Source organism: Argopecten irradians, chromosome 4 (genome assembly GCF_041381155.1).
Source record: "Argopecten irradians isolate NY chromosome 4, Ai_NY, whole genome shotgun sequence".
Classification (NCBI taxonomy): domain Eukaryota; kingdom Metazoa; phylum Mollusca; class Bivalvia; order Pectinida; family Pectinidae; genus Argopecten; species Argopecten irradians.
The window spans coordinates 16,808,963-16,953,141 of record NC_091137.1 but is presented as its reverse complement, the minus strand read 5'-3'; the positions used below and the strand labels follow the sequence as shown (position 1 = coordinate 16,953,141).

General features: G+C 34.0%; 6 protein-coding genes and 1 pseudogene across 6 annotated transcripts; 5 read left to right on the top strand and 2 right to left on the bottom strand.

The window, feature by feature from the left end:
- Nucleotides 1-26,836: 26,836 nt before the first annotated feature.
- On the top strand, nucleotides 26,837-45,302 carry LOC138322129 (ornithine decarboxylase-like). Its single transcript, XM_069266184.1, has 11 exons — nucleotides 26,837-26,926; nucleotides 27,495-27,591; nucleotides 28,030-28,106; nucleotides 33,719-33,891; nucleotides 34,215-34,352; nucleotides 34,644-34,809; nucleotides 35,310-35,457; nucleotides 35,715-35,830; nucleotides 36,197-36,402; nucleotides 44,084-44,137; nucleotides 44,457-45,302. Exons 1-10 carry the CDS (start codon nucleotides 26,837-26,839, stop codon nucleotides 44,106-44,108), a joined length of 1,236 nt encoding a protein of 411 aa, XP_069122285.1. The 3' UTR covers nucleotides 44,109-44,137; nucleotides 44,457-45,302.
- Nucleotides 45,303-70,213: 24,911 nt separating this feature from the next.
- LOC138322128 (uncharacterized) lies at nucleotides 70,214-91,694 on the top strand. Its single transcript, XM_069266183.1, has 7 exons — nucleotides 70,214-70,258; nucleotides 70,752-70,818; nucleotides 73,691-73,958; nucleotides 74,767-74,897; nucleotides 83,778-83,908; nucleotides 89,357-89,492; nucleotides 89,881-91,694. Exons 1-7 carry the CDS (start codon nucleotides 70,214-70,216, stop codon nucleotides 90,489-90,491), a joined length of 1,389 nt encoding a protein of 462 aa, XP_069122284.1. The 3' UTR covers nucleotides 90,492-91,694.
- Nucleotides 91,695-101,903: 10,209 nt separating this feature from the next.
- Nucleotides 101,904-106,404, bottom strand: LOC138322126 (uncharacterized; annotated as a pseudogene).
- A 4,553-nt stretch (nucleotides 106,405-110,957) lies between these two features.
- On the top strand, nucleotides 110,958-125,821 carry LOC138320787 (uncharacterized). The gene is made up of 5 exons (XM_069264002.1): nucleotides 110,958-111,055; nucleotides 117,633-117,749; nucleotides 119,145-119,735; nucleotides 123,872-123,955; nucleotides 124,707-125,821. The coding sequence occupies exons 2-5, from the start codon at nucleotides 117,671-117,673 to the stop codon at nucleotides 125,471-125,473; spliced, it is 1,521 nt and encodes a 506-aa protein (XP_069120103.1). The 5' UTR covers nucleotides 110,958-111,055; nucleotides 117,633-117,670; the 3' UTR covers nucleotides 125,474-125,821.
- Nucleotides 125,822-126,207: 386 nt separating this feature from the next.
- Nucleotides 126,208-128,378, bottom strand: LOC138320788 (uncharacterized). Its single transcript, XM_069264003.1, has 4 exons — nucleotides 128,242-128,378; nucleotides 126,975-127,070; nucleotides 126,516-126,617; nucleotides 126,208-126,406 (listed from the first exon to the last, which is right to left on the bottom strand). Exons 1-4 carry the CDS (start codon nucleotides 128,281-128,283, stop codon nucleotides 126,236-126,238), a joined length of 411 nt encoding a protein of 136 aa, XP_069120104.1. The 5' UTR covers nucleotides 128,284-128,378; the 3' UTR covers nucleotides 126,208-126,235.
- A 3,103-nt stretch (nucleotides 128,379-131,481) lies between these two features.
- Nucleotides 131,482-134,069, top strand: LOC138322412 (uncharacterized). Its single transcript, XM_069266442.1, has 4 exons — nucleotides 131,482-131,548; nucleotides 131,987-132,082; nucleotides 132,589-132,690; nucleotides 133,885-134,069. Exons 1-4 carry the CDS (start codon nucleotides 131,507-131,509, stop codon nucleotides 134,047-134,049), a joined length of 405 nt encoding a protein of 134 aa, XP_069122543.1. The 5' UTR covers nucleotides 131,482-131,506; the 3' UTR covers nucleotides 134,050-134,069.
- Nucleotides 134,070-139,408: 5,339 nt separating this feature from the next.
- On the top strand, nucleotides 139,409-141,701 carry LOC138322411 (uncharacterized). Its single transcript, XM_069266441.1, has 4 exons — nucleotides 139,409-139,504; nucleotides 139,641-139,736; nucleotides 140,885-140,986; nucleotides 141,498-141,701. Exons 1-4 carry the CDS (start codon nucleotides 139,463-139,465, stop codon nucleotides 141,660-141,662), a joined length of 405 nt encoding a protein of 134 aa, XP_069122542.1. The 5' UTR covers nucleotides 139,409-139,462; the 3' UTR covers nucleotides 141,663-141,701.
- Nucleotides 141,702-144,179: the final 2,478 nt, after the last annotated feature.

The window sequence follows — 144,179 nt, the reverse complement described above, 5'->3', positions numbered from 1 at the left end:
AAATCCGTAACGTGTAGATATAGGGTGAAAACATCACACCTGTAAAACGCTACCTGTGCCTCAGGTAACACATATAGGTGTAAATGGATAATGAAACGGGTAACACAGGTAAGCAGTGTAGGCAGGGGAGCCCATTTACTATCGAATATCCCAGTAATGGTCTTACTAATGTTGTCTGAGTATTACTAAATCGATTCGCTTAACGCTTTTTAGATTTTTCCTACCATTATGAGTTTGAAGTTCAATCTATATTAAAGTCATTTGGTTCTCTTGACTTTGTTTGTTCTTAATGACTTTTGATCTTTCGCACTTTATTTTGTAAGCCAGTACCATTTTCCTTTGATGTAAACAATCTGTATCTTGTAAACAAAACTAAATTACCAACAAAATTGTGTCTTTTCGTAAGCGCATTATTTTATGGGAATTTAACATCGTCATTTTGAATTCTATGGCTCATATTATACTTTAATCGACTTCTTATAGGATTGTATTATTATCTGTTGTAACATTAGATAATTGTGAATACGTTTGATAATTTTAAATTACATGTATTTCGTTCAAATTTGAATATTCAATAAATAGTAATTTCAATTGTATATGATTATAATGATTCAGAAATAGAATGTATATGTGTGTATTCTGTAAATTTAATATTAATCAAATAATTAGTCTTTTTTTAAAATAAATTCTTCGAGTTAGAGAGCATTTGTTATAATATGATATTGGTATACTATCAATGGAAATGTTAAATGTGACGATCACCAGTACCCTGCCACTTTCATCTAACAAAATGAAGGTAGGAGGATATGATGACGGTGACCATATACACATCGTGCACATGTCATCGAAATATCATACAAAGAAATCTTATCGGGTTATTTTACAATATCATTGTTTGTCTTATCAAAAATAAATACATCTCATTCAAACATATGAACTTCTTATAAGCTAAGCAATGCGTGTAACAAATTTGTAAATACTTCTATTAATTATTGAAAATATTTTTTCCATACTCCTATGTTACGTATGCTTACTCATGAAGGTAAAATGAAAATGATATTATGGGAAATTCACGGCAACATTATCTTGATTAGTTAAAATGGTTTTCATAAAACAATATAATTTATGTTAAATCGTAATCTACTAAATTAATCAACAGTAACGATTTGATTTGAACAGTCAATGAAAATTACAGTGACATTGATTTTAATTTTGCAATATCTATCTACTATCATATTGACGCGCGTATTTGTAGTATTATTTCGACACAAAACCTCAATTATTATCATTGGCCATATACAGACGACAGGTTTTTTTTAATAATGAATATTATTTTTCTGTTGGGTGTTTTGACTTGCGATTAATTGTTGTGAAGTAAGATATACCATTTACATTTTGATAGTTTTTTTTTTATTTCTTTTGATAATCTTATCAATAAAGACGCAAATTTACTTTTTATTTTATACATATATATATTTTTATATATAATTATTATCTAGAACAAAACTTAGAAATTAGTCATTCATGAAAATACATTTCTTCGTCCTTTTTAAGTAAAGTAAATTCATTTTCATTGAATACTTACATATAATTGTAATGACGGTGTGAATTGTTTTTATTCTTAATAATCAACGAGATAAATCGAATTACTTGAATAATTAAAACAACAAATTTAATTTCGGAAAGTATCCGTGTGATACCGCCAAGTCAATTGGAAATGAGACGCAACATACACTACTTTTAGCTTGGCCTGCTTGATAGTGTCAAATGTTATTCATATACTAGACGGAAAGTAAACCAGTAATATTATAATGAACAAGGTAGCTTATCATTAAAACATAATTTTTCAGTGTATACCACATTTACAATTCATTGTTATTTTAGTATTTTTATGTTATGACGATATAACACAAAATATCAGAGTGTCCTTTTCTTTCTCTGCATATGTGAATTTCCCACTAGATTCAAACGAGATGTTATATCAATATCAGTTGTAAACATAACATGAGCTCGTATATAGAGAAAATGGCATTAATGGTTAATATGCTAACGAACTACGCTTTTAGACAATGTCTGGCTTTTTGGCGAACGTTAAAAGACATAACACACATGATAAAGTTATATAATTAATAACCGACAAACTTCATATATTAGCACAATTCAATATGCTGTAGATCGGTATACTCCAATACATAAGTTTATAGAGTACATTACGATACCAGAAAGATGTAAACTATATTATGATAAGCATAGCTCATATAGATAAACAGTCGTAAGATATTGCGATGAACCAAACGCTGATTCTTCACATGTATCAACAGAATTTAAGTGATAGTGATTTTATGAGCCGCATTATGAAAAAAACACCATATGCTTACTTAGACCGGAAAAAGATGCAAATGAAACATTGAAAGGGAGAAAAAATGTAGAAATATATCGTATTAAATAATAAAGAAAAATAAAAGAAAAAAATAATTTACAGTTGTCAAATGACTCATTATCATGACTTGCTGTGTTTAAACACAATAAGCTATTCCAAAAGTGCAACTAAAAGAAAATAAAAAAACAATGATAACTAATGGCATATATTAAAAAAAAATCAAAACCATTATTCATTGAGGTATATTTACATATTATTGTGTGATATGAAATATTGTGTGGACATGTAGATAATTACATGTGTAAAAAACACATTTTTATGAAATACATGCAATAAACAGGTTACGTTGTTATATATATATATATATTGATCGACAATTTCCACACAGCGGATATTTTATAGTATGCAGTACAAGAATCAATAAATCCAGAATTTCGAGTGAAAAAATGTTTTCTACTTTTGAATGTAAAGGCAAACTTAATTAGTATTAGACATATCCATATTGTTCATCTTTTACGATTTCATTGTGATACATCAACGTTAACTATGTGGTGTACAAGCAGTAGATACGTCACTACGATATTGATTTATTTATCAGAAGATATTCTTGTAATTCTTTGACTAATTACTTCTGCTTCACCTGCCACTACACACCTATTCTGCACTTGATTGGCATATTTCCCCACGTAATACCGATCCTAGATTGGAATTTTACAACAAAATACCACATTGAACAACTAAATGAAAATGCAAATACATGTATATACATACACAATGCAAAAATAAAAAATATAATTTGAAAAAACCTAAATTAAGGATTAAGATGGATGTGTTTCAAATATAGAGCGTTGACAGTTGTAAATGTGTGTCACCTTAAAGATATAAATATCAATTTCTTAAATAAATGAAAAAAAATTGATGATATGTCAATATAACTGAAGAAAAATACTAAATCGTCTGCTCCTGTTTTTTGAGAGTGAAAAAAATACCATTTGTCAGCGGTGGAGAATTTTTTAAGATGCTCCACCGCTCACAAATGGTATTTTTTCACTATCAAAAACAGGAGCAGACGATTTAGTATTTTTCTTCAGTTCCAAAAGTTACTTACTTTACACCACTACCGCCATTGAAAAGTTTGAGCTTCTAATTTTACTTCAAGTTAAAAATATAAAAAAATAATTAATTGCATCCCGAAAAAATTCCGTGGCACTATATCCTTTATGGAATAAAGTACTGATTGCGCATGACCCAAAGGTAAAATAAATTATTTCATATCATTTTTTGTGTTAATTAGACTTCTGTATACACGATTAAACACTAATTATTGTTCAAATGATGAATATCCTTTATGCTCTGTCGGCGGTGGAGCATCTTTAATATAAAATTTAAAAAAAAAATGTTACCTTATTTCCATTATGCAGGTTTCCTCTTATTAAAAACATTGCAAAATAATTTCAAAGCTCTTAGTTATCATTTTAAGTTTAAGATATGTAAAAGGACACTTTTATTAATATTTATTAAAATGCATTCATTTCTAGGATAAAAGCTTATTTTGCTATAATAAGATATGCTTGAAGATACGGTTCATTGGTATTTGCTACTAATTGTATGGTGCACAATTTTATTATGACAAATATTAGAAGTAAAATCTGCATTTAAAGTATGCAATTTAGCCAGAGCTAAGATGTTGGTAAAACATTACCAATATAAAGTAAGTGTTTAGATAGGCTTGCTCTTTCAGGGGGATTGTCATCCTCAGCAGATGGATAGACGAACTCTGAACGGTGTTGATTATATTACCCATTAAGGAGCGTTCTCCCCGGGGGTGAGTTAAATATTTAACTGATAGACAGCATCAGCTTTACATTTATACTTTAAACTTAAACGATTAACTCGGCAGGTAGACATCAAAGACACCGCCCCAGGATGCCAATAAAGGTAGCCATTCGCCGGGTCGTCAGCTCACATCGTGCGTAAACGGCCGCTATAAGATATAAATGATTTGCCGCGATTAAGCCACTGGGTTTCTATAGCAAATGACTCTATATTATTGTGAAAAGATTTGAAAATTAGTTTCACCATGAAAAAGGAGAAGCAATTTGGAGTCTATAAATGAGACTTAGTGGTGGTAACATGGACGATCCCTAGACGTACTCAGATGGAGAAAAACGTTTTTATTCCAAGTCAGACTAATATCCAGTAGGTAGACATACAAATGCGACTGTAAATAAATGATAGAACACGCAATAAATGTGTTTCTCTTTCAATGGACCCAGTATAAATACATACATGAGATGCATATGAAACGTAATTCAAAGCACATCAATATTGTTGTTTTGTGATACATTTATAATTATTGAATTGATACAATCTTCTGTACGGGCACCTATGTTTTGGAATACCTTTGTTATCACTGTACTAAAATGCATTTGTTTCAACACAATGATATCTGAACTCATACGTGATTTTGAAAACAGTGATAAAGTTGCGCATTCACAAGTAATTTAAATGCAATTGCCGTAATAATACCAACCAAATTCTGCCGTTACAAGAGCTGAAATTAAATTACACATGTGATATGTGCTTGTTGCAAGACATTTAAAACTCCTGAAAACTCAGTTACGCGGTATGCACTTTTCCAATAGAGAGGGTTTTGAAGAAAGCCATCTTTTTTATTCTAAATGAATGATTGTATGATCAACTAATACAGAATTATTACAAGTAGTTACGGACGGTTTATGGGCATTATATGATTAAGCTACATATTTCAGATTATATATACACAATCGGAAAAATGTCAAAGAAAAGGAATTTAAATAATTTCAAATACAACATTTTTATAATACATAAATCATAGAGGCACTGACAACATAAACGTGCGTTACATATCCCTTCAGTAACATATTCACAATTATGCAAATAAATATAATACATCCCCTGGTTGATGTTTCTACATGAAGACAACAGAAATTAGCTATTCAATCTGAAGCAAATTTCACCTTCTCTTTTTACATATGGATGGGCAATGTCATGAATGACTGTATCTCAGAGTAATGGAGACTTGATACCTGCAAAAGACTATTGCCTTCTTAACCTTTTCACAGTTCAACTAGCACGGCAGCTAATCGCCTGGAGACCGTATTGAAATCAATGCCCTTCAGCATCCCTGTTGCGAGTTTCAGCGCTCCGGTCCAGTGGTTGTGATATTGGCCTATTAAGAATCGCACGCCTTATTGCACATTAGCGCCGTAAAGAAAGATAAAGCCGTACGACAACAGTGGAGACTGCGGGCGAGAAATGGCCAGCAATTGATCGCCGGTCTTTGGTTCATTGTGTAGAATTGAAAATGCAAAAAAAGCTTAAAATGATTAGGAAGTAGGGACGACTTAAATCGAGCACAATGATCTCTTCAAGTTGAAGATACCTGTTGTTTTCTATTGTTAAGGTAATCGAATAGTAAAACCGTAATTGACTTCCTCGTTTTTTTCTTAAAGCATTGCATGCTGGTATATTCCATCGTTTGAAGCCTATTTACACCCCGGGCTCTCAAACCACGACATATCCCGTATCGTGTATCAATTTACTTTTAAAATGCATATCATATTGAAACCAATTCCTCCATTATTTAGTAAAACTATTTTGCTATTCTTATAGGATTGTAAATACGATAGTTCTTCATTTTTTTAAATCCAAATCTTAAGCGCATCATACCAGATCTTAGATGGAGAAACAGCTGTAAAGTGTGTCGATAAGTTAATTGCTTGTTTTCTAAACTAGTCATTCTTTTTATAAGCGTTAATTCAAAGTATGATTTATACTGTATCTTCATACTTGTATCTTTCGATCATATTAGGTCGATAGCTGTATTGAAACACGATGATAGAAATGTGACATCAGACATTTTATTATCAATTCCATGCTTGTCAAATAATTATGCCATAAATATCAGGTATTGTAAAACGCACATGTTAAGACACTTTTGTGACATCACATGTACTTATACACTTAATAAAAAATTTATAAAAAAATATGTGAGAAATAGTATCTTATACTCGTGATTATATAAAATATGAAAAGAATTACACTGTAACCTCATTAAAGATTCGATAGACCACTTGACTAAAGACATGTGACATATCAAATTAATGAAGCAGATTAATTAATTTCATAACACATGGCCACGTTGTAAAGCCCGAATCATAAACTACTATTTGGCGTGAAAAATTTTGGTATTAGTCGTTTTCAATTCTGCTGTTCCATGCTGTTAAATGTCACCTACAAAATATCAAATGTTACATTAAAGATATTCCATCGCTGACAAATGGGTTTTTTCTGTCAAAAACAGGAGCAGACGAATAGGTATTTTTCTTCAGTTACAAAAGTTAATTACTTTTGTTACCATTGAAAAGTTTGAGTTTCTTATTTCACTTCAAAATAATAATTGTAAAATTAATTACTTGCATCCCGAAAAAACTGAGTTGCACTATATCTTACATGGAATATGGTACTGACATCCCATGCAACAAAAAAAATAATTATTTTATCTAATTTTTTGTCTCAATTAGACAAATTTATACAATTAAACACCAATTATTGTTCAAAAGATGGGTATTGCTTATGCCCTTTCCGCGATGAAGTTTCAATGGAATCGTACGTTTAAACATATATGATATTATCAAATAGTCTGAAAAAATAATTATAAGCATTGATGTTACTATTTTTTTAAATAAATTTTGTTTGCAAATTTTGTGAAAATCCGCTACGCGGAATTACACAGTTTCCAACCAAAACTTCTTTCATAACTCCATGAAGTTGAAAAATAGTGACATCACTGTTTAAATGAATTTCATTCCCGCGAAATTTTGAAGTATGTTCAACAAAATTTGAAGACTGTACTCTTCATGATAAACCGGTGTTTTTACTAAAAGTAGTATTGTTGGGGCGAAACACAAAAAAAATCTCATTTCAAATTAACTAGTAAACGCATTCTATTTAGAAAAAAATGAAGTCAGGGTTATCTTCATTGAGAGACGTGCGACCTAAGTTAACAGTACACTGTACAGGTAAGTAGACCAGAGTCCCATTGAGGCCACTAGACACATCTAGTAATTAGACGGTTGGACGGAGGGTAATGGTAGCTTATTTCATCAAGCAGTTCTGAATTTTACTAATTTCCTGAAATGTATCAGATCAACTGAGGTATTAAGTCAATCACAAAATGTCACCATGAGAAGCCATTAACGTGGTAAAATATGAAAAGTAATTTACACCTTGTGGGACATACTGAATACACACCAGATTCCAAACTCATTTACGTTTCTAAGCTCTTCCCCATATAAGCATGTCGGTGTAGACCTGCTTGTCCTATGTTATACAAGTCAATCAATGTGAATTTACCGAATCAACACTTAATCGCTAGTAAATAAACCGAGCATTCACCTCTCCTGTATTGGAGGCGAGAAGCGACGTTTTGATTCAGGCGTTAACGAAACCATCGATGTGATTAAAACGATAGTGGATATATTGTTAGAAAAACACGGGAAATTGCAAGGGCTAAATCGACCTAAAGGCGGAGATTAAGTAAAATTCTGTTGAGATTTCACAAAAATTGTTATTAAGTGCGGGCTTGTATAGCCACGGGTAATGATCACAACTCTCCAGCCTTATTTCCGAATCAATGATGGGGTCCTGTTAGGGGAAACAGAAGTAGTGAATTTATTTTTTTAAAAGACAATTTCAATTTGCGTTTGATTTTAATTCGTTTCCAGAGACTATTTCCTAAAATGTCACCTTTTGAAATTACTTCAAGAACATTAAAGAAAATAATTTTAGATACTGGATATTTTAGAAATTATGCTAACAAAATGTTGCCCCACACTAGTTCCCATCGTCTGAAAGCTGCCACCAGAACAGGGTGATATTGCGAGTCTACGGTGGTATTCTTACCGCAGACATAGCATACAATGCATCAAAGAGAGTCAGTCATCCCACAGTCAGGGGGCCGTTTATGGTCATTTGTGATAAAAACGTTAGCCAATCAACACTCATGCTTGACGTAACTTCAGAGAGCTTTGAAAATCCTACCGTCAATTCTGCTCACCCATGCTGACGAGGGAATAGACTTGCTATATGGTACATGGCAGAGTTGGAGCCAGGACTCAACGATCCGAAAACAGTGCGATTTCGTTATTCATCCAACAGTTTCATTTCCTAGATGTTTGAAATGATGTGCAGCAACTACGTCTGTATAGAGCAACTTTTGCCAGTCGATGTGTAATTCAGATAGATATCCGATAGACCGATTTACCGAATTTTCTAATTGATGTGACAACTTAAGACAGAGCTGCGTTATTAGACTAATGATGTAGGTGCATCCTTGTGTTGTGTGTAATGAACGTCATTATTATATTATACTTGTATATGAACAATTTTGATTAGATATAATACTGAGGAGACCTACAACGATACCAAAACGGCACTATGAGGGTTTATCGGTGTGTTATTTACCATAACCAACTATTACTTCCAATGACTTATACTATTTATTAGAAATTATCATTATCATTTTAAAATATCTTATCAAATTGGTGATAGAACTATAATCAATATACAATTGATTGATGATTAATTTTTTAAAACAGCTTTACCGGTCATTTTACTTATGGCACAAATGACAGTATTGGTATCATATTTTCTCTCATACATACACGTGTAATACTGGCTACTCTGGGGCAATACACTCATGTCGCCTGGTGCTGTATTGCATGGCTACTATTTTTGGGTAAAATTATTACAATCTATCATAAATTCAGAAACTAGAGTGGATTTACTGTAAAAGATACAAATAACGAGAATTCAGTTGAAATTATCACGCAAGTTTCATGTTTGGAGAATTTACTTGCAGTCCTGTTTTCTTTCGAATTGATTTAAAAATGGTGGAAAATCATAGTAATGAATTGCAATAAAACGTCGAGGTATGAGAGGAAAATACTCATTCATATGTGGATAAGAAGGATAGGGATATTCTACCCTCGGGATCACAAAATGTTGTGAAACCCTCAGCAGGCCTCGAATATCCCTATCCTCTGTATCCACATATGAATGAGTCATAATATTCCTTCGTTCACTTACATTATCCGCACAGTGAATAGAAAAAAATGCTTATTGGAAGATTTTAAAATGAATATTGGTTTTGCTTTTGAATAATGACACATATTGTTTAATGTTTTTTTTCTGTTGCAAATATTGTCTCAGTTCTCTCTTTATCGAATAGTTTTTTATAGAAATGAAGACCTTATTAATATTGCTTTGTTTTCCTTTTCTTTTTCAAGTACTTTTTGATGAAGTTCCCAATCTTAATTCCGTTAATATACGCTTTTTAATTATATCATTTTTTTTTAATTCGTAATTGATTCGGCAAAAGGACTACCATGCAGTAATATATTTTTTCAAATATAATTTTTCGTATTTAGCTCTGTATTTGTCCTATGTTATATGTTTGTATTATGATATAACACCTCTCGTTCTGATATCCATCAAAATTTGAAACTTGCTATGATGTAACAATTGACATGTTGAAGTTGAAATATCGAGTGCATCTCTGATACAAATACCTTGGTAGTTTTGTATCATTACAGCTACATATAAATAACCATCCAAAATGTCATGTCATGTCATGTCATTATTTGTGATGTTTTGTTAAAAATTCTCCATTACCCACGAATGGTATTTTTCGCAAACAGGAGCAGACGAATTTTCTTTTTCTTCAGTTACAAACGTTTTTCACTCAACACCATTATCACCACTGAGCGATTAGAGATTCTTGTTTTAATTCAAGATAAAATATTAAAGCGAACAGTCGGGCAAAGTAAACCAGTCTAAATGCGTTCTTTGGCCTTCCAAAAGTCCATGCTTACCATAATGGTGGTCAAGTTCTGTAAAGTTTTGACCATTGAAATTATGGGGAACCTCATGTAAATTTAGCACAGTTCTAAATATAAATTTGCCTAACTCTTCGAAAACGAGGCTGCGGGGAAATGTCAACCCGCACTTGTGGTTCTCAGTCGTGTCTCAATCGTCGTATTTCACATAAATCAAATTTTACTGCGTATATTTACACCATTTTACTGACTTTAGCCTTTCTTTGCTCGACTATTCGCTTTAAAAAGATTTAACTGCCTTCCAAAAAACTCCATGTCACTGCAGCCATATATGGATTTTTGAGAACTTATTGCGCATGCACCAAAAGCCAAATTGTTTATTTTATTTGTTTAATTTATATATTCATTTTTGTGTTGATTAAACATATATAAACATGATTATACAAACTTTATATCTTTTCTAAAGTTACACTGTAAACAAACTTATTCTCACATGCGAATAAATTTCGCCAATTTTGCGAGCTACAGTATTCTGTATTTATACATTACAAAGTTATCTGCCCTTGCGGGTAGACATTGATTGTGATTGCATGTGTATATGAGCGTAACGTCATTCTTTTCGGAGAAAACGACGTGGATTGCTCTCATAATCGATACCTCCCCACAAAGGATCCAACTCTGTAATATGCAAAGATAGAATACCGTGAAAAGGAATCGTCGTGGAATTGTTTAAATTATAGGTTAGGTTGAACCGATAACTCTAAATAGCAATGAAAATGTCATTATCCATAAAAACTCTAAATAAGTCGCCGGGAAAATCTGTTGGTTTACAGTATCTAAAGTAGCTACATATCATTAGTAAATAGTAAGATGGCATCCTATTGTTTCTAAGACAGAATCTATTGTTTCTTAGACAAAATCTATTGTTTCTTAGACAAAATTTAATGTTCTTAGACATAATCTATTGTTTCTTAGACAAAATCTATTGTTTTTTAGACAGAAACTATTGTTTCTTAGACAAAATATATTGTTTCTTAGACATAATCAATTGTTTCTTAGACACAATCTATTGTTTCTTAGAAAAAATCTATTTTTTCTTAGAAACAATCTATTTTTTCTTAGACAAAATTCATTGACAAATTGGCTATCAATAACGATTTTTTTCAATCCGCTAAAAGTTTTGCATATTCCAAATGGTAATCATATAACTGTATTTCATATGGTTAATATTGAAATACTATAATAATTTGGGTCTGTTCGTCAATGTCGTGTGTATGTTCTATATAGCCCTAGTAAATTACACAGGCAAACTGTTGTCAGCGAAAATTAACCAGAAAATATGCTTGACCGTAATTCACCTGAAATACTTAAAGAAGCCGGGGTTACATAATTTACACGTGCTCCATTATCATTATACCCTCTTAACCTCAACAAAATAAAAAAAAATATTCCTTATATTTACAGTTTTTCACGTAAATGAATATTATCTATTCTCGCGGCATTTGCATATATTTTATAAAAAAAATACCTATATGTTTTCTCTCCCGTGTTCGTCAACGAATTTGATTGAACAGCTGATTGGAATCGAGTCATTCATATGTTCCCACCAAAAGTGGGGTCATGACCCACGTTGCTACGCCATCGACTATTCCTGTAACAATAGAATCGCCGCGCGTGTTGTGCTGTCATTATACACTGATAATGATAATACTAGAAAGCATTGTTATTGAGTCCATGTCAGAGCAAACTGTAAATATTATGAAATAGAGATACGCTTCAAATGAAAGTTAGTTGAAGTCATGGTCATCTGCAAATATCTTCATATAAATCGAGGTAATATTTCCATAATCATTTTAGGATGAATTTTTCTGTTTTTACTTTTCAGGTACATTAAACTCCCGAAATTGACGTAAAAAAACTAGAAATATTTTGTCTGTGTAGCACTTAGATGTCGTGATTCCAAACTTCTTAATAAAAATCCTCGCTCCTTTGAATGGTTTCTAATTGAACGTAGGCGGGTGGTTTTGATGATACTAATCCTAACTAATTAGGCAGATATTAGATATCGCTGACGTCAATAATGTTCGTTAACGTAATTAGCATCCACTACCACCAAAGACATTTAATATTTTTCTCAGCAGATTACCTGAATTGCAAAGAGCTAATTATGAAGTGTGATAATGACATGGCTTAAAGTAGGTAAATTGACATCACCTCTGTATTTCTCGCCATTCTATCTTATTGTAAATCACCACTAATCATTAAATCGATACCAGTTACGTTAGATTATAGTCCGGGAACCTGAGAGGGTCTACACGAACTCCCCACATCTTAACGAAGCAATTAAGTTTTTTTTGTAATGAATACAACAGCTGACATTGCATAAGTAGGGATGAACTTCCTGTTGTTGACGTCATCAAGATGATGGAAACCTTTTCAATCTTTGTTAAATGTGACAAAGAAGGTGTCAAAATACCGGGAATGACGTTTTTTAATTGCGGAGCGTAGTTTAAAGTAAAAGGGAAACGATACAATCCATGATGGCCGCCAAAATGACAATTATAGTGCATAAAGCTATAATTACAGTTATATATATCAATGAAAAACTTATTGTTTCAAGTCTTTTCGGTTTTTATCATTTGTCTTTATTATACAAATACATTTTCTACCCCTGTTTCTATGTTATAAGAGATTAAGAATTACGGTTTTATTCATGGTCAGTGTTGCGTTTGTCAACACAACACCAAATGCTGTGTCTGAATAAAATCGGTTCGGTAAGATAAGGAAGATCAAGGGAAATCATTCATCAGCTTAAAAATGCATTTAATATATTCTGACTTATCGTTTTCATTATATTTTACTTTACACCAAAGTTGGAATTGAATGAAACTACATTAAAATTCTCTCTAAAATTTGCTCTTCTTGAGTAGATTAACGTCAGTCTTCCCACAAGAAAATATCCTACACCTGCTTCTGCCTTAAATGTAGTACTTTTGACTTTTAACATATTTTAATGTCTTAATGACATACAAAGGATTAGGCACAAGTTATTACAACTGATGAAGCCTTCTCCAGTCAACATGAAATATGTGCAGGTGATGACATAGCTATAGATACTAATTCAATATACTAGTGTATATATTATTATGGTCAAAATCGTCTGCTGGACTTTATAGATGACTGAACAAGTTCAGATACATGACAATTTACTTCCAAAGCTAAGTTTTCATTTCTAGAAGTAATGAATTTAAATTCACATGTATATTTAGGTCATTTAGAGCATATCTGTACGGGCAGTAAAAAGGAAATGGTTAGCGTTTTCATAAATGTTGCAACAATTTATACAAATAGAATTTGGTGCCAAATTTACACGAAAAAAATGTCATCTTTGAGAGAACTACACTGATGTTTTAACTAAGTATGTATAATATTAAACTTCATTTCTTCATATTTAGATTAACATGGTAGATTAGTAGAAAGAGATTGGGAAAGAGTTAATTCAAAGGAAGAAAATGATAGGAATTTAACATTGACATCTAAGTTGTTCCAATTTCTTAAAATGTAGTAGGAAAGAAAGATTTCGTTGTTGTAGAAAGTCGATAATTTGGAATTAGGATTTTTTCATTATTTCCTAAAGTATAAGGATTGTTATAGCCTACTGAAGGAAGTAATAAGTTTGATAGATAACTTGGAGGATATTATTGTTTACCTTATATACTAATTATGTAGTTTTATATTAGCTCTTCTGACGAAAGGGGTACCAATTCTGTTTCAACATATAAAGATTTAACAACCTTCATGATCAGTAAAATCTTTTCTTATTCGGGTTGGTTCCGATATTTCATTTATCAAATAAAAACTGTCAATAACATATGCAAAACCATGGCTTTTAGAAATCGTAAGCAAATCTACATTTTGGTAGATGTAACTACCTAATAGGCCCAAGTTTAGACAGTGATTGTTTAAAAAGGTGCAAATATCACCGTCAGATTTCTACACTTCAAAGTACGTTTTGATGAACTCTCATTTTGTAGGTTTTGCATTAGTTTTGTTCTTGTCCTCAGCAAAAAGGGGCGAGACGCTATTTTTTATTTTATTTAAACATGATAAATACGAATTATTGTATGGGATTGATGAATTGAGTTGCTCTTGAAACAAATTCATTATGAAACTGCTAGTTTATTCAATTTGTTTCAAGAACAACCCAATGTATCATTAAATAACCAGAAAAACAAGAACAAATGGATATATATTATATATAGTATGTGAGAAGAAGACCAAACAGCTAAAGAAGATACTAAAGACGAATGAGAAAATATTTACTAAGAACAAGGATGATTTTGACGTTTCCTGCCCATCAAAGAAGCGTCTCGCTTAGAGCGAAACCAAATAAATAACTGGCAATTTACTTTCGTTTTGAATGTTATAATAGTTGCAGGATAAACAGAATACACGGTTAGTGTCTTACAATACTAGTTTTATTTTGGTGCCCGACACGGGCAAAAGAATTGTAAAATTAATAAAATGTCAGTTAATCAAGGACGTTCCGAACAGTGAGCGAATGCACCGTTCGTTCGGACCTCCTCGGGTCTATGAGTGCACTCGGAACTGCACATGAAAACCCTTTTGTGACTAAAATTATGAAGAATAGCGATCTATATGTTATCCGTCCAACAATATCTTACCTTTTAACGTTAAAATCAGGATAATATAGTCGATAAATGGCGTATTTGTCGATATTGTACTTGATGTAGGTGAAGGACCTATAGTTTCGACAAACTAGAAAAAATAATATTGTTATCAGATCTTTGAATTTGGCTAGGCTAATATAACATGAAGCTACATGTATCTTTCGAGAAGGAAATTACATAACTCATACAAACGGACTGATATATGCCGATACGGTCTTGTACTGAAAAAAATGATATTAAAACATTTTCTGTTCAACTCGTTAAACGGTGAATACTTGACACTTAATATACATGGGTTTTAATGGAGATGCATAATTAAATCAAGATATTCCAATTTTGCCGAATAATCCTCTAGTATAAAACTATAAAGATACAAAAATATGGTCATTTCTTCATCGCCCCACCCCTGCTTTTTGTTCAATTTGTACAAGCCAGTATATTTCATAAATACTATGTGTGTAGATGTCTACATGTATCGTGTTTAGCTTATATTATATGCTCTTCAATAAGCACTAGCACGTTCGGGAAAAAAGACTTTATTAACTGTATACATGTACGATAAGACATAACTACTGTAATTAGATGATGTATGTATTTCCTGTTTTGAGAAAATGCATGGAAGTACTCTGATTCAGTTGATCAAAAATAATCTTACGAAAAAGCGCATGTAAGCTAGTGTCAACAACAGCATTATATCTGTGATAAAGAAACTAAACATGTACATGTAGGCATAGACTAATTATTAACCTGTCTACAGTAATCAGCTGAACGTAGATCGAGGATTCAGAATTAGAGATTTTTTTCTTAGGCGTACACTGCAGTACAGGTAATCTTGAGGATCCAAAATCTGTTTTAGTTTATTTCGGATAATAAATATATATGCAGATATCCCCTATAAAAACATACAAAGACATACAGTTGTGTTAATGACATCGGTTTCATCGACATTTTTGTGATAAAATTGAAGTTATCAAGTTCGATCGTTGTCACGTAGACGCTTTTCATGGCTACAATTTTGGCGCCAAATTCAAATTTATGCTTGAATATCTGCCTCAAACGACTATTGAAGCTAAGATATCTTGACGATGGAAAGATATATTTTAATAAAATATTTTCCCGCTTAAACAATATAAAATCATGGATTGTCCAAAGGGTAATTGAAGTGGAATCTTTACACGGAATTTTCCATATTCATTTTTCAGATATTATATCCAGGCAAAATAATGACTTATTTGTGCCATTTCTTAGCTTTGTATAGCATCAAATCGGTGGCATCGTGACAAAAAATTACCAGAAATAACAATTTATATTATCAGACTATTACACTTTATAATGTTGAATATGTAAGATGGAGTTTATAAAAACATTACCGCTCGATTTCGGTCTAATAATATAATTGTTAAAAAAAGTCATTTTTCAGAGGGAGGAGTATAAAAAATCTACATGTTAAATTCCGCGGTCATTTTTTTTATATTCTTTCATCGTAACCCAAATAACTGTCTATTTATGTGGACAAAAAATAAAGAGAATTAAACGCCCCATTTTTTTTTAAATTAGGTATTTAAGTTGAAATTAAAATGCTAAAATTTTTAGACCTCATTTATCCGCATTCGCGTAAATAAATCACAATTAATGTATTTTTAAGAGTTGAAACGACATTGAGGTCATTAATAGCCATATAAACTTACATCTTAAAGATAAAAAATGTTGTGGTTGTAATATTTCAGTCAATTACCAAGCTTTGAAAATGTGTGTGTAAAATTGTATTTTGAGAAAAACAGACGGTAAAGTAGGGTTATTGAGAGTACAATATTCATTTACAATTAAAATTAAACGAGGGGAAATTTTTAGGCCTAACTGTATCGAACCACCTTAATACTAAGTGCGGTTGGAAGATGAAAGACAGATTTCCATGAGAATATACAGCAACCTACAGTCATCATCTGGACATCACTACAGACAGTGTGGATATTATACGAATAAAAGGTGAAATCACTGTATCAGAATACTGTTAACTTTTTTACCATTTAGTTACATGTACACACTCCACTCAGTACCAGAAAACTATCAAAAGCGTTCTGTGGGTGTAGAAATATGGAAATATTGTTAAAATCATAATTTTTTAAAAGAATATTCATAGAAAAATGATATCATTTTGAGAAATAAATTCAATTATGATATACTTGTAATTTTATTGCTATACGGTGTGTTAACCATGAACGTATCGCAACTAAAATGACTGTATATATTTACAAAGACAAATAATGGAGGGTCCAAAAGTAAAACTCATTACTTGTTTTTAACATAATTATAATATGAAGATTCTCAATACCTCAACTGATGCTACGTTTCTGTGCCGATGTTTTTGTTTTCGTTTGTCATCCCTATACATTGTCCTCGTGTAAATGAGAAACATACCCGTGCCTATTTGTAGATTCCAGTAACAAATTATGGATTATGTTGATTATATTCAATCATGAAATTGCAGTGGGCGAAGATTTAAATGCTTGATTTATAGGACAATTGACACGAGTCTCTGTGTCTATAGTGTTCCCGAGACACTAGTTACTGCTTGTCTGAGTCCAGAAATATCTTCTCTCTTCTCACGTATATACATATAAAAGACGTTTATATTTCATAGCTCGCGGGAGAAAATAGACTGAATTCGATATCTTGGAGCGACATTTTTTTCCAATTTAACTAGCAACTGTCGTTCTCAAAATAAAATGATCACAGATATTAAAATATGTTCTACCTTAACATCAATATGATGTGCTAAAACTCCATTTATAGTTATTATTATGGATTGATTCGTGTGTAAAATTGTTTTATCCAACTCCAATTAACGTTTCAATTAAGGACTACACCCATGGGAAAACGAAACGTGGAATAGTTCGTAATTGTCACAGCAGTGTTACAGTATAACCCAATTACCCTGTAACGCGTAGCTCATGAATAATAACATAACCAGAGCTAGTTCTAATGATAATTCACATGGGTTTATTGGGCGTCGTTATGTGGGTAATGTTTTTCAGGCGTTCGTAATCACCGGTCATTTACGAGGGGCCGTCAATTCAAAATGACGAGACATCAATATGGGACGTTATTGCTATAGTATCGTTAATTGTTTGCGAATTATTAATGGCAATATGAATCTGGTAAAATTATAAAATACAATTATTATTTCTAAAAATAGATTTGTTTCAAAATGAATAAAAAAAAATTATCAGAATATTTTTTTCTGATTTTATGTAGTTTTTTTCTGTTTTATGTAGTATTTAATTTCTGTTTTTGGCCTACATGTCCTGTATGTAGACTATAATTTCTGTTTCAGGTTTTTTTTTCCTTTCCTGTTTTTAGGTTACATTTCCTATTTTGAACTGTTTTTCTGTTTTGATGTTGCATTTTCTGTTTTTAGACTTCAATTTGTTTGAGGAAACTTTTGTTTTTAGTGTATTTTTTATTTTCGGGTAGCTATTTTTTGTTTTAAGCTAACACTTTCTGTTTTAGATAGTTTTTTTTTCTATTTTAGGAACATTTTTAATTTCTTTAATTTGTTGTTTTTCAGTTGTTTTTTTGTGTTTATTGGGTTGGGGGTAATATAATCATTATTATTATTCTGTTTTAGGTATAATGAAGTATTTTCTCGTTTTCGGTAGCACTCTATGCTTTTAGGCAGAGTATTCTGTTTTTAAAGGACTATTATGTTTTTAAGACATTTTGTTGTGGCCGCTATTTAAGTTGAAAGTTAAGAAAAGTGGTTTAGAACTTCTGTCGTCTTTATCGGAGGGGTAGATTTTAGATTTTAAAATAATAGTATATTACGAGTTGAAACTAACACCTTGAGGAGCATACTGGTTATAAAATAGCCCTCTCCCTCCCCCACCTCTCTCTTTCTCGTTCTTCCCTCACTCTCTCCCTCTCTCTCAATCTCAAATACAACTTTTTATATTATGTATATATTCTCTTGTAAATGCCATCTTGTCTGTAATTTGAATGTTTTATTATTTTTGGGAACGGGCTTTATATAAGTTGTATAACTTGTGCCCAATCCCATTGCACATTTTGCAATAAAATATGTTTAAATCAAATCAAATTTAAGTTTTCAGTTCGAGCTTGGCTTTAGTACTCTACTCATTACCGTTTAGCTCCAAAATAATCATTCAATTACTGTTGTATTGAAATTTAAGGATATTTTTCTAACGATGTAACAAAATATCAAAGAATGAGTTTAATAAGCAATAATGATGCACATGCCATAATGATTGTTTTTTTTATTTTTGATTGATTCATACCGATATAAATTTCAATATAAATATTATAAATCAAATTATTCGCAATTAAACTTAAAGTTAAACGGGAAAGCTTTCTAATTTTTGAAACTGATATGTTTTATCCTATGTATGCCACATATGGAATTATATCTTCTATTCTATATATGTATCAACAAATTGATAAGGCGCACACATGGCAAAATTTTTAATCAATTTGAAAAAAAAAACCAGATTAGTTATACCGAATGTAATTTCCTTTCATTTTAATAACGTCTAGTACCATATCATAATGAATACAAAACATGATTTTTCTAAACAATTTTAGAATATTTTGTGTTTTTTTTTATGTGCAAATCAATACTTCAAGCTAACAATCTAAACCATTTCGTCCTCGTCAAACACATTTGAAGGTCTTTCATGAGATGGTATTTACGAAAAAAGGCTGCCTATTTAGATGCTAACAAAAACAACTAGCGGACATAAGGAATCGTTATTGAAGGGATTCTTCGATTCGAAGATATTTCTAACAATCTTCCTAATTGCATAAAGTAATAAGCACTTTTAACAAAATGAAAACGATATCAAGTGAAACTGAAAGAGAGGCCTTGATTGTTCTCTCATCAGCCGAATCAATCCCGACTAAGAGCTAAATGATGAAGGGAGTGTATAATCAAAGGTGACACACAAAGTGCATGCTCTGTCTGATTGGTCTGTCATCAGCCTCGCTTTGATGTCAGCTCTATTAACCCCAGCGTCCTCTAGTGGCACGTGATTGACAGTAATCCCCCATCACTAACTAACCTAAAAGGGTCGACGATGATTCAGTAAATTACCGGGTTCCTGGAAGCAGTAATGGCCCCATAGAGTCGCGCGCGAACAACAAGCGGTAATTAATTGCGCACTTTATTTTATTGGCGCAAACTTCTCCCTTACAAATTGAAGTGATGAGTCTACGATTAGTGAGCGACAAATTGTCACCCAAGCTGTTTGGTCAAGTTCTAACAGTAACAACGAAAAAATATTAACAGTTTGATGAACAAATTTTCTTCATTTATCATCTTAAAATTTATTATATTATTTTTATGAAGATATTTTTTATTTTGTTTCTTTTAATCAATCTAAGATATTTTATAGAGCAGAATAATATTATTGGAAAAATATTATTTATTAAAACACGTATCAAAATGTTTTGCACACAATCATTTCAAGTCCTACTAACCATTTGTACGTACGAGCACAGACTTCATAGCACTAACGATAATTTACTAGCCTTAATTTATATATAATACTTGCGTAAATTTATATTTCATGATGAAAAGTGGGTAAATTACAAAACATATCGTATTTCTCATAACATTATGTTACCTGTTCGTTTTTATGTTCAGGTCGTATGTCGATTGGAATTAATCTGAGAGTTTTAAAGGATAACTGGGGAAATTGCAGTCTTAAATAATATATAATTGGAACTAACGAAGGCTAATTTTGGAAAAATTGTAATGGCTTCCTTTGATGTTAAGGATATTATGGAAATATGATTACCAGTAATGGTGTTCATTTAGATTTTTTCAATGCAGTTTTTTATGTTGTTAACACGCAAAGTATCTTGAATCTTCGATAATAAAATCGAACCTGACGCAAGCGAAAAGTAGAAAATAATTATAACATATTCCATGAAATTACGTTCAAAAGTCAACTTCCGTTTCATGTTTGCCATTTAAGATAACAAAAGTCAAGGAAGGCGTGACACTGAGGAGGGGCGTAGTCAGACAAACTATATCTGAGAGGAACTACACGATGTAATAAGGTTGTTGTCGCCATTTACTGATATGTGCGGGACATGTGGACTTTGATCTCATTTACGACGTGTGTCGAACACCAAAAATTCTACTGCATATAACACGCGTGAGCAGATTTGGTCTACCTGATCGTAAATGACAGACACAAAATGGTTTAAGTATCATTTATATGAATATCGCGAAGATCCGTGAATATCCCGAAGACCTATTTGTTTCTATTTTCAATAATAATGGTTGTAGTGGTTCTGAAAATATACTCATTTAGTAATGTGAGCTCCTCATATACAGAGCCAGAACTATATCGATATCTAACCTATTGTTTTCCACAAAATCAAATATTTCTAAATAACATAAAATAAATTTACTTCAACAGATACAATAAATAAGAATGTTATGTATGCTGTATCCTCATGTCATAAGCAGATGTTAAATTATATCCATCTGATTCATTAAATATTGCATTAACTTGGAATAAATAATATCAACGGTGTGCTCTGGGTAACACGTGGTCCGTACAACCGTATGTCTGCACGGTTGCAACATGTATGGTGCTATTTGGAATTTGTTACCAATTTTATTTATATAATTAAAGATATCTGCGTATTGGAAAATATTCATTGTTCTTATACTTAAATAGGATGAACGAAGTGGACTACAAACTGAAATAATTGTTCGAATTATCACGAATCGGGGACGGATGTCGACTAAAAAACATTAAGATAAATTACATCATATCAGTTTGTAGAGAGATCATCGTAAGAAGAAATCGAAGAAATTTGTATGTGTTTTTTTTGTGTAAAATTTTGAAGAACACATTAATCAATGTGACAGTTTACAACTACAGACAACGTGCAGAACACGACATTAAACTTTTAACACTATTGTTTACATACAATGTTGTTTATTCTAATTAATTTCAATTCTAATTAGTTTCTAACTTACGCCTAATTGTTTTTATTAGTTTGGTTATTTTTCCTATTTAATAGATTTTTCCACTTTGATAACACTGCAAATCGTCAAGTAAACTGATCTAGGTACAATGAAATCATAATATTTCAAATGATGTTTTACATATAGTGAAAAGGGGACTTAAGCATTCTTTTAAATCCATTAATAATATATATAAATTGCTTAAAGATGCTCCACCGCTGACAAATGTTTTTTGCCACCACTTTAACCCCAATTATTGTTAAAACGATGAATATCGTTTATGCTCTCTCGGCGGTGGAGCATTTTAATGACAAAATATTAAAAGGTCTGTAAGCTGTATCATAGCACTTTCGAGGTATTTTTATATGGCAATTAATGAAATACAACATAAATTGTAATCATAATACTATATGTCTGTTTCTCCGACATGAACTTATTTTTAGCACAAGATATTCAAAGCACACGAAACTGTAGCTTAGATAAAGAGACAATAAATAAAACCAGTTGCCGAAGTGAAACGGCGTACCGGAAAGTTGTAGGCGAAGAGAGAAAAACTATACAAGTACAATGTACGTAGCCGTGAAAACACTACAAAACTGGAAAGCTTTTCAAAACAATTATTGAAGAGACGGATACATATATTGTTATGACATGAAAGTAAAAAATTAAACTGGAAGATTATGTAAATTCTCTACCTGATTGTGGTCATGACATGATGATATTTCGTCTATAACATAGTAACTCAATGACATGTAAAGTAGTTCATAAGTTGTCATTGCTGCACAATTTATTAATCTTAAATATGTCATGAGTAGAATCTTGGAAGTAGTGCAATCTGTCGGTAGGGGATCGTCCAATCACTCTTGCACTGCGCCCATCATTTTTACTGGATGATTTTCTTAACACCGTAATAATATCTTTCATACCTTATTAGCCAATTTTGCAAGATCTATCATTATTTTACATTTTATGAAAAAAGTGACATAGAAATGAAATAAAAGAATGACGAAAAACACTATGATGAAAAGAGATTAAAGACAGAAAAGCAAAATTTTAATGTCAACACATCGAAACATTTAACAATACCAAAGGGGGAAATTGAGAAAAATAAAATGTTGGAGTATGATAATAAATAGTGGAAATATTGTATGTAAGGTACATATTTATTTATAGCGAAACTTAGTTGGTTTTAAGCATTGAAGTATGTGTTTTTGTATGAGTAGGTATGGAGGAATACGTGTTACCAATTATACCTACGTTGCAAGAACTTTGCATTGCATATAAACGCGAGAGAGAAAACATGAGTGAAATTGAAAAAAGATAATATTGAAAAGAAGAATATTTGTATGACGTAATTGATAATGAGAGGGTTGAAGTGAAGAGAAAATATAGTAGTGAAAGGAAGAATATTTGATTTATGTAATTGCTGATACCAATAAAAAGTTAAGAAGTTAGAGTTAAATAGTCTAATAGATCTGAAAGTGACGGGAAAAGAATCAAAATCACATACAAAAAGGGTGCGAATGTCGGACGAGAGTGAATGTATTGGTGCTCAGGTTTTGGACAGATACGATTCTGACACTGAAAACGCCTGACATGTTTGATGTCTCAGCTCTGAGTGCTAATAAAATAAAAAAAATGAAAAAAATCTTAATTTAGTTATTTACATTGTATGGATTATCATTATCACGATTGTCATACTTTACCAAACACAGATAGGGTTGTGTGGGGTTTAGGGGGAAGCTATACGGTCAAAATGTGGCACAGAAATATATTTCATGGACCGGGAATACATGCCTTATTATGACCTCCTTACCAAAATTTATTTGTGAACTCTTTGGAAATTAAAAAAAAGAAATTCTAATATAATTAATTATTGTACTGCAATGAAAGTTTTGGAATGAATTATAATTATTTTGGTTGTTCAGTTTTTCCCCCTAAATATTTGGTAAACTTTTCGTTGGTCACGTTTTTGTTTTCATATGTCTCTGAAATCTATGTGCGGTATTTCTATAAAATACATAGCGACAGCGACACAACAGTTATCTTCCCATTTTGCAACATTGTATTAATCCCACGACAACAGCATGTATGTAAATAATCTTAAATCATCACATTCACATACACAGCTCAGCGATCTCATTCCCAAACTTCTTGAAAAAATAATATTTGCGCTACCAATTGATTTATTATTAACTCTGCGCTTATATAAATAATAGAGAGTCACTAGCTAGTAGTGTAGACCTTATCAAGAATACTAGAGTTGTCTCCCTTTCGTTAAATCATTGCCTCCCTATAATTCCGATCTGAATCAGGTCAAATAAAAAGTTTGCATGAAACAATGTGGAAACGAACAAAAAATATTTATAATTTCAACCAATTGTATCTATTATAATCTTCATGGAGAAGGCAGCAATTGAAAATAGTAACAACAATTCCAGAAAAAGAAATTAGCGTGTACACATATTCCATGCTGCTATCAATACCAATGGTATTTACAAATTATACAGAATGAAATATTTAGTACGATTAATAGACATAGTACATGCTGGTACTTGACATAATAACCTTATTTCTAATATTATTTTAAAAAATAGACATACATGTAATTGTTTCAAAATATAAAAAACTAGCTATAATAGAATATTAAATAGCATAGTATAACTTTATGCTTTTAATCCTTCTGACTGATGTTCAATACTCCATAACAAACAACTCTTTCCTTAGCCACTACATCACTTCTCAAAGGAAAAACTCTTACTCTTGCATCAATCAACTAAATTCACTTACATTTATTGATACGCACCGATGAAAGGCTTTCGGACAGGTGTTTAACATCCTATAAGAACAATTTATTCGAGCATAAATTTTAATAAAGGAATTATCAATACATATAACGGTAGTAAAATTCACATGTTATACCTTAAAATTGGGCATGCCAGTGTATAAGTAATCGTCTTTTTGAGCCTTTCACGTCCTGCACTGCTAAGCAATTTAGAATCGAGCAATTATAAACGGACAACTTATATAATTATAATAATACAGTGTAGTTAAGTTAGTACCAAACCAAGTGTATTTAGTTCTGTAGATAAACCACTTCTGTTATCATTTTTCTCCGCCACGATGCTATTGAAAAGCCCGTATACAGTTTTTGCATTTAGTAGATTAACACGTTAGAGCATAATATGTAGCTTTGGGGGACTTTAAAAAATAATCGTCACATTTGACGAATCTTTCTTACATACTGTGATATTAAGGGAGCTCTCTACTTTTAGGAAAACCCATGTCATTTTTTTCTAATAGTTCTTATTTTCTTGCATTTTTCATGCAGATTCCAAATACGTAAAAAAAACATGGGTATTCTCGAACCATTGTTTGGGATATTCGAGTTTAAAATATACCACCTGTGCCGACTTGCTGACCGAAAATAGAAAAATTGATAAATTACGTTTTCTGTAAAATTAAACGTTGAATGTATTAGTTTTTTTTAAAAGATTTCCGGTTTGAAATTCAATAATGACAAAACCAAAGTTTTTGGATTCAAGGAAACAATTCAGTGCTGACAAGTCTAAATAACACAAAAGTACAGAAAAAACTATGTTTTGTTTTAAATCAATTATTATATCTAATTTAATCATTAATTTATATCTATTCTTACTCCTGGATACACTTTCATTCAAGAGTTAAATGATTAATTCTTTGATTTCATTTGGTAATCCTCATTTGATAAAAGCAACAGAAACTATTTCAACTTATGACAATGGTGGTTTTAGAATGGTTGATATATCCAAATTCATCCACATAAATCAGTTTAAAGTCTACATGCATGCGAAGGCTACTTCAAAATAGCAGAAACAAAAGTCGGTTTGATAAGGAAATTCGAAATGATTGTGTTCGATTAGACTAAGAGAACAATTTTCTTTCTTTTAAAGATTTCAAACAAAGCTTTTGAATAATATTAGGATTTAGTTTTGTTTTACCGAAGTGTAGGTAGCCGCACCAGGAAAATTGTGTAAGAATTTGTATTTAAATGTTAGGATGTTATATATAATATATAAACTAGATAAGCCATTATTACCTAGCCACCTTCATACTCAAAGTATTAAGGGATGTTTAGACATTCATTAAATATTAAATTGAAAAAAAAATGATAACATTAGAGCAGAAATGGAAACAACAAGCTGTCGTTAGAAACATACACTAAAACAACATATACAGTACTATTTACTATTTACTCTTTTAATACCGTTCAATTTTGTTATTCTTGATATGAAGCAATACATATTTTCGGTATATGGCACGTTTGAGTGAGGTTTTGTATACAAAATATGATGTTGAAAAAACCGTCAATTAAAAATTGATGTATTGAGGAATTCAATCAAGTGTCGATAAATTGAAATTTTGAATGGTTTCTAGAGTTTTTTATATGTTGGTCTGTGAGTGTCTTTTTGTGCTGGATTTTGTTTGTTTATCGGCGTTTATTAGTTTGGGCGAAACTTACCTTTAAACGAGGTCGTCTTTCAGTATGAGAAAGAAACAAGATGTTTATCGGAAAAGGTGTCATCTTATTCCGTCTCGGTGGCTGTCACAAATAAAATGATAAAATCTGACGTATGTCGTTATAACGTTTTAAAATGTTCGACATCAAAAATACCCCCTGAGATACTGCTTGTTAGGTTTGTACTTACAGGTATTGGTTGCCATTAATACATACTATAAGTACATAAAATTATACATACATGTTTATATACGTATTAAGCAGTTGAGTCCATATATAAGGCGTGGCTATGTTAAGTGCAAATTTAACTTTTCAGATTTAACTGGCCTAGTGAAGATCATTATATATGTTACTTATATAGGTGTTTGTGTTCAGATTGTTTAGAGAATGGACGACACTAATACTGTAGAGCTTGTCGATATCAGACGTAGCCATGATGAGTACGTCAGGACTAAAGTCGAACATCACATAGAGCAGGTAAGATTGATACATAATGTATATATCCTTTTCTGTGTGTGGAACTCTACTGTACAAGAACCTTGGAACTCTGCTTAACATGAACCTAGGTTAATCGTTACCGTGTGTTCTAATGTACTGTTTGAGAAAAGTTAAAACTATTGAAGCTGAAAATAAATAATTCCAAATCATTTATTGGAACATTAAACAAATATGTATATGGTATCGTCTGAAAGGTGCTCTTCTTTGAATGCTTAATTTTGCTTTTAATTGTATATTTGTACAGGCTTGATTGAAATACGAGGTGATTAGAAGTATATGTAAATCCATAAAGAGTCGCCCTTACCTATTTTTGCACTATATACGTATTTTGTATTTCCATATTACAAAGTGACCTCTTTTGTGGTTAGGTAGTGATTGTGACGTCAGGTTTTTGCAAGGGTAAATGGTAATGCTATACTTTTCTCTTAGCTTAAAAAGTAATGACGTCATGATAGGTATCTATCCACAAGGGAAGTGGTTCTGTAATATGTAAAAATGCAATATATCAACTCTTGTCCCTATTCTCATTGTTTTATTGTTCCATCAGGGAATAGACGACCCCCTCGTTGTAGTCGATGTAGACGAAGTGGTTGAGAAGTACAGAAAATGGTACAAACTGTTTCCTCGTGTGGAACTGTTCTATGGTAGGACTTTTGTCATAAAATCATGAACCAGTTTTTCACGTTATGATCCATCTTAAACAGCATGATGCTAAACAAATAGTTTAATGAAGTACATATTGTTTCGCCCGTTTAAATGCATGCCATTTTGACTTGTAATTTATATGATAAAGGAAATGTGGAGTTCTGTATTACAGCCGCCAATCTACAGACCTTGAAGGAAGTGAATTTTATCCTAATTTGATTAGCACCCACGTCTCTGTACTTAAGAAGGGTTCCCTCCCAAATGAACATTTGATAAATATTATCTTTTAATTTGCAAGATACTATATGATTATAAAATTGTAATGGGCAGGACTTGATATAAGATGTGATATTCAGTATAACCATATAGATAATGTAATGGCCAAAATTAAATCATTTGGAATGAGAATGTTTTGGACTTTTTTGTTGTTACAACAGCTTTGAAGTGCAACGATGACGAACAGATTGTAAATGTCCTAGTGCTACTTGGGAGCAGTTTCGACTGTGCCAGCAAGGTAGTTTGAAGTTATCATACTCACATATTAGATGTCTAATTTATTAGTAAACATGTTATCATACTAACATGTTACAGTTCATATTTATTAGTAAAAATGTTATCATACTTATTTTATCTATAGATTAATTCCGAAAATGTCATCTAATCACTCCAAAATACACATGTATATGGAATATTCAAGGGCCGTCGTTTCTGACAAGCTATACTGTACCATGATTCATCAGTTTACTACTGTGCTAAAAAATCATATTTTTTTAAAACTGCAAATTCAAAGCGGCTCGAACGATCGTAGATATAACAAATGGAATACTAAATCATATTCCAATTTAAATACTTGGTTACATAAATGATGTATAAGTTAAAAGATCTGATGTGTTTTTTGTCATCCATTAATGTACAGTAATTTTATTACAACACAGTACATGTATTGTGTACAAACGCTACTCTACAGTTTATATTCAGCATACAAAATGCTTTTTTTAACCATTCGTAACGAGAAATGTTGTGCTATTTCTTTTATTTGGAAAATTTCTTTTACATTTGGGTGTATTAAGACCATAATAAGCTGTTTTGCATTTGAAGTAGCTAATATGTATAGTTCTTATGATTTATTTTGTAATTATAGAGCATATATACAGTGAAGAGAGTGATTAAAATGGGATTTTGTAACTCTGTGGTTTGAGAGCGAAGAGTTACCAGGTTACATGGGTCATGTTACAAACCTACAGTAGTTCAATTATTTGCAAGGCTTACATTTCTGATAGATTAACATTTATATCGATTCATGCTAACAAATGTAAATCTCATCACTTTGACATATAACATTGTTTTGGATTTTAAGTTTAATTTGGTCTGGAACCTCATGTATGTGCCATTTCTGATTTAAATACATTAATGCCAAATACTTCTTTAATCTTGTAAAAATCTTGAAAATAGCAGTTTTAATAATAAAAATACACGTTATCTGAAAGTAGATCATAAAAACTTGATTATATTTTATTGTCAATAATCATATTTGAATTCCATGTTAGTATTATTTGATAATTACAAAATTAAATAGCTTTACTGAGTATTAGACACAAAAGAAAGGCTTCGATCACAGTACATGTACATTATATAAACTAATGTGGTAAAGAGTGTGTGGCGATGAAACCGTTTTATTCCATACTATATAAACTGACTTTGAGTTAAGAATTATATGAATGCTATCAGTAATTCCGAAGTACTCCTTATGTACAAAAACAATTCTAAAAACGTTAATTGGCGGATATGGTATTAATCGTAGAGATAATAGATAAACAGTCAAACAGGAAATGAGAGTGTCTGATCTTGAAAATTCTGAAGAAAATTCAAAAACACGAACTCGAACTTCAGTTGATTGATTACAAAATGTTCTGAACAATCTAAATCTTAAACTGTTTCAAAATACTAAATATGGTAAAACCAATGCGATTTTGAACGAAGAAAATAATATATCAGTTTGTCTTTGTTTTTTAACACAAAAAATTGTAATGGTTTGATCTAATGCCATTGCCAACACTTTGAAAGCACAATTTTTTGAGAAAAAAAATTAACAACATTATACATATACATATGTACTAATATACTGGATGTATGAAAATTGGTAAAAACTTGATTCTCTTACATAGTAATCTACTCCAAACCATTTTTTTTCGAAGATTTGTTATTATTTTACTTTATATGCATTTCAGCTGTAAATAAAAAGTATATTTCTGAGAATGCAGTTGCGATCGTCATCTAGCTTGAAAAATGAATGATAATGCCCTAACATTACGTAACGCTTTGTTATCGTGATTCAACATTTTGATTATACTACAATACATTGTATATAGGTTATAAAATCATATATTACTTTACATTTAATGTAACTAATCAGTATGAAATAAGATTAAGAAATATCTTTCTTTGTTTTCTCAATTTTATGGTTGAAAAGGGCCATGGTGCGACCATAGTGTAATATTGCTAAAAATATACCTTGCCTCACTAAGACTTTAAACGACAAATTTACCTGTCCACAAGTTTTTTCTTAAATGTTCACTACATTTACTTTAGGTAATGAGCCAACTTTTTAGAGAATATTTTTGGTGCATTCAAACTGGAAGTGGGTGAATCAACATTGTTAGTGATTGACATGGCCGAAAATAACACCCAAAATTTCGTCATTTTCTGTCTTAAAAATGTAGCCAAAATTTTATTTGTTACATTTTGCCTTCATATTTGTATTCATAATATGTAATTATTTATACTCTTCAGAGAATAATACAGTTTTATTACATAAAACATTATTTTTATACCTTTTTGGATCAAAAAGTTAACCCTGTCATACACCTCTACTGGGCAACTTTAATTTGGCCTCAGCACAGGCCACTGGGACCTTTTGAAATTTTTAAACGTATTTCAAGGATTTGCATTAATGTTGTTTTATGTAACATTAGGTTTAATGAAATTGGTTCGTGCTCAAATTTCCATTGTTCGTGAAAGAGGTCCTTTTAGCTATTCGTATAATTATTTGAATAAAAGACCTTGGTGCCATACTCGGTCAATTGCTTTGCTAATTTCACAAAAATAAACCTCTCAGCCTTAATCCATATTACAAACAATTTCATTATAAATAAACAATAATTGATTCACAGTTGAATCTCCTGGTGTAAAGCCAGACTGATATTGGGTAATTATAGAGTTGTCAACAAGGTAATTATAAAGATATTTCAAGGTTCTTTGATGGCTGCAGTTGATTTTCTTCGGGATTAAAAGTTAATATTGGAAAATCTCAGGTGATTTGGATTGGAAGTAAAAAAAATATAGTAACGATACACTTCTTCCGGACCTAAACTTAAAATGGGGAGATTAATAAATTTACGCTTCTCGGTATAGACTCTCATGTTGACCTACACAGAATTCCGAAATTGAACTATGATAAAAAATAGTAAAAATTAAATGTTTAATAAAGGCATAGGATAAAAGAAATATCTCACCTCTTGGTAGAATCACACTTATTAAATCACTTTTAATTTCTCAGTTGAATTACCTTTTTATTTCTTTACCCAATCCTGATGATAGTTTTATCAAACAGTTAGACTCAATTATTTTCATTTTTTTGTGGAATAGTTACAAGGATAAAATTAAGAGATATGTAATTACCAGAGGATATTTAAATGGTGGCCAAAAAATTGTTAACTTAGTGGCATATATCAATGCTTTGAAAATTTTACTTGGATAAGGAAACTTTATAGGACAGAAAGTAAATGAAGTGTGATTCTGAAAACAAAGGTAAATTTTGTTTTTGCGTATTGTGGCAATGACTACTTCAATATAGTAATGAAAAGGATAAAACATGCTTTATGGATAGATGTTTTTGAATCATGGTGCAATTTCAAGTTGAAACCTTTCCAAAATATAAGTAATAGAATCGCTGTGTAAAAATCTCCAATATGGTATAATGAAAACATAAAAATTGCGAATAAATATGTTTTTTACTCATTTCTTAAATAAAGGAATAACATGTATGCAAGACTTAATGAAAGATATTACTAGTGAAACTTTTTTTTCTTTTATTGCATTGTTTGACATTCATGGCAAAATATGTAATTTTCTCGAATATCATGGATTAATTTTGGGTATTAAAAGTTATCTCAATACATCTCTTATTCCAATAAAAGGAGTTGTTTTCCAACAATACCTTTAAATCTTGAAATTATACTGACAAGACACGTGGATCTCAAGATTTTTTTTAATAAAATCCTTATTCAAAATGAAACTACCATTACTGGCTAAATTAAGTGGGGAGAAATGTTTGATTACAATCAGGATGCATGGAAGAAAATATATAATATACCTCTTCGGGTCACAAACAGTACTAAACTGCAATGGTTACAATTTAGAATTTCACACCATATTTTGACAACAAATTCTTATCTTTTTAAAATAGGTCTATCTAATAATCCGTAATGCATGCTCTGCTTTGAAGAAAGGGAGACAATTACCCATCTTTTGTGGGAGTGTGCTGAAGTACAGAATTTTTTAACTGATTTTGAAAATTACTTGATATTCTTTTTATACCTTTTGCTGTCAATAAAGAAACAATGGTTTTTGGTATATTCAACCATATTGGAATATATAACAGAATTGACAATGAATTTTTACTCTATATTAAGCAATAAATATATATAAGTAGATGCTTACCAAATTCACTTAATGTTATAAGATTAGTCAATTCCATTATAGATTAACATACCTAGTAGAAATATATAGCCTATGGAAAAGGTCAATTTTACATAAAGAAATTTAATAATGATTCGAAAAACTGGATAAAATTTGTAAATCTTGTCTCAACTTTGACTTTTTAAAATTGCTAATTTTAAGTGCTACTTTATGTGTATATGTCCAACTATGTTTTTTTTTCCTATTTTCACACATAGCATTTACTATTATAATTCATCTCTTGCAATTAAGCAAGTTACTATATGAAATCAGGTATGGAAATTAAAAAGTGCATTCTGTCATCCTACCCCCCTCCTTTCCCCCAGCCCTGACTTTATATCTTTTTCTTCCCCAATCTCCTCCACCACTTGCTTTTCTTCCCTGCACATCTTTATATATATTGCCTAACTCATCTGCCTTTTCTCTTTTTCATAAATAATAGGCAATGTTATCAGTAAAAAAAACTTTGATTTTGAATGAGTGGATGACTGTTTGTGACACAATATCTAATTTGTATTTGTGTAGTTGCTATACATTGTATAACATTGCAATGAAATGTGATTGAAAATAAAAGAAATAAAAAAATGTTATCGTACTCACATGTTAGAGTTTATATTTATTAGTAAAAACATTTTAGTTCCCGCATGTTGGATGCCATCCTTATTAGTAAAAAAGTTATCATACCCGCATGTAAAATGTCATATTTATCAGTAAAAATGTCATCATACCCGCATGTTGGATGTCATATTTATTAGTAAAAATGTTATCATTCCCGCATGTTGGATGTCATATTTATTAGTAAAAATGTTATCATACTCACATGTAAGATGTCATATTTATTAGTAAAAATGTCATCATACCCGCATGTTGGATGTCATATTTATTAGTAAAAATGTCATCATACCCGCATGTTGGATGTCATATTTATTAGTAAAAATGTCATCATACCCGCATGTAAGATGTCATATTTATTAGTAAAAATGTTATCATACCCGCATGTTAGGAATTCATTAGTAAAAGAGGTAACATACAAATTAGATGTCATATTTAGCTATAATGTGACGAGCAATACAGCAGTTTCAGAATCCAAGAAGAACGTGAGTAAAGTGTGATATGTCGTCAATTAATCGCAATGCTTGTCATTGTGATGACAGATCTTGATGTGATTATTTTGACTTAAGAAGGTGAAACTAATTGACAGTAAGTCGTACTTTACAGACGACGTTTATGGATCTCGAAACCCTCCAAAAATTATCAAGCCATAATTCACCAACTCGAATGTTAATATAATGTAATAAACACAAATGTTACTTGTAGTAAGACAATGAAACAGACACCAATTGTTACAGTAAAGTGGTTTTCAACCTTACGTTTTGCCTTATTTCATAGGAGGAAATACAGCAGATCTTACAATTAGGAGTTGATCCTTCTCGTATTATCTACGCCAACCCTTGTAAACAAAATTCTCATCTAACGTACGCCAGGGAACAAAACGTTGACTTGATGACGTTTGATAGTGAAGAGGAATTGGTCAAAATCAAAACTCTGTATCCATCAGCGAGGTGTGTGGTATTACGTTTGGTTGGTAGCAATTCAATTTTACGTCACCGATGTCTTCAATGACTTGAGACACCAAACAAGTTAGAATTGTGAGATTAACTCAGCTCGACAAACATAATTTCTCTTTTGAGTACATTTTTCTCTTTGTTAATATAATTATGTAATGACAATTTCTAGTGTAGTATGAAAAAGATATCGTGTAAACCAACATGAACTACATGAAACAATACGAATTTCTATTTAATCATTATTCAATATGATATCAATTATGAAAAATTTCATATCTATAAAGCAAATTTTACATTAATATATTATTAAATTGCAGATTGTTACTTCGATTCCGACCAAAACATTCATACAAAGTCACCTATGAACTTGGAAATAAGTATGGATGTACCTACGAAGAATCACGTGATCTGTTCATGTCGGCCATGAACAAAGGTCTAAACATCAATGGAGTGTGGTATGCGGCATTCAGTTTATCATAAACCACGGCATTAGATATTTTTGAAGTTGTTTGATAATTTGTAAATATTCCGCACAGACCTGTTGGCATTTTCTTCTTACAAGGACAATTGTACGATGCAAATTCTCCATTTTTATTTTGTGTATTGTTCTTCGTCATCTGTAATAACTGTGGTCAATATATAATGGACAATCGTGTTTCATATTTTATAATCAAGTAGATGTCACGTATTTCAAAGGCTGTGATTTTTTTTATAATATTTTCTTATTTGAGGAATTCCTTTTTCAGTTTTCATGTTGGAAGCAATTGCGTTAATGCTGATGCATTCGCGTCGTCAATCAAAGAAGCCCGAAGAATTTTTGATGTTGGAATGCAACTTGGCTTTTCTATGGAGATTTTAGATATTGGGGGTGGATATAGGGGTAGAGATGTTGATCGACCGACTATAGAGGAAGTAAGTTTTTCGACTGATAGTCAAACCAAAGCAATTTCGTCGTAAACCTTCTCTTAACGGCCATTTTTTTTCTTTCATTTACATTTTACTGCATGAGTTTAATTCTTACGATATTCTACGGTTGTCTTTATTGAAACATAGTTGAATATTAATACTTAACATATTTTACTGTCGGATAAGGTTTCCTGAAATAAGAATCACTTTCATGTGTTGATAACACTCAATGGCTAGCTCTAAGGCAATTTATGCAAAACATGAGAGATTGCAATGTGAGTTGATGGTTTAGATATTCCATTTCGTGAATCTCTTGATGTGTAACTACATAGATTGTTTACAGCAGTTATAGTCTATATATATCGAGATTGGTGTTTGAATTTTAAGTAGATATTGACAGCTCCCTTAATATGGTGTCCTTTTACATGTTTCCTAAAATAATTATCAAAGATATTTGTAGTGAGCCTGTATTCTCTATAGTTTTTATAACGTCACTTTCGCTATAGAATGCTGCCGTTATAAACCACTGTCTGGATGAATATTTTCCGGAATCGGACGGCGTCAAAGTAATAGCAGAGCCGGGACGTTATCTTGTAGAAACATCAATAAGTGCTGGCGTCAATATCATAGGAAGGAAGCTTTTCTATGATAATGGTAAATTTCATATATTCGAATATGTTTCCTGTAACATTATGGAATATACATTCACACGTATCATTTTAAGTTTTCATATAATGTGCAACTTCATAATGCAAACATTTGACACGTTGTGCTTCAAAGAAAAAAATACTAACTTAAAGATATATATATGTTTACAGTATAAGATTCACCATTGTATGTGATTAAGCAGAGATACGACTTTGGCTTTGTAAATTGTATCTTCATAAATGATGACGTCATTTATCTTTCAGACAATGCCGCTATCTCCCATAGCATGTACAACATAAACGACGGAGTGTATGGGACGTTCCACTGGGCCAAGGCCAGAGAAGCAATTGATATGAAACCAACTCATCCTAAGGACAAGGTTGACATTTTATACAAATAATGTTTTGAAATATCTTTTGAATCATTTGATGTTAACCTAATAATAAGGGGATAATAAATCATGCTTCTTCCAGATAATTCTAGCAATAAATCATATATTTAATATTCACAAAGTGTTAAAATATCATATGTCATTAAATTAAATGTGGAGTGGCGGTGATCTAGTGTCATAGTTTTCTTGGCAAATCCGGGCCCATGCAGGATGATAGGTCGATATTTTGTTCTAGTACTAAAGTTACCTCATCAAGGCGCCCTCTACCCCCAACTTAAACATTGCATATCTTTAAATGATCCTGGATATAAAATCATCTTATTATAATAATAAAAGTATCTTGATATATTTCAGGAGCTTGTTGAAGTCTGCACTAGTACAGTGTGGGGTCCCACGTGTTCTGGTATAGACTGTGTGGCCATTGACATTCCTTTGCCAATTATGGAGGTCGGAGAATGGGTACATATTCGTTACACGGGAGCCTATTCTTTCAGCCTTCGCACTCAATTCAACAAAATGCCATCCCCCCGAATGTATTACATTTATTCACGTAAAACTTGGTAAGAACAAATTCGGTGCGGACATTTTAAATAGCATAATTTATAATACTTAAGTCACTCTTCATTTGTGAATCAATCCCAGAACATCTCATTACATTGTATGGTTGACTAAGTGGCAAGGGAAATAACCCGTAGAAACAGTTGTTAATTTGAGACCTGAGACCTGTTAGATAATATTAGTTGAAAAGTTCTGGAGTTTTCTGAAGTTGTTTACTTGGTATTCATTCAATACCGATATATATTAAAAGTACAACTGTCACTTTCAAAAAATATACATAGAGTAAAGAAATTTAGTATATACACGGATTGTTCCAAAATACTCTGTGCATATGTTAATTGTCTGGATCCTTTGTACTTTTTTTTCTTTGATTTATATTTTTTTAAACCAAGAAAAATTACTGATAATTGCAGAACGTTCGATTACAGATAAGTAACCACTTCTGTATTGTTTTTGTACCACCGCCGATTGAATAAGATATTGTAAACTACCTGTGAATAATGTTGTTTATATAATCAAAATGTGTTTTTGGAGTTTAGTTTAGTTTCTTGTTGTTCTTCAACGTAACAATATAACATCAAAATATCCCATCAAACCAATTATTGTAAACTATCTGTGAATAATGTTGTTTATATAATCAAATTGTGTTTTTGGAGTTTAGTTTAGTTTCTTGTTGTTCTTCAACGTAACAATATAACATCAAAATATCTCATCAAACACATTATAGTTATAACGGCGTACGTTGTAGGGGAACTCTGAAGATTTACTTCCGTGTTCTATAGCTGGTGTAATGCAGTATACTTATGAAATTGTGAATTAGTCCACTCATTTGAATTAGAAACCGAAATTATTTGATATGTAAATGACACTGGAAGAATTATAAATGTTTCAAAACGCTTCGTGTACAGAGCGGTAGAATTTTTCGTAAAATACTTCCTTTACAGAGTTTCAAGGCATGATAACTATATCCCTGATCATAGTTTCTATCTGATGTTATTATTATGCAAAATTATTACAAAGAGATAAAAATCCAACACCTTGACAAAAAATAAACTGGTGACCGTCATGCTATTTAATATCATATTAAATTCATATATCATACATAAAAGCGGAATTCAAAATAATAATATTGTGCTTGTTTAAAATACATATTTTGATTTGATTCATATATCAATGTCATTCCGCATATCATCAAATTGTAGATATTACGATGTTTCATTTTTAGTTTGTTTGTTTATTTTTTTTCTGTCCATATCACTTGTTTATCTAAACGTTAACAGTGATTGCCCTATATATCAACCGACTCTGTCCAATATTTGTACCTTTACAACAGCTTCGTATAAATTATTGTAGATTTATATATACATGTACATCCTCTCGTTCTTCTATACACCTGGCCATTAGTAACAGAGCACAGTTTTTACTTATGAGTTAATGACATTGTTTTTTTCGTTTCGAACAAGTAGACATTTATGTAACAGCCGATATGGATCCTTTAAGTTTATTGATCACTGACTATCCAGTGACACACGTATTCTATCATAACAAAACATACGTTTGTGTTGTGCGTATAGATGCATTTGCACGTGTTTTAACGTCGTTCGTTGCACCTGTTGCCCGTGTTTTAATGATGGCTCGTCGAAAACTAACGACTGCTAAAAGATGGAAGCATCAGGCATGGTACAAGGTGGTATGCGTTCATGGAACATTAGGTCATAGCGAAGGATCCATTGGAGTAATGGCCGATGGTGTCCCAACGACGGAATGGTTCGGGTTTGGAGACCGAGAAATAGGGGATGCCTTTCTAAGAACTGTAAACTACACTTACATGTTCTCGATGTTTTGAATGCACAAATTAAAGGTACCGTGATCATTTCCTGCAACTGCATATCCCTTAATTGTTCCTCATTTTGATGCCCATGCGTTAACAGCTCGTCCCATCCTGATGGATAATAATGCCAGACCGCACAGGGCCTGCCTAGTATAGGAGTTTCTCTAGACAGAGCTCATAGAAACTATTCCATGGCCTGCAATATCACAGACATGAACCCCTAGAGCATGTGTGGGGGACTTTCTCCGACCAAAGGTCAACTCACGGGTTCTATGATGCTAAAATATTGCAGAATTACAAGCTGTGTTGATTCAGAAATAGCTGTTATTACCTCAAAATCAACTCGACCACGCGGAGGCTACACCACATATTGAAAATTGTGTGTTTATTACAATTTATTGATGGGTTTTTGCATTGGGCCAAGTTACAGAATATGCATTACATGGAGTGATCTTGTGAAAAAACACCAAGGAATTGAAACTTTTTTATTGTTTTGAAAATACCTTTTCAGAGCATGTTTTTAAATCCATGTAACACATCCAGGTTTTGTATATGCATTTCCTTTTCATAATGGGGATATCTTTATAGATATAAATGTATTGTTTTTGCATATCCGTATGAATTTCCGTCCTTTTTCGCTCTTTTAATATAACTGACAAAATCAGGTTCTTTTCCGATAGCCTCCGGCTTTCGGGGGTTGAGATAGCATTTCCGCTCCTGCGCACTAACCTTGCCTCGTTTTAAAGAGAAACTATTTATATGTAAATGAGCCAGTCTACCTGCATGCGGATCTCCTGAAAACCCCATCTTTTCGCTTTGAGCTGCACGACAGACAACACGTGTTCCCAGTTCGGGTTACTGGTAAGTGTTTGTGGTTTTTTATGCCTCGCGAGCCAGTTGTTATTCGTTCTTATTTGATACTGCGGTAGCATGCTATTTTTTTCGTGGTGTTTACGTTGTGTTTGTTTGTTTCAGGTGTGTTTGTCGTCCTTTTTGCTTGTGGTCTTTTAGTCATGGACTCCGACCACGACGACTCATTGTCAATTTCTGACAATAATATCCATGTCCTCGATGAGGATATTTCACCACAGGGCTCCGCGGGTGCCCATGTCTTTGCTAACGTCAATGTGGTGGACGATACCGAGCCGCCGGCTCAAAATACTCGAAATAAGACTGCAGGTAGCAAGACTCAAAAACGGAAGGGCTCTACCGGGAGACTTTCATCCGTTTACAAAATCCCGAAGCTCGCTGAGCGTAAAACGGGTTCAAAAAAGGCTGAAAATGTGGAGAACAGCGATATGTCAGCTGTATTAACTGCTATTAATAGTCTTACGGCTGCGATTGGTCAGCGGGACTTTGCGCAGGCGCAGTCGTCCGGAAACGCATGTAATGCTACTTCCGCTTTCGTTTTGGAGAGTGATAATTCGGAGCATGAGATTGACGCTCCGGCACGTCAGAATGTTCGTTCAGCGAACTTTTCGTTTTTTGATTCTGAGTGTGGGTCAGTCGCTGAGGCAGCGGACTGTCCTGAGGAGAATTTTACCTTCCAATTGGCGGACATTTTTGATAAGAAAAAACTCGGGCCTGCGGTGTGTCAGTCAAAGCCAAAAATTGCTGAGGACATTACTACGGCAGTTCGTACGAATGCTGATGTTTCAGAGCTGAAACAGTTGTACAAGATTCCTAAAAATCTCGAGTGCTTGCTTCCGCCTAGAACTAATAGTGAAGTTTGGGGTATGGTCTCACCCCAGTTCCACGGACGAGACAGATTAATGCAGGATCTGCAGGAATTACTGGCCCACTCTTTAACGCCAATTATGTTCATGATCGAGAAGTTAAGACTCAAGGATCTGGATATGAAGGAAATACAGGTTCTGCTGAACAATGCGGTGAGTCTCCTCTGCAATTTACATTATGAAATGTCAGTCAAGAGACGGTTCATGTTGCGTAGTGGCATTAAACACTCTCATTTACAGAGCTTGTGTAACTCTGAAACGCCGATAGGGGCAGAGCTATTTGGTGACAATGTAGCCAAACGTATTAAAGACCTGGATGAGATACACAAGGCCACGTACAGACGCAATTCGGCATCAAAAAACGGACAGTGGTCCGGTCGGGGTCAACAGTGGTCCGGCCGGGGATATTACAACAGAAGGGGCCAGAGAGGGCGATACAGGAGAGGTCGCCGACAATCATTCCCCAACCAGAGTCAGGACAAGGCCAAGGCTTCCACCCAGTAGAGGTGAGTAAAAATCTTCCTTCCGGCAAAATATCTCGTTGTCTGCCAGTTTGGCAGAAGTTAACATCTGACCAGTGGGTCCTTGATACAGTTCAGGGTTATCATATTGAATTTACAGAGATTCCAATTCAGTCTACTGTTCCTAAACCCATAGAGTTCTCTGATGAGGAGAAGCTTATCATTGACAATGAGGTGACTGCCATGCTTAGTAAAGGTGCTATTGAGCTTTGTGAACACGAGTGGGGCGAGTTCATTTCAAATATTTTCATTGTGCAAAAGAAAAACGGTAAATATCGCCCCGTCATTAACTTGCGTTATCTCAATGAGTCAGTCCTTTATCAACACTTTAAACAGGAAACACTGGAGACTATTTTAGAAGCTATCCAGCAGGGCGACTTTTTTTTACCTCAGTTGATCTAAAAGATGCTTATTTCAGTCTTGCTATTTCTCCTGGAGATAGAAAATTTTTGAAATTTCTTTGGAGGGGCCAACTTTATCGTTTTTGTTCCCTGCCATTTGGACTCGCCAGTGCCCCTCGAGTGTTCACAAAGGTTCTGAAGCCTGTATACAGCTCTTTGCGAAGCAGGGGAGTTAACACCTTTTATTATATAGATGACTCTCTTACTAGAGCACAAGAAAAAGAAAAGTGCTCTCGTGATACTCTAAGCTTAACATCTACGTTAGAGTCTGTAGGTTTTCAGGTGAATACTGAAAAATCTGTTCTGAATCCAGTCCAGGTGATCTGTCATTTGGGCTATATTTTAGACTCTGTACAATTTAAGGTCTTTCTGCCTGAAGATAAGGTGGTGAAAATTTTGAATAAATGCCAAAATATTGTATCTGCGGATAGCCCACTGGTTAGGCAATTGGCTTCACTTATTGGCAGTCTGACTTCAGCATTCAGGGCAGTTTTATTGGGCCCATTTTACTACAGATCTCTTGAATCTGATAAGGTTTCAGCCCTCAATGATTCGGGGGATGATTATGATTCTCCCGTCACACTCTCAGAGGAGAGTATTTTAGAAGTTAGGTGGTGGCAGGAGAATTTGAAAACTATGAATGGTAAGCCCATACGCCCAGTTAAGCCTACTGTGTTCTTGACTACAGATGCATCTCTTGATGGTTGGGGTGCGGTTTGTGAATGTACCAATCAGCATGGTACGAAAACGATTTCAGGTGGCTGGAAGGCTGCTGAGGCCCGTAGACATATTAATTTTTTGGAGCTTAAGGCCATTCAATTAGCTCTTCAAACCTTCTGTCGAGATTTAAGACAGGTACATGTCGCTATTAAGAGTGACAACACATCTGCTATATCCTACATCAATAACTTGGGGGGGCAGACAGAGTGCATTGTTTTACCTTTCTAGAGAGATCTGGTTGTGGTGCTGGAACAGAGACATTTATTTATCTGCAGCACATATCCCTGGGGTGGCTAACGTTCAGGCTGATTACTTATCTCGAGAATCTCCAAGCCAAACAGAATGGAGTCTGAGTTCGGCCATTTTTGGTAGGGTCTGTCAACAATATTTTGTACCTGACATTGATCTTTTTGCATCACGGGTCAATTGTAAGCTTGGTCGTTATGTATCCTGGACTGTTGACCCAGGGTCAGAATATGTAGATGCTTTTTCAATATCATGGACTTCATTTAGGCCCTATATTTTCCCTCCATTCTGTTTGATTGGGAGAATTCTTCAGAAATTATGGTCCGACAGGGTTGAACAGGCTATAATCCGACAGGGTTGAACAGGCTATAATTATTGTCCCACATTGGACTGCTCAAACATGGTTCCCTAATCTGCTTGATATGTTAATTAGGTCGCCGGTCCGGCTACCAGTGCAGTCTGAGGTGGTTACATGTCCTCATGATGGTCGTCCTCATCCACTTTACAGAAAGCTTCATCTGACCGCCTGTCTCGTATCAGCCAATCCCTCAAGCATAAAGGCCTATCAAGGGCAGCTCAGGACCTGGTCGCAGGGTCGTGGAGGTCAGGAACTAACAAGGCTTACAGCTTGGCGTGGAGGAAGTGGACACTTTGGTGTAATCGACAACAAGTTAATTGTGAGCTGCCGACTGAGAAGGACATAGCTGATTATCTCATCAGCTTACACACAGAAGGGAAGTCTTATAGTGTTTTGAACACACATCGTTCAATGCTGTTTCAGACATTACAATTGATTTCTGGACGTGTTTATGATAGTATTATTATTACCAGGATTATGAAGGGCTTATATAACGTCAATCCTCCGAAGCCTAAATATCGGGTTACCTGGGATGTAAGTGTTGTTTTAGCATATATTAGAACTCTTTACCCTTTAGAAGCACTTTCTCTGAAGGACTTAACCTTTCGGTTGGTTATGCTTCTGGCACTTACTACAGCCCAACGTGCTCAGACCTTGGTTTCATTAAGTCTGGATCATATGCAGGACATTACGGATGGTTGTATTTTTCATATTGTGACTCTGTTAAAAACATCGGGTCCAGGAAGGACTCAGCCCAGTGTTTGTGTTAAGAAATTTGTTGACGCAGAACTTTGTGTGTACCGTACGTTGGTGCATTATATAGCTGTTACTAGTGGTCTCAGGAAGACGCGACAACTTTTGATGTCATATGTTACCTTTAGGGCGGTTAGTACCGCTACTCTAGCGCGGTGGATTCGTACAGTGTTATCCAGTGCAGGTGTTAGCTCCGCTTTCCGAGCTCACTCCACTAGGAGTGCATCTACTTCGGCCGCTTTCCATGCTGGCGTGCCACTTCATGACATTTTTCAGGCAGCTAATTGGACAAATTCATGTACTTTCGCCACCTTCTATCGAAGGGACGTGGTGGTTGCCGACAGTCAGTTTGCGGACGCAGTGCTCTCGCGCGGACAGGTTACTTGAGAAGGTCTTGCACTGATGGTATAATGTTGACCTAGTTATTGACCATATCTTGGGAGTTTTCCCATTACCATTGTTTGTTGAAATATACATTATTATGGTTGACAGTATGGTGTTTGGTTTTTCTTTTAGACATATTCACACTCTTTCAACTTGCTATCTCAACCCCCGAAAGCCGGAGGCTATCGGAAAAGAATCCCCCCCTCATCCTAGCTTTAGTGACGGATGAGGAGGATTCTTTGAGATCAGCCGGAGGCTGAGGGGGTTGAGTTTGGTCCCTCCCTGTTACCCCACCCAGTAGCGTTCATAGTCTAGCTTTCAAGTATGGGGTTTTCAGGAGATCCGCATGCAGGTAGACTGGCTCATTTACATATAAATAGTTTCTCTTTAAAACGAGGCAAGGTTAGTGCGCAGGAGCGGAAATGCTATCTCCCTAACTTATGGCCAAGTGTATATATAAAGTATAACACTCTATATTTATATAGTTGTAAGACATTGTATGTCTTATATCATGCAGTGTTGTAAGTAAGGTATATTAGCTTTCAAACATGTTTGACAGTCCATTTGAATGATCTTCACAGCTTAATTCTACAAGACTTATGGTTTCCAATAGATTACGAAAGAAGAACTAACATTTCCAGTTATGGCACATACATGTTTAGCTTTCATTTGATTTTTATCATCTATTAGCTTTAGTTTAGTTTATGATATTTTTGCTTTATTATAATTACAGGGACTCCTTGAAGATGGATCGCTGATCGCGTTAATTTTGTTACTCCTTATCTAGGTAAACATATTAATTAATTTCATTTATTTTTATGCAAATAATATCAATATCAATTGATATCTTAATGACCTCACTTTCTGAATTTTGGTGTTGTTATATATAGCTTTTGAGTAATATATGATATAAGTATTTACATTTATTAATATTTTCTTGCGTTCGAAATACACTAGTTGCCATAGCATTATAGCGTTATTCAGAAACTGTTATTTGAAAAATCTTTTGTCTTAGCGCGACAAATACTGAATTGTCCTCATCATTTAAACATAGACGATTACAGTACTTTCATCAGCTAATACAACAACCTCTGGTTCTTTTACAGCACGTTGGGTTATCAAAACCTGTGACCATCATGACATTAATCTGACGAAATAAGTTATTTCTGTGTTGTGATAAGATATTTCAGATGTATTTGGATGTCTCCTGCTATATCGGTCATCGTTGATAAGGAAGACGGCGGCCATTTTTTATAATTTGATGATGATGACACATGGAAACAACATAACAAGGCAGTTGTGCAAAAAAAACCGCAGCCTCCAGTAAAATATGCTTTTGACGTGTCTTAATCTCCGTTTTGATGTCCATTAAGCTCGTTTCGTTTTCGATCATCAAAAACATTTTACAAATTTTTTTTTTTTTAAAGTTGCTGATTTTTTTATTATTGCTGTAAACCACATAGCTCACGGGTGTAATGTATTGTAAATATTCTGTCCTAAATATGATTTATTTAATAACTAGGACATTTTATTAACCTTATTCGAAACAGAAACAGACAAGGGATTTCTAACTAGGGCACCATTTATAACCTATCGAGTGTATCGGAACTGTACCCATTTATGTACGGGTACATGCTTTAAAGAATTATAACAACCAGACTCTCATGATTGTTAATGATAATTTAGCTTATTATATTTGTGGATTTTTTGTCACTTCTCATTGGTAAAAACACGGCACGTGATCACCGATAAAAATATATCGCCCTATTTTTCCTGAAGTCGATTATAGAAAAAAAGAATACGTTTATTTTTAGATAACATTATCTACGTTACCGAAACGCTTCGTATTTCTGGTGCTTTGAAACAAACGCCTTGATGACAAGAGTTTGAGCTTAAGCGTAACCACAAAATGTGACAGACGACGTCGACGGTTTCGATTCCTATCAAAGCTGATGATGACTTAATGTAAAACTGTTAATATGTTTTTGACGTCGAAGTGAATTATTTCGGCGGAGATGAAACATTACATTTGACTGTGTTTTGAACTTGAGCTACAGGTGTAATGGTGTACATGTACATGTTCATAGGTAATATACATTTCCAAACACACATGTAACGGGTATATATGAAATAGCGTCCAAAAAGTGCACAGATTGATGCTTTTTTCAGATATTGTCTTTGAATTAAACATAAAAAACATACATAATATCAGCATTAAGCAGAATTTACAATGTGATGCTTATTTAGATTCACACTCATTTCAAGATGTAAAAAAATCCAGAAAAATAATAGTAAAATTATAGCATTTTCATTTCGGTCAATACATCGTTATATCGATCACAGAAAATATATCGACCTCGGAGAACGCTATATTTGTATTATAACGTTCCGCTTGGAACACATGTATATACCCTATATTCTTTGTCTAAAATTATTCATTTTTAGCCCATCATCATCAGATGTTGGGCTACTTGATAGTTAAAGTTTGTTACCGCTAAAGGGACTAAAGGGATCTGTCTCAAATTTCATATGTAGGTTCCCCTAGGACCCTAGTTGTGCATATTACATTTCGGGGAACTGACCGGTCAACAAGATGGCCGACCGGCCGTCATCTACATTGTACCTATTACAAGTACCACATATATCTTGAGGACAACAATCCCGACAGACACCGCATGTTACATTTGCAACGTAAAATATTGACAGTATGCAGTAAAATATGGGGCTGCATGTGTATATATAAAAAAGTTTAATAATAAACACTCTCAACGAAAAACAACATATCAAAATATTCTTCATGTAATGTATATTTAAATCGGGATCCATTTCTCAGTTGTCGATTTCTAAAAGACTCCGTCGCAAAAGGATGCCGACACGACCCTCACGCCCATGCATGATTTTAACCCCCCGTATATTAATGAGATTTTGGACCACGATAGCTAGTAGTTTGGGAAATCGTCAGAATTCTCGGAGTTCTCAGTTGTGTATAAGTGTTGGCAATGAATGATAACGTTAAATGGAGGATAAACATTTCCGAAATACGGTTGTATATAATTTGTAACATGTTAGTTTGAATAAATGTACTTTTTAATCGCTTAAAATGAAGTAGGGTGCCTTAGGTCACGTGACTGAGTTGCCAACCCAATACTATATGCCCATGCAAATGCCCGTGAACAGCCAAAGCAAACCAGTAATGCACCATTTCCACATTACATATGCCGTATTTATATACACGCAGTTCCGATTAGGAATACCCGATATACTGTAAACACCCCTTTGATAAAATGGTCTGTTTTAAAAGCAATACTAGTATCTAAAATGCACTTTTAATTATACTTGCTTTGCGCTATATAGAGACTGGGTTGCAACCCCTACTCGCCTCAGTTTTTATAATGAAACTAGTGAAATTCTTCTAATAAAGTTTTAATTAAATGTACAAAGCGGCTAGAATTCACACTGAACATGGATACCTTAAAAAGCAAAAAGGCTGAAACATTTTGTGAAATATCATAAATAATATATTGTAAACCACTATGAAATTAGTACATTTGTTTAAGCAATAAACTGTTACAACATGATAGCAGATATGAAAATGCAGTGTGGACGACATTATATTTATCTGTCGGTTTTTACAGTTTATACATCCATGACGATGTGTGTCAACAATAATCAATACGTGTATGGTCATTGTTCTATAGGAGTGTTGTTCAGGGGATGTACGACAGGTCATAATTAAGATTGATGTTGTTTAAGTAAATTAAAGTAGTTTGAGTAAAGCATTACCTACTCAAATCTCTATTATTTATAAACATGGAATGTCCGTCCAGATTTAAATTGTTTTTCGTAGAAAAAGTGTAAAAATATTAGGGTCGGGGGTAAAAAGTCAGTGTCGGTTTGGTTACCCTAAACAGACATTTTTGCCTAATATAACCGTTGATGAATATTGAATGATATGTGGATTGCATTTCTCTACATATGAGTAATATGGACAACCTCTACAGTGTTTACCCGTGCCCTGCTATTATTATGATTTATTATCGGTCTTATGGGCAAACACGTAATTCCACTTATTATAAAGGTCACTCCAGCAAAGAAGAAGGCTGCAGGGTAACTCTCAGTCATGTCAACGATCAAACCTGCAATAATAAAAAGTTATGTTTATCTGAAGAGATCGAAATGATACTGGTTAGAAATGCTTGTTTTCAATACGGATATAATTTTGATATATCAACAAGATTTGGATTATTGTCTTCTTTGCAGTGCAATCCCACTATAGCATACTACAGAAGTTTCAAAGAAAATAAAACTGACAAAGTCCAACTATAGATTAGTCATTTTTGTCTGTACAATAAAACATGTTAATTACTAAACACGTTAATTACTAATCTCATGGACCACCAAAATTACTTCGTTATAAGTACAACGATAGTTCGTTATAAAATATCAAAGAAACACAATTTAACAAAGCATGGCATTTTATTGACTCGTGCCCTATCTGGGTCTCGAACTCACGATCTACGGCACCCAATCGCCTAGCCAAATATACCAGCGCCTTCTACCACAGCGCCACATCAACGTCCCAAAAAAGGACGTTCTTTTGACGAAGCGATAGTCGGTTTGATATGCTGACATGATCACTGTGGAAATTGTCAAATTTTATCTTTGGATCAACAACACATAGTGCATATTGCGATTGGGTGCCGTAGATCGTAAGTTTGAAAACCTGATAGGGCACGAGTCAAAAAATTGTCATGCTTTGTTAAATTGTGTTTGGTACATCATGTTTTTTATTGTATGTAAGTCGCCTATCTACATGTATGTTGGCAGGTCAAATTGAAAAGTGGAATCAAATTGAAATCTTCTGCATTCTATGTATATAAAACCGAAACAGTGACTTGAATAATAGCTTTTTTATAAGTATTTTTCGCTGTTCTTATGAACTCAGACACGTGTGAATTATTTGAAGATTATGATATTTATACTAAGATACAATACATTAGGCCGTTTACATACAGATGTACCTGGTATCGCTGTAAGCCATAGGCCAATTCAAAAGGGAAAATATCACATACTATTATTATTACGATTATCATTCGTTGTTATTGTTCTGTTTAAATATGAACCGAAACTTACACACGTACTTTTATTTATTTAGCTATTTTAATAATCAGTATAATGTAATTGTAACTTCTGACTTACTCAATCGTTTTCAGAAGTACATTTGTAGTTATTGTTGTACGAATTAATGAAGACAGTACTGGGTTAAAGAGTTTGAAAAATTCTTCATCGTCTCATTTAAACTTTTAATATTTTTTCTTTGCTTTTTGTTTCTTTGGTTTGAGCCGGAGTGGGGGAGCTAGGTCATATATTCACATCCGGGAATGTTAAGTAAATATGAGACAGGAATTCGTAGTTGCTTTCTTTGTCTCTGCTTATTTTTGCTCTTTTTTATGATTGGGAACAGGGAAGGGATATACTTAAATTGTAAAATCAGTTACATTCGTTTTCTATGTTTTTTCAAATACATGTACAAGTCAAAGCTGTATGTATGTGCTAGGTCTTGGAACAAACATTTTTGTAGTTACAGTATGTATATTTTGTGCATATGCTTTTATCTTATCTGTCAATCTTATATCTATATAGATTATAAATATATATGGATGAATTGAAAATATGTAGCGTTAATTGTAGAGGTTTAGCCTCTGATTCTGTGAAGCGAAGAGACATTTTCGAAAAGTATAAAAAGAAAAGTGATATCATTTTCCTGATCGATACCCATTCAACTGAAGAAGTAGAAAAAAAATGGAAAGATGAATGGGGTTATCAGGCATGGTTTAATTCATATTCCTCAAATAGTCGTGGGGTTGGGATTCTTTTTAATAACACTTTTGGCTATAAACTACTGTCTATTACCCGAGACAAAACTGGAAATATTCTTATTCTTGACATTGTACTTGCTTCTTCTGATAAAAACATAACTCTAGTGGCAGTTTATGGCCCAAATGATACCAATGTTAATTTTTATCATTATCTTTCACAGCAACTTCAATTGCGACAGAACACTTCTTTTATTTTAGGAGGAGATTGGAATGCTCAACAGAGTTATGATGTAGATACCAAGAATTATGTTAACAGAAATAATGAGGTAAATCGAAAAGAAATTCTTGCATTAATGGAACTATTTGATCTTTTGGATATTTGGAAAAAAACAAATACTGATAAACATTTATTCACTTGGCAAGGTCCACATAGAAAACAAGCCAGGTTAGATTATTTTTTTAATATCTTCAGATTTATCTCCCTTTGTTTGTAGTTCTAAAATTGGTTCAAGCTATCGTTCTGACCATTCACCCATATTTTTGAATTTAAAATTTGTAAATCAACCAAAAGGGCGGGGAACATGGAAGTTTAATAATAGTCTGCTGGGTGACCCAGAATATGTAAATATTGTTAAAAATTGTATTAGAGATACCATAAACATTTATGCTATTAATCCAGAAGAAGATGACCAAAATTTAATTAATTATACAATAAGCCATCAATTATTGTGGGAAACTATGAAATTAATGATTAGAGGAAAAACAATTGCTTATTCTTCATTCAAAAAAAAGGAAAGAGAGAAAATAGAAAAAAACCTTGAGCAAAAACTTGAAAGTTTAAATCATGAAAAGGAAAGAAGGGCTAAAGTCATTGAGGAGGTTGAAAATGAATTGATACTTATTAGAGAAAGTAAAATAAAAGGTATTATAATGAGAGCCAAATCCCAATGGAAAGTCGAAGGTGAGCGAAGTTCTAAGTTTTTTTGTAATCTAGAGAAAAGGCACTACCAAGAAAAAATTATACCAAAGCTTTTAAAAGATACTGGTGATGAAATTACAGATCTACAAGATATTTTAAATGAACAAAAACATTATTATGAATGTCTCTACTCTAGTACCACTAATGACAATGAAACAGCAAATACAGATAATTTATTTTTTAACAATGATAATCCTTTTATAACCAAACTCTCTGTTGAGCAACAAAATATTCTAGAAGGTGATATTAATTATGACGAATGTCTTAAATCATTAAAAAATATGAATAATAATAAGTCACCAGGTTTGGATGGGTTTACTGTGGAATTTTATAAATTTTTCTGGGCTGATATTTATAATTTTTTGATAAATTCTTTTAATCAAGCACATGAACTTGGTATGCTCTCAATTAGTCAACGTCAGGGTATGATAACTTGTATCCCGAAAGAAGGTAAGTCAAAATTATATCTTAAAAATTGGAGACCCATTACTCTATTAAATGTAGACTATAAGATTGTATCATCAATTATTTCTAATAGATTTAAAATAGTATTAAATAGTATCATTAGTGAAACTCAAAAGGGGATTTTAAAAGGTAGATATATTGGTGAGTACAATAGAATAGTTAATGATTTGATATTTAAAACAGACAAAGAGAATATAACAGGTTTACTTTCACTAATTGATTTTGAAAAAGCTTTCGATTCTTTAGAATTTTTTTTTTTTTTTGAAAAATCTCCTTTTATGGATTTGGTCCATCTTTTTTAAATGTGATAAAAACTTTTTATAATGATAGTTCCAGTTGTGTGACAAATAATGGTCATTGTTCTGAATTTTTTAAAATTTCTCGTGGAGTTAGGCAGGGTGACCCCATCAGTCCATATATTTTTATTCTTTGTGTTGAAATTTTAAGCGCAACAATTAAATTCCATCCTGATATACAAGGTATCACAATAAATCACTCTGAATATCTAATTAATCAATTTGCTGATGACACTTCCTTCACATTATCAGATGATCCACACTCTATGAATATTGTTCTTGATATTTTACAGGATTTTGGCCATATATCAGGTCTTAAGATAAACATTGAAAAAACCCAGGCAATATGGATTGGGGCAAAAAGGGGTTGTGGTGAGGAAATACTTCCAGAAAGAAATTTAAGCTGGAATCATCAAGGGAAATTTAAATTACTTGGCATTTCATACAATCTCCAATCAGAAAATATATTTTATGATAATTTTGTTCAAAAATTAACTTCTGTTAAAAGACTTCTAAATGACTGGTCCTTTAGAAATCTTACATACATTGGTAAAGTAACTGTAATAAAAAGTCTAGCTCTACCCATTTTTATCCAATCAATGACAGTTTTACCTGATCCGCCTCCTCAAATTGTGCAAGAACTCCAGAAGTGTTTTTTTGAATTTATTTGGAACAATAAAATAGATAAAGTAAAACGAAAAGTAATGTATGGGGATTATGAAGAAGGTGGACTACGAGTTCCGCATATTTTAACTTTTTGTCATGCTTTGAAAATGTGTTGGATAAAAAAACTAATAGACCCATCAAATTGTTCTCCATGGAAGTCACTTCTTTTAGATGATATTGAAGCTTATGGAGGGGACAAGGTCTTAAGGCTAAGAAAAGAAGGGATTTTGGAAATAAGTAGATCTTTAAATACTTTTTGGAAAGAAATTTTTAAGATATGGGCTGAGCTAAGTGGAGAGGAACTCCCCACAACCCCAGTTTTAGTTGCCTCACAACCATTATGGTTAAATAATTTCATTAAGATTGATAACAAAACTTTTTTCTACAAACATTGGTGTGAAAAAAATATTTTTTTTATTAATGATTTGATAGAAAACAATGTACTTGTAACTTATGAAAGGTTTTGTGATAAATATAACCTGACAATTAATTTTCTTGAATTTTATAGTGTAATGAATTCAATTCCAAGGCAATGGAAGAGTATATTGCTTGAACAGGAAAATGACTTAATCAATTTGAATCAAAACAAATTTATTCAATATCTTAAGAAATATGATAAGATTACAAAATACTTTTACCATCTTATGCTAAAACCGATTATTGAATATCCACTTAAAAGTCAAAATTCATGGCAGGAGATTTTGCATGTCAACATCCCAAGAGAGGTTTGGAATAAGATTTTCATCATACCTTATAATGTTACAGATGATATAAAACTTCAAAACTTTCAATTTAAATTTCTCCATAAAATAATATATACCAATTGCAAATTAATGCAATGTAAAATGAGTGAAACAGAAAGATGTTCTTTTTGCAAAGATGGTCGAGAAACACTCATGCACCTCTTTTGGGAATGTTGCCATGTTCAATCTCTTTGGACATCCTTTTTGAATTTATTAAAATCAAACTATGACATTGAGCTGGGCAGAGACCCAATGATAATGGCTTTTGGTATTGTAGACAATGTTTTTAGCTATGAATTGAATTTTTTGATATTATTGCTGAAATATTATATATACTATTGTAAATTAAAATCAAAAACTCCTTCTATTGGAGAGTGGAAAGCTTATACTTTATTTTACAAAGAAATTGAAAATTTTGATTTAATTTCATATTCAGAGAGAAAAAAAAACAAAATAAAGCAAAAGTGGGTTTTTGTGGCCAATTTTTTTGGAGATTAGCGGAAGAAAGATACAAATCAAATTTACATAGTTTATGTATGTATTTATAATTGACAACTTCCTGAACTTTCAGTACATGTATGCCATTTGTTTTTCTTACTGTGTGTTGATTTGTAACATGGAAAATGAATGTAACAACAAAAAAGCTGAATAAAAAAAAAAAAAAAAAAAAAAACAAAAAAAAAAAAAATTGTGTTTCTTTGATATTTCATAGTCCGTTATACATGTACATATATCCAATACATCTTTACGCGAAAAGTACTTCATTATATCCACGAATTTGTTGTAGAAAGTCAGCTATAACCTTGTCTACTGTATATCGAACAAGGAAACACAAGCAAATGGCTAACTAATACTCTCGCTAAACTTATCTGATGCCATGGCTACCAAGTAACTCTCCAATGTGCTTCCACGGTGAAAATTATCAATGCATGTGATGTATCAAATTATAGACATATGTTACAATTGTACAACACATTTGAACAAAAGTGTTTCTAGTACTCCTACACGTGGTCTTCAACATTACTGTGATGTTTCATTGGATGTAAATTGTAGTTTATGAAGAGTTGTCCGAATCTGATGGTTCTACTGCCACCTTTATACAGTGACCTGGTTTCCAGGACAACCAAACATTGGGCAAAAAGAAACGCAAACATATAAACCTATCTATCACAAACCTGGATTCATTGCCCAATCACTCCTTTTGTTTTGACGCAATCAAACAATGCTTTGATAGAAATATCGCATCAAATGAACCCCATCTAGTACCAAGGTAAATATTTGATAACAGTTAACAAACAGTAGTTTTCAAAGTCGTATATTACAAAGAAGAGCTTTTATATTTGCAGTACGTGTATTTACCAGCAATAGGAGATCCTACAATAAATGAAATTCCCGTAAAGAACGACAGTAGACCAAAGGCGTTAGACAGGCGCTCCAGTGTAATAAACTCCAGCATAATGATAGTAGCCAGAGATATACTCGTACCTGTCAATATACAAACGTAGAGTAGTGACATATCTTACTTTCAACTGTAGCTTTTAATTTTACAGATAAATATATAGTTCGATAATATCGGTATATGATTTGTTTTTCAACATGATAACATTTCCTTTATATAGCGCAATGCAACAAAATAAGTCAAATCCAAAAATCTAGTTTGATACTAAGTATTTAGGTAAGTAAAATGCAATTCCACAGAGAAATGCTGACATCGCATTTTGAACACATACTAGGCGAATTAACAAGTACCTAAATGAAGCTGTTCATAAGGTCATTACAAAGGTCAGAGCAGCAGGTGAATTATCAATTCCATTAACATCAAATGTAGGGGTTTTAACTAGTTAATCAATGCAAGTTTGAAGGAAGAGAGATCCCCATACGTACCTATCCCTACTCCTATAAGTATACAATATATGGCCAGTGTGATAAAGTCGGAGTAGTAAGACACGAACAATGTAGCCACTCCACCAATAAGAAGTGTTACACTGTAAATGAGGATAGAGTCTGCCCAGGGGTAGTCGGCTACCAGTCCCGACAATACCATGGACACGGTATTGGACATTCCTAGAATAGATATCAGGAGGGCACCATCACTGTCAGACAGACCTTTCTCTAGGGCGAAGGCCGGTAGCAGATTGTAGGGAATCTGGATACCTGTACGGATGCATGTTAAAGATAAAAAATAACAGCTTTGACTGAAAAGCATCAAAGATAGAGCGATATGTACATTTGAATTAAGCTGAAAAAATATTGATACTGTTTACACATAAAGATAGGTAAATAAAACACCTTAAAGAAATGTTTCTAATTGTCTTGCCATTGTCTAAACCGGAAGTGTAAATGAAAATATGTACCCATGGAAACGAGAAAGCATGATATCATGAACAAAACAAACGTCAGATCTGTGAAAAATGGCACTGTTAGTGTGTGTAGGCTCCGTTTGAGTTTATCTACAGATTTCGTCACATCAAAAAAGGTGTTGGCTTCAGAAGACATGTCATTTACTTCTGCAGCATTATTTTTACTTGTTGGAACGTTCAAAGGCCTGTAAATTATGGCAAATAGCGTGCAATTAAATAGTATGGCAGATATAATCCACAAAGCTCCCTTCCAACCATAAGTATCCACCAGAACCTGGTATACTGGGGAAAACACAAAACCCCCGACACCAGACCCACAAGTAGCTATCCCTGTCGCCAAGGCCCGACGCTTGTCGAAGTAGTAACTAACGATCACTAGAGATGGGGAGTAGACCAATCCTAAGCCGATACCTGGACAAAGAAATAGAAATATAAGGGGTTAATAATCTCTTCATTAGACCGACTTAGTTAATATAAATGAAAGTTCGAGACTCCCCGAATACCTCCATTACATTTGTTCAGGTGAGCACTGTAATGTATGCGTATAGGATTTTAGAAATATATTTATAGGAAAAATGATAAAAGCGAATACAATCTGTACCTTATCGTGTCTTTCTAAATGACTAATATCTGCCATGATTTTACAATCTGGCGAGGAGTTGCATTAGTATGTAAAAGTGGTAGTTTCTGTGACTTCTTAATGTGAAAACTGTCAATGCAAGTTAAAAAAACATTCGTGTTGAAATAAAAATAATGTTTTGAAGATGACCTCTGTATATCAGTCATCGTTTCTTAGTAAGTTAGCTGTCTTTATTCTGGTAACACCTAGTTACCAGTGTTGGTATAGATAGGCATAAATACTGCAGTCTTATCAAAACTGGTTTAAATGAATTTAGCTATTAGATTATATAATGACTGATTTGATCAGCATAATGTACGTTGTACTTGTGCCAGACAGCAATCTCCAGTGAAAAAATAACACTACTAGATACTATTAAGACACAGTTAGCGTATATCCTTTTGTTCTTTTTGTGTTATATTTCATGGAATGTACAGGATGTACCCATAACTGGTGTATAAGCTTTTGGACCACTGTCCAGTATATATGTGATCATTTTTTGACAGTCACTTATAAACCAGTTAGGTAAATCCTGATCACAGCTCCAAGTGTCAATGCGTAAGCATTTCTAGAAGAGTTTCAAAACACTTTTGTAAGAAATACATGTTAGTGACATGAACAACATACACATGTTATTCATAGAAAATATTGACAATATTCAAAATTTCAAGCTGAATGTATTAATTCCATCTTTAAAAACAAACTTTTTTAAAATGCATTTGCACTGTTTTTCGACGGTAATATTCTTTTAGGGCTGAATGTACACTGTCACTTCTTCTGCAGCAAGTCATACACACTAGCGCGTTCCATGGTGCACGTACATATATACAACATTGGTGATCTTTGACCATTTGGATTTCAACATTTTTTTCCACATTAACGCTTACATTATGTAAGCTCCTAGCAGCCACGTCTGTTAGAATAGTTGGAGTATATTCCTGTAAATCCAATGGACATATTTTTTTATTCATAAACTCTTTTTTTCCAATTTTAAGGTATCCAAAAATATATCGTGTTTTAACATCCAATTAAATACTTTATTTTGTTTAGTTTCTTCCAGGTAAAGCAAAGCTGAAGTTTGTTTTACCCTATCCATTTCTCGAAAAAAAAATATTTCGATTTGTCATATATGCAAGAAAACACTAAATCACATATTGTAATTCCTTTTCAGTTTCTATATATAATGTATCATTAATCATGTAATCACCAGTAAGACGTCCGGTTGACCAAGCTGCTTTGTCCATCCTTGGAAGACGTTTAAGAAATAAATAATATTCGTAATGGAAGGGTGACTATGGGTATTTTAGGTTCAACAGGTTCATATGTGATGAATGCATTGGTATGGTTGACTACACTCATAAGCACGTGAGGGAAAATGTGTATGCTTTACCTGTTACTGGTATGAAATGTGATGCATAGAATTATATGGGTGAACGCACATTGTTGTTATTTTCAGCATATGCTTCTCACCTTGCCTCGATTTCTCGAAACAAAAGTGCAGACTTAAGTCAAAACTTAAGTGTTTCTCCTTATGTAACTTATATGACAATTTATGACTTAATTCAGGTTTTGTCTTAAGTTTGTTTAAAGAAATCGGTGCCTGGTTTATAGGTGATTAATGCATTGTAAAGTAGGGTTTTATTAACACAAAAGGAAATTTGTTTTTAATTACAGATAAGCCTCAATATATACTACGTGTGTGAGAAGGAACAGCACTCGGCCCTAACGCGCCTCATTGCTGTAGCCTCTCACACATATAATACAGCTCCTTAACATATAACACATTTCATACAACGGAGATTGTTTTTGAATAGCCACAGCTAATCATTGGTCGTAAATGATAATAAACCAACCAGCAAACCACATAAGTAATCCATATTTTATACTATAATTATATATATCAATACGTTTTAAACAATTACTGATATTGTGAAAGGGATGAGAATAGTTTCACCAGACTAATTTTGCTTTAAAAAACAACAAATGTAAACTAGGATTGAAAAGATAAAGCTGCATTGTAGTACATTTTAAACAACACATGCACATAACGCACAAATTAATACGTACCTCCCACAATTCCATACAACAAGATCATGATATGCAGGTTTTTGGAGAAAGTTGAAAAAAATATCCCTATAAAGCCCAGCGCTCCACCAACCATCGCCACCCTACGACAGTCGAATCTGTTGATCAGTTCACCCGTGAAAGGACCTCAAGTACCAGAAAAACAATGAATATGTATTATATAAATGTATTAACACAACTAACGCAAAACTTAGCCTAAAAATGAATTAAATAATACACGTATGGCGATGCGTGCGGAAGTGTCGATATTGGGATTAGGGTTTCATTAGTTAAACGTCCTATAACAGCCATGATGACGTAAGGACGTGCCGGTTTTGATGGTGGAGAAAAATCCGGAGAAAAACCAAGGACCAGCATTCACATTGGAATTGTACTCGCGATCCAGAGTTGGAAGGCTTGTGGTAATATGCCGAAGCAAAGTAAAGTTGGACAGTTATTCGTTATTCGTTATTCGAATAACGAATAACTGTCTAACTTTACTTCTACTCGGGTAGAGTAAAGTTAGACAGTTATTCGTTATTCAAACGTCACCCGTTTTAACGGATACAGCGAAATTAAATATAGTCTTTTTTTGTTTAATTTCTTGGAATAACTATAATTTTTCGGAGTTTTCAAACAAATATTTAAAGCAAATATCTTTCTAAGTCAGCTGAGAGTTTTAATGTAGATAATAATTTATTTTACCAATACCAAATCTTCAGTTGCGCCCACATTTATTTACCTTTTATCTCCGATGCATAAGAAGTAAAAAATAAGAATTTGATACTTATATTATTCATTTGAAGCATGATACTATATGTAACTAGGGGAACGAGCCCTGAGCTCCAGGAAACTGGATCTCCGGGTCAAATAACACATCTTACATACATCATCGGTCGTATACGGTCCCAGGCAGTAGGAAGACGTACTCGTGCACGACTTTTGAAGCTGACTGCCATCTCAGTGGTTCCCACGGAACATTCCATAGCAATATTATTAGGATTAAAAGCGGAACTAGTATATATTCGAGTTAAAAATAAATAAAATGAGCCCAACTGAAGATATGGTATCAGTAAGATATTTTTTATTATCCACAGCAAAACTTTCAGATGATTTAGAATGATCTGTGCTTTAAATATTTTCTGGCAAACTCCGCAAAAATATAAGTATTCCACGGAATTAAAAAGAAACTATATTCAATTTCGCTGTATCCGTCAAAACAGGTGACGCTTGAATAACGAATACCTGTCTAACTTTACTTTTCCCGGGCAGAAGTAAAGTTAAACAGTTAATCGTTATTCGAATAACGAATGACGAATAACTATCAACCTTTATCTTTAGTCCAGTAAAAATACGCAAATTATTTGCTGTCGAGACATCTTAACCACTCGGTCACTGCGGTCCTCTATATGTCAAATTACATTGTATAATACACATAAATAAGTGAAGAATTGACAGTCACATCCACGACTTGTTATCATGACTGATCATCCCATATGAAATTATAATTTATGAGGGATAACGCATTAGACATATATTATGATATCATGACTTACCTATTAATAAAGAAACACCAATATTAACAGAATTGAGGAGTTGTGTCTGGGCACTGCCTTCGTTAAACGTGGTAAGGATATCATCGTAGAAAATTCCAAACGTAAATGAAATACTATCGACAAGGGCATTACTCATAAAAGATGCCATGACAACGATCCATCCCCAACCTCCATCCGGGGCCTTGGTTATTTTACCATTGCTGGCCACTACCATTTTAAATCCTAAAACAATATAAGATTGTTTTAATCTAGTTCTGATTAATATCCCTTCGTTAGCCTTAACATATAAACAATAATTTATTTTGGTTGCGGCAATGTCAATACTGTTGATATGTATGTGAGTTTTTGTTGTTGTTTTTTTTAATATTTATTGATGTTTCTTCCATTTCAGCTGATTTCACGTAAGAACGTGTCCATATTTGCATTAACGTGCTTTGATAAACTTCAAGAATCACAAAATCCAATTGTAAACACGTTTTCGTATACATAAACATGTAACCTGATATCAATGAATTGGTTTAATGTCAGCCTCCGTTATAATTTTGTATTCATATGTACTGTACTTGAGTTATTTATATTTTTATCTTTATGCTGTTCATTGAAGAGCGGACTAATTTGTGATAGGTTATATTGAATATGTACCATCATTGAAAAAATAAGACAAAGCGTTGAAATATAGCTATGTTTTTAGTTTGTTGTATTGCATTGCACTAGTAGGGAAATTAACAAATAGTATTAATCTTAAAGCATACATACATATCAAAAGATAAATAAAAATCTGATGACCGACTAACCCTGTCAGACTGCTAAAAATTTAAACATGATTACCAAATCCGGATGTGTTTCCTGTCATGTTTGAAATTACGATTGAACAAATAAATGTAACAAAAATATTTATCGCTGTAAATAAGTGACAATTGTTTCAACCGATTATGCTTAAAACCCCTAGTAACTACATCATGGATCTCTAATAGGCGATGTCTGGACACAAATACATGCGATGTGTATATTTTGTCTGCACCAGCTTCATATCTACTGCTCTTGTCCGACATAACTGTACGTGTGATGACGGAAATCCCAACACTGTAACCGAGTATCGCTATTGCATTATTACTCTTGCTAAAAAAATCAATTATCATTTTTCTGGATTTTTGTCACTTCTCATTGGTCAAAAACATAACACGTGATCACCGATAAAAATAAATCGCTTAGTTATTTCTGAAGTGGTTTACAGAAAAAATACAATATTTTAAATCACGTTATCTACGTTACCAAAACCGTTCCTGTTTCTGACGCTTTAAATAAATGCTTTGATGATCAAAGTTTGAAGCGTAATTACGAAATGCGACAGACGGCGAGTTCGATTTTTATCAAAGTTTTCTTTTTTTAAGTACAGATATTATATTCCCTAGCTTACAGTTAAAATGGCATTACGTTATCAAATGTTAAAAACCTTTTTAATGTAACACAATTACATGTGTTTTGAATATTTTTGTAACCTAATGATTTGGTATTTATTAGTTTGGTTTAATAATTGTAGTACAGAAAATACAATATTTGTATAAACAAAACAAAAACTAGCACAAAAAGACCCACAGACACAAATTTAAAGAATTATAGACAATGCACAAACAAAGCAAAAAGGATTCGAATCATACATGTTTAAATATTTCAACAACAACATCATACAAACATTGATTGGCATATTTCATATCAACTAAAAATTTCTTTCCAGTTTATCCTTCTTTGATCAAATTCATCAGTGCATCCGTTTTTAATTGACAGGTTTTTTTGTAATATCATATTTTGTATACAAAACTCACTCAAACCTTCCATATTCAGATTTGTTTTTCTTGATACGTGAAAAATGTAAAAACGCATATAAAGAATTACAAAATAGGGCGGTATTGAAAAAAAATCAGTCTCGCCAAAAAGTACAGTTTCTAGTTTAAATTCCACAACATAATTAGTTTTTTTTCATGTATTTTTCTTTTCATACCTTGCCATACCTGAAAAAATGACCAAACAAAAAAAATGTGTTCTATGATTTCAACTTCTATATAACAGGTATTACATATTTTTTTCAGAATTTTTCATCATTTTTAAGAAATTATTCAAAGGAGTATACGGTGTGGTAGTCAATACTGAAACCATTGTTATGATGTATATTTTATAATTTGAAAATATATTTTATATTTGTTTTTCCAGAATATGTTTCAAAGAATATGTCTATTAAAGATTAATATGACAAGAGGTAAAACTGTAATGTTTCAACACAAACACGATAGGGAAATAGAAGAACTAGATTATCATCCATTAAGTGTATGGAAGCATAGAGTAAAAAAAATATATTGAGTCTGAAATTCCGGTGAGGCTCATTAGACTAGTTACAATATTAGGCTAACGAATATGAAAATTATTTGTTTAATAATTTGTTTTATTATCATTATTATCTTTTAATGTATTTTACTAAATGAAGTACTAAGCATTTGAGAGTTGATTTTATTATGAATCCGTTAATATTGTTTTCAATTAAACCTGTTAAAAATCTATCAGATTAAAACTACCACCATATAATAAAAATTTACCAGAAAAATAATAAAGCAAAATATAGCATTTTAAATTTTTCAATGGATGGTTATATCGACCGAAGAAAAAATTATTAAACTCGGACTACGTCCTCGGTCCATATATTTTTTTAGGTTTATATAACCATGAATCGGCCTCATCAAACGCTATAGTTGTATAATATTATTAGGTACATTAACAAATCTATCCCACCGGTGGCTTTTTACCTCTTTAATTGTTAGCATGACTCTATTTTTCTAATTCAATTTTATGCACAAATATAAGTCAAAGAGCTCTTCGTTTAACTCACAACTAATGTGTTATCTGGAGTTGAATATTTTAAGATATTTCAAATAGTATGACAAACTTACTTATATTCCGAGTCCTTTGCTAAAAGTGGATTAAAATGTAGTGATACAATAACATACCCTGGAGAATAATACCTGCCGATAGAAAGGTGGACTCCTTGAAAAATAGAAAACTGTATTTTTGTATCTATTGCGTTATTAACACAACATTAATCTGAATATGTGATTAGAATAAATTGTGTTTAATTACATGTATTGAAACCCACAAAACATGAAAAGATTGTGACTTCTTATTTTATTTTATGATTAATCATGCGCTTGACCTATCTATTTAAGGATGACATTTTTGAACTGAAATATATTTAGCTCCCCTTATGTCAATATAAATGTACTCATCAAGGTTCACCAACAGACTTTAGGTAATTGTAATTTGTAACTGTAATTAATTAAATTAATTACAGACCCATTTGTAATTGGATATAATTTGTAATTGAAGAAAAAAATACATGTAACATCATTATGATGGCCAAGGTATCATCCCGGAATCTCCCCGAATACCTTGGGCTGTCCCGGAACGTCTTCAGAGCCAATTCCGCGAAGTGTTCCATGAAGAGGTTGGTTACGATCGGGCTGACTTCTAGACATCTTTATAGGAAAAAAAAACATAAAATAATTAGACAAATATGAAATGTTGGGAACCATGTTTCATCCATTTATCTTGTAAACATACAAAAAATGACCACATCATCCCGGTTGTATTTAACAATTGTAGGTGCAAAAAAATAGCAAAATAGTTTTGTTTCCGTTTGTCCTAAAAAGTGCTTAACGACATTTTACGCTTTTTGTGACGTCCTAATTGAACCGCTTCTATTTGGGGTCTGCTCTGGTCAAGGTGTTTGCTAACAACATTTCATTGCTCCATTCACATCTTTTTGTACTACGGTTTCACGTGTTTTTGTAGCACTGATGGGACTAAAAGATATGAAAACTCAGACTCTTTCATATGTTTTTGTACCACGCTTTCATGTGTTTTTATACCATTGATGGTAGAAGATATGAAAGATAAGTCGTATCATGGTACAAAAAGATGTGAAGAAACTTAACAATGATTAAAAGCGTTAGTGTTTTTCATATCCTTCGCCAGGCTCTTGTCGGTCATCGTTTTATTCTAGGTCATTAGTACTATGTTCTATCATTGTATATGACTGTATTGTAAAAAGAACTGAAAAGTTACATATGTTGGACCTTTGATGTAAAATCTTTTATTTTTATTTTTTTTTATGAATCCAAATATGAACGTCAGTCTTTACGTTGGCATCCATAGCCATAGCTCGTTAGCGCTTTATGTTGAATTTACATATATCAAATATAATTGTTCAAAATTGAGATCAACCTTAACCTAACAGAAAACTTAACGTGGGCTTGGAATGAATTGTGATGAATTGCGAAGGTACAGAAAAACTTAGAAACATTTTATCTTATGATTATGATAAATCACGAATTTGACCTTTCTTTTTTATGGATGACTTTGACGAACCTAAGTACATATTAACTCTAACATCAATCTATTTATACTTACCAAGGGTCATCCATATGTAGAAGGAGTGTCAATTCGGGGCTTCTGATGGCCATATATTTTTTGTATTGTTATCATTAGCTATGAAATACATCAATGTACCTGATCTATTAGACTTTTAAAATATAAATGCTTCTAGAATGAACACAGCTAAAAGTTTATATCGATTTCTCTCCTATCAATCAATATTTGAAAATGACTCTTTTTTTCTAGCACAGATCTTAGTTAGAACGAAAAAACGTATAAGGCCTACTATACCTTTCGTTCGAGTACGAAATGGTGCCTATGGGTCCTAGTGGAGAATTGCCTCAGAAAATCACTCGGGCACAATTTTCCATATTTTTTGGTAGGTGCGTAAATATGCATTTGTATATTATTTTTGTCCAAAACAAACATAACGACCAAGTTCTATATCTTCCGTACCACAAAGTTCACAATTTTTCTTTCGAAAATATCTTAATATTGATAAGTGAATTATGTATTTTATACGATTCACTTTAATTGTCTCGTAGGTAAGTGCTATAAAACAAGTACCATAAAATGTATACAAATGTTTTAATAATGATCTTCATAATCATTTCGTTGTTCCATTAGCAGTAATAGGCACCAATTGTAGCTCTAAAGACGACACCATTACCTGTCTTGAATATTAGTTTCTACCACAATAGGCGCTGTTATTCAATTTTCAAGGTATCAAATAAACGATGCAGCTGATGATTAACAATTTGTTTATACGTTGTAACAATAAGTAAGTATATGTATTGTAATTCTCAAAATAGTGGTTATTTTTGACAAATAACATATTAAAAGCTTTTCTTGATTCCTGAGTATGTAAATTACGGCAAATATAACTAAGATGTTAGCGTTCCCAATCTGTCTTACTATGATTATTATTTTGGCCCTTTAAAAAGTTAAATGATTGTTACTCTCTTTAATCTAATTTTCAATGTCGTTTCTACTATTTCCATGACGTCACCAAAGTCATTTTTCACCTTTACACTTTGACAACAGAAATCACTCCATATATCGAAAGGATTCCGTATTCCAATGATAAAAGGACAAATTGTTTGTCAACATGATCTTTTCTTGGTAAATTCTATTGAAAGGATAAAAAGTAGAAACTACATTATGCCTAAATTAAAAAAAGAGAAAAATGCTCACATTAAAGTTATATTGCATGTTTATTTCACTGTAACGATATATCACTTAAACATTTGATATTTGAACATTGACATGTAACTTGATGATTTAGCTCCCAAAACGCATATATCGGCCTATAAGAAAGCCGAAATCTAGGGATAATATATATATCTGGTTTTGAATAAAGCGCCTTCAAACACGCCATGTTCAGTGACTTCGGGTTTTGTTGGATTCCGAATCGTATCACGTGCTTGACTGACGTTCGACACGACCTGCACGTGGTGAGCCAGGTAACTAGCGTAAGCGCACATGTGTTTGTTTACGTTTTCTTTCTGGCTAATATGAGCAAATCATGCTGGTATATGTCCAAAGAATAAATATTGTATTTTTGTAACATCCAATTCACACATGTCCGTAAAATATTGTGTGTATCAAATATTGTAATGTGCGTGCATTATTTTCTTTGTAGATCCAGTCTGCTGAGGTCGACCACATGATTGTTTATGAAAAATTGTTGACATTTTCTCTTGGTTTCACAACTCTCCTGTTACTTCGAGATTGTTGCGACGATGATCGGACGAGTTCGGAATGATTCGGCATCTTTCGAGCCTATTTTTCAAGTGTACACGTTATTTTGTTTACTTTCATAATTAAAAATACTTCCAGTGCTGTAACTTTATAAAAAGTAGTAAAATTAGAAAGTTTAAAACTCAGACAGAGAAAAATACGTATAACACATCAACAGTTTTCACTGTGACTAAAATAGCAAAAGTTAGAGACCATACACCTTTAAATAAAAAGCTGATTCTTTTTTTACTTTAATCATGTTAATGGAAGCTACATACCTAACTCCAACAACGTTTAAACCTTCGTTTTTTGCTGAAATAAACAAACCTTCTGCTTCTTCGAAGACACAGCCAAACTTGTTGGATAAGTTGTACATTACGTCATACTATTGTGTTGTTTTAAATCTCAACATTAATCTGCAAATCAATCACAATTTATTGAATAAAACAGTGGAAAAATTGTATGTAATAAAAAATATATCTTTTTTTTTCTAATTCATTGTTTTACATGTGGAGCAGTGATACCTGAGTATGAAAGAATTATCAGGATATAGTTCTGAATATAATAATCTGATAAACAAGTATACAATTAACAATATATGAATTTCTTATTTCAAATTATAAAGCAACATTATGGATGATTAAAAACCACACCTGAACTATCCCCTCAGATTATATGCTCCATCACAACATGCATCAATAAATATCAATATAGTGTCGGGTCTCACCTGGCCGAATGACCGTAAAACGTCTTGATCTTGACAAGCTCCTCCTCGTTGTCAAAGGTCATCAAGTCCACATCGTGGTTCCTAGCATAAGTTATGTGGGACATCTGTTTACACGTATTGGCGGAGATGATACGAGATGGATCAACGCCCAGATCTAAAATCTGCTGTATTTCCGACTTGTTAATTTAACAACACAAAAATATCAGGGTAACAATTGTAGCTAATTAATTAGTATTCGTTAATTTTAACCATGTGCTTACAAACACCAGTATAATGACTACGATGGAAACATACCTTACTTGCACAGTCGAAGCTACAACCCAGCCTACAAAGAACATTTACGATTTTGTCGTCGTGGTTACAATTAATGGCTATTAAGATTAAAGGTGTAAATTGAATCCACAAAGGGTTTATGCAATCATTTGTATTGTTTCTAAGTGTTAATATTAGAGGAAATTAATCTAAATTATTTTCAGTAGGTTCTATGCCTATTGAACGTCAACCTACCACAGAAGGAATATTTACTTCACGATGGAAACACTAGAAATTATGTTTTACAAAATCCGTATGTGTCTTTATTTTTTCATGATTTAGAATAATGTTGAACAAAATCCTGGTGTGGATCATGCAGAAACAAGACTAAATCGAAGTCAAGATAGCAATAAGGATTCGGATTTTTTTATTAGAATCAAATAGATATTGAACATCGCTAGGTGGGTCCCATTTAGTCAAACAAGCCGAAAATAACCAACGTTGTAACGGCATTGCCGAGAACGTAATGTGACTACGGTGACTACGTAACGTGTGTCCGAACTCTTTCGAGAACGAGGCATGGACTTTTCGTTCGACTTCAGTTCGGCATTAATCGTAACTTCTATCACGACAAATTTAAATGAAGGCATGTTTACAAGAATCGAATTTCAACAACTGCTGTACCGAAGTTTATGAGAAATCATTATAAATATTCTTTGGTATGACTTAATTTTCAACTACATCTACAAATACTAACAATATCGGGGTCGAATGTAACTTGAATTTTTATGATTAGTGCTTTATAGTTTTTAAGGTTTGAACATTTGAATAAAACGCACAGAACATTACTTTGATAATATATTTACATGCATCGATCAATAAGAATTACGTTGATATAACCCTATAATTACCACTGTACCATAAAACAGTTTCACCCGTGGAAGGAGTCGGTACCATTTACTGTATCTCTCTATCACCTCATCTATATCCACCACCGCCAGAGGGTCATCTATTCCCTAAAATAAAACACTCCACTACGAACACAAATGACGCTTGACACAATTACACAGCGGTCTACATTCTATTTACCATAACTTAGCATTATTGTTACTGAATAAGGCCATAGTTGTGGGGTTTTTTTTGGTTTTTTTTCTGTTTTGCGTCATTTTGATTTTTTTAAACTTACCAGCCTGTAAAGCAAACAAACACACACAAGAAAATAGCCACAGTGTTTTGCTAAGGAATTAAAGTTTTTTGTATTCTTTCTCTCTATAGAGTTGATATCCATGGAAATTGTAGAAAACATTACTTACCCTGTACACATCTTATTGCCCAGTTCAGAAAAAAAAATGTTGGGTTTGTTTCTTCACTCAAGAGACGAAAAACCTACCAGCATGCCAGCGGTAGGCGGACGCAAAACAGAAAAAAACCATACTATGGCCTAACCGAAAATGTTAATCTGATATATTCCATTCTTACACATGACAGTTATATCCCTATTACCTATTGTGACATCATTATTTCATTGTGATCGAAACGTCGTTTCTCTGAAAAGTATGACGTTATGTACATAGATCGATAACGTAGCTATCCGCAACAGTAGATTACTCTGTCATATGAAAATACAAAATACTCACCAGTTCCGTTTGGTAGTTGACCTTATGAGTAAGGTATTCCTCTCGGGATCGCCTAACATCCACAATCTCTATATCAAAGTCACCAATGTCTTTAGCTTTAAAACAAATACATTTGAATTTATCGTTATCATTCATTTATACTGTCGAATCAATGCTAATGTGGTTTAATTAGAATTTGTCAAAGTAACTACTTTTTTCGATGAAAATGATGAGAATAATGCTTACTGATAACAGTAAAGTACAATAGAAAAGCTTAAAACAACTTCAGAACAAGTCCCCCATTTAACAGTCCCGACTGGATACCTCACACTAGAAATGGGATTATTTATACACATGTACATGTATACCTATTTCCCCGGTTAAATTTACACTTCATGACCAACAAAATTATGTCTCATCAGAATTGTTTGTATGAAACGTTGGTTCTGTGGAAACGCGGTGAAAACTCTGGTATTCTGAACTTTTATTAATATATTTATAAAAGGGGTAGTGTAGTTTATGCTGCTATTCTGAGTAAATAAGAATGGTCGACTATGTATAACTATCATTATAACTATTTTAAATGAAACCACTGGTTTGTCAATTCTGCGAAAATCTGTACTCATAAATTCAATTTCCATTGAAAAATATATCTTCAGTTTGTTCTATGTATGGTGAAAACAGTATCTTAAGTTGATGAAATCATACATTGTGTCAAATAGGGTCTATCTTCGAGTTATAATACTTGACTTTTATCCCATTTCCGTCAAAAGTCCTCTTTCCAAATATCTATATTAAAGAAAAAGTTAGTAATAGGGAAAATGACTTCTCAACAGAGGACAAGTCGAAGGTTGGTACCATTTAACTACTTTATGTTGGAGAGCTAACAGGCCATACTACACAAGTCAATAAATCCCGTGATAGAAGTTCATGTCTGATAGGTATAGTACAGAGTGATATACTGAAAAAGAATTTCCACTTTTTTCCAGTATGTAATTATCTGATCGATCAGCATCCTCACATCTGCGTTACATCAACAGAAGACACAAGTAAGAAATTAAAACGATAATTATAAAACAGTAGAAAGTATCACTACAGAATCTCTGCTCACCTCTTGTGCCTAAAAAGACGCCGACGAACCGTAACCGTTGATGTTTCGATACAACGGTTTAAGTTTTCATGACTACTTTGTCAAGATCTATAACCCGACTGGTCAAATAACACGACCCAATCTCAGAAAAAAAAATCATTATCAACAAATTGCATAAGATATCCCAATCGACAGATAGACGATTAATTGTTAATTTGGTATGTGATACAATACATACCATGTCGTATAGATGTCACTTGGTATATTGAAACATAGGATAATTGTCAGATTTCAACACCTCGGACATCGTGATGTCCCCCGATAAAGACACTAGTGCTGTTCAGGATAATAGGGGTAACTGTAATTCCTCTGTAGTTTCCTAGTTCATTCGTTGGGTCTTTCTTAAATACAGGAGTCAGGATACCAATCTTGATTAACGACGCGATAGCAGCTTTTTTTAAGGATAGTTGATTATTTCCTTTAGGCTCCCTATAATTTCTCCATCTGCTAGTTTTATGTGTTCACTAGTCAGACCAAAAACACCTGGAGCCATGGTGTTATGTAGTTTGGAGAGTGTTGACCTATTTTTCATTGTGCTGGCGGGCATGGTATCAGTCCCCTGTAACTGGCAGATAGACTGCATGATGTTGTTACCGTTCCTTGTATGTTCTAGACGTTCATCTATAAACAAGTCGACTATCAGCGGTAGGGCCAGGTTCTGGATATACACTTGTAGTCTGCCCATCCATCTTTGATATCATCGTTGGTATTTAGGGTTTCTCCATTGACGATATGTTGAGTGGTGCTGGTTTTACTGGTGGATCTCTGTAGTTTTACCAGCCTATGGAATGTTTTAGGGGCATCTTTTGCTATCGACCTTCTCTGTGTGTTTATTGAATGCTATCTTCCTTTTGGATTTTCCGAAAGGGTTGTTTGGCCTTTCGCATTGCCTTATGAGCTGGTTATTGCCTGCAGTCTGCTAATTCGGTTTCCGTGCATCTTCCATTTCCACCAGGCTCTCTTGCTTGCTTTGCTTGCCTCCTTGATTGATGGATCAAAAGGTCGTTTTCATGGTTTCCTTCTAGTTTTCTGCAGGTGTTCTCAAGGTTGCTGTTTCAAGCAGCTTTACTTAAGGTTTCTGCAAGAAGGGTAATGGTTGTGTCTAGAGACTCTGGTGAGTCTATTTGCATCTGTATAAGGGAATAACCAACCTGTTCTCTATACTTATGGTTTGGAGTTCTGTATTCTTGGCTTTTCTTTGGTTTGTAGATTAGTGTGGTCCGAGTTATCACTATAACCCGATTTGTACATGTGTTCTCCACGAGAGAGGTTATACTATCCATGAGTATGTAGTAAATTTCTGCAATGAATTCTCCACTGGAATGTCTAAAAGCAGGGGATCCATCTTGTTTGTTGTAAAGCTGGTTTTCCTCACAGCATTTTATGTGCAGCATGTCTCTATCGTTACTGGGTGTTCTACGTAGAGACAGTCATCAGGTCAGGTCCCCACATAGGAATACCGCGTGTGTTGCATCAAATTTCAAAAGAACTTCATGTATCATATCCACTACTTCAAGTCAGACTTGGAGTTAATTCCCCTTGAAGATAAGTATTCATTTTAAACACACACACTGGGATCAGTGTCTAATGTAAGAATAGTGATTCTATCGCTTATTCTACTAATTTTGCTACCCAGTTACATTTCCTTCTTATCTTTCTCAGAGGTAACACACTATCAATGAATCTTTTCGCTTCTTCAGCCCAAATATCTTGTATTTTTGTCATCTGTGACTATAAAATTATTTAAAACATGTTGTTTTCAATTTTGCCTTTTCTAAAAAGTCGGAGAGCCGGAAGTGTTTATAAATGCATATATTTTACCATGAAATATTTATGGTTTTTAGTAGTAATAAACAATACGCTAAAATCATTATTGACAGGTGCGAGTGTTGCTTTCACCATGCTAAGTATAATGTTATTACCTCATTAGACAGACTTCAGTGGATTTAGGCTGCTAGCATTTGCATGTGAATATCACATAGAACCTCCGATTTCAGGTAACATGTTGAAAAATAAAGTATATAAATATTCATTTATTAATTAATCAATATCATTTTTCAATTCCATTATTTGAGGTAAAAATATAACCACAATAAAAATATACATACGTTATCATACATACATGTATATAGAAATATGAGTGATTTATGAAACGGCGGGATCGGTAACTTCCTGAATTAGAGTCATATTTTGCACTTGTGTTAATCAGATCTATGTCATTGCAGAGATAAAAAGGTGCAAACATTGCACCATGCACGCACACCTCTCCACTAAGCAATGCAAATACATATATCTTAATATTTCTATTATAAAATCTTTTTTTTCAAAAAAAAAAAAAAAAAAAGAAAAAAAAAAGATAACTCATTTTTCATTCGAGACAAATTTTGACGTGTCAAACGATTTTTTTTGTTCAGCAGTGTAAGCACTTGTATCATTTGAATAAAAGAGATAGTATCACTCTCCGTCTGCTACGACCTAGGTCATGCACAACTCTTGTCCGAGCTAAAAATACGCAATATGTGACAAGATACGTGACAGCTTATGTATAATCTACTGGTCGCATATGAACGGCAATGACATCCACATTATAATTTAGATATTCATTTTGAGTGTGTGAGGGGCTTTCATTTTATACAACGCACTTTGTATCCCCCTTTCCCTACCAGTACTAACGTGGTACATTTTTATACACTGCTTTATGTATAAAGGCATGCAAAAGCTAACTATGCACGGTATAAACATTTAAAGAATAAAAATAAAACTAATTTGGATGGGAAAAGGACTTTCTACATTATTTATTTGTTTAGATTTATAAATATTGTATGTCCCCAAAATATGTGTTAACCGCACCAGTTCAATATGCTTATTTGATACAATGTACCTAATAAGGGTTTTGGCTGTAGATTGTGGAATAGCACACAGCATGACGCCATAGCGCATATGTTAGAATTAACAATTTGCATTCCCACTTATCTTTCCTAATTGATAGGTTTGCATAAAGCTTAAGTGTAATTATAATCATACAGTATACAAGTGATGTTATTTTGTAAGGGTACAATAAACATGTACATATATAAAAAGGCAAAATATTGTAGAAAAGAAAAGAAAAAATCTTTGTTTACATTTACTTTAATTAGAGTTTATAACTTGGTCATTAGGATGTGCAACAGTACTATGTACTGATTATAGGAAAGATAGAAGTTATGATAGATAGAAAGATAAGATAAGAAAGTGGAAAAAGGAGAAGAAGAGAGAAAAAAAGGGAAAACATTTTTTTAGAACAAATTGCGTAGGATTGTAAAACATAAAGAAAACATTCTTTTATAAAACTGGAAACAGTATATTGGCTTTGTGAAGGGTTATATACCAGAATACAAAGTCATCAGGGGAGATGATTCTCCCAAATCTGAGGAATATGTATTAGAGAGGGGGTGGGAACCTATAAATATATATAAATATATGAGAATAGATACTACATAAATCATATAACATTTATTTAATAAATTTCAAAATATTTTAATTAATCATTTTTGTTATAATAACAGTGATGATCAATGAGGTATTAATGACTGTAGCTGATTCATAATCATTTGTCCCAACGCCTAGAGCTTAGATAAGTTGTATCATTTTTTCGAATCCCCTTCAAATTTAAGTTTAGCGTTTTCATCCTGACATGAGAAACATATTTCTGGATTATGTAGTTGTCTTAATAATATTTAAAGGGGAGCTAATACTAAGTGAATTATGTAAACAACTTACTCTATAAATATACTGTTGTATAATGATAATAATTTCATTATTTACTCTATTACTAGATAGAGAATTTTAATGAAGGATGCCGAAAAGGAAAGTCTTTTTTAAATGAAAATGGAATATATAAGGCTGCCAATAAAGTTTCAAGACTCATTAGTAATTTTTGTGTATCTTTGCATTCCCATAATAGATGGGTTATGGTTTCAAGTTACACAGTAACACATAATTCATAAAGGGGAAGTAACTACTCCAATTTTGCATAAAAATGAGTTAGTAGTAAGAATGTGATGAATCACTCTATACTGAAACCAGTGATTTTGGAAATTTAAATGTAAATAGGTTATAATTTTATACTTTGAAATAATTTATATTTTTATAACAGTGAACCTTCGAACCATTTACATCAGAAATGAGCTACATAGCTACATAACTGATGCCGCACTGGCGATTCAAGTGAATTTTACCGCTGAATAAAAAGCTTAAGAAGCACACATTTATACAATGGTCGCATTATTGCCTACAAAGGCCGCCAAATTGGCAATTTCTTTAAAGTCTGTTATGGAATATATTACAAACAATTGAAATATATTTTGACAGGTGTGTCATATGATTTGATATAGGGTTAAACGAGACTTTGACGAGACTGAGGCGTTACTAGGTTTGATTCTCAACACGAAGGAATATACAGAAATTATCCATTATGAAAACAGTTTGTAACCCCAAAGCATTTCTCAACAAAAATATGTTAAAATAATTAAATGGTAACGTACATGGCAAAGAAAAAAAATTGCTTTATATTCGCACTCCTATGCGGTCTTGGGCCGAAATAGATTATGAATTATGGCAGCTTTTGGTGTCTGGTGCACCGAGGAGTATTCAAACACCTAACCCTTCCCTTAGCTGCAAATGTTACAGCTTCAATTAGCAAGGACACTATTGGAAAAATAATTGCAAATATCTACACACCTGCATCAAGTGTAATGGTGTTCATCCAGCATATCGCTGTGGGTTTAATACTAATCCGAAACATCAATATAGTAGTCAAGGGAGTTTAAGGTTCCAAGGTCAAGGCACAAGGGGGAATAATCCAATTTTTCGTTATTACAACCCCTACAGATTCACAGGGCAAGGTCAGCAGCAAGGCAATATCAGACCCAAAGGTCAAAATATGGGACCTAGGGGCAACCCCAATTAGGTTACATCCTCTTCAGGTTCATTTGGAGGATAACCCATTGAGGGTTGAGGGTGTAGAGTTAGCAAAAGGATTTGAATTTGGTTTTCGTTTGGAATATTTAGGACCCCGTATTCCTTTGGATTGTACTAATCTTAAATCAGCAGTAGACCACCAAGCAGCTTTGGCTGAGGAAATTGAATCAGAGGTTAGGTTAGGAAGAGTAGCAGGTCCTTTCGTTGACAAGCCTTTAAATAACTTGTGCCTTTCCCCGGTGGGCGTTGTTCCTAAAAAGTCTGGAGAATGGAGAAAGATAACTCACTTATCTTATCCGGAGACCTATAGTGTTAATGATTTCATTGATTTTGACAAAGTATCTGTCAAATTTACTTCATTTGATAAAGCAGTAGAAATGATGCAAAAACTGGGAAAGGGGGCCTTGTTAGGAAAAAAGGATATAAAATCTGCTTTTAGGTTACTCCCAATTCACCCTTGTGATTTCGATCTTTTGGGTTTTCGTTAATTGTATAATATAGATAAATGTTTACCTATGGGCTGTAGCATTTCTTGTGCATTGTTTGAAAACTTCTCTTCTTTTTGGGAATGGTTAGTGTTTGAAAAATCTAATTTAAAATGCATAGAGCATTATTTGGATGATTTTCGTTTTGCTGGCAGGAAAGACACAACAGATTGCCTAGAATCTATGAACACTTTTGATCAGGTGTGTAATGAGTTCCATTAGCTCCAGCCAAATGTGAGGATCCTACAACTTGTTTGACAATTTAGGTCTAGATATTGATACAGAGGAGATGTTAATCAAGGTTCAATTAGAAAAAAGTAGTGTCTCTAGTAAACTTAATTGAGAGTTTTTTTAACAGGCTAAGAGTCAATTTAAAAGAAATGCAGTCTTTGACAGGAAAGGTAGCATTTTGTACAAGAGCAATTCCTGGTGCTCGAGCTTTTTGTAGGAGACACTTCACGAGTCCATGTCATGTACATCTAAGCCTTTTCCCTACATTAGGCTCACTAAGGCTTTGACGGAGGACTTGGAAGTCTTATTGCAGCTTGTCTCATCATTTAATGGAGTGTGTTTTATACCAGACAAGGATTGGACAACAAACACAGCATTGGAGTTGTATACAGATAGTGCAGGTAACCCAGACTTGGGGTGTGCTACAATATATCAAAATCAGTGGGTTTGTTTGCAATGGCCTTTTGCTTGGAGAAAATTTGATTTAATTCGGGACATCACTTTTCTAGAGCTTGTTCCAATTGCACTAGCAATGGTCATTTGGGGGGAACAGTTTAAGAATAAGAAAGTGATTTTCCATTGTGATAATCAAGCACTGGTAGAAATACTGAACAAAAAGACTTCTAAGGCAAACGGGGTGATGAAATTGATTCGGATCTGAATTCCGTTGTTCAATTAACTCATCTATTTCTAGTAACACCAGGTCAACTTTTGACATTGCGCTGAATGCATTTAATCAGTTTAGGAAAACTGTTAATTATCCATCAGTTTGGCCTCCACCAGTGCATCATATCATACATTTTGTACTACATCTGTCAAGCAGCAATACTGCGTGCTCAACAGTTAAGACTTACTTGGAAGGTTTGAGTTTTTTCATGAAGCTTAGCAATAGTACTGGCCATACAAACAATTTCATTGTGAAAAAAACCTGGTTATAGGTGTACAAAGGCGTAAAGGGTTCAAGGCCCTAATAACAGTAGAAATATTGATGTCTTGGTGCAGTTTAATGATGTTGAGCTGTCTGGTACCCATATTCAATTAACCCTCAAATATTCCAAAACTGATCAGATGGGTAATTCAGTCACTCTATCAATAAGCAGCTTCTGCTGTTATTTGTCCAGTGCAGGCTTTGGCAAGGTATATAATTTTACGTCCAAAATTTCAGAGTTCACTTTCCATCCACATGCATCACTCGCCTACTCCCGCTACCAATTTAGTTCATTATTAAAGAAATCGTTGGAGTTTTGGGGGGTTTATCTGTAGCAATATCAAAACTCATTCCTTCAGAATATGGGGGAGGGCTACTCGTGCAGCTATGGTAGGTTATAGTGAGCAAGAAATCCAGAATATGGGAAGGTGGAAATCATTAGCTTATAAAAGTTATATAAGACCATCTAGGATAACTATTCCAATGTTGCAATTACATAAAAAAAAAACAAAACAAAAAACAAAAAAATTGCAGTGTGGTTCACACAAGTTTTCTCATGGAGGAAGGTCAAAGTATTTTTGGTTGGCTCCTCAATAGTAAGGAGAGCATATTACAACTCTTTGAACCGACCAGGAGGGAGTTCTTTGAGTTCTCCAGAAATGATTTTGCCTGATGGAGTACATTTAAAGTTATATGCGCCGTATTTTTCATACTCACGAATCAAAATGAGCTTTTGATATGTTATTTATTACCAAAAGTTACCAACATTTTGAGAATTACAGTATTTTCAATGCTTACGTTTTAATTTTACGAGTACATATAAGAGCTGAAAATGATTTTTGGCAGTACTGCTAAAATCATTATATGTACATCTATAGTAAAGTGAAATGAGAACATACGGTCGGACCATAAAGCCAAATCGTGGTCTACAAATTCATTTAGCATTTTTATAATGTTATTAGTCATTGTAAAGTGATATCTGCATGTATGTTTCCATATAAACATACATAAGGCATAAAAACCAACAATTTTACAGTACATAAATTCTGTGTTGCAACTAACGTTTGCCAGAAATCTGGAACCATTTGAATGATTTTCACGGCTTAATTCCTCAAACCTTACGGTTTTCAATAGATAAATGAAGAAAAAATAACATTTTTCAAACTTTTCGTCCAGTTACGGCACATATAACTTTAAGTGATTTGGAAAACAATATTTTCTTGAACTATATCCAAGGAGCTATAGAGAAACTTACTTATATGGGGTCGGGTATTTACCCCTGAGTTAGAAATAGGGCAATATAGGCCTAGGTCACGGCGTGTTTGTCGTGGATCTTTCCCCAACTTTCTTTAGTGGAGGTGAACCTTCTGGCATAACATTTATAATGTGCTTGCCTCCAGGTTCATATGGCGGGTCCTCGACAAACGTGTATATTCTGCACTTATTGATAGTGTTTATTGACATTGGTTGCACTTATTGATAGTGCTTATTGACATTGATTACACTAATTCATAGTGCTTATTGACATTTTATTGATAGTTCTTCATTGATACCAGTTGCACTTATTGATAGTGCTGATTGACATTGAGTGAACTTATTGATAGTGCTTATTGACATTGAGTACACTTATTGATAGTGCTGATTGACATTGAGTGAACTTATTGATAGTGCTTATTGACATTGAGTACACTTATTGATAGTGCTTATTGACATTGAGTACACTTATTGATAGTGCTTATTGACATTGAGTGAACTTATTGATAGTGCTTATTGACATTGAGTGAACTTATTGATAGTGCTTATTGACATTGAGTGAACTTATTGATAGTGCTTATTGACATTGAGTGCACTTATTGATAGTGCTTATTGACATTGAGTGCACTTATTGATAGTGCTTATTGACATTAAGTGAACTTATTGATAGTGTTTATTAACATCTTTTCCAGTCATTGATAGAGTTTATTGAAATTGTTTGCACTCATTGTTAGTGCTTTATATTCACATTGTTTGCCTTTATTGGAAAATAAAATGAATATCATATTAATTATGTGATTGGAAATAATTTGAAAAATTTAAGAAAATGTCTAAGGGCAAATTCTACATTTAGAGAATAATTTAACTTTTATTCATTAAAGTAACTTAATTTCTTTCGATCAAGGAACTTCATGCCTTTTTAATAAATTTTGGTCAAAAAGAAACAATGTGATGTTAACATAATGGAGTGAATGCTGGTATCCTCATTCATTTCTATTGACTTCTTGGAATATTAAGAAATTTTGATTATGATGTTGCCAATTTCACCCATTGATTGGGCGGTGCATCAAATAAAGCCGTGGCCCTAATCGCAGTATGTGTTTCTGTTATCTTTAATAAATGTTTATGCTTATGTTCAGAGGGTCACATACTTGCTCAAATCATTTACTATAAAATTTTCGCTTATATTGACTTCGATTTAGTCCTGTCTCTTCATGATATACAACAGGACTTGTTTTCAAAATTCTTCTAAATCATGAAAAAAATAAGACAGATACGGATATTGGGACTTTGACCTTTGGTATTAAAAGAAGAGAAAAAATCTTGTCGGTTTTGGAGTACAAATATGCCTTTCAAATTACTTTTTATATAAACCACGGTGAATTGTTCCTAAAATATATACTTTTGAACAAATCTCAATTTATATAGCTTTTCATGTGGTGTTGTATGTTTTCGTAAGCGTCTTTATGCATGAGTATTGTCATACAATTATACTTTTTGTATGATTATAATCAGACAATCTTTAATTTAATTGCTTACATTAAAACATCAACTGAAACAACAACTACAGAACAAAAAATAACAACTGAAACAATACAGTTGTCTACAGATTTGGAGAGCAGAACAACGGAGAACAATAGACTGACCACACCACCTCAGACAAGTTTGGATGATCAAATCACGATAGTGCCGAAAATATTGGCAACGTCATCACTAACGAATACGAACGGGATATATTTTTGTAACTGTATTTATCATCACATTTCAAATCGAACAGAAGTAGAGCTACATCTTTGGTCACACAGTGTGATGACTATTCTTAAGATTGCAAAGCATTCCACTTCTCACTTCAAAAACCTTAAAATGCGCCTACAATTCGCAATCGCGTAGAATAGTCATCTGTATTATATCTATAGTTGTCTTAATTATCACAACATGAGCGATTGTCGTTCCTGATATCATATGGTTTATCCGAATTGTCAATAGATGGCGCTGTTATTGCGATAGGCAGATCAGGAAATGATAATAAATAATTGTTGAAAGGGTGATTTTCTATAAAATGCAAAGAATTTCCTATTGGGCATGTTTTAACTGTTCGCTCAAAGGACCATAACAAATGGCTTTGCTGTAGATGAGTAATAACCCAATGAACTGTTTTTGTCTGTCAAACATTCTCTCGGAAATGGAAGCACAAAGGTAGTGTTTGGACTATTGTTTTCTATTAGTCTTGTTATTATTTTTTCTTTACTTTTTTTGCATATTTTTTTGCATACAGTTGATATGTGTCCACTTTTAATTTTAAAAATGTAGATTTCCATCAATTGTAGACTGGAAAGAGACATGATTGGATTCATTGAATACAGTATGTAAGGAATCAAACACTTGGAATGCCTGTTCGATACTTGTAGCATCACACTACAACAATACAGGTGAAGTTGTTAGAGCCGAAGACGCTTTCCATTCAGGTACATGTTTGATTAGTTTGTTCATCACATGATAAAAGTTATCCATATATTAAATTGTTACATAAGGATGCCTTTTAACAGTCATTGATTACTGAGAGGACTGGCGACATCTAAATTATTGATGTTTGATATATAAACTAGCGGTACGTATGGGATGCTGCTATCATCTAGGCAACTACACACCGGGGAATGTGTTCGTTTTATTATTGATGCATATCAACAAAATAGTTTTTAAAGATATATGGCATATATTTTTATATATTTCTATGGGACCACTTTGTTTACCTGACCACTGTAGAGATATAGGATTTTTAATAACATGATTTATTCATTCGATAGCCCTTCACAAAGAGCCAACTGAAATAATAGGTAGTAGAGATTTTATTGGAACACGGTGCGGAAGAGCCATCACAATCGCTCGGTCTGTGCACAATGGCAGCTCTATGTGTTTCTATTGGACTTCTTGTTTTAACGGACTCTACCGAAGGAGGTAAGTGCTTTCATAATCTACCAATTTTTAAGTGAAAATACTATTGATCTAATAAATCCATCACATGTCTTGTCTCCAGATCACTCACTTACAAACATATCATTTAATTCGTCACGAGAGACTCGCAAGTTTCAGTGAGGACGGCGCACAAAGCACGTGCGAGACAAAATACTACGTAGTTGTAAATACTTTCCAATATTTCTTTCACCAACAAATACACATTACATTGTACAGAATACAATAGATATGACACCAAATTATTATTATATATACATTATTTCTGTCGCGTTTATTATGTGTTAGTTATTATGTCAATGTCTTATGTAAGGAGTGAAACTTTTAACGTAATTAACACGTTAAAACATATCCAGTCTCTATATATTAAACTTAGTTTAGTTATCTTATCAAACATTTAAACATTCTGAGGATTCAGAATGTGAATTTGTATAAAGAATCCTGTTTTGTTGTCTAAGCCATTGAGGTGAATAGTCCACGAATAGTAGGGGTTGTGATAACTATATCTGATGATCTTGTATTTTATTGTTTTTTTTTCTTATATGCTTGCCTCTTCGAAAAGTATTGAGTTGTTCATTGAACACATTGAACTAGAATGTTTATATTCAGTATACTCTGAAAGAGGCAATGCTATTTTCATAGGCGATATGAATGTTAAAATCTAGGGTCCTAAGTGTAATTTTGTTTAAGATGAACGGTCCAACATTTTTCAAAAATTTTTAAACATATGTAATCTAATATCAGTATTTTCTTCCCTCAGACTGGAAATTTAACACTTATTGACCATATTATTGTTGAATCGAGTATGATAGATTTAGTAGAGACAGCAGTTATTTTAAATGAAAATGATTTGAACCTGTTGGAGCATGTTCCAGTACTAAGTTCAGTAAAGTTGCCAATTATTGTCACACGTGACTATATTATATGCAATTACAATAATACTCGGTTCAGTTGGAAGAAGGTCGACCATAGTGCTAACAAAGTAGTTTTTTCATAAGAATTTGTCTTGTGTGAGTAGTATTGAAATTGACGATATTGAACCAGAGTGTTGCTCGAGTTACGCATGCATAGAGAAAAATTATGATAAGATAGTATATGCAATATTTAAATCTTCTGAAGAAAGTGTACCCATCTATCAAATGTATTCAATGTTGTAGTTAAGTGTCGTTACGTACCAGCAAAATGGAAAATGGGCACAATAATAACCTGTATGAGGGAAGCGGTAAACCTAAAGATGATCCTAATAGTTATAGGGGATTAACTCTTTTACCGGTCATTTTTAAAGTATTTGAAATGACTTTAGCCAAGAGATTGGAACTAGCTCTTAATTCTAATAATTTTCCGAATATACACCAATCAGCATATCAAAAAGGCCTATATAGTCTGCTAACTTCATTTGACTTACAGGAATGTATAAATTATAACCTGACAAGAGAGTAAGATGTTTATGTAGCCTTCCTAGATAGTAATAAGGCATTTGATACGGTATGGCACGATGGGTTACTATATAAACTAAATGAGTTCAGACATGGGATCAGATATGTACAATTATGGTTTCACTAGTGATATATTGATTATTCTTAAGAAATACAATTTATACAAGTTCTTACGAGAATATCTATCAAATGGTGTGCTTCCAGTGTAGAGTTAATGGAAAGCGAAAGTAAAGTATAATGTACATTTATTTGAAGAAAGAGCACGGAAAGAAAGGATGCGTAGTGATTGTGACTTTAATAGATTTATTTTGGTCAATGATAATTTGTTTCCTCATACATTTTGGAAATTATTGATAAAACATCCGCAAATTAGAACATCAGTCTACAATATAGTGTCATTAGTTGTTAATTTAAGACGTCCAGAGACGGATTTAGATTTATGTCATAGGTGTGGGAAAATGTATAATGATATATATATACGCATATTGTTTTACAGTGTGGATTTATGGAAGTGGTGCGAGATCGGTTATGGTGTGGAATCGGTTTCAACGTATACTTACATTCCCATTCAGACTTCCAATTATTTCATATACTTATAGATGGTAAAATTCTGTGTGATTTGAACAGTATAGATATAATATAATTCGCCACGTTTCTGTCCGATATGTTTCAAAAATGTTAAATGATTTTTTCAAATAATTATCACGTCTAATTATGACTATTCGTACTACTTGTATATGTAGTAAATTGAGTGGGTTCATTGTGGATACAATATACATACTGAAGTGTTAATTTTCCCCCTGATTTTTATATATCATTATTATTATTCTTATTCTTTTTTATCTATTTACTATCATTATTATTATTCTTATTCTTTTTATCTATTTACTATCATTATTATCATTATATTATTGTCTATTAGTTATTTTGCACCACTATTATGCACTATAGATAGTACTAAAATAGTCGTATGTACATTTACTAAACTAGTTATCGCATCACTTACATTATTCTTTGTACAGTTTAAGCCATGTTAAATATTGCATTACATGTATTTTATTCTATTTATGTAATCTTCAAATTGGAGGAAATAAAGAGAATAATCAAACATTTAAACATTCTGAGGATTCAGAATGTGCAACATTTATTTAAAAGGAATATCAGAATAAATAAATAATAAAAAACGGGATTTGAATAATTTGATCGCAGCCGTTTTTATAATCATTTGCATTGAGTAAAATGTGTACAGTACTACACTGCATGTGAGCCAACAAATCATAATGACATGTTTGAGGCAATACATTATTAGTTAAACAATAAAGTAAAACCGTTAAATCACACGATCAGGAAGAAGTTATATTTACACTTGTTTATGCAACTTTTATGAGACAATTTCACGCATATTTTATTGCATCAAGATCGATTGTTCTCATTTGCAGTTGCAAATATACTTCACGGATATTTAAACTTCGTATCGACCGCTGTAATCTATCCGGAAATCCCGATTTATGGACCATTCAATTAGATGAGTGTTCGAGTTGTGGAAATGGGTGGCGTGAATAGCGCATTTAATAGATGTAATGTATAGAGCATACGACAGGTATTGATGTTAATTATCAGAACCAATACAGATATCCTAGTTACCATTATTACATTAGTGGCTATATAATAGGAAGGGATTATGTACGGTTTGTGCCGTTTTTGGCATCCAGATCCGTCAAACATAAATTACATCCTTGACACATTATACAATCATAGCCATCTGTAGAAGGATACACCTAAAATTGTCTCCCTGGGAAGAGTTATTCTATTGATCACATAACTTTTAATTTTGCTTTTATATAAGAGAAATCAGGCTCAGATTTGAAAATTCCGTCTACCGAATCGTGCGACGTCATATTATGACATTACGATATATATAGTATACACGTGTGTTGCACACTGTTCTCGACATGGCTGACGGGCCGGTAATAGAAAAATATACAAAAAAATCGAACCTTGTTTTAATACCGGCGCCCTAAATTCTTGGCAAGGTCACATTTTATCCCTTTGGTTATTCTGTAATTTTAAGGAGTATCATTTCTCTTGTTAGAAGGTATCTATATTGTGACGTCATTATTTTGTAAGATGAAACTCACGGCATTTTCTGTTAAAAGTATTACGTAGCGCTCGTAAATATATGACGTCATGTGAATGAGTATAACTTACAAAGACGGAATTTCTACAACAGCCTTGTATGAATACGATATCAAATAATACTATTATAAACTTAAAACGCAACACCATGTGGCCGTAACAGTGTAACCCGCTTAGATTGAAGTCCTTGGGATATGGACAAAATACCAATACTACTAATTATCCAGATTTTAAAGTAACCAAGATATATATATATAAAAACCGCCGGAAATATATATGGAGGACAACTCGCTTAAGGAAAATTATAAAAGTTAGCCAGTATCTCAGGCAGTATTTTGTGAAAGATCAGCGGGTATAGTATATACCATTATATTGTTTTACAGTGTGAATTCTGCCTAAGTACTATGTTTTACATACATAATATATTTGTTTTCGGGAAAAAAACGAACAAAATACAACAAAAGTTCATAAAATGGAAGCAGTTCTACAAAACTATAATGAGAAATAGAATATCTCTGAAAACGTTAATTCTAACATTTATTTACACTTATGTTTAGCATACATCGGCTGTTTTATTGACAACTCAAACAGAATCTTAAATGGAAAACAACAAAATGACCACCAGCTCACGATAGGCAGGTGTATTGAGATATGTGTCCAGGATCAGTATGTGTATGCTGGCGCACAGGTAAGTCCTTCTCTGACTTATAATACCGTATAGCCGGTTATAATCGCGAGGTCGCGAAAGTCTTATCCGCTAAAATTGAGAAATGGATCAATTATGTATTACCTTATAGCCTAATTGCTAAATTCAAAACCGATAAAATGTTATTTTCATTTTAAGTCCAAAACATGAAAATTTCGCGACATTTACCAGCTAAACAGAATGTTGTTGACGAATGTACATATTAATATGTAATGTGTTTCTACCTCTACTAATACACAAGCAAGGTTTCCTACTAATCTAATTGGATTAGGCATCGACCTGTAATTGAACACAAGTTCTAGTTAATTTCATGTTAAACAATTTTACTTATGTAGGGACAGCAATATAAAATCATTGACTTTTTATTGATGCAAACCAATGCACAATTCCCCTGGTAATAAAACTTAAGGAAGCGATTTGCATGATATATTATTCATTGCAAATATACTTAATCCAGAGGGAAGTCCTCTACTGTTGATAACAATGTGGTTCAGTTCAGTCCATACGATGCATATAAATACCGTGTTAATAGTGGGAGTTTATTAGGGGCATCACAGATTTGGTTTAGGAGGAGAACGAAAGCCGGAGTACCCAGAATAAAACACCGCTCTACTATCAGTTTCCTTTTTCGCAAAATATAATGGTTAATCACATAATGGAGACATATATTGTGTGTCATTAAAGTAAGAAGTTTTGTTTGGAAACCACAGGTAAACAAAAAGTAAAACAGGGAGATTTAAACATCATGGCAAATAGTGAAGACTAAAATTAGCCAATGATTTGAATGATTTATCTATGTACATAAAAACTCATGTAGCCATTGTGAGACATGTCATAGAATATAGCGGATATCCATCCTTTTATCAAAAAGCCTGAAAGAGATTCACTATGCCTAACAATGTCATGGAAGGAAAACAAAGATATTTTCAGGAAAAAGGACATCTACAAAGCTATTGTTATTTTTATTCAAAATTATAAACTTCTAAAAATATGTATGTTCACGTACATCTGGTGGCACAAAGGTTTACAGCACATAATAGGTGTAGAACAGTGTGATAAGGGGATACATTATTTATTTGTCCATACAAACATTCTGAACTGTTAAATATTGAATGACATATTCCTATACAAGACCCATATTACCTTTATGAATTTTAGGTCACACATCCCAGCGGATATCTCACTTTTCAAATTTCCAACACCAATATCAACCCTTCATTACATTCTGTATAATGCGATGATAAATGATAATGCGTTATAGAAATAGATAAATAAATAAAGATACGTGATGCTCATTTGTATGATGTGAGATGTCTTGCATGATGGTTCATGCTCGATGTGATTTCCGAGGTAACTCACTGGTCACTAATGAAAGTTAATTATCATTTTATTATAGTATACATGACTGTAAATAAAGATTGACTTGGTATGTGTATGTGCTATTCGGCTGCCCTTCGTTGTAACTGGCTTATTTCCAGTGCAGTGAACCTTGACAAATCAAGTGCGTGCATACGTGTTAATTAAATGTGAACTCTTGCGTGTAGGGTAAACTATTACTCCGACTCACGTTCAGTACAAGACAGTCAATGAACAAATTCTCACATTTATTAAGAACAGAGGCCTTTTTGGTCCTTAACGGTCACCTGACGTTTAGCACAAATGTACTGTCTCAGTGGGCATTTTGAAAGTAACCTTATATTTTCCAAACTATGCTTATCTACATTTCATGTAGGTGTTATTCAAATTCCATTTACTTAAGCTCGGGTTATTGTAATCATAAATAAGATTATAATTACAATGGTCAATGACTCTATACATAAGTGCTCTCCAACATGTTTGATATTCCCTTTATATGTAATTTAGAGATCTTACTAATGATAGACTGCTAGCAAAGTTTTGTACAAAAATGTTCAATAGTAATATTTATTACGAAGGGACGTCAGTTAACGCCTAATCAGTCAAATTTCCAAACTTGTTCCTTCGGCCTCGGAGAATATCACCTTTCTCAGGTTTAACGATTTCTCTTATTCATCTACAAAAAGTCAATATTTGTATGTTATATGTTATTCACTTGTCTTTGGTCCCATTTTAGAGCGATAAAGGTTCATAATTTAATGGAAAGATACCTGGCAATGGTTTTATTTAAAATTGCCTTTTTACAACCAAAATATTCATAATTGGACATAAACAAAAAACGTTCATTTAAAACAACTTTAGGAACGTTATATTCCAACAAGAAACTGTTTAGAATAAGATGACCGTTGTCACATACATGTTACAGTTATAGTTTCAGTATAAATATCATAAACTGTCAGCTAGATCTAGTTTTATTCAAACACAGTATGTAGACTATAATGTATTAATTTGATACACAATTCTATACTTCATCCATGATCTTGGTTTTGCTTCAATATTATGAATAATTCAGTGAATAATTACCTTATAATGTGTGCTTGTCAAGGGTAATTGTATTCACCTGACATGGAATAGCTGTAGTTAAGCCTAGCAATTAGAACAGTCTTATGTCGATGGCTACGTAGTCTAGGTTCTGGTAACGCCAAATTCAAACTTCGATTGACAGGACCCTTATGCTAACAAATAATTCTTTAATCGGATAAAAAAAAACTATAACTGATTATTTTGTAAAGGAAACGACTAACTGTATATATTCAAATTCCTTACTGGAATTACCATGGCAGGGCTTACTAATTATATGTTTAGAAAGATTATGATGTAAAATAAAATTGTTTCTCTGAAGTGGAACCTGCCAAACGTTAGTATTTCCATCTGTTGTCTCCCTTTGATAATCCGCCTTTAACAATTAAGGACGATAAGACTTGTCAATCATTTTATGTTAGTCAATACAGACGTGAATCCCAAAAACGTTTCCTAAAAAAAAGGAACCGACATAATATATAATAATTTGCTGATTACTGTGATGTCAATTGGCTTTACAGCGGAGTTATACTCTTAGATCACTATCATTGAACCATCACCTCACAAAAACGACACGCATATGCAGCACAAATCAGAAGCTCAGTGAAAAAAATAGGTTTAGGTAAGACTAACCCTTTAACGATATGAACCAGTAAACAAAATGAATTGATGAGATTATTCACATTTTAGCTTAATAGTCTGTACTTACTCTAGGTCATTGCTGTTATAGTATTGGTCGCAGTGTTTTGTCTGTACTTAATCTCGGTCATTGCTGTTACAGTATATACACGTGTCTGTACTTATTGTATGCTGTTACAGTATAGACGTTGTCTGTATACAGTGTTATAGTGTGTCTGTTGTCATTGCTGTTACAGTATAGGACACAGTACTGTACTTACTCTCGTCAGTACGTTAGGCGTTTTGATTGGTCAGTATAGTTTGTCTTACTACTGTTTGTGTCGTACAGCTACTACTCGGTCATTGCTGTTACAGTATAGCATGTGTCTGTACTTACTCTCGTCATTGTGTTCAGTTTCTGTACTTACTCTCAGTCATTCTGTTACAGTAGAACAGTTTTGTCTGTACTCTCTTCGGTCATTGCTGTTACAGATAGCACAGTTTTGTTGTACTACTTGGTATTGCTGTTACAGTATAGGACACGTATTGTGTCTGTACTTACTCTCGGTCATTGCTGTTACAGTATAGGACACAGTGTTGTGTCTGTACTTACTCTCGGTCATTGCTGTTACAGTAAGACACAGTGTTGTCTGTACTTACTCTCGGTCATTGCTGTTACAGTATAGGACACAGTTTGTGTCTGTACTTACTCTCGGTCATTGCTGTTACAGTATAGGAACAGTATTGTGTCTGTACTTACTCTCGGTCATTGCTGTTACAGTATAGGACACAGTGTTTTGTCTGTACTTACTCTCAGTCATTGCTGTTACAGTATAGTCCCAGTGTTGTTGTCTGTACTTACTCTCAGTCATTGCTGTTACAGTATAGGACACAGTGTACTTGTACCAGTTAGTTTGTTGTTCTCTGTCATTGCTGTTACAGTATAGGTCCCAGTGTTTGTCTGTACTTACTCTCAGGTCATTGCTGTTACAGTATAGGATCCAGTTTTTGTCTGTACTTACTCTCGGTCATTGTGTTACAGTATAGGACACTTTTGTGTCTGTACTTACTCTCGGTCATTGCTGTTACAGTATAGCAGTATAGGTACTTACTTCGTCATTGTGTTCTGTACTTTGTCTGACTTACTCTCGGTTACATTAGCGCTGTTGTACTATCTGTTTGCTGTTATAGTATTGTGTCTGTACTTACTCTCGGTCATTGCTGTTACAGTATAGGAGTTTGTGTCTGACTTATCTCTATTCGTTCTAAGACGTGTTGTGTCTGTACTTACTCTCAGTCATTGCTGTTACAGTATACGTCCCAGTGTTTTGTCTGTACTTACTCCCAGTCATTGCTGTTACAGTTAGGACACATTATTGTGTCTGTACTTATTTTCGGCTTTTGCTGTTACAGTATAGGTCCCAGTGTTATGTCTGTACTTACTCTCAGTCATTGCTGTTACAGTATAGGATACAGTGTTTTGTCTGTACTTACTCTCGGTCATTGCTGATACAGTATAGGACACCGTATTGTGTCTGTACTTACTCTCGGTCATTGCTGTTACAGTATAGGTCCCAGTGTTTTGTCTGTACTTACTCTCGGTCATTGCTGTTAGTATAGGTCCCAGTGTTTTGTCTGCACTTATTCTCGGTCATTGCTGTTACAGTATAAGACACCGCTTTGTGTCTGTACTTACTCTCAGTGATTGCTGTTTCAGTATTGGTCACAGTTTTGTGTCTGTACTTACTCTCGGCCATTGCTGTTTCAGTATAGGCCATCGTAATGTGTATGCACTTACTCTCATTGATTACTGTTTCACTATAGGACACAGTTTTGTGTCTGTACTTACTCTCGGCCATTGCTGTTTCAGTATACGTCCCAGTGTTTTGTCTGTACTTACTCTCAGTCATTGCTGTTACAGTATATAACACAGTGTTTTGTCTGTTCTTACTCTCAGTCATTGCTGTTTCAGTATACGTCCCAGTGTTTTGTCTGTACTTACTCTCGGTCATTGCTGTTACAGTATAGGACACAGTTTTGTGTCTGTACTTACTCTCGGTCATTGCTGTTACAGTATAGGACACAGTGTTGTGTATGTACGTACTCTTTGTCAGTGCTATTACAGTATAGGACACCATATTGTGTATGTACTAGCTCTCAGTCATTGCTGTTACAGTATATGACGAAGTATTTTGTCTGTACCTACACTCAAGCATTGCTGTTACAGTATAGGACACAGTGTTGTGTATAAATTTACTCTCGGTCATTGCTCTTACAGTATAGGTCACAGTGTTGTGTATATATTTACTCTCAATCATTGTTAATACAGTGTATGTTCCATGTATTGATACTTAATCTCAAGCATTGCTCTTACAGTATAGGACACAGTGCTTTTGTGGTAACAGCATCGACATGACAAAACAAACTGATGAGGATCAGTGTTCTACTCGTTGTGCAGGAAATTCGGATGATATTTGTGGTGGTACATGGCGAATGTCTGTGTATACAACAGGTTTGACAACTCTATATAATTTATCAAAGCTTTAATTTTCATTTGTTATTTATGATCTATCTATTGTAAAGTATCTTTAGTTTTCTATCATTTCACTTTTAAATTCTAATCTCACTTTTAAATTTTTATCTTTTTGAAAAATATTTACTTTTGTTTTCTTATTTGATATCTGCTTTAACTTAAGATTTGCGTCATGTACACGTATTGCTTTCGTATCAATACATTCTAATGCTCCCATTTTCAAATTGTTCATTACTAATTTATCTCTTACGTTGACTGTTTCTCCGTCTTCCTGATACTTTTTTTTCAATCGTTGATTTTATAGAAACATCTTGATATTCCTATCATTTCAGAAATTCAATCAACAAAATTTTAACCATTATTTCAGATCCTGTAACAACAACTGCAGAAATTCTTACGACTACCCTAGCTGAAGCAACAACTACAAACATTCAGACGACTACACAGGCCGAAACAACAACTACAGACATTCAGACAACTACACCGGCTGAAACAACAACTACAAACATTCAGACGACTACACAGGCCGAAACAACAACTACAAACATTCAGACGACTACACCGGCTGAAACAACAACTACAAACATCCCTACCACTTCTGAACATGACGTAACTTCTACAGCTACCCAGAGCGAATCCACCACACAAACAACTGCACAGACGACTACTGTGAGGACAAACTCAACGAGTGAAGCAGGAAACCATTCCTGTAGGTCTATTTGTTGTTTTAAATATTTCAATCTAACAGAGACAGAACAAGTGGAAATATTAAAGGAATTAACGGCACAGTTAAAAGTAGCGAAGCGATCAACTTCAACATTTAGACGAAGATTTACCAGCGATTATGACCCTCGGCCGAGTAGTTTTACTATCGGTATTTCGGCTGTAACTGTCTTGTCCTTGGTGGTGGGATTCATTGTCGTCCCTGATACCGTCAAACTCCTTCATTATCTTTACAGAGTATTGTGCAGTTGGTAGCTAGTGAACCACAAGTTCCCAACTAATTTCTTCTGACAGCATTTTTAATTAAGACAGTAATGCAACGAATTAACAGTAACACATTGCCCATAGCCCTGAATTTGTTTACAATCCATCTACTCCACTTCGATGTACCCTTGACTAGCAAACAAGTGCTTTGTTAGTGGATAGAGTTTAATAATTTAATGGTTTAATAACTTTTAAATTTGGTTAATAACACAAAGTACAAAACTTTTACAATTATTTTCAGTTTTATGATTCTTTTTATCTTTTATAACATGATGTTTTTAACGATTTAGTCCCTTTAAACGTAAATAACGATGTCGCTAATGCATATATAATAACCGATACATTACAATATAACTCTTAAAGCCGGTCTTTGACTAGCCCAGATCCATATTCTAGTGTAATTGTGGTGCCATTTTACTTAATGTGTAATGATTGAAATATGTATAACTCGAAAACGATACCGGTAAATTATGCTGATCCCGGTGGCATCCGGTTTAGACAAGTTACACAGGACTATAATAATAATGGCAAAAACAGTTCATTTTTCTTATCTCATGGCACATTTTGTAAACTTTATATAATATGAAAATATTGACGTTATATGGTATTAAAGCTAGGTTTCGCCCAACCAAATAAATGGGTTTGTTTTTTTGTAAAATCCGATAAACGGAAGAAAAGATGAAAAAACGTATTGAAAAATACCCAAATTCAATTTCTTTATGTGAGATTGAATAAATGTGTCTTGAATAGAAAAGTTGAAGGAAATCTTTGATTTAATACGATTGTCAGCCAGACAGAATAGTATGCAAATGAATCGAAGCTGAAATAGATTGTGCTGCGGAAGTTTCGCGCATGCGCATTGTTACGCACTAAAAGTAAACAAAATGGCTGAACGAAAGCGTTTGAGAAAAAATATGTATCTGAATCGGCAACAAAGAATTGAATCGGTAGCACCCTATGATATTTTAGGGAATGAAATTCAGAGATGGCATGTAGTAATAGAAGAAACAGAAGCCATGTCTCAAGCGGAACTTGCCCGGATTCTGTTACACGTGCATGGTGAGTTAAATTTTAACACATACATTTGTATGTCAGTTCACATACAGCGACAGACTTACTAGATATATGTATGATGTACTAAGCTAGCGAGCGTATGTAAGTAACATGAAGTGTTTTAGATGATATATGTATAAACAGTCCACCACACTTCGATTCGATTTGTTGTTGTTATTTTTACTAAACATGCCATGGCAAGACTGTCACTGCTATCTGACTTTTTTTTGCAAGCTTCCGTTTGTTGATGCGGCCTCGTTTTGGAAAAAAATACGTCATGTTCTATGTAAAGCTTGACTTCGCTCTATTTTAGAGGAGTATTTTCCTGGTCAAGCTAGGCAACTGACCACCTATATTTTTCGCTGTATACATTAAAAATGATCTGAAGGTTATATCTATGTATATGGTAAATTTTAATTCGTAGTCTTTATATTTCATTGGGCGAAACCTACCTTTAATATTGATAGATGCATTGAATCAATAATAATTTCCCCACATTATAGTTTTTTATCTGTCAACGATTTGGATGAATATTTTAGCAAATAATATCGACTATAAAAGTAACTTGCTATTTGTAAATTAAACACCAGAGAATTCGACAACATTTTAAACGATGTAGACTGATTAGATATGCCAATGATACTAGTACCAAAACGGCCCACTGAATACCGATATCATTCAATGACTATTTAATTCTGAATAACCTAAATATACTGGAGCGAAAATTATCAACGTAAGCTGTGAGTTAACTTTGGGACATAATAAAGTATACCTACAACATTATACACAACAATGCTTTTAGGAGGAATCGTTAAATGTGTTTGATAAAATACTTTGATTAGTATCTAACTTTTATAACATATCAAACAGACAACCTAGGTGAATACAAAATAAAAGACTGTGCTGTTGCTCGTCACGACAGAGCGCAACCACACTACATCATCACATCCGGAAACAGCGTATCTAGTATAAAAATAGAACTTTATGGCAATAACTCAACACACAGTTTCTAAAACAGCGTATCTAGTATAAACATATAATTTTTTTTATTTATTTTTACGTCCTATTAACAGCCAGGGTCATGTAAGGACGTGCCAGGTTTGTTGGTGGAGGAAAGCCGGAGTATCCGGAGAAAAACCATCGACCAGCGGCCAGTACCTGGCAACTGCCCCACATGGGATTCGAACCCGCATCCCAGAAGTGGACGGCTTGTGGTAATATGTCGGGACATCTTAACCACTCGGCCACCGCGGCCCCTCATATAATTTTATGGCAATCACTCCGCACACAGTTTCTATAACAGCGTATCTAGTATAAAAATAGAACTTTACGACAATCACTCCACACACAGTTTCTATAACAGCGTATCTAGTATAAACTAGAACTTTATGGCAATCACTCCACACACAGTTTCTATAACAGCGTATCTAGTATAAAAATAGAACTTTATGCCAATCACTCCACACACAGTTTCTATAACAGCGTATCTAGCATAAAAATAGAACTTTACGACAATCACTCCACACACAGTTTCTATAACAGCGTATCTAGTATAAAAATAGAACTTTATGACAATCACTCAACACACAGTTTCTGTTAATAATATCCGGATTCTCCGTATCAGACTCTGTATATTAGTATTACCCTTAGAGTTTACTCCCAGAATCCTAGGTACTCACGGAAGTTGACGCCATTAAAGCATGTCACTTCTACTAAACAACTACCAATACGTCAATGACAATCAACATGGTGGCAGCGGTAAGGAACTATGATATAGCAACGACCAGGCAATATAAACTTTCTGATGAATTGTTTGAATGATCACAAATTCTCCTCATCTATGCCGTGTTTTCTATACTCGTGATACACACGTGCTCGTGGCTAGATCTTGATACCACGTGTACTTATTAACTTCTCGACATGGCTGATCCTGTCCAACCTGCAGCGACAGAAAACGTGAGTTTTGCTGCGTCCTTAAGAACCCCACCCCCTCTTGATATATCCACGGGGAACATCGCCGAAAATTTTAAGCGATGGAGAAGACAGATAGACATTTACGTCGACGCTTCCGGTGTCTCTGAGAAAAGCCAAAAAGTGCAGACGGCAGTTATTCTCAACTGTGCTGGGCCACGAGTAGTGGAAGTATATGACAATCTTACATGGGATACTGATACTGACCAGCATGACCCACAAAAGGTTTTACAAGCAATAGAGAACTATTGTAACCCCAGCAGGAAAAATGAGGTATTAGAAACCCATCGTTTCTGGAACACTGTGTACCACGAGCCCTTTGATAAGTTTCTGACAGAACTGAAAACGCGTGCGGGGTGCTTGTAATTTCAGTGGAAAAGACCGCACGATACGTGACAAAATCGTATTTTCAGTTTCTGGTAAATTGCAAGAACTTTTACTGAGAGATGACGACTTAGATCTCAATAAGGCTGTCAAATTCTGTAGGGCCTTTGAACAGTCCAACCAACAGGCGAAGGAATTTCGTAACCAGTCTACAGCATCTTCTAATAAAGTTAATGCAGTTGGACATCAGAAAGGTCCAAACAGAAAGAAAAGCCAACACCACTCAACTCAAAAATATAAGAAGACTGTAAGTCAGAGTAAAGAGTCTGGAGAGACACTAAAATTCAACTGCAAATTCTGTGGATTTAAACATAAGAAACAACGGGAAAAATGTCCGGCATGGGGAAAGAAATGTGATCATTGTCATGGTAACAATCACTTTAAGTCACAGTGTAAGAAAATAAATGCTGTGTCGGAGCTGAAAGACAGTGATGAATCTGATTATGATGATAATTGGCTCATGGCGTTAAAGAAGAACAACTCGAACCGTATCAAGGCTACACTCATCGTGAATGATATTGACGTTTCCTTCCAAGTTGATAGTGGAGCAGACATAAATACTATCTGCCAGAGATATGTCCGTAAAGATCAGGTGACCCCAACTAAGGTTAGACTAAACATGTGGAACAACACAAACCTGAAACCACTAGGAGAATGTCGACTTCCGGTTTACAACCCATGGAACAGAGAGGTCTCCAACATAACCTTTGTTGTTGTCAAGAACGGATATACCAACTTGCTAGGACTAACTACTATCAAGCAGCTTGGTTTCGTAACCATACACGAGGATCGTTTGGTGTCAAAAGTTGAGACCACAACACTAGGTGATCTAGGGGAGGCAACCCTACATGTTGATGAGACTGTACCTCCAAAGGTATTACCCTGTCGTAAGATTCCCATAGCACTACAGGATAAAGTCAAACAGGAACTTGACAGTTTAGTAGATAGAGAAATACTGATACCTGTGTCTGAACCAACCAAATGGGTTAGTCAGATGGCCATTGTTCATAAAGCTAATGGCAAACTGAGAATATGCATAGACCCTCAACCTCTCAATGTCGCTCTAAGGAGACAGCACTACAAACTTCCCACTCTGGAGGATGTCTTGCCAAAACTAGCCAACACTAGAATATTTAGTAAGCTGGATATCAAAGAGGCATTCTGGCATGTTCGACTTGATGAAGATTCAAGTTATCTCACAACTATGATGACACCTTTTGGACGATACCGTTGGAACAGACTTCCATTTGGCCTCAAAGTCTCAAGCGAGATATATATATTCCAACACAAACTGGATGAAGCTCTAGGCGACCTTGAGGGAACTTTCTGTGTCATTGACGACATAATCATCGCTGGACATGGTAATTCTGATGAAGAGGCCAAGAAAGATAATGACGAGAAATTAGCAGCTGTGCTGAATCGTTGCTCTGAAAGAAATATTATTTTGAATAAAGACAAGCAAGAAGTAGGGCTATCGGAAGTAAGATTCCATGGCCATCGTATCACTAAAGATGGAGTGAAAGTTGACGAATCAAAAGTCAAAGCAATACTTGAAATGCCTGCACCAAGTGATGTGTCAGGTGTCAAACGACTTTGTGGAATGGTACAATACATGTCCCGTTTCCTGCCAGATCTCTCAGACAGGATTGAGCCTATCCGTCTACTTACCTGCAAGAATACTCCATTTGAATGGTCAGCTGAGTGTGAGGAGGCGTTTTCTTCACTGAAACACATGTTAACTCACTCACCTGTCTTGCAATACTTTGATGAAAAGAAACCTGTTGTTGTACAATGTGATGCCTCGGGAACTGGTATAGGTGCATGTTTAATGCAGGAAGGGAGACCTATCGAGTACGCCTCTCGTGCACTTACTCCATGCGAACGCAGATGGGCACAAATAGAAAAGGAGGCGCTCGCCGTATTATTTGGTCTAGAACGATTTGACCAATACACGTATGGCCGTAGTGTTACAATTGAAAACGACCACAAACCCCTTGCTTCAATCCTACAGAAACCTCTGAACCTGGCACCAAATAGAATACAGGACATTATGGTGCGTATGTACAGATATGATGTGACGTTCTGTTTTGTCAAGGGAGAGCATCTATTTCTAGCCGACACGCTCAGTAGGGCTCATCTGAGCAGTTGTGAGAATGCACGTCCACGCATTCTAGTCCAGTCAAACTAGGTTTCAACGTCAAACTAATTGCAACAGAAATTATTTGTGTTGGAATGTTTTTAGATTTCGACTATAAGTAACTGGTAAAAATTCCCAAAAAATCCCATAAGGGGAAAGTGGTTAATTTTACCTATTTATAAAGCCATCCACACCGCCGGTAAGTGTGTCCCGTATGGGACGCCGTAGATCGGAAGAGTTCCACAAAGGAGGCGGGAAAGAGCTACAATGTTGGCGTGAGTGGAAAATTCACATAAATAAAAGCGCTGATTATTGACAATCGTGCATCATTGGCAGGTTTTATGATAGTGTGAGCTAAGTTCATGATTATTTTAAGTTATATTATACATAGTACCATGTACTTCACAGATGTCTATAAGTGTTGAAATGGTTAGCGATCGGTGACGGTAACCTACCCGATGGAAGTACAATTTGACGACGACATAATATTGTATTTATGTTAAATAAAACATATCTGAATTTCGATATTTTGTCAGTGTATGCTTTAATTTATCTTTAATGAGTAATGGTTCTGTCATTACGATGTATTTAAGTTTTAAAAGTTTGCCAGTTTTGATAACCCTGTTTTCATTGACGAAAAAAGTATGGAAGCCTGTTTGTACTAGCGCGATATTGATCAAAATTTCCATTTTACACATACATTTTGTATTTCCGATAAAATTCAATATTTAATACTTATTCCGAAGAGTGGTTTGGATTTTTGTGACCTCATTATTGTTTTTGTTTTTAACTGTGTATTTAATATGTACTATTTTCTTTAATTTTGTAATTATTTTACTTTATTGCCATTTTATTTCTTAATACGTGTCATAGCTCTACATAACAGATACTGATACTTATACTAATGGTCAGTTAGTTCCATGTATTTATTTATCTGGGGCCAGTTGTTCAAAGGTCTATTAAAAGTTAATCGAGGATTAAACCTTCATTAAACCGTAATTAACTTGATGACGTCATTTCCAGAAAATATGATGTTGCACAAATGTCCATAAAAGTTAACGGAGCATAAAGCTCTAATAAAGCGTTATTAAAATCTGCGATATTTAATGGACCTATGGGGCTCCTTTAAACCACAATTAAATGTTAATTTGTATGGTAAAACTTTTGTATAAACTCTTTTAGCGGAGTTCGGTTACCAAATTCTCAAAGACGGTAAAACAATTATATATTTGAGGAAATATTTAGAAATGAAACTGGAAGAAGCAGAATTAAAAAGTGAACTTGCCGGGTTGGGGATGTACATGTATGTATGTTTCCAATTAATCTATAACTACATGTACATACATGTATATGATAATCAACTTCTACATGTTCTTTATGGATACATATTGAAAAATGACTTTACAGTGAAAACTAGTCATCATGTTATAGACTTTTACACCTTATTATTAATAACAGAAACAACAATATCAAGCAAATGAAATAAGTATTTTAACAAACAAATGTCAAAGGGCATATAGATGTCGCTCTGAATAAGTAGTAAATACACACAGTGATGAATAAAGTCAATATACAGTAAAACTTCCTTAAGACGAATTTGCTTTATACGCATTTTTATTTATTACGAAGTAAATTCAAATCTTGGGTTTATGGCTCCTCTTTATTTATACTTCTTTGAGAAACGTATAGCGGATTTCCTTATAACGAATTATCTTTTGATAGGAGTGATTTCGTGGTCCCTTCAAGAAAATGTTTGCTCTATAACAATTTTTTTCCCAGAAAGTGTTGGATGTAGCCTTGTTTTAAATTGAAACTTGGGGTTTAAAAAGGGAATTAATTTATAGAAAATCAAATGCGATCAAACAAGTGTACAATTAATTGTCGATAATGGAAAATCTGTCAAAGAAGACATTGTTGCTGACTTCAGAATTTGTGAGTTAGCTTGATAACTATGTTGAATCGGGTTGCAATCGGCCTATAACTTTAATTAACTTATAGTTTCAGAAACTCTATATCAAATTTCTGTCATAACAAATTTTTTCCTCTGGTCCCAAGTCTGATTGTAATTAGATTTGATTAAAGTTTATTTTAAAGTATAGATGAAAATTGAACTTCGATTTTCTACACACATGTACATATGGAAGTTAACGTATAATGTAACCAGTGGGTTCCCGCCAAAAATATAAACTGTTCTTATTTTTTTAGAATATCACTTTATACAACGTCAACGTAATGTTGTAGACCACAACCAATCCCCAAACCATAATATACATGCATATATGAGGCTGTATTATTTGAAGGTAAGCTATTGGTACAAGGACAATACTGCCACATCACTCCGCTAATTACATTTTAAACAATTTGACGTCATATATAGGTTCCGCTTCATAATCATTTTAGTTCTTTATATACATGCTGTATTCGCCGTAATTGGCGCCTTCTCCCCTCTTCTGGAGGAATTGATTTGTTTGTCTGTTTGTTTGTTTACTTGCTTGTTTGTTTGATTAAATTAACGTCCTATTAACAGCTAAGATCATGTAGGGATGACATCCCATGTATGCTGTGTGTTGTGTGTATGAAGAGCGTGGTGGCAGCTTTGGGAGACTGTTGTATATTCGTGTTGTATAGTGGAAGTCTTGGCCTTTTTATAGTGCTATATCACTGAAGCATTCCGCCGAAGACATTATACTGACGGGTGAACCAGTCGTCCCACTCCCTTAATGCTGAAGTTAATATAAATGCCCTCATCATCCGATGAATTTAACGATGTGATTTGTGGTTTGAACGATCCGAAAAGCAATTCCGGACGCTTGAACGCAGTTCACTGTACAACTGTGTGATGCTTACAGGCATCGTATTCCATGAACTTGTGAGTCTTCCACATGTGAATCATTACGTACTAATGCGTAATCAAAGGAAAGAAGGCGTTTGTATGTTTACTGTGACAGATTAATGTGCCATGAGTGTGGAAAGAGTAAAAATGGGCGCTAATTACGGTGGATATGGTAATTAATAAATAGATATTCTGTAGTTGATGTTCATTTTTATGTGATTTTAGTTATCACGCCACTGAGGTCTATTATATTACCAATGACAACACAAAGAATGTTCGAAGTCCATGTGCGAAAGGCTGGGAAAGATACAACCTTGGTATTATACTACATTCATCAAAGAAATGCCATTGGCCAAAGTAAAAAATATAGCAATGTTATTATGTAATTTAACTTTTTGGTCCATTGAGCCTTTTGAAATTATCGAAATCCAGCATTTCCCCCTTTAAGTCATTGTCAATACACCACAATTATAAACCAAAATTATTGCAGAAATAAATGTCAGTTCTGACATATGACAGTATTACAACACTTGCACCAAAACCTTAACCTGCATACTTCGGCCAATTGGGCCTCTTGAAATTCTCCAAATCCAGCATTGTCCTTCTTTAAATGCTTGTCCATACTTATCATAACAATTTTAATTCAAGTATATTGTAGAAATTATTGTCAGTTGTTAAAAATAGCAGTATATATTACAACACACAACCAAAACCTTAACATGGGATTTCTAACACCGACGCCGACACTGACACCAAAGTGATTCCGTAAGTTCCGAGTAGCGAGCTAACAATGTAATGGGACATTATACAGTTGCCATGGTTATATTTTGTAGTGTGTATGAATTTATTTTAACTTTGTGCAAAGATGAAAATGGTATAAGTGATATAAATGCATTATAAACCTACAAGAGAGTAAATCTGAAAGCACTGCTGGTTTTTCATCATTTTTTCACCAATTCGTCAGTTTTGACCTTTATTTGACCTTCATAATAGAATGATTTTTACAGAAACAAATATCATAACAAAGTTTAATCTATCTTTATTGTAATATTGCAAGTATATAATGTATACATATAAATACTTTCCAAGAAAGAATAATTTTATTACCCTACCCCCTTAATCTACAGTGCTTATCTGCGAGGCTATATAGGTCTTAGAAAAGCTGATATTTTTCAATTTTCCCCTTTTGGGATTATTTGGGAATTTTAATACATCATTTACTACATATCAGGGAGTAAGAAAAATGTATAGTTGCTTCTGTTGCAATTAGTTTGAGGTTCAGCTATTTTTATGGCTAGATTGACTGGTCTATTCTGTCAGTCCAAACTTTTGAAAGCATCCCAGACATTAGACTAGAAGAAATCAGACGGGAAGTTCAAAAGGATGGAAATCTACAAACTTTGGTCAGTGTTGTGCTTGAGGGATGGCCAAGTGACAAGTACAAAGTACCACACTGTATATTGCCATACTACGACATTCGCGACACCTTAAGTGTAGAAGATGGACTAGTGGTCAAAGGCGAGTCTGTCATTATTCCGTCAGCACTACGAGCGAATATCAAACAAAGGTTACATAGTGCACATCTTGGATATGATAGTATGATGCGTCGTGCTCGAGGCACAGTATATTGGCCAAGCATGGCACAAGACATTAGACAAATAGCTGATGCCTGTGAAATCTGTCAAGGAATGAAAGCTAAACCTGCTGCGGAACCCATTAAGCAGCACTGTGATGGTGATTTTGCTTTCCAGAAAGTTGGTCTGGATTTGTTTGAAATTGCAGGGAAGCAATACCTTATCACCGTAGACTACTATTCTAGCTTCATTGAGGTAGATCTACTTACAAAAACCACTAGTTCTCAAGTGATATCTCTACTCAAGAAACATTTTGCTCGCTATGGAATACCACAATCGATAGTATCCGATGGAGGACCGCAGTTCACAAGTCAGGAGTTCAAATCATTCGTGACAGACTGGGGAATAAGCCACTCTATTTCATCACCAATGCACCAAAGGGAGAATGGTAAGGCAGAATCTGCGGTAAGAATCATGAAAACTCTACTTATCAAAACCAAGAAAGAGGGAGGAGATCCCTATGTGGCTATATTGGAGCAGAGAAACACTCCAAGACAAGACACTGGACTTAGCCCAGCAGAAATGCTATTTCAGAGGCCTACACGAACATCCTTGCCATATCTTCACAAAACGCAGAATGACGCCAGTCACACAAAGGTAAAACGCGAAAAACGTAAACAGTCTGTGAAGAAGTGTTATGACAAGAAAACCAAAAACTTGTCCCAACTTGAAATTGACCAATCTGTGTATTATCAGCATTCCGAAGGGCAACAGTGGAAACGCGGGAAAGTTGTCGGAATTCTCGGTCAGCGTACGTATGAGCTAAAGAGACAGGATGGTGGTGTATATAAACGTAATCGTGTACACATTAGACCAACGGCCATTGATGTGCATATGCGTGATAGATCCCCGTTGCGAGTTAGGGTACCAGATGTAATATCGCGTTCGAGTGTGCAAACTAGCAGCAGTACCAGCAGTGCTAAAATGAGAAAAACATACTGGAGGACCGACGCAAGGTTATCATCAGTAAGCCAGACACTCAGGACCCAAAGCAAGAAAACTCTATCGCAAATAGTAGACCCAAACGTGAAATACGCGCACCTGTAAAGTTCAAGGACTTCGTCACCAAGTGATGCAATGGTCATGAACATTTGCATGCATTTAACTTGTGGATATGATTTCAGTGTTCAATTTAGGTTGTGTTTTTTCGAGTTTAAAGTTTATTACCAGTTTAAGTGACAGTTACAGTGAAGGACAGTGTCTATAGCAAATCAGGTCATAAAGTAAAGTTTTGATTATTAAGTGATAACTCAAAGTTAAGATATTAATTACAGTCTAGATCTATTTCTAGTAATTTTAAAAGATAAAATAATCTTTCTTTAAAGAAGGGAGGATGTTAATAATATCCGGATTCTCCGTATCAGACTGTATATTAGTATTACCCTTAGAGTTTACTCCCAGAATCCTAGGTACTCACGGAAGTTGACGCCATTAAAGCATGTCATGTTTTCAGCCTGGCTCCGCATCTTACTTCTACTAAAGAACTACCAATACGTCAATGACAATCAACAGTTTCTATAACAGCGTATCTAGTATAAAAATAAAACATTATGACAATCACTCCACACACAGTTTCTATAACATTTTCTCATGGGTGGATAATAGGACTTACGTGATGATAACTGTTACACAACCATCGACTGTTCCATATTCGGCGATGTACACATGTTGTATTTATTAAAGCCACGTGAAACATTCATTGTAATAAAACTTAACTTATACTATAGAGGAGCGTATTAAGAGGATAACTTTATTCTGAAATAATTAAATAATCATTTTTTTACTTATTCTACGAATGTCTTCGAAAAAAGAACTGAAAAGAAACCAATAAAATACACCTGAAGTGTTCTGTTTTGTTATTTGATTCCATGTAAAAAAATAAACAATTTACTTACAATTTTCAACATTTTATTCAATACACGAATCTAGGAACCATAAATGGAATATTCAAAACAACAGAATAATTAATTTGATCAATATGAACTCCATTAGTATACATGTAAGAAAAGACTTTTCATTTAATTATCTCATGAGATCATTTGGCTAATTGAATGCAAATGACAAACATGTCTCATTTTGTTCTTAAATGCTCGCATTTGTACAAATTAATATAAAGCATCGTGTTGAAGAAAACACGTTTTTTTGTGGGTTCTTGTTGATATTTCAGGAATGTTTGGTTGTACTTTTCTCATGATGGACACGATAACAGGCAGCAGCTTAAATTGTAGGCATAAAGGTATTTAATACTAGTTCAATAATTCTCATCTCTTTCCTGAACCAAATATATGAGGGCAGATATAATGTAATTATTCTAATATTAGCAGAGTTTAGTCTATATTTTGATAAGTTACATATGGTGAGGGGGTATTTACAAACACTGCCTTCTTCACACATGAACTACCTTTAAGACAGCTGAAATATATAGTCTTCATATCCTTACTATCTTGCCATGTGCAAACACGTGTCGCCAACTTTACTCTCCCCCAGTAACGTGATGTCATACTTCTCTACCGGATACCGACACATGTCCCCATTGAAATGTTTATAAAATCCGCACTGAGCTGCCTCCGTAGCGCAGTCGGTAAAGAACTGGATATACCTATGCGTGGTCACGTGCTGGTTCACGTCAAGGTGTCTATGACGCGGAGTCACAGTTATATCAAAGGTGGATTTGGGCAGTGCCAGTATAGCTGGCATCTGATACGGACGGTTGGCATCAAATAATGATCTGTCCTTTAATTGCACTAAAGGAAATGATTTAGGTATAGGACTAGATTTCCTTGTACCTCTGTTCACTAAGACAAACTTAATGAAAACCTCACCAAATTTCTTTTTAATATAATGATTGGACATTGTTGTCAACATGCTGTATAAAGTATTACCTATATGATGGATGATGGAGGGATGTGGACATTGCCAATTTGATTTCCGGTTTCTGGTATTTTGATATCAAATGAACTTCCGGTGTGAGCGAGCACGAGATCTGTACGACAAATGCCATCATATGACCATTCTGGTAGAGGTCTGATCTGCTGCAAAAGACAATGCTCTTCGGGGGGGGGTGTTCTGCAGTCAAAACCAGTTTTACAATGCTCCGTACAGACAAATTATCTGCACTAAATCGGTACTAAGGGGAAGCAAAACATTTTATCCCGTAACTATGCATGTTTTACAATGGAAAAATCATGTGATGAATTCCTTAGCAGTTGGTTATCGTTTATGTTTGTACATCCCAGTGTGTAAACACCTAAAGCGCCTCTGATTATTCAACCCCAACATCTTTTGATTCCGATTGGCTTTCAACTTTTGACTACTGTTCATAGCGCATTTTTTTAAAATAACATTGTATTTACTATATAAACATGTAATTGCTTATTCAAAGTATTCAACAACAGAATATTGGCTCTCTATTTAGGCACTATATTTCATGGAGGGAAGATATCATTACATACTGTATGGTGGTAAGTTTCCCTGAATGAAGACGAAAAAAGGTCACTACGGTATAAATATGGAGCTACGATATGGGATCAAAAAGTTCCCAAACGTGTGATTATTTTTTATCATGTTTATCTAAACTCATGCTAGCTAATTTTCAAAATTTTAAAAGACGCTCGCTAAAGCTGGTGTCTTATCAAAACTTTAAAATTAACTAACACGAGTTTGATAAGCATGATAAACGACAGTCACTTGTTGGGGAACCTCTATTTATCAAGGTAGCTGCGTGGACGTAGGGAAATTTAGATCGAGGCTGAAGGCTGACTCTCGATGTAAATAAGCATTTGATAATAGGACTTTATTACCAAAAAATATGCTATATCTGAAATTGGACAAATGCAAACTACTCTGTATCACTTGAATGGGGACTAAGAGATCCGGTGAACAAAGTTATACAACAATCCTACTGGAGTAAATGATAAGCTACAGTTAAATGTGATTTTCAGGAAAACAGTAAAAATAAGTAATAGATAGCCAGATAATAATATACAATTACGGCCATTTGTGGAGGGATACAACTAAAATTGTCTTCCTGGAAAGAGTAATTTTTCCGAGGGTTTTCCAGGGAGACAATTTTAGATGTATCACGACACATAGGGACATAATTATTTTAAAATACCGAGCAAAATCAAAAGAGAAATATCTCTGGTAAAAGAACTCATGAAGATATTTCCAATCATTGCTACATTCGTCGGGCTGCCAAAAATAAGCAACAGCGTTGCCATTGTTTCTTGACGTTATAATTGACGTAAACTTCTGGTCACGTGCGGAGCTTCCAAGGGTTATTTCCCTCGGGGTTTATTTCCCTGGGGTTATTTCCCTCGCCTTCCAATTCCGGGGAAATTCAAAATGAAAGCTAAGTCTTATAATAACTGTTGATGTAGGGGTACCAATAACCGGCTAAACAGGAGTTGTTGCATATTGGACGGCAACAACCAGGGCCAAACAGGAGTTGTGGTCTATCGGACGGCAACAACCAGGGCCAAACAGGAGTCGTTGTATATTGGACGTTAACAACCCTGGCCAGAGAGGAGCTGTTGTGTATTGGACGGAAACAACACGAATCAAACAGGAGTTGTTTATTGAACGGCAACATCCAGGGGCAAATTAGAGTTGTCTAAGACATGTCATCAACCAGAATTCAAAGTTATTGTCTAGTAGACGGCAACAGCCAATGTCAAATATAAAGGGCGGAAATACCAAAGGCCGAACTAGAGTTGATGTCTAAGTGACGGCAGCTACCAGGGTCAATTTGAGTTGTTTTAAAGGACGGTAACAACCAGGATCGAACATTGGGTGTGGTTTGATTATTTTAACGTCCTATGAACAGCCAGGGTCATCTAAAAAAAGGACAATTCAGTCTAAGAGTACATTGAAATTTGCACATTTTCGGAACCAAAACAGTTATAGTAGAAATTAGATTAGTCAGATTAGTGAAATGTATGTGAAATGTTCAAACTCACTTAACGCCCGCCATTACTTATAGTGGTCAGATGTCTTGTATTCCGAACACTTGCCCTTGCCAGTGTGGTAAAGGAATTTTTGTCTAGAATTACTCAAATCGGTCTTACAGTAGTGCATTTACCTTATTACATGCATGTTCTTGTCTAAAAATAATTGCATCAACTTCTCAGTGGTAATTTATTGCATTTGTTTAACGTGCGTGACTTTGGCTCGGGTACATAATGTATGGGTACAGCGTACATGTTGTACCTGCTTAGTCGTATTGATCAACGATTTCCAATTTCAACGGTATCAATCAAAATACTTAATACTGTCGTGAAATTTCTCAATATTTTTTGTTTCATATGGAATGTAGAACAATACATTTATATCATATTTTGATTTGTGATTATGTAACAGAATTAGCCTCACTGAATTTTCCCTTTAAAGATGCTCCATCGCCGACAGAGCATAAATGGTGTTCATCACTTGAACAATATTTGGTGTTTAATCGTGTATATGTATGCCTAATTAACACACACAAAAAATACATAAAATAACGTATTTCGCCTTTGGTGCATGCGCAATCATTACTTCATTCCATATAGGATATAGTGCCACGGAATTTTTTCGGGATGCAATTAATTATTTTTCATATTTTGAACTTGAAGTAAAATTAGAAGCTCTAACTTTTCAATGGTGGTAATGGTGTAACATAAGTAACTTTTGTAACTAAAGAAAAATACTAAATCGCCTACTCTTGTTTTTGATAGTGAAAAAATACATTTATCAGCGGTGGAGCATCTTTAAGGACATGGCAGGTTTATGTGTTTGAGGAAAGCTGGAGTAACTTAGTGAAAACACCGACCTACGGTCACTTACTGGCAACAGCCCCAGATTGGATTCGAACTCGCGACCAAGAGGTTGGGGATGTTTTGTCAAATGTCTGGACATCTTAACCAAGGGTGATGGGTGGGAGTGGGGTTGTTGGGGTGTCTACATCCTCGATACACCAGGGGTGACTGTCACTGACGCAATATCTATCCCTTGACTAGTATATCATAGTAAAACTGGAAGCAACAGAAGAAACAGGTTATATAAAATTTGATCATTTATTGTACACCAAAGAAATTATATAACGGTACACAGTTGTTGACTCTGGGTTGATATGAGGTAGTGATAGTAACCCCTGGAGTATCGAGTAACAGTAGGAGAGTAATAAACTACAGTATACAGCTATTGATAGAAACAGATTCAGTCCAGTCAATTTAGTGAAAATATAAGCCTGACTTAGATATAATTGCAACAGTAGTTTTTTATTATTCTTTTTTGCATTTCAGATAAGACGTTCTCAGTACCATAACAGGAATTAAATATTGGAAAGTCAAAATTTGAAAGAGTGATGTTTGCCTCATTTGTAAAATTAACTGCATGAGGAGCCGACTTTAGTATAGTACTTATAAGCTGAAACGGAGAAAATAATCAATTGAACGAAAAATAATTAAACAATCATAATGGAGAAGTACCTGTTGAGATATGGTTATTTTTTACTTTTAAGCCCTCTTCAGATACAGATAACATTAATATTTTACCCTGAACAAAATTAGTTTGTGATAAGATTCTTCAGACATGACCTTTTGTCTAGTATCATTACATTTAGGACGGTGCATTCACATGACGCAAATAAACTGGAACCTTCAAATTCGACCGATCATATCAATTTCATGCTATATTGAATCCATATTTAATAATCTACATAATTCTTGGGCAAGTATTTTAAGATATTGAAAGGCAGATAATTCTAAATAGCAGATTTAATTTTGTATACGTTAGGTAAAACAAGTTTTAAAGCAATTAATTATGTACTGAAAAATATCGTAACTATTATAATTTGACATTTTGTGCCGAAAAATGGTTAATAAATATGAAAAAAAACGAATTTTTGGATATGCTTTGTCAATTTGAAATACAATTAGCATGTTTAACAATAATACAACAAATGATTTTAAAAAAATAACACACAGATAACTTGAAATTATGCATGGTCAAATTACTTTATATTTGGGGAAAGTTTAAATGCAAGACCACTCTGGAATTGTAATTCCGATTAATAAAAAAGCCCACACTATTCTGAAATGCAAGTTTTAAGAATTTTCCGAGATTATTTAAAACTTTGACATTATTTACACTGAGTAATTGAACAAGTTTGAACACACTTGGATGATAAAAATAATAAGGTTTCAGATATCTAACTCGTAGTTGGGTATGAAGAGGACATTTAAGGATGAAGTGAAACTCATCTTCTATATCATTGGTATTACAAACTGTACAGATTCTATTAGGTCGTGCTACATTTTGAAACCTACCACTTTCAATATTTAACTTATGACTACTTAATCGTATACTTGTAATACTGTTTTTATACGTATGATATATATATGATGAATGGGTTTCTTTAAATAATATTGTAAACCAAAATTGTCTACTAGATGTTGATATAAAATTCCTTTTGAGGAATTCTGTATCCTGTTTAAAATTTCTTGAGTACAAACATCATAAAATTTTTGTTCAATTAGTTTATATACAATATTACTCTCATACGTACTATTCCACAAATACCCCAATCCTAGCTTATTCAGTTCGGCTTGTATATTCATGATCCAATCATCATTATCTAATATTCTTTGATCATAGCATGCTTTTAATATACAATTATCGGTTTCGTTAAGTTTTACCCAGTATTTCAATATTTTCATTTTCCGGATAATATGCATAGGCAATCTACCTAGCTCATAGTATACAAGATCGTTACAAGTGTTTTTACCGACGCCTAGAATTCTTTTACAAAAAGTAACATGTACTTTTTCAACCTCAAGTGCTCTATGAAAACCCCATACTTCACGTGCATAGACTAATACACTTCTTACGTAAGTGTCAAATACTGAACATAATGTTTCAGTGTTAAAACTATGACTTTTTAATTTATTTGATAATGCAAAATATGCTTTTCTGCCCTTTTCAGTTACTTGTTGTTGAGTTTTGTTAAATTTACCAATATAATTTAAAAAAACATACCTAGATAATTAAAATCATCAACCACTTCTACTACAACAAGTGTCAATGCATTCTTGGGGAGATGGGCGTATATGGTAATAGCTAAATTAATTGTTATCTGTGTGTGATTGCATGTACATGTTTGTATAAAAATTGTAGTTAGGTTATGTTTGTAGAGTTGGTTATTGGATGCCATAGACACTAAACCCAGTAATCCCTTGTGGGGTGTATCTGACTTCTTTGTATAGGCGGGTGCTCCGATGAATTTACGTTAATACAGAAGTAATGCTATTCAAGTTAATTACAACAATTATTTTTTGCACTTCCTTGTTAATGATTTGATATTTATGTGCTTATATTGCCACAAGTTTACTTTCAGATTTACGACTTAAATTGGTAAAAATACCTTCGATAATTACTAGATTAATCTGAATATGTTATAAATCATTGATAAACCATTCACATTACTCTGTCATGCTGGTAATCAAGTCATACTTCTGTCACGTTTTATCGATACTATCACATATCACATGCTGTTGTTTTGATAATCTAAAAGTAATCCATTAACAACATTCGACCAGTGAGTAACAGTATTGTGGATAGCTATAGAACGATAAAGTTATGTAATTGTGATGAAAAAGGTATTTAGTAACTATATTCTAACATTTTACGTTACAATGTTAGTATACATTGGCTATACACCAGATCAATACATTTCCAGGGAAATAAAATGTACAAACATATTTTATCTAACCAAAGTCCATTGAAGAGTAGGTTAGTTTATTTCGAGAATTCACGGAAACCGTAAATTAATTTAAGAATGCGTGAATGCGCAATCTTTCGCAGTGTAGAACTCGTCTGCACAACGTGATCTCGGGGCCGGTGAAGCTCAACATGGCATGTATGACCTCAAACCACACTTAATTTCACGAAAAAATCAAAAAACACCTTTTTTAATTTAACAAAAAAATATTGCTTCCACAATTTTAGTTATTTATGCTGCAGTTGAGTTACAAAGTATCCCAAACCCTGATATCGTTTTTGAGAAATTTTCCTTTATAAGTCACAAAGGATGAGTGTCAATTTGGGCCTTCTGGTGGCCATGACCGATATGCATTATTTTTGTGTACAGATATCCGGGGTTATAGGACATCATGATATGACATGTTATTAAGGTCAGATCGGAGTCCCTTGTAGGTTATGGGGGGTTACAGGAGGGGCAATTTTCTGTTTTGTCCCGTTTTGTTCGAACCAAATTATATATTTGAATTATTTTTAAGAGTTATAATGCATTCATATGTTAAAATGTAAAGATTTTGGAAAAAAAATTTTAATGTCAAAAAACAGGTCACAGTGACCTAATTTTGTAAAATGTTAATTAATTAAGAATAAAGTTCATCTGGTGCCATAATATACCTGACAAAATGCTATATACATTATATTATATTGCATTGAGCAATATATTTGCATATTATAAACTTAAGCAAAGAAGAACGTGGATTAGAAAGGATTGGGGAGGGGGAGCAGGGGGGAGAGGTGAGGGGGATTTTTATTTTTGAAACTTTAAAACACCAATAAATGTTTTTGCTTATGTTCAGAGGGTCATATACTTGCTCAAATACTTTACTATAAAATTTTCAAATGCAATAATGATTTTGTAAATGTTTTAAATATGCATTGTATTATATATAATTACATTCTCTCAAATGCGATTTATTTCAGAAAAATAATACTATTCGAGTCAGTTTATCTTACTTCTGAACAAAGCAATACATTTATTGGTATTTTAAAGTTTAAAATATTAAAAAAAATCCTCCTCTCCCCCCTGCTCCCCCTCCCCAATTCCATCTCATCCACAACATATTTTTTGCCTAAGTATATAATATAAAAATGTATTGTTCGATGCAATCTAATATGATATATAACTTTTTTCTGCTATATTATGGTACCAGATACAATTTTTTTACATAATTAACATTGTATAAAATTATGTCACTGTGACCTTATTTTTTTACACTAAGTTATAGTTTCCAAAATGTTTTATTTTTAACAAATAAATGCATTGTAATTCATAAAAAAAACATTCAAAAATATAATCTGGTTCCAACAAAACGGGACAAAACAGAAAATTGTCCCTGCTGTTTAACCCCCATAACTCATAAGGGACTCCGACCTGACCTTAATCAAACGTCATATCATGATGTCCTAACCCCCAGGTATCTGTAAACAAAAAATAATGCTTATCGGTCAAGGCCACCAGAGGGCCCAAATTGACACTCATCATTTAAAGCTACTATTTATTAAATAATGTATGGCATTTGAAAATGACAAAATGCCCTACTCAAGCATTACGGTTTTGTACTTTTATCGGTACCATAATAAACTATGGCTTCATCTTCTATGTAGGCAGTAGTATGTTGACCATATAGAAGTATAGAATATCCCTATGGTGCCCCGACAATGGTAAACATCCGGTTGTTGGTGAAATACTTCTTCAGAGAGTGTGGATAGCCTAACTCTGTCCCTACTGACAAGTGTACTTGCATGTAAGGTATGTATTAGCGATGCATTTACAGTTTATAATAAACGATTTCCGTAAAAACACCTAACATCACTTACTCGGTGTGCATTGAAATGAGTCTGTCATATAGGCTACAGGTAGCTACAACTCGACCCGATCGCATGTAATACAACAGTTCAGTTTGAACTTTGTTCATGTCGCATGTCATTAGTAAGATCTTATCATAAATACCCATTAAACACTGATAATACCCACCACTTTTTGTACATGTCAGTTACGTAATGTTGATAAGCTGACCGCTCGCTGTTACAAAACCTACCATGGATTATAGGCTATAGGTTTTGGACGAGGTAGGTTTTGCACTTTGGATTTGGGGGCCAACAAGGGATAACTTTAACGATAACATATAATTGCATAGATGATTGATACCAATGTTTCTGTACTATTTTCGCTTAAATCTGTTTTAAATTGTTTTTGATTTTAAGTGTGAAATGATTCAATAAAGGCATTAAACCATTAAATATCATCTTATCGTCAATTTGAAAGATTAAACTAAAACAAGTTTAAGTGTGCCATGTCAAGCGATGTATTATTCAATAACTATAGATATCCATATTCAATAACTTTCTATTTATATTGAATCAATATCATTAATATTCAATAATTTTACATTTAGCTTTTGTTTTACAAAAGTGATTTGGACAAGGTATGCCATATAAAAGTGATTTGGACAAGGTATGCCATATAAAGGTGATTAAGACGAGGTATGCCATATAAAAGTAATTTGGACGAGGTATGCCATATAAAAGTAATTTGGACGATGTATGCCATATAAAAGTGATTTGGACGAGGTATGCCATGCAAAAGTGATTTGGACGAGGTATGCCATGTAAAAGTGATTTGGACGAGGTATGCCATGTAAAAGTGATTTGGACGAGGTATGCCATATAAAAGTAATTTGGACGAGGTATGCCATATAAAAGTGATTTGGACGAGGTATGCCATATAAACGTATTTTGGACGAGGTATGCCATATAAAAGTAATTTGGACGAGGTGTGCCATATAAAATTGATTTGGACGAGGTCTGTCATAAAAAAGTTATTTGGACGAGGTATGCCATATAAAAGTGATTTAGACGAGTGATGCCATATAAACGTAATTTGGACGAGGTATGCCATATAAACGTAATTTGGACGAGGTATGCCATGTAAAAGTTATTTGGACGAGGTATGCCATATTAAAGTGATTTGGACGAGGTCTGTCATATAAAAGTGATTTGGACAAGTTATGCCATGTAAAAGTAATTTAGACGAGGTATGCCATATAAAAGTGATTTGGACGAGGTATGCCATATAAAAGTGATTTGGACGAGGCCTGCCATATAAAAGTAATTTAGACGGGGTATGCCATATAAAAGTGATTTGGACGAGGTATGCCATATGAAAGTGATTTGGACGAGGTATGCCATATAAAAGTGATTTGGACGAGGTATGCCATATAAAAGTGATTTGGACGAGGTTTGTCATATAAAAGTGTTTTGGACGAGGTTTGTCATATAAAAGTGATTAGGGCGAGGTTTGTAATATAAAAGTAATTTGGACGAGGTATGCCATATAAAAGTAATTTGGACGAGGTATGCCATGTAAAAGTGATTTGGACGAGGTTTGTCATATAAAAGTGATTTGGACGAGGTATGCCATATAAAAGTGATTTGGACGAGGTATGCCATATAAAAGTGATTTGGACAAGGTTTGTCATATAAAAGTGATTTGGACAAGGTATGCCATGTAAAAGTGATTTGGACGAGGTATGCCATATAAAAATGATTTGGACGAGGTATGCCATATAAAAGTGATTTGGACGAGGTATGCCATATAAAAGTGATTTGGACGAGGTATGCCATATAAAAGTGATTTGGACGAGGTATTCCATAAAAAGGTAATTTGGACGAGGTATGCCATGTAAAAGTGATTTGGACGAGGTATGCCATATAAAAGTGATTTCAACGAGGTATGCCATATGAAAGTGATTTGGACGAGGTATGCCATATAAAAGTGATTTGGACGAGGTATGCCATATAAAAGTTATTTGGACGAGGTTTGTCATATAAAAGTGATTTGGACGAGGTTTGTCATATAAAAGTGATTTGGGCGAGGTTTGTAATATAAAAGTGATTTGGACGAGGTATGCCATATAAAAGTGATTTGGACGAGGTATGCCATGTAAAAGTGATTTGGACGAGGTTTGTCATAGAAAAGTGATTTGGACGAGGTATGCCATATAAAAGTGATTTGGACGAGGTATGCCATATAAAAGTGATTCGGACGAGGTATGCCATATAAAAGTGATTTCGACGATGTATGCCATGTAAAAGTGATTTGGACGAGGTATGCCATGTAAAAGTCATTTGGACGAGGTATGCCATGTAAAATTGATTTGGACGAGGTATGCCATGTAAAAGTGATTTGGACGAGGTATGCCATATATAAAAGCGAATCTTATTAGTAAGTAAATCAATGTCATATCAGGGCGCCGGTCATTAGTATAATTTAAATTAAAGGGTTGAGGGATACAGCATGTTTCTGATATCCAGGGACTTACCAATTGTAATGTTAAAGTTCAAGGTAAAACTTCATTGCTATAATTTGAGTAAACGATGAATTTGTCTTTTACGCTATATGTCCCGCTCATGCAATGGCCAGATTAAAAAAGCAGTCTTTAACATTTTATTATAGAATCTTATATTCTACTTATCAAATTATTCCGTGATGACGATGGTAATACCATGTCAGTCTAGTTTTACTTCTATTCTAACTGCGGGTTAAAATCTGTTATGTTTTTTTTTGGTTTTTTTTTTCAATATTTCAACATTTTCTTCCACTAGGCGTAATCCTGGAATTAAATATTGTTGAAATCCTTGAAATCTAGAATCAACTTACAGGTAGCCTACATTTCAGTTCTGGGGGATCCTTACCCATGCCAGATCCAGTTCTCGTCTCTCCGAACTATTAGATGCTATATATTTAGGTTATTGTAAGTTTATATTTACAATTGATGATTTGTATAACAAAGAAGACATCTATCGCTCAACAGCTGGTTGTTATGGCATGTAATTTTTGGATGAACCCCGCTAGAATTCATGGTCACTGCTCATGTTCACATTCGCTCATTTGATAAAAATGTGTTTGTTCAAATAAGCTTCAGTAGCATGCAATACAATGTGTTCAAGAATACCTGGAAGCAGAAGGCCTGCACATACATTCAATAGCAGATTATGATACAATGGTATTCATTAGATATACATCTGTATATATGTCTAAGGCATGCTGCTCTCAACAGTGTAAAAATAGACCAAGGGAGAGTGGTGACATAAATACCAGTATGCGTTATCATATATCGCTCTCTGACCCCTGACCTTTGATTCATTACGGCGTTTAAATAATAACCTCATACTAAACATGTGACCATTTGAGTAAATGAATTCTGTCTCCATCAAGGTAAGCAGGGGTGGTGTTTATACAGACATCCAAAAGGTAGGACAGACATTTAGGCTGATGATGTTAAGTCTAATTGTGTGATCAATCGTTTATATAATAAGTGTGACTGTGCGGCTATACAAAATATCTATGTCATAGAAATTACAAGGGCAAATAAAAACATTCAGATAACAGATTTGAATATGCTCGTCCGCCGACAGAGCATAAATGATATTCATTATTTGAACAATAATTTGTGTTTAATCGTGTATATGTATGCCTAATTAACACAAAAATAACATAAATGATTTATTTCACCTTTGGTGCATGCGCTATCAGTTCTTGTATTCCATATAGGAAATAGTGCCACGGAATTTTTTCGGGATGCAATTATTTATTTTTCATATGTTATCTTGAAGTGAAATTAGAAGCTCAAACTTTTCTATGGTGGTAATGGTGTAAACTAAGTAGCTTTTGTAACTGAAGAATAATACTAAATCATCTGCTCCTATTTTTGATAGTTAAAAAAACCATTTGCCAGCGGTGGAGCATCTTTAAGTGGTAGTACTTTATTTGACTGTATTATTATTCAAGGGTTAACGTTAATAGTCTTTGTTATGTTATGGAGATATAACAAAAATCTGAGTGTGATCTAAATAGATTGCGAAGAGGTTTGTGATATATCACAATAACATGAGCATGTATTCAAAGAAATGTTCATCATTCAATCTGCTAGATCTCCACAAAACTCTATATTTATGTAATTTTGAACTCTTTTACAATATGATCATTATGCTGTTATATCAGCATATCAAAAGAAATGTTACAAATGGCGACGTCATTGTTTCCTTTATGGGATCATAAAGTTAATTTTCAACCCAACGGAAATGCCATTTATAAGCAGTTTTTAAATATCACCTGTTGTGACATTATTTAGATTAGCACTGGGTTATATTGAAAGATTCCACTCTATCATGTTCATTTTAAAAAACGTAAATATTACTAATATATTCACTAATATATTCATCTACTGCACCGAAACATTGCATTAATGTTATGGCAGTCCCCTAAAGGTCACCGCGCACGGGTCATGGAAGGCAGAAACCTGCGCATGGGACTTGGTTTTTTTTAATCGGTGCTATTTTCCCTTTCTTCCCCCTTTCTCTCTATTTTCTCTTACTTTGAGATCTCTTCTATCATCTAAGACCATCTGCATATCTGTATTTTGACAATTAAACTCACAACGACAGGTTTCCGGGTACACACTAAAATCCGGACTCCAGACCTCAATTTTTGACTTATTTGGGCATGTTCAAAGGTGATTTGTGACGTCACTAATGCAATGACCGAATCGATATTGACATGTTATATAGTGATGAACATCTCCTTTTCAAAAAAAACTAGGATTTAGTTTTCGATGGTCTCAGTGGGGCTCCAGAAGGGTGCATGAAATGGGGCAAATGCAGAATTACGCATAGATACGTTACGGCTGTCCAAAGGATAAAGGAGATAATGCCTCGGGATTTTTTCGGGATGCAATTATTCATTTTTAATATTTTCATCTTGAAATAAAATTAGAAGCTCAAACTTTTCAAAGGTGGTAAGTAACTTTTGCAACCTAAGAAAAAATACTTAATTTTCTGCTCCTTTTTGATAGAGAAAAAATACCATTTGTCAGCGATGGAACATCTTTAACATTGCGATGAGTATTAAAGGCCCACTACCTTTCCGGAGCAAAATATAAAGATTTCTTAAAAACATTAATTACCTCAGAAAATATATACCGATGGCCTAAGATGAGGTTACAATACCAAACATATGCAAAATTTCCTACGTAATATGATGATAACAATGGAGAGTCATTTCGCTGTTTTACCGTCTGCCGCAGTGATAGTCAACTACCGCGCAGTATTTAGGACGACGGGGAAAACATAAGACGACCCGCGTTATGAAAATTAACATTTTATTTATTTTAATTAAATTGTTTAGGAGGTGATGATAAGTGTAGTATTAACGTTAAGTTAATAACTTTTGCCACTCGACAAAATTATTAATCTCGTTTTACATTCCCATTTTAAAAATCAAAAACCGTTTCGGAAAGGTAGTGGGCCTTAAATAATTACAATATTCTTTTTATTAAAATTTTATTCCAAAAAATCAAAACATCTTCTTGTTAAATTAGGTGTTCAAATTAGTAGTGTGGAATGTATCAATTAAATGTTTGAAAATTTCAAATTCATTTTTGGACTATTTTGTCAATGAAATAATTACGCCGCTATATATATATATCTGCATGCCAACCAGTAGCGATAAACAAACGGAAACGCCGCGAGGCCGTATATTAAGATTTTTGTGTTATATATCTACATTAAATATATTAAAATTGAACCTTTCAATTCTATTTACTAAGTTATGATACTCTCTTAAAAATTCTAAATTCATTTTGGGTCATTTGTTTCAATGAAATCATTTCACCGTTATCTCAGCGAATCGGGAGCGACATACAAGCGTTGACGCCATTTGTTTTTGTGAGTTGATAAATTAATTCTTACGCGAACGAAAATACTCGTTACAAGCAAAACTGAATTACAGAGAAAAAAAATCAAAATCAAAAGGGCATATACTCTTGCACAACTAATATCTTCGGTTTTCAAAACTGTGTATGTATTAGGCGAACTGTGTTGTTCTTAAATAGCTCTTATGTTATATCAGTATTTATTTTTTATACAAAAAAAATCCAAGAGAGAAATCATCTGATTTGTATTCAATACACTTCCATTTATGTTAAACTATTGTCCCCGAGTATACAACCGCCGTCTCATGTCAATGCCATTTCTACATCTACATGGACATTATAAAATATCAAAGAAACACAATTTAACAAAGCGGCTATGTTTGGCTAGGCGATTGGGTGCCGTAGATCGTGAGTTCGAGGCCCGGATAGGGCACGAGTCAATAAATTGTCATGCTTTGTTAAATTGTGTTTCTATATATTTTTTCTATCCGATAGATTCTCCTTTCGTGCATATAAAGTTTACATCTTAAAAGGGTATAACCGTTCACGATTTATAGCCAAGTTATGGATTAAATGGAATTCATTGGAAATGATTATGTGTGCCTTTTTTTCCAGTGTATCTATTGTTATGTAATTACGCGAGATAAGACGGTATGGAGACCAAACATCCTACAAAGCAGCAGGTGGACATGGTAATACCAAAGTTATCGGCGTCTTTCTACGATCGGACAGGTAAGTAATCTGATGTCCGGATTTACCTAGCTGCAATATTATAGCTCAAAAGACTTTTAGACAAATAATGGTGTCGTCTTAAGAGCTACAGTTGGTGCCTATTACTGCCAATGGAGCTATGAAATGATCGTGCCAATCATTGTTAAAACGTTTGTAAGCATTTTATCCTTCTTGTTTTATATCACTTATCTACCAGGCAATAAAACTGAACCGTATAAAATATCGAATTCACGGCGAGACATTATTTTTTCACGTATAACTATGATACAAGAAAAATGTAGTATAGTACATGTATAGAAAATTGTTCCCGAGTGATTTTCTGAAGCAGTACTCCACTACGACAAATAGGGACCATTTCGTACCCGGCTAAAAGGTATACTAGGCCGGGTACGTATATTCGTTTTAGGATTTACCGGATATTATACAACCTCATTACTTACATTTGTATTCAACGTCTGGAACATGTTTTTGTCGCATAGCGTTAACTTCCTTCGATAAAGGCGGTTATTTATCGAGAACAACATTTGATCGGTGTCAATCATCAAAAAGGTATATCAGGATTGTATCGTCTTGTAATGTGTTAAGTGTTGTGTGTGATGAGGCAAACGTGTAAATCACTAATTTATTACATGGCGTACATTTAAATTACATGTACTCGACAGGTGTTGACAATCGTTAATATCCTGATATTTTTATGACCGTAACCTTGATATAAAACCAAATAAGAATTTTACGTACAATTTATTTGCCTCGAGAATATCCCAACAGAAAGATAATTAAAATAGCTTTATTAAATCAAAAAACAAACATTGGGCAATATACAGTTTACATAAATTGTTAAGGCGTTTTCATCCAATGCTTTGTTGATTGTTGAATAGTTCAATTTTGCTTTACACAAGCATTTCCATAGGTTTAAAAATTACTTTATCATCCTATGAAGGAAAACGTCGCTTCTGATTGACTGATATATTAGTGCGTATTGATTTCATAAAAAAAGAATTCCAAAGTGAATTCGGGAATTTGAAGAGATTTTCTTCAGTAAATTAAAATGTATACGGATTTAATTTAAATAGAGTTTTTAATGATACGGGATAGATCACAAAATTTGAGTGAACTATCATCATAAACCGCTTCGAGGTTCATTGAAATTGTATTCCGACTTTTTTATATATCCACAACATAAACTATCTGTTCAAATTAATCCTTTAAAAACAGAATAAAAAGTAATTGATTTAATATTTAATTGATTACTATATCTTTCGTTCTGTCATTGTATGTAGCGAGTATAAGGAACAAAATGTTCATATACGTGGTAATCCTTTATGAATATTTTTATTGTATTTTAAACATATTTTAATTCTAATAACCTTATAATATATATTGTTGTATTTTCAGATCATCTATCGATTCACGGGCTTCTTTGGGTTTTCATTGAGTGTTATATTGAATCACAAAGAAAGGGATTTTGTACTGCACAATTCAAGGAGACGAACTTCAGAGCGTTTACTGTGCAGAAGAACGCCGTTTATTCTCCTGAATTATACCGAAAATCTTCACAAGAAAACCGCGCTTTTCTCCACAGGGTTGTTTTCGCGTCTATTGGGAACACTTCATTTGGTTTAACACAGGAACTGTTTGAATTGTCGTCCATGGAACAACTTGCACATTTGGAGATTAAAGCAGTTAACATTGACCCAGAAACACGACGTCCTGCTAAGCTTCCTACATTTGTAAAGGATATGTTTTCAAATTTCGTAAAACACGACATTCCAATAATGTCCTCAAGACAAGAAGATATCATTCCTCCTTCTGATGCCTTTAAGACAATGACTCGTACAAGACCTAGTGACATGGATATGAATTTCCATGTTAACGATGCCGTCTATTACAAATTCTGTACGGACTGTGCCACTGAGGCGGCCCTAGCCGGACATTACCGCCACTATAAAGATGATATGTGTTGGTTTCCAGTTCTAGAAACTAAAGGTTCGTATCTTGGAGAAGCGCCGGCTAGTGTAGTATTAGACGTATACAGCTGGCAGGACCCAACTAATGTGCAGAAAATCTTTTTCGCAGTTTATTTGAATAAGAAACGAATATTCCAGGCCTCATTTCTTTACGGGTTGGAAAGATCATCGCAATTGAGCATTTCAAAAATGTAGAAGTGATTCAATTTAAATATATGAAGAAAACTTATGGCTTATATTTCAAGGTACCATTTTATATTTCATTGATATGAAACTCCAAGAAATACATGTAGCTCCCAGTTAGTCACTTATGTAATTTTTGTTATAATTTCATCGGTTTGTCAACTAATAAAATTGTTTTCAATTAACTCGTGTTTTCATTCCAAATCTGTTATCAAAATACCATTTATTACATAAGTCTTCTAATAAAACAGGCTAGGTTTCTAAACGTTTACTGCTGCTATCATACGCAATGTGTAATCAGAAACACGGTGCTTTTCAAATTTAGTACCTTTGACAATATCATTGTGTCTCCTTTTGTCCACTTCGGGATTCCAGGGAATTTCTTCTTTATCCTCAAATCGCCTTAATTCTATCTGTGGTTTGCTGTTTGTTTGAATACTATTTTAATGAAAGTTATCGTGTCTTAAATGCAAACCTGATTATATTACTAGACAAAAATATCAGATATAGTTAATATTTATTCGTTTAACATTTCAAATGATTCTCAGTTTTATTGAATGTGTGTGACAACTATACATTAGATTCATGTAAACGCTTTATCAAACGACATTTTACACGTTTATAAATCTCCATTAAAGTACAACAAAAGGATCCATTTTAGTATTCATGAATTGATTTCCATTTGTCATACTGTCGATATTGTTGGTAAATGTGCGAAAATATGCAGATTTATTTAGTATTCATGTGGAACAGATATTCTCATATTATTATTAATTTGAAGATTTTCCATTTATGTTCAATTCATATGCCTTAATTTTGCTACTAAAGGATTCTGTCTTTCATACCTGTCTTTCATACCTGCTATACTAGTGACCGTGATACTTGCTACATATTTACTGTTCGAAGAAAGTCTATCCTACAGACATTGATTTTACGTTTGTACGTATACCTTGTTACCAGCAACATACCATGGATATTACGTCTTTGACCCATATTGGATAAGGTTATGTCAAACCATATCATTTTAACACCTAGGTTATGAGGTCGATTCAGTAGCAACAAATACAACGTAACACCGAATACGTCCGAATCGAACTTAAAAAAGATATGTATCGTAACCCTATTACAAACATACTGTATTCCTCACGATAAATACACTTACGACGTACTATTTAGATAGGTAGAATGCGTTATCGTACCTGTCCACCTTTGACCCCTAATATATGACCTTTTGCCGCGTTTATATATGTCACGTGTGTTATAAACCTCAATACGGGGAGCGAAGGAGCCTGGTATGTTCATATGTAGTTTATGTCATATGTATGGTATGATATAGATCCCAAAGGTAGGTCGACCAGACACGGGTATTAGGACTTTGTTAGTTAGACAAAAGAACCACGCCCGGACGGCCAGTAAGCTTTAAGGCGGAAAGGCTAGATCGTACAGGTAGTAAGCAGTGTATTAATCGAGATCTAGTTCTTGTCATACAGGTGTATGTGTATGTGATACGAGGACAAATCGTCCGTAACTTCTCAGGTGAAGTGAATGATACATTATAGATGTAGACTCGGGTAGACGGGGAAGGCTTATTCCATTAATATCTGCTTAATTCTAAAATTACATTAACCGACATGTACTGTTAAATGGATTTGGTGGAAGTAAACGGTCACAACGATTGTCTTATTACAAATAAATAAGATATTTGTAACGATATATACATCAGCCGAAGTGTAATAATATACAGTTTGGATGAAGGTATTAAGTTACAGATATATCAAATTTTTAACACTTAATGTTATATGTGCCGTAACTGGACAAAAATTTTGACATGTTATTTTTTCTTCATTAATCTATTGAAAACCACATGGTTTGATGAAATAAGCTTTGAAAGTCATTCAAATGGCTTCAGATGCCTTATAAATATTAGCTACAACACATACATTATATACTATAAAGTTGATGTATTTTATGCGTTATGTATGTTTAGATGGAAACATACCTGCAGATATCACTTTACAATTACTAATAACACTGTAAAAATGTGAAATTAAATTGAAGACCACAATTTGGCTTCATGGTCTGACTGTATGTATATATTTCAATTCACTATAGATGTAAATATCATGATTTTTGGCAGTACTGCCAAAAATCATTTTCAGCTCTTATATGTGCTTGTAAAATAAAAACCTATGGATTGAAAGTAGTGTAATTCTCAAAATAATGGTTACTTTTGGTAATGAATAACATATTAAAAGCTCATCTGGATTCGTGAGTATGAAAAATACGGCACATATAACTTTAATTGTCAATTGCATTTGGATGAATTATGTCTCATATTTTGACAAAGGTTACATCATCAAAGAAAATATCACAACAATCATAATGATAATAATAAATAGCAGTGATCAATTAGATTAAAATTGAATGTTTGAAAATCAAAAGTCTAAAATTGTTTTCTATGTAAGGAATCACATTTTACGACGATGACGTTATCTCCCTTTGAACGTCCGTTCGGGGCTGCGGTGGCCGAGTGCTTTTAAAAGATGTCCAAACGTACTCTGTACTATCACAAGTCCTCCACCTCTGGATCGCGATTTCGCATCCCGTGCCGGTCAGTTGTCAGTTATGCTTCGGTCACAACCCCTTCCGATTAGGCTTAGAATGTATTCCCGGCATGCTATTTAAAGCCATTTTAGCTCGGTTCCCGGCCGGACACCAGACATGGCCGGCCGGTGGCCGGGGCTCTCAAGCAGCATTATGGAAGTACCCGAAGAGTTTTATCTCGAAGTTAAAATCGCTCCGGTGTCCAGTAGATTTCCATAACCAGCCACATATCCTTCACATATTGTTTAAGTATCGTCCGATATCCGGTCGGGAATCGAGTGGCAATCACACCACACGGCATTCGTCCGGGCCTGGTACAAATATCGTTCATTATTCGCAAGATATCCGTAAGATATTCGTACGGTGTCCGGAGATTAGGCCGGTTATCGCCCGGACAACTTATGATAATCGGCCGATTAGTATTAGACACTCGGTCGGCATTCACTGCTTCGTTGTCCAACAAAACATTCTCTTTGGAAACAGACGCCGTGCGATTACCGCACGGCCTCCTTTTCATGTAAATGATGTGTGACACATTTTTTACTGGTATTATCCGATGTCGGGAAAATGGCCAAAATCAGCGGTGTACTCCCGATTACCCTATGTCCAGATATCGGCCGATCATTGTGACCCAAGCATTACTGACAGTAGGTCGGTGGTTTTTTCTCCGGATACTCCGGATTTCATCTACCATCAAACCTGGTACGACTTTATATGACAATGGCTATTGATATTACGTATTAGGACGTAATACAAAATAAACCAAACTAAACTACGAACTTTCACATAGGGCCAAAATGAGATTTCTACGCCCCGACACTTCTGCAATATCTAATTTACTTTCTGCATTAACTGTTCATGTCTTCTGAATGTTTGTAGTCAATTAAGAATGCACGGAGCATGTGTATTGTTCTCGTATTATTCCATCAACTTTTATTAAAAAAAATACTGATAAATTTTAATTATATTTTAAGATTATCTGGTACAGGAGATGCCTGGTACGGTAGTCGTTCCATTGTAAGCCGGATGAGCTTCCGATGTCGCTTGGTTCGCTTAGGTGAACCATTCTACCTCTCAAACGATTGGTTAGGTTTATAACAAACGGTTTTGTTGAAAATGTTAACAGCAATGTTATTGCGACATAGAGGCAGTTTTACTATTGTAACAAATTTATTATTTCGTTAGGTATTACGTAGGATATAAAAATGTCAATGTTATGTGTATTGCTTTATAGATTAGAAGATATAACATACATAGAAGATAGGGGAGATATAGCTTTACAACTTATGTATGATATCGAATGAACATTTCAAAAAGCATCAATGTTCTGTATCATGATATATTTTGTTTCTACTTATTTGAGATCAGACAGTATGGAGACCAAACATCCTACAAAGCAGCAGGTGGACATGGTGGTACCAAAGTTATCGGGGTCTTTCTACGACCGGGCAGGTAAGTAATCTAATGCTATTTAACTTCATGTATCGTATGCCCTTATTATTATGCCCTGATTATGTAGCATTTTATTTCTACTAGCAGCCACTATTGGCTTTGTATGGGATGAGTACTTTATTGGCCCATTGGGTCGTGGTTTTGGGCTCGAAATTTTCACGTAAATGTAATATTTGGTGGCTAGTCTATAAATATCCGATAAAAAGTAATGCATAGTAAGGGCGAAAACCAAAACAGCAAAAGTTTTAAAAAACAAAAATGTACGTTATTTATTGTAGTGTATATTGTCGTCATTCTGTGTAATTTGGTAAGAACGTGCTTTGTGTTCATTTGTGATAAAATGAATTTGTTTTACATGTACACTTATAGTGTTCCTATAGTTATATTTGTTATATGATTGCATAGACGTTGTTGAATATCAATCAGTGTAACATTATTGTGGTCTGGTGCAAATCTGTTATAGATTAATGAACGTTTTAATTTGAAAGTCGAAATCCTTTTGTTAAAAGTAAATGATGTCTGGACCCGTTGCAATTGCCAAAAGTGGTCAAAGTGGTCAAAAATATTTACTTGTTGATCCTAAAGGGGAAATGAAAGGAAATCCTAGAATTTAGACATTTAAAGGATTTTTATACATTAAACACATTAAATCATTTCTCTGGAATCGTTTGAAACTGTAGACCTATTTATTTGCTATCCGAAATGTTTCTATACCGTTCTAGATGTTGTTATACATTTCTTATCTTTTCAGACCGTTTTTCTATACATGGAATAAATCGTCTGTTAACCGACTGTTATATTGAATCAGAAAGATTGGGATTTTTCACTGGAAAACTCATGGAGGATAACCTAAGAGCTTTCTCTGTTCAAGACAACAGTGTTTATTCTCCCAAATTACACCAGCAAACATCACATTCAAACCGTGAATTTCTCCATAGGGTCGTGTTCGCGTCTATCGGCAACAGTTCCTATGCTGTAACCCAAGACCTTTTTGATTTGTCGTCCATGGAGCAACTTGTGCATGTGGAGTGTAAAGCCGTTAACATTGACCCGGAAACACGACGTCCTGTTAGCCTCCCTTCGTGGATGAAGGAACTAGTTTCAAATGTTGGAAAACACGACATTCCAATAATGTCCTCAAGACAAGAAGATATCGTTCCTCCTTCTGATGCCTTTAAGACAACGACTCGTACAAGACCTAGTGACATGGACATTAACTTCCACGTAAACTACGCCGTCTATTACAAATTCTGTACGGACTGTGCCACTGAGGCGGCCCTAGCCGGACATTACCGCCACTATAAAGATGATATGTGTTGGTTTCCAGTTCTAGAAACTAAAGGTTCGTATCTTGGAGAAGCGCCGGCTAGTGTAGTATTAGACGTATACAGCTGGCAGGACCCAACTAATGTGCAGAAAATCTTTTTCGCAGTTTATTTGAATAAGAAACGAATATTCCAGGCCTCATTCCTTTACGGGTTGGAACGATCATCGCAACAGAGCATTTCAAAAATGTAATAGTAGAGCTATTGTTGTAATTCAGTCTGTGTTTTCTCAACAAGAAATACAGAAAGCGATGTTACCTTATATGCTATCAACTTTATTAAGATTAGCATATAGTGCTAACGACTCACAGCGAGTATAAGGTAGAAGTCCTTCAGCAGAAGATAAAATCAAATTGCATACGTTTGTTTTTCTAACCAATAGATTTGATTTTGAAGCCTATGCTGTCATATTTATATTTTTTCACAAACTTCAGGAATCTTTTCTATAATTGCTTGTATGAAAATGTTATAATAATTACGATAAATATTGACAGTTGTCTCCCTTTGTCCACCAAGTATCCGAATAAAATGCATTATCTCGTACATTATTATATTGTTTTTGAAGTCCTGTAAACAAGACAAAGCGGACGTAATCATTACCGTTCAAGAACCTGTCATTTATAATGCGGTTCTCATTTTCTACATAAAGGGACGTTGTAGTTCTAAGGATTGCTTTGTGAATATCAACTCTAAAAGAACAAAACGGAATCCATTCGGGGTTTTGACCGATATTGACCTATTTGACTCGAAGTTAACCAGCGTACTAGCCAGATGGAAATTTCGACCTGAATGCACAAGTTTTCTTTTATGTGAGTCGCTTCAGAGTTTATCTTCATTTTACTGTCGGTTTCCGAAATGTTTGCACATTTTTTGGTAGTTGTACCGAATGTAGACCGAACCTTTGCAGATAAACAATAATTAATAAAATTTATATATATATATACATATGATTTATTTAACCAATAACACCCATTGTTGTGGGCATGGTAGTGTGATGATGGGGATGAGCTACCGTGAATACGTCCAAACCAGAGCACATGTGTTCCACGTGCACACTCAAGTCATTCAAATCGTCATGTGACATTTGTGTGTGAGTTCCCTTGGCTACGAGATACATCAGGTTACCCTGAAAGAAAACGGAAATGGATGATTATCACATACAAATTAATTACCGACTTGTCTGAAAAATATGAAATGAAAAGAAATGAAACGTATTTTTGCAATTAAGTATTTACCTCTAATTTCATGAGCCCGTCGGTAGTGTGTACTTGAGGGCGCACGGATCCCTTTAACCTTTCAATGTAGCATTTACCTCCCAGTTTAAGGACCATTTGATGCTAAGGGTTCAAGGTTAAAAACAAAATAAGTTTGATAGACACAGAAATAATATAAACACTTTGTATGCAGCTTCAACTGAAGGAATCACAGATATCATGGGATTTATTAACTTATTGTGTCGTCTTAAGTTTAAAGTGGACAAAATGCAACGGAATTCTTATAGTTTTATATAAAATTGAAAGATGAAAAGAATAATGCTGCGTAATCTAAAAGGATTGTTAGGGTATGGTTTCTTCAAATAAAAATATCAAACACTGAACATATATCGATTAAAAGTTAACATACTAAATAAATCAAATGCAACGATTGCTTGACAACCATGTTACAATATGTTAGTATTTGAATAAAATCCATACCGAACGGGCATCATAATAAAAAAGGCCTTGGTCGAACTCGTTCGATTCATGCACATGGTGGTGGCCGGTAGGCGAAACAGTAGTCATTCCACATATCTATAAACGACATCACATAATACATTGTTATAGCTAAAGATAGAATTATAGTCATTCCACATATCTATAAACGACATTACATAATAGAGTGTTATAGCTAAAGATAGAATTATAGTCATTCCACATATCTATAAACTACATCACATAATACAATATAATAACTAAAGATAGAATTGTATTTATTCCACATATTTTTAAACGACATCAACTAATACATTGTGATAACCAAAGATAGAATTATAGTCATTCCACATATCTATAAACGACATCACATAATAATAACTAAATATGGAATTACAGTCATTCCACATATCTAAAAACCAGACATCACACGCTAATAAGCTTAAAAAAACAACAGGTATTAATTGATTTAAGAAGGAGTAGTAGATACCCCACATGACAACATAACATACACAAGCGATGGTGGTCGGTAGGTAGAGCAACATCACATGACAATCAACCGTAGCAGGAATGAGTGACATATCACTGGTTTGTAAACTATATACGTGGTATATAACCGGAGACTTGGATAGATATCTAACTCCCCGCTTATAGGTTGGCGAAAGTTTAGTCCTGTCTTTATGTAAAAGGGGTTCCTATTATTTTGTTAGATTCATGTATATATTTTAACAGTTAACAGTTTTACAATTAGGTACTAAACGTGATAATTATACCGTTATTTACAACTGAGATAAATGACATTATTCACTTTTAATCACGTTTCCGTTTTTATCATACTTGTATTTACAAACCGGGTATATCCTTATAACTTATTGGTGCAGAGCTAAAACCTATTAAATGTCGATGAACTATGGAGATGTTGTCATTCTATAAAATCATTAACAACAAATACATGACACCAGCCTTTTTAATTTCTTTTAATATAGCAAAATATTCCGAAAGTGTTTGGGTTTTAGAGGAAATAGAACATCAGTTTGCCTAAGTTGATCTCATTTGACTATTATCACTGACATCAATCATGTATTGGACACAGCGGGAAAATGTCAAATTCACATAACATGTTCATTGTGTGACAAAGATAAATGTATTTAATCAATTTAAAGTTTCTGAAATTACAGAAATATTTCATACATTTTCATGAAAAGCAATGCAAATACATTTAAATTATCGATCTACATTATCATTCTTCAATTTTTAGTGTAAATCATACCTGCCCAACAAGGCAAAAGGCTAAAGCCAGCACGCAGAACATCTTGCTGACAGGACGAAGGAGTCAAGCTCAACAAGAATGGTCTATCAGTGACAACAGATTATATAAATGTATTGATATACACAGAGGTCCTCACAGGGAATTCGGCCCGTTCTGAAGTGCTCTATACGCTGATAAGCAAGGTCAAATTTAGTCCCGTCTCTCTTTGAAATGTTGAAAGATTATATCTGATCATGTATATATTTTTTATAATTGTGTCGGAAAAAAACACATTGAAACTATACAGTTTCCAATAAATAATGTAAAATCATATCATTAGAAATGTGTTTTATCTTTATAAGATAAATTCAACCATGATTTTTATTCTATTCGTTTTTTAATTGATTAATAGATAAAACATGCACTAGGTCCCTGCCAGTAGTCGTGAAGGAACAGTAGTCAAGATTTGGGAAAAAATGAATTGTTTCATCTCACGAAACACATTACTTTCACGTAAACAAAACAACACCATCATGAAATATTCGTTAGCAGCTCTAGACATTCGGAAATCGTAGACTATGCACACAACTACTATACCGTCAGGACAACTGATTGGATACCAGTAGTATTATTAATTCATTTAATTTAGTATTTTTTCATTGATTTAAAGCAATAACAAATACACAGACCATGTTAAGTCATTCTTTAAGCAGGTTTTAATTGGAATCAATTGTTATTCCTTTATGTCATTGTAAACACTTTATTTTTCCGTATACAATATTTCACGATTTAGGCATTTTCAACAGATTCGTGAATACACTAATTCAAGATCTTCGCGAAACTTTTGAATTGAAGTCCGAGCTCACTCGTGAAATTACGCGATAAAATACAGAAGTTTACAGTATCAACATATATCCTATTGTTTTTAATATTCTATTGTAAAGTGACGTTAATGTAGCAAAATGTGAATTTCCAGAAGGGTCTGTGACGAGAAAATCTCCCTTGTGTGTCCTGTATTGTGGTCAACTGACCTATATAACACATTATAGAACCGCCATGACCGTGTCACATAATTAAGTCACGATCTCGGCTATATTCGGGAAGGGAACAGCCATATGCTGGCAGTTGCGTCATTCGATTATATGTGAAATTAGTGTCATACAGTATGGCTTTTCAGCAATAAAAAATCTGTAGTACGGTGTGCACAAGTGCAACTAAGTTTGTTAATTATGTTGTCAAAGACTGAGCTTCGCGAAACAAATCTGTCGAGTTATTATATATTTGAGATTTTGTTGATGTATTATGTATGATATGCTCTGTTTGTTTGTTCGACTAACTTAACGTCCTATACTAACAGCCAGGATCATGTAACGATGGCCTCCTATGTATGTGATATTGCGTGTATGTAGTGCGGGTGTGTGTTGTGGAAGACTGCGGTATATTCATGTTGTTTCTTCTCGTATAGTGGAACTCTTGCCTTTTTATAGTGCTATATTACTGATGCATGCCGCCGAAGACATCAAGCAATTTTACCCCACCCGTCACATTATACTGACAACAGGCAAACCAGTCGTCCAAGAGCAGAAATTACCATTTTTATAGATTTTGGCTGGTCTCGGCTAGGGGACAGAATCCATAGCCTTCCTCACAGGGGCTAGCGGTCAACAGAAGGCCAAAAGTGACGCGGTGTCAACGGAGACATTAGAAAAAATAAGTTAGTTAGGAAGACGAGAAAAGATAAGATTTCTAAATTAGGTCTCCATTTAAGATTATGCAATAGGGCCAGCAGGTACAATTCCAATACCCTACCTGCAGGACAATCATGATATGCACAAGTAACCTCGATATTAGGTGTATCTATACCTCGTGGGAAATACGTACATCTTTTTAGAATGTCCGAAAAAAAGGAGGTTTAATGTTAATATTGCTTTAATTTCATATAAAATGTGTGCAATTCGTATCCATGTATGTATAAATAATGCGATCCAGGAATTCAAATAAAAACATTAAATGGACAATTTTCACAGTGATCATGTTGTCATATCGAATCGACTACCACTTCGTCATTATATTGAAACGTCCTTTTTTGGGGACGTGTATGTGGCGCGGCAGGTATGTTTGGCTAGGCGATGGGGTGTTGTAGATCGTCAGATTGAGACCCGGATAGGGCACGAGTAATAATCAATAAATTGCCATCCTTTGTTAAATTGTGTTTCTTTGATATTGCTTGAATTTGAAATAGTCAAAAACCTGATAGTGTATTGTGATAATCGGTATAAAAATGTTAACTGGTATTAGAATTCGCAACATTTGGCAAGAAATTTAAAAAAAAAAAGACAACAAAACTGATCTTGGTCGACGTCTGTGCTTAAAAGGATATTATTTATGTAAAATGTTTGTGGCAGGAGTGTTTCGTGAGCGCAAGTGCAAGGTCAGGAATTTCTACGAGAAATCCGACTATTTCTTGACTGTATGTACACCTATGTATATGTTGTGTCAATTTTTAGATGTTGTTACGACCAAGAATAACAGAAATGAGAAACCAGCAGCTAAATTCCAAACACAATTTAATTTAATGGGACTCGAACCCGTGACCCAGAGGTGGAGGGCTTGTGGTAATATGCCGATACATCTTTTTTTAAGGATAAAAATAACTTTATTTTTTCCGTCAAAAGGGTCCCGGGGGTAATATGTCGAGACATCTTAACCACTCGGCCACCGCGGCCCCTTACACAGTAAACAAATAAACACACAGAACGTGATGGAAATAGATCATTCTAGATCCCTACTTATAATCAACATGTTAACAAACATGTATGTTCTATAACCTAAATTAATGATATGACCTTTATAGAATGTATATTGATACATGTAATATACATTTAGCTATAGGAGTTATCTCCCTTATTTAATAACTACATGTAATTAGTCTCATACATAACAAAATTCTAAAATTATTTGTTAATTTATTTGTTGAACTGTCTGATATTTTCGTGTAATGTTAAAATTGTTCACGCACGTGTTATGTGATACAGATAATGAAAAACAAAGAAAAGAAAATGTTAGCTTAAGACAAACCTGTGATTTAAATTATTACTTCCTATCGATTACTTTATCGGACCTAATTGTATCAAATCGGTTAAACAACATATAACAATTGTCACCATCTGTAGATTGGAACTACATGTGCGACTTTTTATCAAGTTTGCCCTAAGAACCTTGCGGTGTTGTTGTATATAAGTGTGAGACAGTATGTGGAGACATAACCCAGCCAGTCCTTACCAACATGTACTGTGCGTTAGCCGTAGCCTTGTGCCTGATTGGGCAGGTAAGTGTTAAATCAGTCGTTTAAAGAAAGTAGACAATGTCAAATGACAACGAAAAAAAAAGTTTGATACACATTGGTGATTTATCTTCTACATTTTCTGAAATGCGTGCTTTTGATGTTATTTTGATTAAATGTGTTATATAAATGGTAAAAAGTATTTCACATTCATCTAACGTGGAGCTGCTGTGTGACGAGAATCAATTTAGGGTTTGATGACATTTTACATTATTTAGTACACAACTGTTGTTTTTATGATTTAATTCCTACATTGTATATTATAATACGTTTTAATACACATGATAACAAAAAATTAACACTTCTAGAAAACATCAATTTTGAATTAATGGAGATTGGTGACAGATAGCAGGTGCTCTCTTACCAAATTCATGTGACAGCAATGTTAATATGCCTTCTTTAGACAATGTTATTTGATTACAGATATATACCATGACTACAATACCATCGACACACCGTCCCCATATCCACGAATCAAACGAGTTTGATCAGGCATTGTTTTATTATGACGCTCTATCGGTATGTATATACGTGCAGATCATCATAAAATGTCGATATTATCAGAACTTTTGTATCGTATTCTCCTTTAGTGATAGCCAGACTTACTCGACCATAAACCAGACATTAATTGTGTGACTTGGACGTGTTTATCACTTTTCTTTTGTCCCGGAACCATATCTGGAAAAAAATTGACTTATTCATATATCAATAAGTATAAGTATTATCAATTCTAAATTAGTATATATGATAGAGTTACATACCGTTACAAGTAGCTCATGTGTTTGTTAATGTCGTTCCTCTCATACTAACCTAGACAGGCCCATTTTTATAAAGGTGATGAAGTTATAATCAATACAATCCATCAGAAGGCAGATAATGTAATATGCAAAAACGGCATTATGGAAAAGAATACCTATACTACAACACTAAAAGACGGTAACCGCAAAATAATTATCATGCATAATCTACTTCTATTAATCTTAATGTCTGATTATCGTTTAAATGGCGCATTATTGTGTTGACAGCATGAAATGGTGATGAAAAGGGGACACCAATGTTATATACAGAAACTGAGAGTGTCATCTAGACCGCAGGTACACACAGAGGCTGGACTTCTGAAGTTAGAGGTATGTTACTATAGGGTATTAACGGAATGGTCTGTGAGTCTCTGAAGTTAGAGGTATGTAACTATAGGGTATTAACGGAATGGTCTGTGAGTCTCTGAAGTTAGAAGTATGTTACTATAGGGTATTAACGGAGTGGTTTGTGAGTCTCTGAAGTTAGAGGTAGGTAACTATAGGGTATTAATGGAATGGTCTGTGAGTCTCTGAAGTAAGAGGTATGTTACTATAGGGTATTAACGGAATGGTCTGTGAGTCTCTGAAGTTAGAGGTATGTAACTATAGGGTATTAACGGAATGGTCTGTGAGTCTCTGAAGTTAGAAGTATGTTACTATAGGGTATTAACGGAATGGTCTGTGAGTCTCTGAAGTTAGAGGTATGTAACTATAGGGTATTAACGGAATGGTCTGTGAGTCTCTGAAGTTAGAGGTATGTAACTATAGGGTATTAACGGAATGGTCTGTGAGTCTCTGAAGTTAGAGGTATGTAACTATAAGGTATTAACGGAATGGTCTGTGAGTCTCTGAAGTTAGAGGTATGTTACTATAGGGTATTAACGGAATGGTCTGTGAGTCTCTGAAGTTAAAGGTATGTAATTATAGGTTATTAACGGAATGGTCTGTGAGTCTCTGAAGTAAGAGGTATGTAACTATAGGGTATTAACGGAATGGTCTGTGAGTCTCTGAAGTTAGAGGTAGGTAACTATAAGGTATAAGGTATTAACGGAATGGCCAGTGGGTCTGAAGTTAAAGGTATGTAATTATAGGTTATTAACGGAATGGTCAGTGGGTCTCTGAAGTTAGAGGTATGTAACTATAGGGTATTAACGGAATGGTCAGTGGGTCTCTGAAGTTAGAGGTAGGTAAGTATAGGTTAACGGAATGGTCTGCGAGCCATTACTATATATAGTTTATCACTTATCATTAATAAGTTTCTAACGCTAAATATGACGACAAACTAAAGATGCAACACCATCTAAAATGATTGGCCAGTCTACAATTGATTTACAATTGATTGATGACAAGCAAAGTCAGCGGCATTTTAAGATGTTATAGCAATTTAATATCGTTAGAATTAAGAAAATGTTTTGAAATTCCTGACTACATAGTGAATAAAAGAGCGTGATCTTAAGGTTTAATACATATCAAACCGCAGTTGAATTCAAAATAAATACAAAACTATAATTGTGTCGCTTCCAGGATAGCCTCATGATCCTAGTTGCCAAGGGAAACCATACACTAATGAACCACAATGACGTCAAGGCTTTGAGTGTACACGTGGAAACCATGTGCTCAGGACTGCCAGTTTACGTCGTGTCACCTCTTCATCATTATCATACCACGACTATGGCTCCAATTGTTTGAATAAAGTTATATAATGCTAATACAGTGTTGTAATAATACACCAATACGACCTATAGAAAATGAACATAATTATAACAGAAAAAAAACATAATTAAGATGTGACCCATTGGTGGAGGTCTGAAATCATTCTTGCCTAAGCCGTCATATGACGAAAGCACGCATTTCAGGAAATTTAGAAAATAGATATTTTTCTTAAAAGTGTATAAACATGTCAGACTTAGTGTCTTTAATAAAGACGCCCAGATATTGAGCCAATGGGAAGTCACGTATCTAACCTGGATATTGCGACGTAATATGAAGTGTATAAACATTTAAACACAGTATCAATGAATCACTAAGATAAGTTTGAAATAATAATAAAAACAAAATAACCAAAACAGCTTCATGATTGACAACTATAAGAATTCCTGATGCAACTAAAGGAAAGAACCCAGATTAATTGGTAGTTTCGTCTTAACCAACTACAGTTTGAATGGCAAATATTACACCTGATTTCAGTTTATAAAGTGATTGTTGCCAGACCAGTATGGTCTACGGTGCTGTCAGAACATACATGTAGCACTGACGCTATTAAAGGAGAGAAACAAGTTTGGTTGCAGCAGAATTATTAGGATCTGACTTTACGTCAGCTTAAAAAATTGAACACTGTGACAAATATTGTCCATGATTTCTTACTTCTCACAAAATACCTTCATATTGAATATACGATTCCTTCGACAAATCTGTAAAAACAACTTCTCCATTATTACACTTGGACCAACATGAATAATTATTATATTTCCATTTAACTTTACACCCACTCCACCACCGATGTTATCATGGGTGGAGAAAGAAAGTTAATGTTTCGGCTAACTTTTCATATGTCCGTGACCCCAAGTTGCTTGTATCCCTATATTAGATTACTTGACGCCAACCTCGATACGTCTCCTTTGCCTATATACGCACCTAAGCATTGGACGGCATTCAGTTGGCATTCATAGCCAATATGAATGCCAACTGGACAGAGGCAAATTCTATGAAGCGTGCTGCTAATATTTACATTTGGTTACAATTGTATGATGCAATTAAAAGGGATTTTTTGCATCTATGATAAATTCATCATTCGTTATCGTCATGGATGGAACAGCCATTTGAACAGCCGTTTTCCGTGATCGCTGGCATGACAATTATGACTTTACAATAATAATAATAAGCGCTTGAAGTTCAATGACTATAAGAATGAAAACTGCGCTTGGTAAGGTCGCATAGTGGGACTGCAGTGAAAATGTAAATATTTAAGCATTGATGTTACTATTTTTTAACTTCATAGGGGTATGAAAGAAATTTTGTTTGCAAACTGTTTGTATCCGCGAAGCAAATTCTCACAAAAGTTTGCAAACAAAATGTATTTCTTAACCCGATGAAGGTTAATAAATAATTACATCAATGCTTATAATTAATATTTCAGACTACCTGATTACATAAATTACGTTTACACGTCAATTTCACTGATTTTCCAATGGATTACTTTTTCTTATTCAATACGCAACGTGGACGTCACTATTGAGACGTCATGATAACGTCGGATTTTCGCGCCATTCTCGGATTTTTTATTCATTGTATATGAAGAAAAAGAAGCAGCCAATCAGCCCGTCGATCCCCTAGTAACCACCCTGTTATGGCCCAAACTGATACCCCTCCGTTGTCCATGTAATAACCCTGTTATGACCCAAACTGATGCCCCTCCGTTGCCAATGTAATCACCCTGTTATGGCCCAAACTGATACCCCTCCGTTGCCCATGTATTCACCCTGTTATGGCCCAAACTGATACCCATCCTTTGCCCATGTAACCACCATGTTGTGGCTTAAACTGATACCCCTCCGTTGCCAATGTAATCACCCTGTTATGGCCCAAACTGATACCCCTCCGTTTCCAATGTAATCACCCTGTTACGGCCCAAACTGATACCCCTTCGTTTCCAATGTAATCACCCTGTTATTGCCCAAATTGATACCCCGCCGTTGTCCATGTAATCACCCTGTTATGGCCCAAACTGATACCCCTCCGTTGCCCATGTAATCACCCTGTTATGGCCCAAACTGATACCCCTCCGTTGCCAATGTAATCACCCTGTTATTGCCCAAACTGATACCCCTCAGTTGCCCATGTAATCACCCTGTTATGGCCCAAATTGATACCCCGCCGTTGTCCATGTAATCACCCTGTTATGGCCCAAACTGATACCCCTCCGTTGCCCATGTAATCACCCTGTTATGGCCCAAACTGATACCCCTCCGTTGCCAATGTAATCACCCTGTTATTGCCCAAACTGATACCCCTCAGTTGCCCATGTAATCACCCTGTTATGGCCCAAACTGATACCCCTCTTTTGCCCATGTAACCACCATGTTATGGCTTAAACTGATACCCATTCATTGCCCATGTTACCACCTTGTTTTGGCCCAAGCTGATACCCTTCCGTTATTCATGTTACCACCCTGTTATGGCCCAAACTGATACCTCTCTGTTGCCCATGTAATCACCCTCTTATGGCCCAAACTGATACCCCTTCGTTGCCCATGTAATCACCCTGTTATGGCCCAAACTGATACCCTTCCGTTTGCAATGTAATCATCCTGTTATTGCCCAAACTGATACCCCTCCGTTGTCCATGTAATCACCCTGTTATGGCCCAAACTGATACCCCTCCGTTGCCAATGTAATCACCCTGTTATGGCCCAAACTGATACCCCTCCGTTGCCAATTTAATCACCCTGTTATTGCCCAAACTGATACCCCTCCGTTGCCCATGTAATCACCCTGTTATGGCCCAAACTGATACCCCTCCTTTGCCGATGTAACCACCATGTTATGGCTTAAACTGATACCCATTCATTGCCCATGTTACCACCTTGTTTTGGCCCAAGCTGATACCCTTCCGTTATTCATGTTACCACCCTGTTATGGCCCAAACTGATACCCCTCCATTGCCCATGTAATCACCCTGTTATGGCATAAACTGATACCCCTCCATTGCCCATGTTACCACCTTGTGTTGGCCCAAACTGATACCCCTCCGTTGTTCATGTTACCACCTTGTTATGGCCCAAACTGAGGTTCACGTCGATGTAGTTGTAGACTTGAAAGACGAAGGACTCCAATATTGTGTCGACGTTTTATTTTATTCTGTGATGCATATATACATTTCAACTTACAATGTACGTGTAAGCATGGTTATTACAAGCACACAGAGTAATGCTGTGGTTGGCCCCGAAATGGGACCAGACACAGGGTGTGTCCGCTATCCGTCCCTCTACTCTGTATATCTGAATATCACTCCCAGCCCCTTAATGACTGGTAACTCATGTTAGTACAACATAAAATTAGATAATAACAAGGAACCCATCTTCATGTATACACACGACTGTTACGTCGCTGACAAGTAGACATTTGCCCTGGAGACGCAACACGAGTATGTCTCAAATGCCGTACAAATTAACTCTTGAAGATTTTGATAAATAATAATTAAAGAGAACAGATGTTACTGATTTCCATACTTCTATATCAAATGTCAGATTTTAGGTCTCTGTGACCTGATTTTCAGTAAATGGTACTCATACAAACAAATGTTCTCTTTTTAGGCTTCTGGTGACCTACGACTATTCAGAAAGTACACAAGACCCGATTGTAATTATTTTGCTATGAGATCATCAGGTGAACTTAAGAGGGAGCTAGTCTTTCATGCCATATCCACTAATGCTGATGAATTATGTACTGATGCTTTTAGATATAGTGAATCTAGATTATTTAATATTATTTTATGCAAACTTTGAAACCAATCAAGTCAATTCAAATCAGATTTATATAGAGATCATCTTTTTGATAATTACTCTCTTGTATCTGTGGCAGTTCTGTTGAGGGTATTTATCACTTCTTTCTATTTTGCCCAAGATTTATAATCGAAAGACAACTTTTAATTGATATCCAACTAAATCTTAAGTTGAATCTCAACTTAAATATATATATCTACATCTAATAAATAATTTTAACTTGCTAACAAGGGGAAGCAATTACCTCAGTCATGAACTTAATTCTGCAATGTGTGCATACATTCAGAAATACATTGAATCAACAGGTAGACTTTATAGCTAAAATTATTTTTGAAGTAAATTAACATATTGATTAATTAAACTGCACTGACACTATATTTACTCCTACTTTACCCTTTACTGTATCATATATGTTGATGTGACTTGGCTCTAAGACATATGAAAACACTATTGTTAAGAATAAACCAAATAACACTGATTAATTCCTTTCCCTATATGAATTGAATGTAAAAATGAATATACATGCATATATGTATATATGTGTGTTTACTTCCTCAATGTTGCTCATACTCCGTATATTTGTGACTAGGTAGGCACTTAGTGGTAAAACACTATGGACATTTTAGTGCTGTCCAGTTACAATGAATGTCCGGAGTGAGAGTGACATTGAGGGATTAAGTTTTAAGTTTTAAGTTATAAGTTATAATCAAAATTTAGTTAAGTTAAAATCAGAACCTTTTGAATAATCAAATATTAATCAAGTAAGAACGTTATCAATTAAAGTTTAATACAACAGGAAGATATGCATGTTTTTCATCGTAATTTCTTCTTATTATATATGTGACTAACTATTTGTAAGTGTTTTCAGTAATATGTATGATTGTTGTTAATCAAAAAAAGGATTGAATATCATAATATGCATCCAGTCCAGAGCAAATATGCTTGTAAAGATAAAATATGTTTCTAAATTGTATGTATAATACATGCATGCAAGCATGTGGAGAGGGCATATATAGCCTTTGCCTGCTGCCCGATCCAAAATTATATCTTTAAATAAAATATTTTGAAATGAAATGAAATGTACACAGCATAGATTATAATACAGTACAGACAGTCCAAACATCGACAGATGTCCTCATTTCCAGTGTAGGCGTTATTTGTAGTATATGTGAACACATGTGAACGTGTTCTACATTGTACAATGGTAATTCTTCTAAAATATGAAGCTGTGTATGACTGTTTTTTAATTCACATAACACTATTTGATATACATTGTATTCAGATTATTGTTATTTTTAGATTTTTCATTCATGGCATTGTCTGCAGAAAATGTTTTTCATATATGTCAATTATCTGCAACTACAAAAATATTAAAGAAAAAAGTGGTTTTTTTTATAATCATCGAAAAGGAATACGATCACGAAATGGAACTTAAGGTCAAATCTTTTATAGTTGTTATCTGCAACTTTTTTTCAAACATTGTGTCCCTTTACGGCGCCCCATACGCCTTATCTTATATCCATATATAGAGGTAGACACATTTTTCAGGTTGTAGATCTCATTCCCTGAGAATTCTAATCTCATTATCCTGGAAATCCAACATGCAGGCTGTTATATTTGTTGCTCTCTGTGTCATTGCACAGGTTATGATGCATTTCAGTCTCAATATTTAATGAAATAACAAAATTTTCAGACAATATATTTTATCTTGATATTAGCTTGAATATGTTTTTACTTTTGACGTATTAATGTTGTTACATATCGCCATTTTGTATCCAGATATACGCCGAGACTACCACCTCAAAACCACATCACCAACACAACCATGAAGCAAACGAACTTGATCCCGCACTGTTCTACTACGATGGCCAAACAGTAGGTATTGAGTGGATAACATCAACAGCTAAACTAGAATATATATAATCTACTTATGTTTGTAAATAAGCACATGATCTGACAGTGATAAGTGTTACGAGAGCACGTTTTTATGCTTGCCTTATATTACCGTTCTCTATCTAGGCAGCTACCTACCGAATGTTTGTCATTTTTGGAAATGCAAACGTATTTAAGTATTAAACTATCTTCCTATGGCATCTATGGTCTATATAGATGCCAGAGCTTTGATTGTCTGCAAAGCTCTGGCATCTTTATAGACCATAGATGCCATAGAAAGATAATTTAATGCTTATATTTACATTATCAACTCATTTTAGGATCTCTGCATTAACATTGTTTAAGCTAGACCATGAAAACCGTTTATCAACGACGATTTAATCAACAAGATGGAACAGCCATTTAGACGGTTATCAGTTGACGTCACCACGTCAACATTAGTGACGTCATAAAGGTCACCTTTTGGGTGTCGGTTATACCGTCATATCCTTCAATTTGCCTTGGTTAGTTTATACAGTAGAAGTTACAAGTAAATGTAAATATAGGTTCATAAATGAGTATGTTGTATTTATTTCATACGGTAATTAGTAGTTTTAAACGTGTAGTTTTTGTGAGTCTTGTCAAACAAATCTGAAAACATCAAAGCGAATTTCATGAAATATCGCATGAACATATTAAGTAGTAGATACATGGAATCAAACACTTACAATGAACAACAATTTGAAGAATTTCAGTGAGACAATGCATACAAATCCCATCCATTCTCGAATCCTGACTTTCCGAAATACGGAATAACAGTCCAATTACATGTAGGTGATTAAATGATAGTGTAATTAAATATTAATTGCAAATATAGATTTATTGCTTATGTTGTATTTTTATGAGCAAGCATATATAAATTAATGTTGTGTAAAGAAACTATATTTCCTCAGATGCCACAGAAATGTTATCTCAGTTGTTGTCTATATTAGACTCACGTGCATCGAATAAAACATACTTGAAACATTATCTTTAAGATGTTCTATTCATATCGCGTTTACGTTTCATAGTAACATCTATAATATTTATGGGCGAAATCTTACAATGGCGGCTACCTATGAAATGGCCAATAATCATCATTGTATTTACAGCACCGCCTCGTTATGAAGTTGGGAAACAACTGTTACATCGAGAGAATAACCTCACATCAAGGAATAGATGTTCACACAGAAGATGGGCTCCGGGCTGCCGAGGTAACTTCTCATTATTTATTCTAAAGAAAAACCGTCACAAAGTAGTTATATGTGATCATAATCGCATACTAATTTATCGCTTGTTGAATTAAAAACCGATGTTGAGATATCTGAAAAATTGTTTAAAATACAAGAAAAATAAGTTTTTACGTCATTAATGAAATAATTATAACAAATTAACGATATTGGAATCGTTGCTGAAGATATACATGTAGTATCGATGTATTGATTATAATAAGGTGTCAGGATATCAACTTTACGAAAATCTAATCAGTGTTGTTTAGTTAAGTTTTGTACTTGTCACATGAACTACAATGTGTGTGAAAAGCCATCCGCATGTTGATATATAATATAGAAACATGAAACACATTTAAGTTATTGACAAACAAATTAAATATAATGCCGAAAAGCTTTATTTGGAGTTTGCAAAAAAAACATAACGTTACCTAGTTGCTTTTGTAGACGTTTTGAAATAAAGATATATGACAAAATATGTTTTTATTGTTTTCAGTCAAAGCTGATGTTGTGGGTCGCTAGGGGAACAAAAACGCCAATGTCACATGACGACGTTTTGAAACTTAGTCAGCATGTAGAGCACATGTGCGCAGGCGCGTCTGTTTACACGGTTTCCGCTGTACATCACCACCACACAACTACCATGTCAACAGAAATATAGAATGTAAATGGTAAATACAAATAAACAAATCTTTCAATTTTTTGGAATGAAGTTCATTATTCAGTTTTCGTCTTTATAATGATATTATATCGTTTTCTACCTAACGGTATTACATATACTTTATTCAAAATTATCATTGTTAGTTTTCACTGTGTAATAGTCACTGTGAGTAAAACCATGTTAAATACCATATCAAATAGAAACATACACTAAGGTCGGTTTTGGTTTATTTTTCCTTGCGTCATTTTGATATCCAGGCTCTGTGTAGATTTACGTATGTGGATAGTTCAACAGAATGAAGAATTAAGACACATATGTACCGTCCAACCTTCTTGTCTGTTCTGTTCTCTTTTTCAAATTGAAGTCTTAATGAAACTGCTTCGAGAAACAACAAAAACAACAAAAACAACTTTTTTTTTTCAAAAAGCAAAATTCAATCTCACTATAGTGCTTCGATATTTGTATCAATATTGAAAATTCAATAACAATATGCCTTTCTGTGATCTCATAACATTTATATACCTTAAATGCAAAAACTTGACAGACAGATACTGTTCCGCTCAAGAACAATGCAATGCAAAGATACATTTAGTAAATATTAGGAAAACATAATTGAAGTGTCATAAAAAGATGAAATGTGTCATGAACTTTTTATAAATACATTCACATGGAAATATATGCATGTTCTTCAGGCCAAAATCTCACACACAAACAAATAATCAATATCAGTCTCACAGACCAGCAAAGTCAGTATTTCATCTCGAGCATTGTTCTGATTATACAACGTTGGATTATAAAACCAGACAATGCATATCAATGATATTAAAAGTGCACTTTTAACATAAGCATAACGAGGGGATATGATACCAAGTTTGTTAATTTATATTTTCAAATTAAACTGCAAAATCCATCACATTATTAAAAGACTTGACGAACAAAGATATGTCTGAACATCCTGTTTATAAAAGCGTAAGCATACATAAAATATAATCCTGACTATATATGGTACAATATACATTTATTGCCCTGACGGTAGGGAGACATGACGCTTTGTTTACCCCAGGCATGTTATATTTCCCGAGGGCGGAGCCCGAGGGAAATATGACTTGCCGCGGGTAAACTGCTTTACTCGCACTAGAATACAAGTCTAACGTAATGGCTAGACTTGTATTGTTTGCCCAAAACACTGTTGCCGTATTGGGCTAACGTTACAGATAGAGTTAAATCAGAAGTTAGACCTACCGTATCTTTCAGCCCAAATCAACTCCCTTTAGCATGTTACATTATATAAACATTATATGGAGTGTAATTGTGTTATCTGTATCCTTTATCATAAGAATATTAATACATTTCCTCGGACGGAAGCGTCGACCAATCAGCGACTGTGACTCATCGGTGAGGTATACTAATACATGTTATCTACGCTAGTGTGATCACTTCTCACACTTGTTTGCATATCTCCTCATAATTAAAACTAAACTTGACAAATAACTGCATGTCTACTATTAGACATGCAGTCATGTAATAACCATTGATCAGGTTTCCTTTATTATATTGAACGAAAGAAGCATGAATAGGTTTGCAAAAATAAGATGAGACTAGTTTTACCCTATACATGAACCTTGGTGTGTGTTAGTGATGGCACGCACATAGACGAAAGTAGGGAGACACTCTAATTAAGTATAAGGTAGACTGTCCCTGATATCGAACTTACCATATATGTACAAAATACTTGATAGGTATTTCGCAACGTAACTAGAGAAAGGACAACAAAACATTGTGAAATGCGCAATTACTTGCATGTAACTCTACAATACAGGCTTTGTTGCCGAACATATTTTCTAAATATCCATTTATAACATTTACGATTGCCTTTAGAAATAATGATCAGACTGAAAAACATCCGGTAAAAGAAGTATATGAAGTAGGTACCGCATTCTCGATCACCATATGTGTGCAGTCTAGGCTATTAGATCAGACAAGTTTCATGTCAATTGGTATGGTATCCAAATTGGTTTCACTGAAACCTTTATTTGAAACCTTCTAAAGCAATTGACTTTCCAAAGTGTCCACACATTACAATATTGCAAATATCGTTCATATTTAGCCTTGTTTATCGATTATAGTGATTTTAATATTAATCAATTACATTTACAATACAAATGTCATTGGTAGAAATTATACGTCTAAATTGTCTTGTTTAAATATTTTAAAACACAGCGATGACTATGGAAATGGATGTCTTTATTGGTCATAACTGAAGGTCACAATGAGATCAGATATTTAAGGTACATGTATATGACTCCGGTCCAATTCAATGGATTATTTTTGTTTGTGGATAACGATAATAGAACATAAATATTTGCTTTTGAAAGACATATTGCATTTGGTATCCACTAAAATAAATTCGTTAAAAAAGGATAAGTAAGATTTTCATTTGTATTGAATTGATAAGTAAATTTATTCCCTTCGTTTTGAGAGTGTTTTTGCTAAACGAAGTTTAGACGTGTTTAGGAG

Excerpts from the sequence above, each read along its gene's own strand:
- LOC138322412 (XM_069266442.1), top strand. The coding sequence starts at position 131,507 with ATGTACTGTGCGTTAGCCGTAGCCTTGTGCCTGATTGGGCAG. Across the intron at positions 131,549-131,986 it reads CCTTGTGCCTGATTGGGCAG|ATATATACCATGACTACAAT; the intron begins GTAAGTGTTAAA and ends ATTTGATTACAG. Across the intron at positions 132,691-133,884 it reads CTGGACTTCTGAAGTTAGAG|GATAGCCTCATGATCCTAGT; the intron begins GTATGTTACTAT and ends TGTCGCTTCCAG.
- LOC138322411 (XM_069266441.1), top strand. The coding sequence starts at position 139,463 with ATGCAGGCTGTTATATTTGTTGCTCTCTGTGTCATTGCACAG. Across the intron at positions 139,737-140,884 it reads TCTACTACGATGGCCAAACA|CACCGCCTCGTTATGAAGTT; the intron begins GTAGGTATTGAG and ends TTGTATTTACAG. Across the intron at positions 140,987-141,497 it reads ATGGGCTCCGGGCTGCCGAG|TCAAAGCTGATGTTGTGGGT; the intron begins GTAACTTCTCAT and ends TATTGTTTTCAG.
- LOC138322129 (XM_069266184.1), top strand. The coding sequence starts at position 26,837 with ATGGACGACACTAATACTGTAGAGCTTGTCGATATCAGACGTAGCCAT. Across the intron at positions 33,892-34,214 it reads ACTCTGTATCCATCAGCGAG|ATTGTTACTTCGATTCCGAC; the intron begins GTGTGTGGTATT and ends ATTAAATTGCAG. Across the intron at positions 34,353-34,643 it reads CTAAACATCAATGGAGTGTG|TTTTCATGTTGGAAGCAATT; the intron begins GTATGCGGCATT and ends TTCCTTTTTCAG.
- LOC138320787 (XM_069264002.1), top strand. The coding sequence starts at position 117,671 with ATGGAGACCAAACATCCTACAAAGCAGCAGGTGGACATGGTAATACCA. Across the intron at positions 117,750-119,144 it reads GTCTTTCTACGATCGGACAG|ATCATCTATCGATTCACGGG; the intron begins GTAAGTAATCTG and ends TTGTATTTTCAG. Across the intron at positions 123,956-124,706 it reads GTCTTTCTACGACCGGGCAG|ACCGTTTTTCTATACATGGA; the intron begins GTAAGTAATCTA and ends TTATCTTTTCAG.
- LOC138320788 (XM_069264003.1), bottom strand. The coding sequence starts at position 128,283 with ATGTTCTGCGTGCTGGCTTTAGCCTTTTGCCTTGTTGGGCAG. Across the intron at positions 127,071-128,241 it reads CCTTTTGCCTTGTTGGGCAG|ATATGTGGAATGACTACTGT; the intron begins GTATGATTTACA and ends TGTCGTTTATAG. Across the intron at positions 126,407-126,515 it reads ACGGGCTCATGAAATTAGAG|GGTAACCTGATGTATCTCGT; the intron begins GTAAATACTTAA and ends GTTTTCTTTCAG.
- LOC138322128 (XM_069266183.1), top strand. The coding sequence starts at position 70,214 with ATGTCTCTATCGTTACTGGGTGTTCTACGTAGAGACAGTCATCAG. Across the intron at positions 70,259-70,751 it reads TACGTAGAGACAGTCATCAG|ACAGACTTCAGTGGATTTAG; the intron begins GTCAGGTCCCCA and ends TTACCTCATTAG. Across the intron at positions 83,909-89,356 it reads ATGTGTATGCTGGCGCACAG|TATAGGACACAGTGCTTTTG; the intron begins GTAAGTCCTTCT and ends TTGCTCTTACAG.